This window comes from Ovis canadensis, chromosome 20 (assembly GCF_042477335.2).
Source record: "Ovis canadensis isolate MfBH-ARS-UI-01 breed Bighorn chromosome 20, ARS-UI_OviCan_v2, whole genome shotgun sequence".
In the NCBI taxonomy this organism is placed as follows: Eukaryota; Metazoa; Chordata; class Mammalia; order Artiodactyla; family Bovidae; genus Ovis; species Ovis canadensis.
Genome location: NC_091264.1, coordinates 44817553 through 44960699, shown reverse-complemented (window position 1 = coordinate 44960699; position 143147 = coordinate 44817553). Strand labels below are relative to the sequence as shown.

The window sequence follows — 143147 nt, the reverse complement described above, 5'->3', positions numbered from 1 at the left end:
GAAACATGGATTCAGTCCCTGGATCAGGATGATACCTTGAAGAAGAAAATGGCAATCCACTTCAGTGCAGAAAATCCTAGTAGGATAGAGTCCATGGGGTCACAAAGAGTTGGACATGACTTAGCAACTAAACAACAGAAGTAGTCAGTTCACAGTAGAAATTCAAAATCCAGTGACCTGCACTTACATTTTCTTTCTGTTGATTTCATTTTCATATATGACCAACAACTAAAATGCCTGAAATCCCTATAGGAAACAGGATTATTCACTATCAACAATTCATTTGAGGGCAATGAAGAACATATAAATGAGGAAGAAATGGATCAATCACAATCTCAGAAATAAGACTTCTAATCAGTATGGACAGGGTTTGGCCAGGTTGGGGAGAAAAGACTGAATGGGGATTTCTTTGCTGTTTACTGAGTGAACGTCCTCAAGACAAAGCGAATCAAGGAAGAAGAACAGAGCAGACAAATGTGCTAAGCAAGGATTGATGTCAAATGGAATAGCATGAAACTGATCCCATAGAAAGCTGGAAAATGACTCTCCAAACAGAACTATCTGCTGGTAAAAATATTCTGTCTTCACTTACACAATCAATGCTACCTGAGCATTTCAAGTGGGGCAGATAAAGAACTGAATTTTAAATTTTTTAATTTAAATTTATTTATTTGGGGGGGGGCTAATTACTTTACAACACTGTATTAGTTTTGCCATACATCAACATGAACCCGCCATGGGTGTACACGTGTTCCCCATCTTGAACCCCCCTCCCACCTCCCTCCCCATACCATCCCCTCTGGGTCATCCCAGTGCACCAGCCCCAAGCATCCTGTATACTGCACTGAACCTGGACTGGCAATTAGTTTCTTATATGATATTATACATGTTTCAATAAAAGAACTGAATTTTAAATTTAACTTTAACTCAGGTAAATTTAAATACCTAGTCATTTAAATGAGTCTAGTTACTACTATGCAGATAACAAGCTGTGGTGCATGCATTGGAGATGCAGTCCCACCTTAACAAAAAGGCAGCCTTTTATATATCCCACAAATCTGTCATTGACTGCAAGCTGCCCCAAACACATTCAGGAAACCTCCTGGCAATGTGGCTCCGATTCAACTGATGGCAAATTTCTGAAGAAGGAAAAAGCTCTGAAGCTATCAGTCAACACTCATGACAAATATGATGTGGACTGGTGCACCAGCCAGTAGAAAAGATCTGAGCTGACACCGGAAGCATTCATACAAAACGTAGAGTTCATTCATAAGTGTGTGCAAGGATGGACGGACAGTCACCAGTGTACATTACACAGCACCTTGTCATTTGCCTAATTTACTGATAAATTAAACATTCAGATCACCTTTTCTGACCCATGTTTCTCCTCTCAAATTGGTATTTCTCCTCAATTGAAGAATGATCATATTTCATTAACAATAAATGTAAAAATGCATTGACACAATAACCACAAAATGGACATTCATTGTTGTAACTAAAACTAGCATGTGGAAAAGTACACATGTTCATTTCTTTAAGAAAATGAACGTTTTAAAACTACAGGTATTGACAATACACTTTAAGAAACATTCTGTAATTTCACAGAAAATAAGGAGCTGAGGAAAAAATAAGTATACAGTCTAATATTTTCACATACACATATATACTATTATTCAATTACTGAAGGACATGTTTTATTGCAGCCAAAAACCTTGCATTTAAATTTTTCCATGTATACATACTGAGACAAAATGAATATACTACAATAGGATGAAATGTCTAGGAACAAAATGTTGGCTTCTATCAGGAACAGTTAAGTTCTTAAAGTTGGTGAATTTTTATAAGAACTTCTGTTTCTTTTGCCAACTGACATGTACGTTACTCAATGTAACCTTTAAAGAACACTTGCACTGAAAACAAGCTAACTTACCAATTCCTAAAGTGCTACAGAGATCAAGTTCCAGTCCTCTCAGTGTTATTCACCTCATGTGAGTGTCCTAAGCTCATTCTCTACCTCATTTCCAAGTTCCTGCCTTTAATACAACACTGGGCATAGGAACCTAGGTATGTAGACTAAGGATGCAGGTTGCATGCAATGAATACATAAGTTGGCTCTACCAGCTTTGGAATATCCTTAAGTTTTCCTTAAGCAAGAAGATGCTTTCTCTTGATAACTCCAAATACCTTCACAAGGTACTGAAGATCAGCATTGTGCCTTGCCGGTAGGATGACATAGGAAGGCAATTTCAAACTCTCAGGATTCCTTCTGAATAGAATGCCTTGGCTCTATGACAGAGAGCTCATTATGAAAGCATGAGATTGGTATGAAATGTCAGTAAAACTGGTCTGGTGAAAACTGTTTACCTGGCTGAAGTCTCTGAGGAATGTATGTCCTATACTGTTAATTAGCTGATGTCACCTAGCTGCCCAGAGATGACAATCCTCGGGGAAAATGAATATCACAGAGAATCCAAGAGAATACCTAATCTGCCTCTTTTGTAACTTCTCATATGTGATAGAGGTCAGATAACTCCCTAGACTTTGCAGTTATCTTAGCTCTCTTCTTTTAATGGCTTAGTTATTTTACTAAACACTTGAGATTTTTTCACACAATTGCAAAAAAAAAAAAAACTGTATATATAAATAAGAACTCTTTCAGTTACTTAACATTAAATATAAGTTAATTTTCACCTAATTTCCATAAACTAATATTCATAATTTCACCTAAAATCCACATAATATTCATTTTAAAATTCTTTTTTTCTTTGTTTTATACTTAAATTTATTTATTTTTAATTGAAGGAGAATTGCTTTACAGTATTTTGTTGGCTTCTGCCAAACATCATACAAATCAGCCATAGGTATAACTATGTCCCTTCCCTCTTGTGCCTCCCTCCACATCCTACTCCTCTAGGATGTACAGAGCCCCTGTTTGAGTCCCTGAGTCATTCAGCAAATTATAACCAACTTCTAAGAGATCACAGAGTTAAAGTTTAGGCAGATTCTAACCTTTAAGGTAATACATTAAATAGCAACACCCACATTTTACTCCCAAACTTCTAATGTGGCTAAGGAAAAATATCAAGTCTTCTATGACATTGTTCAATTGCTATCAGAGAGTTGCAAGAATTTACTTAAACAAACAGAAAAACTATTGACTTTTTAAATGGAACTTCCACGGTTTTCTACAGCTCAGCTCATCTTTCCATTTACGATGCACATGATTGAGTTATTTAAGATAGCTATAATTGCTAAAGTAAATTGAAAGAAACTTGAAGGGTATTGTGTGTTTTGAAGTTTGAAAATCAATCAATTTCAAAACAACTTATAAGCTTGACTACACAAGGAAAAGGCAAGAATACTTAACATCTGTCTATGGAAGGCTTTGGCCTAACCATCAAATGCAGCTTCAAAAATATAAAATCTCTTTTCCCCACTAGAACACATTTTGTTTCAAAGTAATAGACCACTGCTAGTTAGTAGTATAAGCTATCCAAGAGAAAGCTATTTAGGTTTGAAGCATCTTGGTTTTCACATGTTATTAGAAAAGCACAGAGAACTTCGATAATTAACTTACATTTTATAGCCAGCCATTTCCCATATAAGCATAAATTCATTTTTTAAATAACATACTACCCATAGAGAGAAACTATCTCTTCCTTAAAATAGTCTTAATTAGAATTTTCTCAGTAATCTCGCCACTATTTAAATCCCAACATAATATTAATAAGGAGCCTTAAGAAAGACTAATATGGCATAGGGTGTCCATAGATGGAGAAAATCTGCTGCTGCTGCTGAGTCGCTTCAGTCATGTCCGACTCTATGCGACCCCATAGACAGCAGCCCACCAGGCTCCCCTGTCCCTGGGATTTTCCAGGCAAGAAGACTGGAGTGGGTTGCCATTTCCTTCAATGCATGAAAGTGAAAAGTGAAAGTGAAGTCGCTCAGCCATGTCCACTTGTTTGCAACCCCATGGACTGCAGCCTACGAGGCTCCTCCATCCATGGGATTTTCCAAGCAAGAGTACTAGAGCAGGGTGCCATTGCCTTCTCCAGAAGAGAATCATAGACATGCTATTAACACTTCTTCCTGGTTCAATCTTGCTGCTGCAAATATTAATTAGCAAAATAATGTTGGATAATAATTTGACATTATCTAGGAATGCTAACTTGAAATTACGTTTTTTCCTATGCTATTTTTCAAAATTCTTCTTTTATTGAAATATAATACAGCAAAAGCAAGATCTATTTTTTTAATCTACAAATGAGGATTCAGCAAAATATAATCATTATTAAAAACCCTGTTAAGAGGTTAAGATAAGCTACAAACTGGAAGAAAATATTTTCAAACTGCTTATCATAGAAAATAGTCGTATCTAGAATGTACAAAGCATCTCAAAACTCTACAATAAGAAAATAACTCAATTAAAACACATTCAAGCAGATAACTCACCAATGTAAATATACAGATGGTAAAGATATCATTATGAAACATGAAAACATGTTTAGCATCACTCAGTTCAGTTCAGGTCAGTTCAGTCGCTCAGTCGTGTCCAACTCTTTGCAACCCCATGAATCACAGCACGCCAGGCCTCCCTGTCCATCACCAACTCCCGGAGTTCACTCAGACTCGCGTCCATCGAGTCAGTGATGCCATCCAGCCATCTCATCCTTTGTCATTCCCTTCTCCTCCTGCCCCCAATCCCTCCCAGCATCAGAGACTTTTCCAATGAGTCAACTCTTCGCATGAGGTGGCCAAAGTACTGGAGTTTCAGCTTCAGCATCATTCCCTCCAAAGAAATCATCAGCAAAATGCAGACTAAGACCATGAAGACATATCACCACTCACCTACTAGAACAAAAATGAAAAATATAGGAACAATACCAAGTGTTGGTGAGATTGTGGAAAACTTGAATCACTCATACATTACTAATGAGAATATAAAATGATGCAGTTACTTGATAAAAGATTTGGCTGTCTCTTTAAAAACTGAACATGCACTTGCCATACAGCCCAATAATCATGCTCTTGGGCATTTATGGCAAAGAAACAAAAATTTATTCCACACAAAAACCTGTGCACAATTATTCATAGCAGCTTTATCTGCAACAGCAAAAAGCTGAAAACTAAAATATTCTCAACAAATACTGGTACATCCATACCATGGAATACTACTTGGCAATAAAAAAGAATACACTATTGATACACACAACATTTTGGATGAATCTCAAGGGTATTATGTTGAATGAAAATAAGTCTATGTTAATAGGTGAAGTATGATCCCATCTATATAACACCTATGAAATAACAAAACAAAAGAGACAGAGACCAAATTAGTACTGCTCAGGAGTTAGGGATGGTTTTACAGAGAGTTCAGGGGAGGGGGTGCTTCCCAGATAGCTCAGTTGGTAAAGAATCCACCTGCAATGCAGAGGACCCTGGTTTGATTCCTGGGTTGGGAAGAATCCCTTGGAGAAAGAAAAGGCTACCCACTCCAGTATTCCACCCTAGAGAATTGCATGGACTGTATAGAGCAGGGGGTCTAAAGAGTTGGATGTGACTGAACAACTTTAATTTGCAGGGGAAGGGAGGGACTAGAAGTGACTATAAAGGAGTATCACAAGGGAGATGTGTGTGGTGATGGGATAAATCTATATCTTGATTGTGATGGTAGCTACAGGAATTTACATGGGGAAATATTTACATAGACCTAAACACACACAATGTACATATGTCAGTTTCCTAGTTTTTAAATTGTGTTATAGCTGTATAATGGGCTTCACTGGTAGCTCAGCTGGTAAAGAATCCACTTGCAAAGCAGGAGACTCTGGATCAATTCCTGAGTCGGGAAGATCCCATGGAGAAGGGACAGGCTACCCACTCCAGAAATCTTGGGCTTCCATGGTGGCGCAGAGGGTAAACAATCTGCCTGCAATGCAGGAGACTTCAGTTTGATCACTGGGTTGGGAGATTCCCTGGAAGAGGACATGGCAACCACTCCTGGAGAATCCCCATGGACAGAGGTGCCAGGTGGGCTACAGTCCATGGGGTGGCAAAGAGTCAGACACAACTGAGCCTCTAAGCACAGCACAGCATAGTTATATAATATAAAATCACTGGGAGGAAATAGATCAAATTTTCAAGACTTCTCTCTACTAACTTTGGATTCCCATCAATCTGTAATTATTTCAAACTAAATAGTCTAAAAAGAAAAAAGACTTGGATAGAACAAGAACTGGCGAATGAGAAAGAGAGGGACAGACAGACACAAAAGAATAAGAATGGCAAAGAGAGAGATGAGAGAGGAAGCTGCTCAAAAGGGGAGAAGATTCCTGTTCACTCATGACATACTGGTTCCAGATCTCCTTTCCTCCCATTGGGCACAGTGAATCTACAGTTTTACACAGAACAACTCCTTCAAAAAGAAATGCAGAAACTAGCTGGGTGAATCCTATACGTGAATAACAAAAACCCCACACTAAAATCATTAGAAGATAAAAAAAAATAAATAAAGCATTAGAAGAGGCAGAGACAAAATCTCTGCATAAACCCCATCCTTGGAGCCACAATATACAATCAGGAGGGAAGTCCTCACTGCCAGTTTCTCCCTGGGAAACAAAGTGTCCCACACCTGGCACCTTATCTTTGAAGACTTCCACCTGAGACATGACCCTCCAAAACATGGAGCTCTGAAAGCCAGTGAAGATTGTCTCCATGAAATCCATGAGGCTATAAGAACTGAGAAACAATTCTTAACAGGCTCACCCAGACTCACTGTGGCTATCTCTCCAGGGAACAGCACAGAGACACAGACTGAAACCTCCAGCTTCTCCCTGAAAGAAGCCTATTTCCTTATGTTAAAAGCTGAGACTCCTAACACATATCTAGGGTTCAACTGCAATCCTCACCAAACACCTGAGAAGTCAACAGGTGCCATCATCATGCTTTCCCTCTGTCCCATCGCAGGCCACCAGTGTCTCTAAAGGAGCTTGTGCACATATGTGGCCGCCCAGGTTTTGGGGCTGCTGCCCAAGGACACACTCTTATCATGTAGCCCAGGCCCCCTACAGGGCTTGTGTTCCTGGGTCCAACAGGACAGTAGCAAAGTAAGGAAATATTCCTAACTGGCTGCCTGTGCGCCCCAACTTAGGGCTCAATGTGGAAGGAACAGACAAAAACTCACGTTTCCCACTCTTCTCCTGAAACAGGAGAGAGGTAACAAGCAGGAAGGCCAGGGGTCTCCAAAAGGAGGAAATAGGCTACAAATGTCAGACATTTTTTCTCTCTCCCTTAAGAGGCAGGACTTCCCTGCTGGCTCAGACTGTAAAGCCTCTACCTATAATGCAGGAAACCCGGGCTCAATCTCTGGGTCAGGAAGATCTCCTGGAGAAGGAAATGGCAACCCACTCCAGTAATCTTGCCTGGAAAATCCCATGGAAGGAGGAGCCTGGTAGGGCTACAGTCCATGGTGTCGCAAAGAATCGGACACAACTGAGTAACTTCACTTTAAGAGGCAGGTGGAAACAAACTACAATTGTCAGACTTTTTTCTCTTAAAATTCTCTGTGGCCATGATGACACCTCTTCCACCAGAACTTAACTTTTCTCAAACCTTGAACTAACCAATGCGTTTTTCTTATGGAAATGTTTTTCTTAAGCTATGTTCATGAAACCATGTATTTGCTTTGCAATTTGCCTTTCTTCAAAATGGTTCCACCTAAGACTAACTTTTGGCTGATAATCGCTCAATAAACCAGTATTCATATCAATTGTTTTATGGCTGAGGGATGACATACCTCCTGCCACCCTATCTCAAAAATGCATATTGTGGTAGAGGGGCCTGGTGAAACTCCATCAGCATTCAGGTGTCTCTCTTATCCAATTAATAGCTTTCTAACAGACATAAAACATAGAGCTAAAGACTACCAAGGGGGCACGCTTTGTCCCCATTCTGATGTCTCTCTCAGAAGCTTTCTCTCTCCCTTGTTACACTTTAATAAAACTCTGCTATACAGAACCTCTTGAGTGATTAAGCCTGGTCCCTGGTCCCAAAGTTAAATCTACAGAGATCACAAATCTGACATCATTCACCATAAGCTATCAGCAGTATACTTACATATTTGAAAAGTTATTCCCTGATGGTTCAACTTCCAATCAGCCTCCATCTAGATGCTGATTGAGTTCATCCCCTTTAGAAAATTAAGAGGTCTTGACAACCTTTCAAATGCTGGAAGCCACTAAGAATAAGGCGGAGTGGGAATATTCCATAATTGTTGACAAACTACACCCCTGCCTGAGAGAGAAAGCAGGGGACAGAAACAGCGGTAGACAGAGAAAGACTCTTCTTTAAGCCACTGGATTTTCATGGTCTTGTTCTTATAGCAGCTTAGCCTTTAATTCAACTAATAGAGTTTTCCTCTCACATCTCTGGATTTTCCCCCCGATCTCATGAAGAGTCTTAAAATTCTCTATGACCCAATCATTAAATGTTGAGGTGCCTCAAACCTTGGTCTTCAGTCTTCTTCTTTCTCTAAAATCTCTCCTCATGTAATGTCCTTCATTCTTTTGGTTCCCAGGAGTAATGACCATTAGCAGTTGCCAGAAAATGAAAATAGAATCTGGGTAATAAACTCTAACCTTCTTTCTTGTCTTTTCCTTGGTGCTTAGTCTTGTTTCACTTTCTCATAGGGTACCTGGTACAGAGGCATTGTGCCCCAAACTTCAGCTCAGGGGACTGTGTGCAGAAGGGCTGTGAATGACAAATTGGCGGCAGCAGGCCGTGTGCAGAGACGCTGCACCCGGCACTGGGGTGTGGAGCCACAGGCAGCACAGGTGTGCCTGCTCAGGCAGAACCCGGCCACCCACTTCACAATGATAAGATACCCCAGTCACGCAACTTGCGGATGGGCTGTCCAGCAGAGGGCATACTCTAGATGATGAGCTCCCATTTCTCCATTTTATGACTAAAGGATGAAACTTCCCTTTGCTTCTACTTTTTAAAAATATTTATTTATTTTTATGTATTTATTTGGCTGTGCTGTGTGTTAGTTGAGGCATGCAGGACCCAGCTGCCCAAGCAAGGATCAAACCCAGCTTCCCTGCACTGGGAGTGCAGAGTCTTAGCCATTGGGCCCCCAGGGAAGTTCCTTTGCTCCTGATCTGAACTCCATCTTGTTCTATTGGCAAGATCAACACCCAGCAGAAGGACCATTTTTAGGGCCCAACTTCAAAGCATTGGTAACAGTTGCAAATATCTTTGACAAAGTTTGTATTTATGATCCAGATGATTTCCATAGGCCCCCAGACTCTATGTCATAGCTTAGGCCTTCCCAGAAAAGGGAACTTGAAACAAAGGTTTGTGAACAAGCACTTAATGAAGAATGAGATACAGCATCAGGAGTGAAAGAAAGGAAACAGAAGAGGAAGAAAAGCGGACTTGTCAAGGATACATTATCAAATTTGCCGTTAGTATGGAGTAACTGGGTGCTCAATCACATCTGTCCCCCTAAAGCATGTCCTAGGAGATATCCAACAGATCCCTAGCCCAGGAGAAGAAAGGAAAAATAATCTACTTATCAGCCCCCATTTCCCATTAGTCAGATCTTCACTCTGAATCTGACCAGTCCCATGTAGGGCCCTTCCTGGTGACAGACCCCTTTGTGTCCCCACTTACTGATTTGTTCTCTTTGTTTTATAATGTTTGGCCATGCTGCATGGCATGTGGGTTCTAGTCTCCTGACCAGGGATGGAACCCTCGACCTCTGCAGTGAAAGCAAGGGCTCTTAACCACAGGCCAACAGGAAAGATCTCCCACTGATTGGATTTTTTCTTTTGTTTTTGCTATGCTTGGTCTTTGTTGTGGCTCTTCATTGCTCCATGCAGGCTTTCTCTAGCTGCGGTGCAAGGGTTTCTCATTGCTGTGGCTTCTCTTTCTGGGGACCACGGGCTCTAGGGCGTGCTGGCTTCAGTAGTTGTGGCTCATGGGATCTAGAGAGCTGGCTGGGTAGCTGTGGCACATGGCCTTAGTTGCTCTGCATCATGTAGGAACTTCCTGGACCAGGAATGTAACTTGTGTTCACTGCATTGGCAGCAGGATTCTCCCACTAGACCACTAGGGAAGCACCTACTTATTGCTGACTGGGGAAAGAGGCCATGAAAACACACTATGACCTCCTAAACCTTCCATGTGAAATAAAGAACAGAACGTAACAGTTACTATTTATGGAGGTAAAGAATGCACAAAGAGAGACAGGACAGTCAAGCAGGAGAGTAGCCATAATTTCAACAAGTAATGGGTCACAAGAACTTGGAAATCGGCCTTCCCCATATGAACATTCCAGGCCATCCTACTGGAAGACAAGACACCACATCAAGGAGATGGAAATCATGCCAACTGTGGCAGTCTTGGATCAGGAAGCCCTAAGTCAACCCGGAAGCTAACTGCTGGCATTTGAGTGAGTCCAGCCAAGACCTGAAGAATTGTCTAGCTAAGCTTAGCCCAAATTGCTAATGCACATAATTGTGAGATAAATTAATAGCTGGTGTTTTAAGGAACTTAATTTTTGAAGTGATTTGTTATATAGAAAAAGCTAATCAATTGTAGATGCCAATTTACCTATTGGCATCGGAATACATGTGTTGTGGAAGTAGCAATTTTTAGGAAATGATAAAATGTTAATATTCCTTACAGCGTTTTGGTGGTTTCCTGTTCTTATTTTGGCTATGCTTTCATGTAATAATTTCACGTATCTTTTTGCAAATAGATGATGAATGATGTACCTAAAAGGGAATGCAAACAAGAAAAATCCCTGGAGCTTTAAAAAACAATAACCTCAAAACAGATGCTATCAGAACACTGAATCAACATCCCTGGAAGCTGAAATGAATACATGAACTTAAAATTTAAACACTCACTTTTCAAAGGGAATGAAGGAAACAAATTCCCTTCAGAAATGTCAGAGGAAATTTTAGGTGACTCATGCGGGGCACACAGATACATCTAAAGAGCACTGGCGTTCAAGGTCCTTCCATTCAACTGTCCTCCTCAGCCATCATCTGGAGTCAGAGGCCTTCCAAAGCACCTTCTTCATCGCTCCCTTCACATCCCTGTTCCTCAGCGTATATATGAGGGGGTTGGTCATGGGGATAATGACAGTGTAGAAGAGAGACATGATCTTGTCCTGATCCTGGGAGTCGCTGCTACTGGGCTGAAAATACACAGAGATGGCTGTGCCAAAGAACAGGGAGACCACTGTGAGGTGCGATCCACACGTGCCAAACGCTTTTCTCCGCCCTGCAGTGGACTTTATTCTTAAGACCGCCCTGACAATCCGACCATAGGAGAACATGATTAATGAAACAGGTGTGAGAAGAATGATGACACTGCCAAAAAAGGTCATATACACATTCATAGTGGTGTCAACACAGGCAAGTTTGAGAAAAGGAGGGATCTCACAAAAGAAGTGGTCTAATTTATTTCTCCCACAAAGTGGTAAAAGGAAGGTGAGCACTGTCTGCAATAAGGAGATGGCAAAACCAGTGACCCACGAAGCAGAAGCCATCAGGGCACACAGACGGTGGTGCATGATTACTGTGTAGTGAAGGGGCCTGCAAACAGCCGCATAGCGGTCAAATGCCATAACTCCTAGGAGAATACATTCTGTACATCCCAATGCCAGAGAGATGAAGAACTGAGCTTCACAGCCACCAAAGGAGATGGATTTGTCTGCTCCACTGAAATTAACCAGGAACTGGGGAACGATGCTGGTGGTGTAGCACATGTCCAGAAAGCTCAAGTTAGACAGGAAAAAGTACATTGGGGTGTGAAGACATGGGTCCAAGTAGGACAATGCAATGATGGTTGTGTTTCCCAGCAAAGTGAAGATGTAGAAGATCAAAAGGACCACAAAGAGGACTAGCTCAAGTTGAGGCCTGTCAGAGAAACCTAGTAGGATAAACCTAGTGAAAGAACTTCCATTTTTCTGTTCCATCCTTTGCTAGCACAGGGCTCCTGTCAAACCAAGCATTTAGCAATTTATAAAAGCTATTTTCCAAAAAAGAGCAGGATTAAAGAGGAAAATCTATCATGTTCAAAGGCATGGCCATAGTATTTTATATACAATTATTTGAATAAATGATGTACTCATTGAAATTGATATATCTTAAATCAATTAGTTCTATACTATTCACAAAAAGTTATATATTGATATTCAATACAAAAAATAAAATAATAAGATCAAATAATGCATCTTAGTTTGCATCAATCATAGATATAAAATGTCTTTTGTGATTGAGATGAATAGGATTGAATTATGATCATTATATACATAAATTTTAGAGAAAGTGGAAATGAGGGAAAATCAAGGCAGAGTGATCAGAAAGAGTAAGAAAGATGTCGACAGAGGAAGAAAGTTTATTTTAAATATGTATCTCATTATTCTAGACAACTGTATGTGTACATACCTCACATGTAACTGAATAATAGAAAATAATCTCGAAAATGCATTCAGATATAGAAATTTATGAGCTAGAACATATTTATACAAAGAATTATATTATATTCAAAGTATCACTAATAGTGCTTCATGCAAACATTTTGACAAAATTTTTATCTTTCTACTCCTAATACATTATATTTGTGAATGCTATACACCAATCTTTTTGTATAGTAGTAAAAAATAAAAAAAACATAAAAATAAAATTTTGAGAGTTCGAAAAATCACCATTCAATTATAGTGCTTAACGCTTGCCCTTGAGATAACTAAAATTATAACACTAATTTAACAAGAACTCCAAAACTTTATTCACTGCGTATAGTCAGTTCATGGGGTTCCCTGATGACTCACCAGTAAAGAACCTGAAAGAGATGCAGGAAATGCTGGTTCAGTCCCTGTTTCGGAAAGATACACTGGAGAAGACAATGGCAATCCACTCTAGTACAGAGAAGCTGGTGGGCTATAGTCCGTAGGGTCGTAAAGAGTCAGACATGACATAGTGACTAAACCACAAAAATAGTCAGTTCACAGCAGAAGTTCAAAACCCAATGACCTGAACTTACCTCTTCTTTCTGTTGATGTCATTTTCTTATATTACCAGCAACTAAAATGCCTGGAATTCCTAAAGAAGATACGATTAGTCACTATCAACATTTTAATCAAGATAAATATTCTCTAAAGATATCCAACTGTGTAATCTGCACAAAGTGTAATGCTTTACAACACTCCCTATGATAAATAATTAAATAGATGAACACATACAAACACAGGTGCACTGTCAGTGTGGTGACAGGTCAAAGATAGAATGTGAAACTAAAAGTATTAGTAATACAAGAGAAGAAATAAAGAAAAGCACATTTTGGTGTTATAAAAATCTAAGAACATTCATTTACATTAGGTTAATTTTACATATGCACCTTTCTGGGAGCTATTTTGAAACATTACTTACACCAACCTGAACACAATACTAGCTCTAAGGTTAACTGACTATCATATTTATCCAACTACTTATTACTGCATAAACATGATCATTGGGATTCACTGGTGGCTCAGACAGTAAACAGTCTGCCTGCAATGCAGGAGATCTGAGTTTGATCCCTGGGTTGGCAAAATCCCCTGGAGAAAGAAATGGCAACCCACTCCAGTATTCTTGCCTAGAAAATCCCATGGGTGGAGGAGCTTGGCAGGCTACAGTCCAAAGAGTTGAAAAGAGTTGGACACAACTGACCGACTTCACTTTTACTTTTTCATCCATTAACTTAAGCAGCATAAGAAGGTATATAATTCAGTTCTACTGTATTCAAATGGTTAGGCACATAGTACATTTTTAATTCTTCTAAGGCTTTCAAAATCTGAATCTGAATTGGGTGTAGACTCACTCCTGTGTGAAAGAAACTGATACAAAATTGTCATAAAATAAATGCTAATAAAAACTGAGTAAAGGAAAAAGTGTGAAAGTGTTACTCACTCAGTCATGTCTGACTCTTTGTGACCCCATGTACTGTAGCCCTCCAGGTTCCTCTATCCATGGGATTCTCCAGGCAAGAATACTGGAGCGGGTCGCCGTGCTCACCTCCACGGGATCATCGAAACCCTGGGATCAAACCCACATTTCTTATATCTCCTGCATTGGCGGGCTGGTTCTTTACCACTAGTGCCACCTGGGAATCACATCAGAGATCAAATTGCCATGATTAGTTGGATCATAAAAAAAGCAAGTAAGTAAAGTTGCTCAGTCATGTCCGACTCTTTGCGACCCCATGGACTGTAGCCTACCATGCTCCTCCGTCCATGGGATTTTCCAGGCAAGAGTACTGGAGTGGGTTGCCATTTCCTTCTCCAGAGGATCTTCCCAACCCAGGGATCGAACCTGGGTCTCCCACATTGTAGGCAGACGCTTTACTGTCTGAGGCACCAGGGAAGTCGAAAAAAAAAAAGGCAAAGGAATTTCCCAAAAAATCTACTTCTGCTTCAATGACGACACTAATGCCTTTGACTGTTGGACCACAATAAACTGTGGAAAATCCTTAAAGAGATGGGAATACCAGACCACCTAACCTGTCTCCTGAGAAACCCATATGCAGGTCAAGATGCAACAGTTAGAACCATACATGGAACAACAGACTGCTTCAAAATTGGGAAAGGAGTACATTCATGACTGTGTATTGTCATCCTGCTTATTTAACTTACATACAGAGTACATCATGTGAAATGCCAGGCTGAATGACTCACAAACTGGAATCAAGATTGCTGGGAGAAATATCGACAACCTCAGATATGCAGATGATACCACCCTGATGGCAAAAAGCTAAGAGGAACTAAAGAGCCTCTTGATGAAGGTGAAAGAGAAGAGTGAAATGGCTGGCTTAAAACTTAACATTCAAAAAACTTAAGATCATGGCATCTGGGCCCATCACTTCATGGCAAATAGATGGAAGAAAAGTGGAAGCAATGACAGATTTTATTTTCTTGGGCTCCAAAATCACTACAAATGGTGACTGCAGCCATGAAATTAGAAGACACATGCTCCTTGAAAGAAAAGCTGTGACAAACTTAGATAGCGTATTAAAAGCAGAGACATCACTTTACCAACAAAGGTCCGTACACTCAGAGCTATGGTTTTTCCAGTAATTATGTATGGATGTGAGAATTGAACCATGAAGAAGGCTGAGTACCAAAGAATTGATGCTTTTGAATTGTGGTGCTGGAGAGGACTCTTGAGAGTTCCTTGGATTGCAAGGAAATCCAACCAGTCAATCCTAAAGGAAATCAACACTGAATGCTCACTGGAAGGACCAATGCTAACGCTGAAGCTCCAAAATTTTGGCCACTTGATCCAAAAGGCCAACTTATTGGAAAAGACCCTGATTTTGGAAAAGATTGACCGCAGGAGGAGAAGGGATCGACAGAGGATGAAATGGTTGGATGGCATCATTGACTCAATGGACATGAACTTGAGATGGTGAAAGACAGGGAAGCCTGGCATGCTGCAATTCCTGGGGTTGCAAAGTCCGACATGACTGAGCAACTGAACAACAACTGCAAGGAGTCAAATGAAAGAAGAGGTAATGGTGGAGGGGCCCTGGGGAATATTCCTTCATCAATGGCATAAATGTCCTCCATGTCCCATAATTTAGTGGTAAGGAAAGAAAAAAAATCAGATGGTTTGAAATGTAAAAAGGACACATAATAGAAATTTAATACATCATATATGAGAAGGATTAAGCTCATCTAACTTAACACTCGATCACAAAACAGTACAGAAGAGCACTATAGTGTTCACACACCTCCAAAAACAATATTTAATAAAACTTATCACATGTAAAGTTTGATAAGTATCCAAGTTTTAAAGGCTGTAATGATATGCTACTTATAGCTAATACTGCTGGGATTCCCTGGTGGTCCAGTGGTGAAGAGTCTGCCATGCAATGTAAGGGACACAGGCTTGATCCCTGGTCAAGAAAGATCCTGCATGAGCAGGACAACTATGATTCCATATGCATGGAGCAGCCATACACATCCGCCACAACTACTGTCTCCTGCACCACAATCACTGAAGCTCATGCTCCACAAGAGAAGACAACACAGTGAGAAGCCGGCGCACCACAACTAAAGAGTAGCCTCTGCTTGCTGCAGCTGGAGAAAGCCTGTGAGCAGCAACCAAGACCCAAGGCAGTCAAAAATTAAATGAGTAAATAAAGAAACATTTTTGAAAATAATAATAATAATGCCAATACTGTTGGTATTGTTGATTGTTTGATATGCTCTAAAGCATTTACACGCATAGTGTCAACTATCTTCAAAAAAAGTTTGACATTTATTACTGTTACCCTTCTATATTTGAAGAGATAGATTAAAGTGATTAAGTAGCTTAGCCAAGATTATTAAAATCCTAAATCTGTAAACACAAATTAGGTCTCTTTGATATCAAAGTTTGTGTTTTTAGCAAACACATTGCTTTATTGCCAGACATGAATATAATAAAATTCAGGGGACACCACTGCTGATGGCAGAGTTTACAATTTCATATGATTTCATTCTTCCTTTGATTTCTTATAAGAATGTGATCTGTGGTATCCACAACAGAAGCCTATATAGAAAAAAATTTATAGAAGAATTCTAAAATTTTGACAGATAGTCTAAATGTGCAATGACAGGATATGTTCCCTGACTCACACCTGCTCAGAAGAGCAAATACAAGCTATGTCTCAGTGTCATGAACATATATACAAATACTGACACATTCATCCTAGAGGCGCTGCTGGAAAACTTTCCTAAATGTACTTAATAAAGGAAGCATTCAACAAAGTGAAGGGCAAATATAAAATGTTAATTCATCAAAGGAAAACACCAATACAATAATGGACCAGTGTAATAAAATGATGGCATATTTTATCATCATATCAATAAGGACCAGAACAGCAATTGATTTAAGATAAAATCTTGCCAAGATGAAGTGGTTCGAACCATGTGCAACTATACAGAATAATATTCATTTATTAGAAAAAGGATGCTGAATGGCCAAGTATCTGACAGGTATAAAAATGAATGATTTTAGGTTGAAAAATTTAATATCAGACAACAACAAACAAAAGTAACACCAACTAAAACAGAAAAAAAGAATATAATTGTCTTTGTATGTTACAAATGGTTCCAGTCCAAGTGTATATTACACTGGAAGGTAATTAGGATAGCAATGTCATATTTGTCTTCTTTAAATTCTTTTCTCTAAAGAAATTCAGGAAGTTATCCCTTCCTGAGTAAATCAGATATGGGAAAATTCAAGGTGCAAGATGCATCATCACAATGATCTCAAGAGTACATTCTGCTGGCCTGGGTCACACCAATCCCTTGCTCGTTCCCTACTCAGCACCCACCCTTCCTAAAGCTGTTTGCACCACCACAGAAGGCAATGATTCAAGGTAAGGAATATTTCTTGGCTAAGGTTAAATAGGAAATTTTTATTTCCTTGCTTCCCTGGTGGCTCAGAGGATAAAGCGTCTGCCTGCAAAGCAGGAGACCCGGGTTCGATCCCTGGGTTGGGAAGATCCCCTGGAGAAGGAAATGGCAACCCACTCCAGTATTCTTGCCTGGAGAATCCCATGGACAGAGGAGCCTGGCGGGCTACAGTCCACAGGGTCGCAAAGAGTCGGACATGACTGAGCGACTTCACACACACACACACCACATTTAAAGAATTCTGGTTTTTAATCGGGAATCATTATCTATGTTAAAATACATATCAACTGACCTAACACAACAAGGAATACCGAGTAGTGTGAGACAAACTACAAAAATAATAAAATAAATAACATAAATAATAAAAACTGGAAATATTAAACACATTCATCCTAGCTACAGGAACAACAAATACTTTCCTTGATAACCATCATGATATGACATAAAACAGGCAAATTCCACTATACAAGCTACATATCAATAAATATTTGGGTACAAATGACAAATAATTGAAAAATCAAAGTATATGTATGTATATATAGAAAATATTAAGTAGGTAAAATTAACAGATTCTACAATAAAAGATGACATCTTACATAATTATTTTTTAAAAGAATATGATAGAAAATTATATCTCACAAGAACACAATTCCACTATACTAATTAAGAGAAGAGGCATCAAATGAGAGAGGTTAAATGCTTAATACAGACACATATCAGTGCTAGAGGTATATTTACAATTATAATAACTATATTACTAACACATAATATAACTGAAATTTTAGTGGAAGAATATAAGTATTTCAAGAAAACTAACTACTTGGTGCGCAAACCATTTTAAAGACAAAAGATCTCAAGATAATGTCTCTTTAAGAGATCTCAAATCTATTTTATCGGATATGAGTATTGCCACTCCTGCTTTCTTTTGGGAGGGAGGTGGGAGGGGGGTTCATGTTTGGGAATGCATGTAAGAATTAAAGATTTTAAAATTTAAAAAATAAAAAACTAAAAATTAAAAAAAAAAAAGAAAAAAAAAAAGAATTAAACCTAAAAAAAAAAAAAAGAGAGAGAGAGATCTCAAATCATGCAACATTCACTGATAAATTTAAAGTTCAACTCTGCCCTATCCAGTTCCTCAAGGAATCCTGAAAAGGTGCAGACCAAACCCCTGCAGCCTCAGAGCCATAACTGAATCACTCTTGCTTTAATAATCCTTCTGTCTCAGCTTAACTCCAATACATTAGGCCTGGTCCCTAATGGCAATGAAGGACTTACAAATGAGGAAGAAGTGGATCTATCATGGTATCAGAAATAATAGTTCTAATCAATATGGACAACGTTTGGCCAGCTTGGGAAGGAGAAGCTGAAGTAGGAATTTCTTTGCAAGCTGTTTATTGATAGAATGTTCTCAGGATAAAGAGAATCAAAGAACAAAATAGAGCGGACAATGCTGCTAAGCAAGGATGTAATCGCAAATGGAATAGTATAAGCCTGGTCCCAGAGAAAGATGGCATATGACTCTCCAACAGAACTATCTGCTGATAAAAAGTATTCTGTCTTCACTAATATAATCACTGCTACCCGCATGTTGCTGACTGAGCATTTCAAGGGTGGCAGCTAAGGAACTGAAGTTTAAATTTAAATTTAATTCAGGTTAATTTAAATATCTAGTCATTTAAATGTGACTAGGTACTGACATACAGAATAACAAGCTGTGGAGCATGCATTGTGTCAGATGTAATTCCACCTTGACAAAAAGTCAGCCCTTTATATATCCTAAGAGTCTGTCATTGACTGCAAGCTGACCCAACCAACATCAGGAGACCTCCTGGTAATGTGGCTCCCATTCAATTGATGGCAATTTTCTGAAGAAGGAATGGGCTCTGAAGCTATCAGTCAATACTCATGACAAATATCGTGTGGACTGGTGCACCCACCAGCCAGTAGGAAACATCTGAACTGGACACCAAAAGCATTCATACAAAACCTAGAGTCTATTCATACAAAACGTAGAGTCCATTCATAAGTGTGTACAAGGATGAAAGGACAGTCACCAGTGTACACTACACATCACCTCAGTGCAAGGCCATCAAAAAATTGTCATTTGCTTAATTCACCAATAAATTAAACATTCAGATCACCTTGTCTGACCCACGTTTCTCTTTTCAAATTGGTATTTCTCCTCAATTGAAGAATGATCATTTTTCATTAACAATAAACTAAAAAATGCATTGACACAGTAACCATGAAATGGACCTTCATTGTTGTAATTATCAAACTACCATTTGGAAGACTACATATGTTCATTTCTTTGAGAAAATGAATGTTTAGAAACTATAGATATTGACAATACACTTTAAGAAACATTCTGTAATTTCACAGTAAATAGGAGTTGAGGAAAAAATGAAAGTGTATAGTCTAATATTTTCACATTCACATATATGCTATTATTCAATTACTGAAGGACATATTTTATGACGGCCAAATATCCTGAATTTAAATTGTTCAACATATCCATACTGAGACATAATGAATATACTACAATGGGATGAAATGTCTGGGAACACAAAATTGGCTTCCATAAGGAACACTTCAGTTTAGTTCTTCAATTGGATAAATTTCCTTAGGAACTTCTGTTTCTTTTGCCAACTGACATGTATGTTACTCAGTTTAGCTTTTAAAGAACATTTGCAACTGAAAACAAACTAACTTACCAATTCCTAAAGTACCACAAAGATCAAGTTCTAGTCCTGTCAGTCTGAGTCACCTTATATGAGTGTTCGAAACTCATTCCCTATCTCATTTCCAGTTTCTGCCTTTAACACAGTACTGGGCATTGGGACCTGGGTGTGTAGACTAAGGACACAGGCTATATGAAATGAGTACATAAGTTGACTCCATCAGCATTGGAATATCCTTAAGTTCTCCTTAAGCCAGAAGACATTTCTTGTGATAATTTCAAATACCTTCACAGGACTGAAGATCAGCATTGTGTCTAGCTGGTAGGATGATTTAGGAAGGCAATCTCAAACTCTCAGGATTCCTTCTGAATATACTGTCTTGGCTCTATGATGGAGAGCTCATTATGAAAGCATGAGATTGGTATGAAACTGCAGTAAAACTGGTCCGGTGAAAACTATTTACCTGGCTGAAGTCTCTGGAGAATGAATGTCCTGTACTGTTAATTAGCTGATGTTGCCTAGCTGCCCAGAGATGACAACCCTTAGAGAAAATGAATATCAAGGAGAACGCAAGAAGATACCTAATCTGTCTCTTTTATAACTTCTCATAAATGACAGAGGTCAGATAATTCCCTAGACTTCCCAGTTATCTTAGCTTTCATCTTTTAATGGCTTAGATATTTTACTAAATAATTGAGATTTTTTTCACACAATTGCAAAAAAGAAATTCTGCATATAGAAATAAGAACTCATTCAGTTACCTAACTTTAACGGTAAATTAATTTCACCTAATATTCATAATCAAATTGTTTTTTTCTTTGTTTTATAATACAATTTATTCATTTTAATTGAAGAAGAATTGCTTTACACTATTGTACTTGTTTCTGCCAAATATCAACATGAATCAGCCATAGGTATACCTATGTCCCTTCCCTCTTGAGCCTTCTTCCCCATCTCACTCCTCTAGGTTTTACAAAGCCCCGGGCTGAGTCCCTGAGTCCTATAGCAAATTATAACCAACTTCTAAGAGATCACAGAGTTAAAGTTTAGGCAGATTCTAACCTTTAAGGTAATATATTAAACAACAACACCCACATTTTACTCCCAAACTTCTAACGTGGCTAAGGAAAAATATCATCTCCTCTATGACATTCTTCAATTTCTATCGAGAGTTGCAATAATTTACTTAAACAAGCAGAAAAACTATTGACTGTTTTTTTCTTTTGCCGTATAGTTTTGTTTTTTTTTTTTTAATTTAAACTATTGACTTTTTAAATGGAATCTCCGTGGTTTGCTTCAGTTCAACTCGACTTTGAATTTACGATCCAAATGATTGAGTTAAACAGGATAGCTATAATTGCTAAAGTAAAGTGAAAGAAACTGAAGGGTATTGTGTGTATTGAAGTTTGAAGATCAATCAATTTCAAAACAGCTTATACACTTGACTATACAAGGAAAAAGGCAGGAATGCTTAACATCTGTCTATGGAAGGCTTTGGCCTAACCATCAAATGCAGTTTCAAAAAATGTAAAATCTCTTTTTCCCACTAGAACACATTTTGTTTCAGAGTAATAGACCACTGCTAGTTAGTAGTATAAGCTATCTAAGAGAAAGCTATCTTCCTTAAAATAGTCTTAAATTAGAATTTTCTCACATTTATAAGGAGACCAAGTAAAGATCAATATTGTATAGGGTGTCCAGAGATGGAGAGAGATAAGACCATGAAGACATATCACCACCCACCTACTAGAACAACAAAAATGAAAAATATAGGAACAATACCAAGTGTTGGTGAGATTGTGGAAAAACTGAATCACTCATACATTGTTAATGAAAAATAAAATGATGCAGCTATTTGATAAAAGAGCTTGGCTGTTTCTTTAAAAATCAAATATGCACTTGCCATACAGCCCAGTAATCATGCTCTTGGGCATTTATGACAGAGAAACAAAAATTTATTCCACACAAAAACCTGTGCACAATTATTCATAACAGCTTTATCTATAACAGTAAAAAGCTGAAAACAACTAAAATATTCTAAATAAATGATGGTACACACATACCATGGAATACTACATGATAATAAAAAAATAATCTATTGATACAACATCTTGGATGAATCTCAATGATATTATGTTATATGAAAATAAGTCTATGTTAATAGGTTAAATATGATCCCATCTATATAACACCCATGAAATAACAAAATAATAAAGACGGAGACCAAATTAGTACTGCCCAGGAGTTAGGAACGGTTTTACAGAGGGTTTGGGGTGGAGGGCATGGGAGGAGCCTCCCTGATAGCTCAGGTGGTAAAGAATCCACCTGCAATACAGAGGACCCTGATTCGATTCCTGGTTTGGGAAAGGCTATCCACTCCAGTATTCCAGCCTAGAGAATTAAATAGACTATATAGTTCGGTTCAGTTCAGCCGTTCAGTCGTGTCCAACTCTTTGTGACCCCAGGAATCGCAGCACGCCAGGCCTCCCTGTCCATCACCAACTCCCGGAGTTCACTCAGACTCACGTCCATCAAGTCAGTGATGCTATCCAGCCATCTCATCCTCTGTCGTCCCCTTCTCCTCCTGCCCCCAATCCCTCCCAGCATCAGAGTCTTTTCCAATGAGTCAACTCTTCACATGAGGTGGCCAAAGTACTGGAGTTTCAGCTTTAGCATCATTCCTTCCAAAGAAATCACAGGGTTCATCTCCTTCAAAATGGACTGGTTGGATCTCCTTGCAGTCCAAGGGACTCTCAAGAGTCTTCTCCAACACCACAGTTCAAAAGCATCAATTCTTCGGCGCTCAGCCTTCTTCACAGTCCAACTCTCACATCCATACATGACCACTGGAAAAACCATAGCCTTGACTAGATGGACCTTAGTCGGCAAAGTAATGTCTCTGCTTTTGAATATACTATCTAGGTTGGTTATAATTTTTCTTCCAAGGAGTAAGCGTCTTTTAATTTCATGGCTGCAATCACCATCAGCAGTGACTTTGGAGCCCCAAAAAATAAAGTCTGACACTGTTTCCACTGTTTCCCCATCTACTTCCCATGAAGTTATGGGACCGGATGCCATAATCTTCGTTTTCTGAATGTTGAGCTTTAAGCCAACTTTTTCGCTCTCCTCTTTCACTTTCATCAACAGGCTTTTTAGTTCCTCTTCACTTTCTGCCATAAGGGTGGTGTCATCTGCATATCTGAGGTGATTGATATTTCTCCCGGCAATCTTGATTCCAGCTTGTGTTTCTTCCAGTCCAGCATTTCTCATGATGTACTCTGCATAGAAGTTAAATAAGCAGGGTGACAATATACAGCCTTGACGTGCTCCTTTTCCTGTTTGGAACCAGTCTGTTGTTCCATGTCCAGTTCTAACTGTTGCTTCCTGACCTGCATACAGATTTCTCAAGAGGCAGGTCAGGTGGTCTGGTATTCCCATCTCTTTCAGAATTTTCCACAGTTTATTGTGATCCACACAGTCAAAGGCTTTGGCATAGTAGAGGAGGTCAAAAGGAGTCGGATGCTGACTGAGTGACTTTGACTTTCACTTTCAGGGGAAGGGAGAGACTAGAAGTGATTCTAAAGGGGTAGCACAAAGGATATGTGTGTGGTAATAGGATAAATCCATATCTTGATTGTGATGGTACATATAGGAAACTAAACAGGGAAAATATTACATAGACTTAAACACACACATTGTACCTATGTCAGTTTCCTAGTTTTTAAATGGTATTATAGTTGTATAATATATATACATAGGAGCTTCCCCAGTGGCTCAGAGGTTAAAGCGTCTGCCCACAATGCAGGAGGCCCAGGTTCAATCCCTGGGTCGGGAAGATCCCCTGGAGAAGGAAATGGCAACCCACTCCAGTATTCTTGCCTAGAGAATCCCATGGAGGGAGGAGCCTGGTAGGCTACAGTCCATGGGGTAGCAAAGAGTCGGACATGACTGAGCAACTTCACTTCACTTCACTTCATAGTTGTATAATGGGCTTCCCTGGTAGCTCAGCTGGTAAAGAATCCACCTTCAATAGAGGAGACTCTGGTTCAACTCCTGAGTCAGGAAGATCCCCTGGAGAAGGGATAGGCTACCCACTCCAGTATTCTTGGGCTTTCCTGGTGGCTCAGATGGTACAGAATATGCCTGAAGTGCATGAGACCTCAGTTTGATCACTGGGTTGGGAAGATTCCCTGGAAGAGGGCATGGCAACCACTCCATTATTCTTGCCTGGAGAATCCCCGTGGACAGAGGTGCCTGGCGGGCTACAGTCCATGGGGTTGCAAAGAGTCAGACATGACTGAGCAACTAAGCACAGCACAGCATAGTTATAAAATCACTGGGAGAAAATAGATCAAATTTATCCAAGACTTCTCTCCACTAACTTTGGACTTTCCCGTCAATCTGTATTTATTTCAAAATAAAAAGTATAAAAAGAAAAAAGACTTGAATAGAAAAAGAACTAGAGAATTAGAAAAAGAGGGACAGACAGAGACACAAAACAGCAAGAATGGCAAAGAGAGAGAAAAGGAGAGAGGAAGCTGTTCAAAAGGGTAGAAGGTTCGTGTTCACTCATGACATACTGGCTCCAGATCTTCTCCCCTTCCATAAACACAATGAATCTACACTTTCACACAGAAAAACTTCTTCAAAAAGAAATGTGGAAACTAGCTGGGTGAATCCTATACACAAGGTGAATAAGAAAAGCCCAAACTAAAATCATTGGAAGATGAAAAAATAAATAAATCATTAGAAGAGGGAGAGACAAAATCTCTATATAAAACCCACCCTTGGAGCCACAATAAAGAAGCAGGTGGGAAGTCACCACTCTCAGTTTCTCCTGGAGGAACAAAGTGTCCCACATCTGGGACCCTAACTTTGAAGACTTAACACCTGAGACTTGACCCTCCAAAACATAGAGCTCTGAAAGCCATGAAGCTTGTGTCCATGAAATCCATGAGGCTATAAGGAACTGAGAAACAGTTCTTAACAGGCTCACCCAGACTCACTGTGGCTGTCTCTCCAGGGAACAGCACACAGACACAGACTGAAACCTCCTGCTTCTCCCTGAAAGAAGCCTATTTCCTTATACTAAAAGCTAAGACTTCTAACATATATCTAGGGGTCAACTGCAATCCTCACCAAAACCTGAGAAGCCAATAGATGCCATCATCATGTTCTCCCTCTGTCCCACCCCAGGTCACCAGTGTCTCTGTGAAAGGAGCTTCTGCACATGTGTGGCTGCCCAGGTTTTGTGGCTGCTGCCAGAGGACACACTCCTTATCGTGTAGCCCAGGCCCCTGCCAGGGCTTGCGTTCCTGAGTCCAACAGGACAGTAGCAAACTAAAGAAAAGCTCCTAACTCTCTGCCTGTGCCCCGCAACTCCCCCCTCTCCTCCCACTTAGGGCTAAATATGGAAGGAACTGACAGAAACTCGCATCTCCCAGTCTTCTGAAACAGGTAAGAGGGTAACAAGTAGGAAGGCCAGGAGTCTCCAGTTGGAGGAAATAGGCTGCAAGTGCCAGACATTTTTTCTCACTCCCTTAAGAGGGAGAGGAAACAAACTACAAGTGTCAGACTTTTTTCTCTTAAAATTCTCTGTTGCCATGATGACACCTTTTTCCACCTGAATTTAATTTTTCTCAAACCTTGAGCTAACACGCGCATTTTTCTTATGGAAATGTTTTTCTAAAGCTATGTTCATGAAACCATGTTATCATGCTTTGGAATTTGCCTTTCTTCAAAATGGTTCCACCTAAGACTAACTTTTGGCTGATAATCATTCAACAAACCGGTATTCATATCAATTGTTTTATGGCTGGGACATGACACACCTCCTGCCATCCTATCTCAAAAATGCATATTGCGGGAGAGGGGCCTGGTGAAACTCCATCAGCCTTCAGGTGTCTCTCTTATCTAATCAATAGCTTTCTAACAGACAAAAAGCATCCTGCTAAACACCAGCAGGGGGGCACTCTCCATCCCTCTTCTGATGTCTATGTCAGAAGCTTTCTCTGTCCCTTGTTATACTTTAATAAAACTCTGCTATACAAAAGCTCTTGAGTGATCAAGCCTGGTCCCTGGTCCTGAAGTTAAATCTTCCTCGGAGATCACAAATCTCACATCATTCACCATTTCCCATCATTCATTCATAAGCGGTATACTTACATATTTGAAGTTATTACCTGATGGTCCAACTTCCAATCAGACTCTATCTAGATTCTGACTGAGATCCTCCGCTTTAGAAAATTAAGAGGTCTTGACAAACCTTCAAATGTTGGGAGCCACTAAGAATAAGGTGGAGCAGAAATATTCCACAACTGTTGACAAGCTACGCCCCTGCCTGAGAGAGAAAGCGGGGGACAGAGACAGTGGTAGACAGAGAAGGACTCTTCTTTAAGCTACTGGATTTTCATGGTCATCTTCTTATAGCAGCTTAGCCTTTAATTCAACTAATAGAGTTTTCCTCTCACATCTCTGGATTTTCCCCCCGATCTCAAGAAAAGTCTTAAAATTCTCTATTACCCAATCATTAAATGTTGAGCTGCCTCAACCTTGGTTATCAGTCTTCTTTCTCCAAAATCTCTCCTCATGTAATGTCCTTCATTCTTTTGGTTCCCAGGAGTAATGACCATTAGCAGTTGCCAGAAAATGAAAGTAGAATCTGGGTAATAAACTCTAACCTTCTTTTTGTCTTTTCCTTGGTGCTTAGTCTTGTTTCGCTTTCTCGTAGGGTACCTGGTACAGAGGCATTGTGCCCTAAACTTCAGCTCATTGTGCCCTAAACTGTGTGCAAAAGGGCTGTGAATGACAAATTCTAGATGGCGGCAGGAGGCCGTGTGCAGAGACACTGCACGTGGCACTGGGGTGTGGAGCCACAGGCAGGGCAGCTGCGCCTGCCCAGGGAGAACCCTGTGACCTGCTTCCCAGTGATGAGAGACCCCAATCATGCAACCTGAGGACGGGCTGTCCAGCAGAGGGCATATTCTAGATGGTGAGCTCCCATTTCTCATTTTATGACTAAAGGATAAAACTTCCCTTTGCTTCTACTTTTTTTTAATAGTATTTTTTTTTATGTATTTAATTGACTATGGCAGATCTTAGTTGTGGCAAGCAGGACCTAGTTGCCCAAGCAAGGATCAAACCCAGGTCCCCTGCACTGAGAGTGTCTTAGCCACTGGGCCACCAGGGAAGTTCCTTTGCTTCTTCTGAGCTGACCTGTCTTGTTCTATTGGCACAATCAACACCCAGCAGAAGGACCATTTTTAGGGCCCAATTTCAAAGGGTTGGTAACAGTTGCAAATGTCTTTGACAGTCAAAAACTACAAAATTCTTATTTATGATCCAGAACATTTTTATAGGACCCCAGACTCTTGGTCATAGCCTAGGCTTTCCCAGAAAAGAGAATTTGAAACAAAGGTTTATGCACAAGCACTTAATGCAGAATGAGATACAGCATCAGGAGTGAAAGAAAGGGAACACAAGCAGAAGAAAAGCGGACTTGTCAAGGATACATTATCAAATTTGCTGTTAGTATGAAGTAACTAGGTGTTCAATCACGTTTGTCCCCCTGAAGCATGTCTTAGGAGACATCCAACAGATCCCCATCCCAGGAGAAAAAAGGAGAAATAATCTGCTCATCAGCCCCCATTTCCCATTAGTCAAATCTTCACTCTGAATCTGAGCAGTTCCATGTAGGGCACTTGCTGGTGACAGACCCCTCTGTGTCCCCACTTACTGCTTTGTTCTCTTTGTTTTTTAATGTTTGGCCATGCTGCATGGCATGTAGATCTTAGTTTCCTGACCAGGGATGCAACCCTAGACTACTGCAGTGAAAGCGAGGACTCTTAACCACCGGGCCAACAGGAAAGACCTCACACTGATTGGACTTTTTTGTTTGTTTGTTTTTGCTGTGCTCAGTCTTTGTTGCAACTCTTCCTTGCTCCATACAGGCTTTGTCTAGCTGCGGTGCAAGGGCTTCTCATTGCTGTGGCTTCTCTTGTTGAGGACCACAGGCTCTAGGGCATGCCGGCTTCAGTAGTTGTGGCTCATGGGATCTAGAGTGCTGGCTGGGTAGCTGTGGTGTGCGGCCTTAGTTGCTCCACCCCATGTAGGAACTTCCTGGACCAGGAATGTAACTTGTGTTCACTGCATTGGCAGCAGGATTCTACCACTAGACCACCAGGGAAGGCCTTACTTATTGTTGACTGGGAAAAGAGGAAATACACTGTAACCTCCTAGACCCTCCAAGCAGAACAAAGAACAGACTCTAACAATTACTATTTATGGAGGTAAACAATGCACAAAGAAAGACAGGACAGGCAAGCAGGAGTAGCCATATCTTAAACAATAAATCATTCACAAGGACTTGGAAATTGGCCTTCCCCATATGAACATTCCAGGCCATCGTACTGGAACATAAGAGACCACATCAAAGAGATGGAAACCATGACAACTGTAGCAATCTAGATCAGGAAGCCCTAAGTAGACCCAGAAGCCTAATGCAGGCATTTGAGTGAGTGGAGCTGAGACCAGAAGAACTGTCCAGCTAAACTTAGCCCAAATGCTGACACACATAATGGTGAGATAAATTAATGGTTGGTGTTTTAAGCAACTAAGTTTCGAAGTGATTTGTTATACAGAAGAAGCTAACTGATATCTACCCTTTGACATCTGAACACATGTGTTGGAGCAGTAACAGTTCTTAGGAAATGATAAAATGTTAATATTCCTTACATCATTTCAGTGGTTTCCTGTTCTTATTTTGGCTGTGATTTCATGTAATATATTCATATGTCATTTTGCAAATAGATGTGGAAATATGTACCTAAAAGGGAGTGCAAACAAGAAAAACCCTAGAACTTTAAAAACAATAACTACAAAACAGATGCTGTCAGAACACTGAATCAGTGTCTCTGGAAACTGAAATGAATACATGAACCTAGAATTTGAACACTCACTTTTCAGAAGGAATGAAATAAACAAATTCCATTCAGAGTTGCCAAAGGAAATTTTAGATGACTCATGGGACACACATATATATCTGAATAGTTCTGGCGTTCAAAGTCTTTCCGTTAAACTGTCCTCCTAAGCCATCTTCTGGAGTCAGAATCCTTCCAAAGCACCTTCTTCATTGCCCCCTTCACATCCCTGTTCCTCAGCGTATATATGAGGGGGTTGGTCATGGGGATAATGACAGTGTAGAAGAGAGACATAAACTTGTCCTGATCCTGGGAGCTGTTGCTGCTGGGCTGAAAATACACATAGATGGCTGTGCCAAAGAACAGGGAGACCACTGTGAGGTGCGATCCACACGTGCCAAACGCTTTTCTCTGCCCTGCAGTGGACTTTATTCTTAAGACCGCCCTGACAATCTGACCATAGGAGAACATGATTAATGAAACAGGTGTGAGAAGAATGATGACACTGCCAAAAAAGGTCACATACACATTCATAGTGGTGTCAACACAGGCAAGTTTGAGAAATGGAGGGATCTCACAAAAGAAGTGGGCTAATTTATTTCTCCCACAACGAGGCAAAAGGAAGACAAGCACTGTCTGCAATAAGGAGTTGGCAAAACCAGTGATCCATGAAGCAGAAGCCATCAGGGCACACAGACAGGGGTGCATGATTGCTGTGTAGTGAAGGGGCCTGCACACAGCTGCATAGCGGTCCAATGCCATAACTCCTAGGAGAATACATTCTGTACATCCCAATGCCAGAGAGATATACATTTGAACTACACAGCCACCAAAGGAGATGGATTTGTCTGCTCTGCTGAGATTAAATAGGAGCTGTGGAACAATGCTAGTTGTGTAGCACATGTCCAGAAAGCTCAAGTTAGACAGGAAAAAGTACATAGGAGTGTGAAGACGTGGGTCCAAGTAGGACAATGCAATGATGGTTGTGTTTCCCAGCAAAGTGAAGATGTAGAAGATCAAAAGGACCACAAAGAGGACTGACTCAAGCTGAAGCCTGTCAGAGAAGCCCAGTAAGATAAATCCAGTGAAAGAACTTTCATTTTTCTGTTCCATCTTTTGCTAGCACATGGCTCCTGTCAAATCAAGCGTTTAGCAATTTATTAAAAATATCTTCCAAAAAAGCAAAGAGATGAAGAGGAAAATCTATCATTTTCAAAGACATGGTCATGCGATTTTATATGCAACTATTTGAATAAATGATGTATTCATTGAAATTGATATATCATAAATCAATTAGTTCTTTACTATTCACAAAAATTACATATTGAATTTAATATAAGAAAATAATAATAATAAAATCAAGTCATGAACTTTGGTTTGAATCAATCATAAATATAAAATGCCTGTTTTGGATTGAGTTTAAAGGATGAAAGTATGATGATTATTTATGTACATCTTAGAGAAAGTGGGAATGAGGGAAAATCAAGGGAGAGTGATTAGAAAGAGTAAGAAAATGTAGACAAAGGGAGAAACTTTATTTTAAATATGTATCTCATAATTCTACATAACTTGATTTGCACATACCTCACATGTAATAGAACAATACAAAATGATCTCTAAAATGCATTCAGATATAGAAATTTATGAGCTAGAATGTACTTATACAAAGGATTATATTACATTCAATGTATCACTAAGATACTTTCTCATAGATACATTCTGGCAAAAGTTATCTCTACTCCTAATGCATTATATATATTATATATATATTATATATATTATATATTTGTGAATGCTATATCCTTGTCTTTTTGTATAGTAGTAAAAAATAAATTGCTCAGAGCCTGAAAATATCATCTTCGATTATAGTGCTCAACTTTTGTCCTTGAGATACCTAAGATTTCTATACCAATTTAACAAGAACTCCAATAATTTATTCATTGTGCATAATCAGTTCACGGGCTTCCCTGTTGGTTCAGTGGTAAAGAAACCGCCTGCCAATGCAGGAGATGCAGGAAAGGCAGGTTCAGTCCCTGGATCGGGAAGATAACTTTAAGAAGAAAATGGAAACCTACTTCAGTACAGAGAATCCTTTCAGGCTACAATCCACGAGGTCAAAACGAGTTGGGCTTTACTCAGTGACTAAACAAAAGTAGTCACTTCACAACAGAATTTCAAACTCCAGTGACCAGAACTTACCTCTTCTTTCTGCTGATTTCAGTTTCATATATTACCGACAACTAAAATGCCTGGAATTCCTATAGGAGATAGGATTATTCACTATCAACATTCTAATGACAATGAAGAACACATAAATGAGGAGGCAATGGATCTATCACAGCCTCAGAAATAACACTTCTAATCACTATGGACAGAGGTTGGCCAGGTTGGGGAAAAGAGGCTGAAATGGGAATTCCTTTGCATGCTGTTTATTGAGTGAATGTCCTCAAGACAAAGAGAATCAGGGAAGCAAAACAGAGCAGACAAATGTGTTAAGCAAGGATGTGATCTCAAATGGAATACATGAACATGATCTCATAGAAAGCTGGAAAATGAGCTTTTTCAGAGCTGTCTGCTGATAAAAATACTGTGTCTTCACTTACACAATCACTGCTACCCACGTGCTGCTACCTGAGTGTTTCAAGCGGGGCAGAAAAGAACTGAATTTTAAATTTAATTTTAATTCAGATTAATTTAAATACCTATTTATTTAAATGTGACTAGTTACTACTGTACAGAATAACAAGCTGTAGAGCATGCTTTGTATCAGATTTAGTTCCACCTTGACAAAAAGGCAGCCTTTTATAAATCTCACCAGTCTGTCATTGACTACAAGCTGCCCCAACCATATTCAGAACTTCTGGCAATGTGGCTCCATTCAACTGATGGCAATTTTCTAAAGAAGGAAATGGCTGTGAAGCTGTCAGTCAATACTCATGACAAATATGGTGTGGATCAGTGCAGCAGCCAGTACAAAATATCTGAGCTGGACACTGAAACATTCACAAAAAATGAAAGTCCATTCATACAAAATGTACAGTCCATTCATAAGTGTGTTGCAAGGATGAAGGACGGTCACCAGTGTACATTACACATCACCTTGTCATTTGCCTAATTTACCAATAAATTAAACCTTCAGATCACCTTTTGTGACCCATGTTTCTCCTCTCAAATTGGTGTTTCTCCTCAACTGAAGAATGATCATTTTTCATTAACAATAAATTTTAAAATGCATTGACACAATAACCATGAAATGGACATTCATTGTTGTAACTGCAAAATTAGTGTGTGGAAAAGTACACATGTTCATTTCTTTAAGAAAATAAATATTTTAAAATGATAGATATTGACAATACACTTTAAGAAACCTTCTGTAATTTCAGAGAAAATAGGAGCTGAGGAAAAAATGAAAGTGTATAGTCTAATATGTTCACATTCACATATGTGCTATTACTCAATTACTGAAGGACATGTTTTATGACAGCCAAATATCCTGAATTTAAATTGCTCCATATATCCATACTGAGACATAATGAATACACTACAATACGATGAAATGTCTAAGAAAAAAATGTTGGCTTCCATAAGGAACAGTTAAGTTCTTAAAGTTGGTGAATTTTTATAGGAATTTCTGTTTCTTTTACCAACTGACATGTACATTACTCAGTGTAACCTTTAAAGAACACTTGTAACTGAAAACAAGTTAACTTACCAATTCCTAAAGTGCTACAGAGATCGAGTTCCAGTCCTCTCAGTGTTATTCACCTTATGTGAGTGTCCTAAGCTGTTCCCTACCTCATTTCCAGTTCCTGCCTTTAATACAGCACTGGGCATAGGAACCTGGGTATGTAGACTAAGGATGCAGGTTGCATGCAGTGAGTACATAAGTTGACTCTACCAGCTTTGGAATATCCTTAAGTTTTCCTTAAGTAAGAAGATGCTTTCTCTTGATAACTTCAAATACCTTCACAAGGTACTGAAGATCAGCATTGCGTCTAGCTGGTAGGATGACATAGGAAGGCAATTTCAAACTCTCAGGATTCCTTCTGAATATAATGTTTGGCTCTATGATGAAGAGCTCATTATGAAAGCATGAGATTGGCATGAAACTGCAGCAAAACTAGCCTGGTGAAAATGGCTTACCTGGCTGAAGTCTCTGGGGAATGTTTGTCCTATACCATTAATTAGCTGATGTTGCCTAGCTGCCCAGAGATGACAATCCTCAGGGAAAATGAATATCAAGGAGAAAGTAAGAGGAAACTTAATCTGCCTCTTTTATAACTTCTCATAAATGACAGAGCTTAGATAATTCCCTAAACTTCCCAGTTATCTTAGCTCTCCTCTTTTAATGGCCTAGATATTTTACTAAACACTGAAGACTTTTTTATACAATTGCAAAAAAAAATTCTCCATATATAAATAAGAACTCATCAGTCACTTAATTTTAGATGCAAATTAATTTTTATCTAATATTCATAACCAATTTTTAGGGATCACAGAGTTACCAATTCAGTTCAGTACAGTTTAGTCGCTCACTTGTATCCGACTCCTTACTACCCCATAAACTGCAGTACACCAGGCCTCCCTGTCCATCACCAACTCACAGATCTTACCCAAACTCAAGTGCACTGAGTCAGCGATGCCATCCAGCCATCTTATCCTCTGTCGTCCCCCTCTTCTGCTTCAATCTTTCCCAACATCAGGGTCTTTTAAAATGAGTCAGCTGTTTGCATCAGGTAGCCAAAATACTGGAGCTTCAATATCACTCTTTCCAGTGAACACCTAGGGTAGATCTCCTTTAGGATGGACTGGTTGGATCTTTTTGCAGTCCAAGGGGCTCTCAAGAGTCTTCTCCAACACCACAGTTCAAAAGCATCAGTTCTTCTGTGCTCAACTGTCTTTACAGTGCAACTCTCACATCCATACATGACTACTGGAAAAACCATAGCCTTGACTAGACGGACCTTTGTTGGCAAAGTAATGTCTCTGCTTTTAATATGCTATCTAGGCTGGTCATAACTTTCCTTCCAAGGAGTAAGTGTCTTTTAACCAATTAGGCAGTGTCTACCTAATCTTTAAGGTAAATATATTAAAGGTCAACCTCTTGAGAAACCTGTATGCAGGTCAGGAAGCAACAGTTAGAACTGGACATGGAACAACAGACTGGTTCCAAATAGGAAAAGGAGTACGTCAAGGCTGTATATTCTCATCCTGCTTATTTAACTTATATGCAGAATACATCATGAGAAACGCTGGGCTGGAAGAAACACAAGTTGGAATCAAGATTGCCGGGAGAAATATCAATAACCTCAGATACACAGATGACACCACCCTTATGGCAGAAAGTGAAGAAGGGCTAAAGAGTCTCTTAATGAAAGTGAAAGAGGATAGTGAAAAAGTTGGCTTAAAGCTCAACATTCAGAAAACGAAGATCATGGCATCTGGTCCCATCACTCCATGGGAAATAGATGGAGAAACAGTGGAAACAGGGGCTGACTTTATTTTTCTGGACTCCAAAATCACTGCAGATGGTGATTGCAGCCATGAAATTAAAAGACACTTACTCCTTGGAAGGAAAGTTATGACCATCATAGACAGCATATTAAAAAGCAGAGACATTACTTTGTCAACAAAAGTCCGTCTAGTCAAGGCTACGGTTTCTCCAGTGGTCATGTATGTATGTATTTGAGAGTTGGAGACGTGGGCCTCCAAAACATACCTCTGAAAATCAATGCAGTTTGTGTCCATGAAATCCATGAGACTATAAGGAACTGAGAAACAGGCTCACCCAGACTCACTGAGGCTATCTCTCCAGGGCACAGCACACAGACACAGACTGAAACCTCCAGCTTCTCCCTGAAAGAAGCCTATTTCCTTATCTTAAAAGCTAAGACTTCTAACACAAATCTAGGGGTCAACTGCAATCCTCACCAAATACCTGAGAAGCCAACAGGTGTCATCATCATGCCCTCCCTCTGTCCCACCCCAGGTCACCAGTGTCTCTGTGAAGAGTTTGTGCACACATATGGCAGCCCAGGGGTTGTGGTTGCTGCCAGAGGGCACACTCCTTGATCACCTGGTTCAGTGGCCTGCGTTCCTGCATCCAACAGGACAGTAGCAAAAAAAGAAACAGCCTGTAACTGGCTACCTGTACCCGCCCACCCAGGGCTCAATGTGGAGGGAACAGAGAGAAACACCCATCTCCCAGTCTTCTCCTGAAACAGGTATCATTGCATATTTGAAAAGCTATTGCCTCAGGTTTTGGTAGATTGCCTACGATGGCAATGATTACCTTGCCCTGAATGAGGACCTGTGCTCCTGGACCGCAGCGGACAGGGCGGCTCAAATCTCCAAGCTCAAGCTTGAGCAGGGCGGTGCTGCGGGTCACAGTTGGAACTACCTGGATGGGGACTGCAGAGGGTGGCTCCACAGACACCTGGAGAACGGGAAGGACACACTGCAGCGTGCAAGTACGAGGGGCGCGAGGCCTCCCTGATCCCCCCTAGGGCTGGACCTGTGTTCCAAGGAGAAGAAAGTGGGTCCTTGTAGAAACAGGGTCCTGGCTTCTTGTCGGGAGAGGGAGAAATCTACCCAGGTTTTCATATTCTGTACAAGAGAGTGACTGACCTGTGGCCCCACTTCTCTGAAGGACAATTAAGGAATCCAGTCTCTTTGGGGAAGAAGCAGGAACCCATCCCTGAGATAACTGGTCAGCGGTGCCCCTTCCCCCTGGGTGCCATCTTGTGAACCATGACTGTCTCTCAGGGCCAGGTCTCACCCTAAGAGCATGTTTGGAGGCCTGACTCCAGCTTTTCTGAGTCATTCAGCCTCCACCCAAGTCAGGACCATGACTCTGTATTCACTCCCTTACATAGTGCCTCCTACCTTGGCTCTCACCGTGACTTCAGAACTTTCCAAGGATTCCAGAACATGCCCAGACCTCCAAGTTCAGGCTGGTATCTGGTGTTTGTGCTGCTTCTTTTCAAACCCACTGTCCTGTTTATTCTCAGGATGGTCACAGGATGCTGCTTCAGGGACCCATGGAGGTAACACTAAGTGGGAATTTTCTGATTCATCCTCCATAGACCCTCCAAAGACACATGTGACCCAGCACCCCATCTCTGACCATGAGGTCTCCCTGAGATGCTGGGCCCTGGGCTTCTACCCTGAGATCTCACTGACCTGGCAGCGTGACACGGAGGACCAGACCCAGGACATGGAGCTTGTAGAGCCCAGCCTTCAGGGAATGGAACCTTCCAGGAATGGGCAGCTCTAGTAGGCCCTTCTGGAGAGGAGCAGAGAATCACATGCAATGTGCAGCACAAGGGGCTTCAGGAGACCCTCGCGCTGAGATGGGGTAAGGAGGAGGCTGCGGTGGAGCTTCTTCTCAGATAAAGCTGGAGCCTTTCTGGACCCCTTCAGCAAGGTCAGGACTCAAACCTGAGGTCTGGGGCCCTTCTCTTTCCTCCACAGAACCTCCTCAGCTCGCCGTCCCCAACATAGGCATCTTTGTTAGTCTGGTTCTTCTTGTGGTCACTGGAGCTGGGATCTGGAGGAAGAAGCGCTCAGGTAGGGAAGGGATGGAGGGATCTGAGATTTCTTGTCTCACTGGGAGTTTCAAACTCAGGTAAAAGTTTACCTGCCTGGTTTTTGGAAAGTACCCTCCACACACACATGTGGATTCTGAGTTAATGCTAACACTGACCCTTTTGTAAAGTACATGTGAAAATGTAAGACAGATTTTTCACCTTGTAATTCCAGTTGGGGGCCTGTCTCTCAGCACATGAAGATCAGAGGCGAGGGTCCCTGCTGAGGACAGACCTCCAGGAGGGCAGTTGGTCCAGTCATCCCAACAGAACCTTTCTTCAGTCTCCTGATTTTGTCCTGGATTTTGGCCACATTTCCAGAAAGTTCTGTGGGTTCCAGGATTAGGGGGTTCCTCTAGGATCTCATGACTCAGTCTTCTCCATGGCCTCGCATGTGATATTTTCTTCTTGCAGGTGAAAAAGCAGGGAGCTACACTCAGGCTGCAGGTAAGTACAGAGGGGATGTGATTCCTGAGACCCGTGTGAGAGTGCAGACAGGAGGCCATGGGGGACAGACCCTCCTCAAAATTCCTTCTCTAAGTTTCTCTCCTGTGGATTCTGACCACATCCTGGTTTTGTTCTCCTCCAGGCACTGACGGTGCCCAGGGCTCTGATGTGTTTCTCACGGTTCCTAAAGGTGAGACCCTGGGGCATCTAGATTGGGAGAGGAGTTGGAGCAGAGGGGACACACTGGGTGGCAGGGGTCTCTGAGTGGGACATGTGAGAGTGTGGGGGGCTGTGGAGAATGTCAGCCTTTACATGACCAACCTGAACTGGTTCCTGATTATTTTCTCTCACAGTGTGAGACAGCTGTCTTGTGGGGACTGAGTGATGCTCTGTCCCATTTTGTGACATCAGATTCCGGGACCCCTCTTTCTGCAGCAGCATCTGAATGTGTCTGTGCTCCTATTAGCATAACATGAGGAGTTGGGGAGACTGGTCACCCCTGCCCACCACACCCCCTCCCCACACTTGACCTGCGTTCTCCTCCCTGATCCACTGCCCTGTTCCAGCAGAGACAGAGCTGGACCCTCTCCATCGCTGTCTTCACTTCGTGTGCACTGAGTAATTGTGTCATATTTCCTTTGAAAATAAAATCTATTTATATGAAAGTTTTTTCTAACTGGTGCTGTGAAGGTTTGTAGGGATAACAAATGAGAGGCTTCTAAAGTTTGAGAGAGAAAGTACATGGAAGCACTGAGAACCTTCCAGAATTGTTATGCTTGCTGTGCTCAGTCTGTTGCAGGAGGTACAGGAGGAGGCTGTGAGGAGTTGAGCATGGTCAGGGCCTGTGTCCAGCCAGTGGTCAGTGTATCGTGGCTTTATGTGGTCAGTCTTGGCTGGGTCATCTTCTCAGCTGCTTTGTCTTTGTCCTTTCAGTGGCTCCCTGTCCCACCAGGACCTGTGTTCTTATGAACTCGAACTCACCTGGGCCTTGTTCTGTCTCTAGGACCATAGGCAGTCAAGATTTCCCATAACCAGGTCAGCCTAGCTCATGCTAGGTCCTGCCTGCATGCCTTTCTTTGTGTTTATGTGTTTATATTTTGCTTATTTCATTTATTTTTGAATAATGACTGTTCTTTTTCATGTGTAGAGTTCTGGTCTCATTCTGCCTTGGGTGTCCTCATCTCTGACTGCAGCAGGAGTCATTTTCACTAATGATTATCCTCACAAGACAAAGAGGTCCCTGCACACAGGATCTCAGTGGTATCAAGAGAGAAATTCTCATCTCTCCCAGCTCTAAGACTGTTTCCTGGATTCCTCTTTCCATTCTTTCTGCATCCTTTATAAGGAACCAGATTTGGGGATTAGCATAGAGGACGGACACAGTTGTTTCACATTTTGTCTTAATTCTTGCTGGATTTCTACCTTCTCTGCATCTTGGTCCTCCCTCTCTGCCCTTAGATCTAGTAATCCTAGTGCTGGCTCCAATCCAAGCTCATGGGGATTTATAAAGCAGCATCTAATAGATTCACAGTAGGTTGGAATATAGGACATACAAACCTGATATCATCTTTTCTGAAGAGAAAATATCATTATGTGTAGAGTGCAGACTGATCTGTGTGGGAGGGATGGGAGATCAGCCCTTGTGGGGAAAATACAGGCAGCACTGACATCAATGCGAATGGATGTTGTGTTGTAGCGGCCAAGAGGGAGCAAGTGGCCTGAGGTCACAGTAATAAAGACACAGTCTCTAGAATAGGGAGGCACTCCACACTGATCATTCATTCAACTGATATTTGTTGTGTGCCAGAGAAATGACACACCATTTTTGCATCTAGAAAACCTCAGTGGACTAACAACAGACACACCTTGTTGGCCTTGTGAAGTGTGTTCTGGTGAGAAGGGGCAGAGTGAGCCTAGTAAGTGAGGGAATGTTTACCTTAGAGGTTAGTAAGTGTTTTGAGGAAGCATATGTGTGTAGGAACAAGGAAGGTGGCTCTTTTAATCATGTGGTTAGTGCGGGCCTTATTGAGAAGGTGATTATTGAATAAAGATGTGAAGGACATGAAGGAATGTCCACACAGATGTCAGAGGAAGTTCTCTCTGGGCAGAGGAATCTCCTGTGCAAATGCACGAGGGAGGAGAGTGTCTGTGTTCATGAAAGAGCCAGGAGGCAGGTGCAGGTGGAGGAATGAGGAATTGAGATTCGATCCCATGTTTCACCAGATCATATAGACCTAGATGATATTACAAGGGTGTTGATGTTGTCTGAGTAAGATGTGGATTTCATAAGATGCTTTTCACAGAACACAATCCATTGTGACTACTCTTTAGAAGCTTCAGTCTGGCTGCTGTACATAATCAGGAGGTGACAGGTGAGTGATGCACTAAAGGAAACTGTAGGAAATGGTGAGGTGACCAAGCTGGAGATGCTGGTGCTCAACTAGACCTCTCATTAAATCTAGACATTTGGGAGTAGAGCCTGAGAATCTATATTCATAACAAGTTTGTGGCTGATGCTGCTGACTATCAGATCACAGATTTAGTAGTAAGGATATAGACAAGGATTCCCACATGGCTGTGCATCAGCCTCCCCTGTAGGACTTGTTCATAAAGGAATCCTGGACTCCATGCCCAACACTCTGAAAAGCTGGGTCTAGGAGGAGACCTGAGTATTTTGTAAGAAGCCTGACAAGCAGTCCTCATGCTTACTCAGGTTTGGATCTACTGAGGCTTGTGATCAGAGAGTGATCAGGATGGGGAGGGGCTTAAATCCACATTTAAATGGGAAGAAAAAGTCAAGACATTTTCTGGGTGATACACGTTTTCTCTTCTAAGCAGTATAGGGATCTGGACATTTTAGAAAGTAGTCTGATATCTTAAAGTCTCTGAGTTGCTAAGAGAGCAGATCTAAATGACGGACTCTGAGATGCACACAAGTGTCCATGCCTCCTGGGTTCACACCTTGTGGACTCTCCTCCCCTGAGTGTGGGTGGGAGCTGTGACCTTCTTCTGACCAGTAGAATATGGCAACAGGGACATCACTCCTGAGATTAGATCACAGAAGAGCAAAACCCCATCTTGCTGGCTGATTTTCTCCTTGTCTTCCCTGCTTGCAATCTCTGATGAAGGAAGCAGCTGGGCTGGAATCATAATTGTTTCACAAAACTGAGGTCAGCCCCCTACCAACATCCAGCAGAATACTAAGGCCTCCAGTCTAACAGCTCAGAGGAAGACACTTAGTGTTCTCCCCTCAGGCAGCCCTTGCCTTTCTTGAAGGCAGACACGCTGCTTTCTCTTTACAACATAATGTCAACTTCTCTGGCGATCCTAGTTACTTTCCTCTAGCTCCATCCAGGAGGCCCCGGAAGGGAGCAGCAGGCAGGGTGGGAGGAAGTGCTGGTGAGCAGAGGTGTGGCCAGACCCCTCCTTGGAGAGATGTTCCCAGGGAGTCAGTTGGAAGAAGAGTAGTCAGGGCAGTGAGATGAGAAGGAGAAGACTGAACAGCCCTGGGACCTCAGGTCCACATGAGGCTGTGTTTCAGGCTGTGAAATATCACAGTGATAAGGAAACCCTGCACAGCCCCTGCTGGTCATCCCCCTTCAGCATCTGTAAAGCCCAACTCACACCCCAGATGCAAACACCCCTGATGCCCCACAGCCCTGATGTGAGCCCCTCTTCCCCCACCTCCAGCGAACACACTCCATCAGCCAACATAGGCCCAACTCTCCTGTCACTTCAGACCCTGGGACCACCTGTAGTGAGTGTGGGAAACACAACAGACTCCCTGCAGGTCTCAGAGCCCAGAGGAGAAGGAAAGTTGTCAAAGCCCAGAGGAGGTGACCCTTAGTGAGGCAGGTGGACAGTCTATGGGAGTCAACACAGCAGAATAAGTACACACTTGGGCTCAGTGGTCAGACTGTTTCATTCGAATCGTGGCTCAACCAACTGACAGTAAGTCAAGCTCCCAGAGATCTATTTCCTTGTCTGCAAAATGGGCTTGAGAGCTGTCCCTATCTCATGGACTCTTATGAGATTTAAATTAATTTATGTAAATACTTGAAAACAGTACCTGACATGTTTATTAAGGGAGAATCCTGGGAAGGAAGAGAGCCCAGGCATGTGGCTCCTGTTTCTTTCTCCAAAGAGGATGAGGATAACTTCTCCCAACACTCATTATCTCAGCCTCTTCTTACTTGTGTGCAGAGAGAGAGCAGTCCTGTCTCTTATATCCCCTGAGGAGAGGGGCACCAGGAGAGGCCAGGATAGGCCAGAATGAGAAAGCATCAGAGCAATGGACAGCCACATACATTACAGCAGTGGGAAAACACAGCTGTATATTGGTCATTTTTCAGTGCATATACAGCTCTTGGAGTACAGCATCCACACATTTCTTGGTGTTACCTCTAAGCTCACACATTACCTGAGGCTTTAAGAGGTCCTTCCAGGAGCTTCCCTAGTGGTCCAGTACTTGGGAATCCATCTGCCAATGCAGGAGATACCAGTTCAGTCCCTGGTCTGGGAAGATCTCATATGCCACGGGGCAGCTAAGCCTGTGGTCACAACTGCTGAGCCTGCTTATTCTGGAGCCCTGTTCCGTGACAAGAGAAACAACTGCAGAGCAGCCTGCATCAGTTTAGTTCAGTTCAGTTCAGTCACTCAGTCGTGTTCGACTCTTTGCAACCCCATGAATTGCAGCACGCCAGGCCTCCCTGTCCATCACCATCTCCCGGAGTTCACTCAGACTCACGTCCATTGAGTCCATGATGCCATCCAGCCATCTCATCCTCTGTCGTCCCCTTCTCCTCCTGACCCCAATCCCTCCCAGCATCAGAGTCTTTTCCAATGAGGCAACTCTTAGCATGAGGTGGCCAAAGTATTGGAGTTTCAGCTTTAGCATCATTCCTTCCAAAGAAATCCCAGGGCTGATCTCCTTCAGAATGGACTGGTTGGATCTCCTTGCAGTCCAAGGGACTCTCAAGAGTCTTCTCCAACACCACAGTTCAAAAGCATCAATTCTTCGGCGCTCAGCCTTCTTCACAGTCCAACTCTCACATCCATACATGACTACTGGAAAAACCATAGCCTTGACTAGACGGACCTTAGTCGGCAAAGTAATGTCTCTGCTTTTGAATATACTATCTAGGTTGGTCATAACTTTTCTTCCAAGGAGTAAGCGTCTTTTAATTTCATGGCTGCAATCACCATCTGCAGTGATTTTGGAGCCCAAAAAAATAAAGTCTGACACTGTTTCCACTGTTTCCCATCTATTTCCCATGAAGTGATGAGACCGGATGCCATGATCTTCGTTTTCTGAATGTTGAGCTTTAAGCCAACTTTTTCACTCTCCTCTTTCACTTTCATCAAGAGGCTTTTTAGCTCCTCTTCAATTTCTGCCATAAGAGTGGTGTCATCTGCATATCTGAAGTTATTGATATTTCTCCCAGCAATCTTGATTCCAGCTTGTGTTTCTTCCAGTCCAGCATTTCTCATGATGTACTCTGCATAGAAGTTAAATAAGCAGGGTGACAATATACAGCCTTGGCGTGCTCCTTTTCCTGTTTGGAACCAGTCTGTTGTTCCATGTCCAGTTCTAACTGTTGCTTCCTGACCTGCATACAGATTTCTCAAGAGACAGGTTAGGTGGTCTGGTTTTCCCATCTCTTTCAGAATTTTCCACAGTTTATTGTGATCCACACAGTCAAAGGCTTTGGCGTAGTCAATAAAGCAGAAATAGATGTTTTTCTGGAACTCTCTTGCTTTTTCCATGATCCAGCGGATGTTGGCAATTTGATCTCTGGTTCCTCTGCCTTTTCTAAAACCAGCTTGAACATCAGGGAGTTCACGGTTCACGTATTGCTGAAGCCTGGCTTGGAGAATTTTGAGCATTACTTGACTAGCATGTGAGATGAGTGCAATTGTGCGGTAGTTTGAGCATTCTTAGCCTGCATACGTACGTACATACATACAGCTAGAGAGTAGCCCCTGATCTCTGAAACTAGAGAAAGCCCACATGCAGCAACAAAGACCCAGCACAGCCAAAAATAAACAAAATTCAAAAGAGAGAGAGACCATTCCACTGTTACATTAGCTGAGTGCTTCGCAGGGATGGATATCTGATAAGACAAGTGAGTCCTGACCATGTGATGTCTCACCTCCTTTGCCCCAAATGGGTCCTTTTTTATCTCAGGCAACATTGATAGATCACAAATTTTAAGTCCAAGGACAGCCATTATTGCTGACAGAGTGTTGCAGGCAGGGAAGATAAAGCTTATATTTAGTGAATGTCAACTCATGCCGGAAAAGGTTATTTGTTATTCATGTCATAGCTGATATTTGTTGTCTCAGGGCCTCTTGGGGGAATGATGTGTTCAATCCTTCTTGAAAGGCTATTAACAGCTTCCACATCTTATAATTCCCTGAATCTCCTGGAGAATTGTCTGTCAGGTACATTATCCCCAGGGTTGCCACTGGGAAACCCACAAGGGGATGAAGTAACTATTACTAGAGTGGAGGGAGCTTGTCAAGATTGGGTTCCCAGAGGCTACAAAGAGCTATAAATTTCAATGTAGGGAAGCCGACATTGTGGTCACTCCAGTTCTTACTAAGCCAGCCATACGTTCTGCAAGAACCATTCCATCTCTCATCCTTGTATATCTAGGGGGTGGGAAATGCAACATTCTCCTGTTTTTGTTTTTCCCATTAGCCTGGAGGCTGACTTGGAAGAGAAAGTCTCATCCCAGAAGGTTACTAATATGGGCATCTGGTAAGTGCGATAGCTTTAATTGGTCAAAGCCACTAAGAAATGAGTCAGACTTGGAAACGAGCACTATGTGACTCTCTATCTCTTTCTGCAAATCTACTTTTTCCTTCTCAAGCTGCAGACAGGTTTCCTTTGCTATTCAGTCCACACAGCTTGAAGTGGCAATAGATTAAATTCTAAATTTTCATATCTTCTCTGCCCAAGAACTAACCCTACTTCACCTGGCCACCCCCCACCACCCCTCAAAGACCCCTGAGTGAAAGGGCAGGGACTTTGATGGAAAGATGGAGATAATCACATGGCCATTTTCTCTTGGAGATTTTTCTTTAAGCTGAAGAAAAGGATCTACACACTAGAAGTAGCTACTGACAAGGTAGAGAGGCCTTCTACATTTTAAATGCAGAGTGGTGAAAGTCATTGGTATTTTGGGACCCAGAAAACTCAGGGCTGCATCAACACTAGTCACACTGGCAGCTCTGAGAGCATTGGTGCCTGACATAGCATCATTTTTGTCAAAGCAAGCACTGGCAGAACAGTAGTGATGAGTGATTTAGATCAGAAGGGGAAGAAAATAGAGGGTTCTATCCACCAGGCCGAGGGAAAAGAGTTCATGTGAGAACTCTCTGGGTACTCTAAATATAAAAGGTGGCAAATGATAGAAGCAGAAATTTCTTTTGTGCCAGCCTGATGTAGAGGTGAGGGAAAGTACAGAGAGAAGAAACTTCCCAGGAAAGACTTTTAATAATTTTCCCCCTTCTGCTTCTTGCAAAGCTCAGAGCCTGCCTCCATCTTTTTTATATTCCATGGTGAAATGTTGTAGTCTCCACAGATATTAGAGAACACTTTTCCAGTGAACATTTTTGAATGCCCCCTATGTGGGAAGAGCAATGCCAAGTGATATGATACAACTCTATCCTGTGTTTCCTGAAACTGTATCAGCCTGAAGCCCAAGAGTAATAATAAACAACAGGCTGTTTTTTCATCTACTATTACAATCCCTGCAGTCTAAGGAAAGTTGCTTTAATTATTTCTGGCAGTTCCCCAGAAGTTCTTGCATGAGCTCTGTGTTCTCTGGAGTCCAAAGAACCAATGCCTTTCTCCATTTTGCCTATCTGTATGTAGAACACCTCTCTCTTTCCATTCAGTTTTATTAATCAATCATTAAAAAATTAGTTTAACAGAATCCCTCCATTTTCTTTAGTTTCTGCCACAGACTCTCCATCCTTTTGGCTAAGACATAAGATAATGGGGAGGGTTAAAAACCAATAGTAGAATCAAAGATGTGTTGTCTTGCATTCTCTGGCATGCAGCTCATTCTACCCCAAAATCAGTCTGTCTTCATAGGCAAGTATAAGTATTGGCTTATAAAACTGAGTTTCCCTATACAAATATAAAATCTGAATAAAATCCAGTCCACGTGCTCTCCAAAGTATCTTACAAGTGAAAAAGAATCATGAAAACAAAAGAACAAATACATAATTATTTATATTTATAGATCTTCCCTGGTGGCTCAGACAGTAAAGAATCCACCTGCAATGTGGAAGATCTGGGTTCCACCCTTGAGTTGGGAAGATCCCCTGGAGGACAGCATGGCAACCCACTCCAGTATTCTTACCTGGAGAATCCCCATGGACAGAGGAGCTTGGTGGGCTACAGTCCATGAGATCACAAAGAGTCAGACATGACTGAACAACTAAGTACTACACATATATATATGTACATGTGCGTGTTGGTCACTCATGTTCAACTCTTTGGGACCCCATGGACTGCAGCCCATCAGTCTTCTCTGTCCATGAGATTGTGCAGGCAGGAATACTGGAGCAGGTTGCCATTTCCTCCTCCAGAGGATCTGTCCGACCCAGGGATCCGACCCACATCTCCTGCATTGGCAGGCAGATTCTTTACTACTGAATCACCTTGGAAGCCCGTATATATTTGAATAATGTATATTTTATATATTTATTATGTATATTTTATATATAGTCTCAATGGCTACTTAGCTTAGAATAAAAGTCACTATAAAATATGCATTGAAAACACATACTTCTATATGATATAAGAAATAACTTCTTAAGTTTTTAAGAAGTATATTCATTCACTCAACAAATACATGTTGATTGCCTCCAGTATGTCAGGAGGCATAGTGATTTAAAAAAAAAAAAAGACAGACAAATGTCCTGATCTTATAAATCATCTATTTTATTGATGCAGATTAGAAAATAAATAAGAAATTATTTTTTAAGAAATAAGAAAATTCTTGATAGTAATGAATGACATGAAGAAAAATGCAGGGCAGTGCAATAGAGAATACCTTGAGGAAAAATTCAATTGAGGCAGTCAGAGAATTTCAAGACAAGAAAAGCCAGATAGACATAAACTTTTAGTGTATGTTAGGAAATTCTAAGGACGAGAAATTGAGCATGGCAAGAGAGAATGCTAGAGAGGTAAGAAAAGGATTATGGAGAATCTTTTATGCCATAATAAGGAATTTGGAATTGGAGTTGAAGGCAATTGAAAACAACTAGAAGTTCTTAAGAAGGGAAAGTGAGGAAATTTTTGTTTTAGAAAGATAATTCTTTTGTTGTTGTTCAGTCAGTAAGTTGTTTCCAGCTCTTTGTGACTGCATGGACTCCTCTATCCTCTGCTATCTCTGGAGTTTGCTCGGACTCATGTCCATTGAGTCAGTGATGCCATCCAACCATCTCATCCTCTGTCAATCCCTTCTCCTCCTGTCCTCAATCTTTCCCCAAATCAGGGTCTTTTCCAGTGAGTCGGCTCTTCACATCCAGTGGCCAAAAGTTTGGAGCTTCAGCACCAGTCCTTCCAATGAATATTGAGAGTTAATTTCCTTTAGGATTGACTGGTTGATCTCCTTGCAGTCCAAAGGACTCTCAAGAATATTCTCCAGCACCACAATTCAAAAGCATCAATTCTTTGGTGCTCAGCCTTCTTTATGATCCATCTCTCGCATCTGTACATGACTATTGGAAAAACCATAGCTTTAACTCTTTGGCCTTTGTCAGCAAAGTGAAGTCTCTGCTTTTTAATCTGCCATCTAGGTTTGTCGTAGCTTTCCTTCGAAGGAGCAAGCATCTTTTAAATTCATGGCTGCAGTCACCATCCACAGTGATTTGGGGGCCCAAGAAAAGAAAATCTGTCACTATTTCAACTTTTCCCCTCCTGTTTGCCAAGAAATGATGTAACCGGATGCCATGATCTTAATTTTTTCACTCTCCTCTTTTACCCTGATCAAGAGGCTATTTAGTTCCTCTTCACTTTCTGCCATTAGAGTGGTATTCTTTACAAAATATGAAAGAAAACTTGAAAGAAGGAAGACTATAGGAAGTAAAATGAATTTTAAGTTTATTACAAGTATTCAGATGAGAGATGATGAAAGTCTGACATAGGCAGTATAATTAGGAATGAAGAAAAGGAATATGAGTGTGAGAAAAGTGAGAATCAATGGAGCTTGGTGATGCACTGGATGAGTCAAGGATAATCCTAAATTTTCTGGCTTTTATTGAAAGCTCCTTAAGGGTAGAGACCATGCCTTTCTTGTCACCGCTGTTTATATTTATTTAATAATAAGATTCTTCTTCCCCAAAAGCAATATCAACAAGACTTAAGAATTGATTAGATGTACAGGTTAACGAAAGGTAGAAGTCCCAGGATGACTGCCAAGTTTTCTTTTCTTGCATAACTGGATACACTGTGGTGCTATTTATTGATAAAGGATACATGAAGAGAGGAACAGTTTTCAAGCAGGGAGGAGGATTTAATGGATTCAGTTTGGGAAATCTTAGATACAAGTGTCTATGATATCCAAGTTGACATTCAAAGAGCACTGGGAATATGAGCCTGAATATGAAAGAAAGTTGCACTAGAGAAACAAATTTGGGAGAGATTGGCATACAGATAGTATGAAACCCAGGGGATGAATAGACTCATCCACGAATATCCGTAGGATGAAAAGAAAACAAGGCATAAGATAAAAACCAAAGAAATGCCAACATTTCAGGGATTGTCAAAAGAAGTAAATTCTGCAAAACAACTGGAAAGAAATAGCCAGAAAGATTAGAGGAAATCTGAAAATAAATCCAAAGAGGAATAGAATTTCTCTAGGAAAGAATCCTAAGAGGTCTAAAAACGCAAGGACTGAGAAGTGTCCACTGAATTCTTTCAAGAAGACTTGGCAGAGCAATTTATTGGAATTCCTGGGGCAGTAGACAGAATGATATGTGATGGGAAATAAGTAGGATGTGGGGAAGTCAGTTCTGTGAGGGGTTGTGTCATGGAAGAGAGAGTCAGGAAGAAGCCAGAAGTAGTCATGGATCTGGAAAGGGATGTTGAAGATGGAAGATACTGAAGCTGAAAGTATGGGTCCAACAGAGCAGGAGAACATTCAAGTTATAGAAGAGAGAAGGGAGTTTTAAGAGAAGTGGGAAAGTGAGAGGGACATATGTGGAGGTGTCAATCTTTTCAGGAAAGAAAGATAATGCTTTTTTGTAAAAGGAGGGAAGGGGGAAAGGAAGGATAAATGGAGATGCAGACAAGTTTTCTGCATCATGTCAAGAAGTCAGGCACATCCATCTTGCAGTGGTTTCTATTTTCTGTGAAACTACCATAAGTGAAGTAATTGATTTGAAGGGACGTGCTGGAGTAAAAAATTTGAGAAGATTTAAAACAGTCATTGTAAAGACAAGAAAGAAACCTGCTTTACCCCTAGTCTGGTTTTGTCAACCATAGTTTGCATTTTTTGAGTAATCACTATTTGCTAAAACCTTTGCATACACCAACTCATTTCATTTTCACAACAACCTTTAAAGAAGGTGCCATTTTTATATATGAGAAAATTAAGATTTAGAGATGTTAAGTGACCTGGGGCCTCATTTCACTGTGGCCGACCTCAGAGCCCACACTCTCCAGGATTTTTTCTGTCTCTTGGAGAGTACTCCATTCTTCTGAAATTATTCACATGTATATGTGAACATTTGTCCTTTGAATTATTTTCCATGACAATTATTTAATTTTCTTATTTAATTACAGTATTTTCCATCCACAACCTGATTTCAAGTTTCTTGCGTTAGGAGCTTTGTCTTCTATTATTTTGTGTTTTCTACAACTCCAAGAAATGCGGGAGCACAAGTATTAACAACACTTTATAAACATGAAGCCTTTTTTTTGTAGTTATGGTTAAAATATTACTAAATTATTAAAAGAGAATCTTTTAAATCAGCCATATTTGGACATAACTTTCTGTATGTGTTCTTCTTTGCCCTTATCTACTAAAGAACACATAGTGTATTATATAACTACATGTGCTATATAACTTTTAAAATTATTTATAAATATTTTCCTGTTTCTCACAGTGTTCAGGTAAAATAATTTTTGGAGGTTTAACTTTTTAAACTTGTCAGGCACATTACTATGTTTTTTCTTTTTATCTTAAAAATATAAAATAGTTTGTTTACATCTTATGAATCCTAAATGGTAGATGTCTGACTTATTTCCAAGAACAGTGGTTCATATGGGGTTGAACAAAAACCCGTAAAATATTCATCATTTAAATCTCCATGTTTGGCATGGAGTCCTTTAGTGTGTCAGACTCACAGATATGTTCCAACACACAGCTGACAGGCAGCCACACAAAATGGAGAATGTGCAACAGTTGGTATCAACATGGAAAGTAGGAAGAGAGTCTTTGCCTACTGTGGGGAGATATACAGAGATCCTCCGAAACCTCAGAGGAGGAAACGTTCCAATAAGTAAATCAACTGAAGAAATGGATGGTCATGCCTAAGGTCCACTGACCTTGGGCTTCCCTCGTGGCTCAGACAGTAAAGAATCTGCCTGCAATTGAAGAGACACGAGTTCAATCCCTGGGTTGGGAAGATCCCCTGGAGAAGGGAATGGCAACCCACTCCAGTATTCTTGCCTGTAGAAATCCATGGACAAAGAAGCCTGGCAGGACACAGTCCATGAGGTCACAAAGAGTCGGACATGACTGTGACTAACACACAAGGTCCACTGAGGCTTGGTAGAGAGCATCAGAGAGGAAATAGGATGGGCTAAAGAGAAAATATTTAGTAAATGAGACAAGACTAGGTGAGCATGTAAAAAATGAGAAGGAAACATTTTTTTTCTGTCAAAAATATTTCATCCTCCAGGACTTCCCTGGTGGTCCAGTTGCAGGGGGCACAGGTTTGCTCTCTGTCGGGGAAATCCACTTGCCGCAAGTTGCAGCCAGAAAAAAAGTCATCCTCTGGTCTTCATGCAGATACATTCAAATAATGGAAAGGCAAAACCAAACCAGCATCTCTGAATTTCTCCTCCTGGGTTTCTCAAGTTGGCCAGAGCAACAAGAGCTGCTTTTTGCACTTCTCCTGTGTCTTTACTTAGCAGGGCTGTTTGGAAACATACTCATCTTGCTGGCCATTTCCTCAGACCATTGCCTCCATACTCCCATGTATTTCTTCCTTGCCAATTTGTCGGTGGTGGACCTCTGCCTTCCTTCATGTACAGTACCCAAGATACTCCTGGACATCCAAACACACACTCAGTCCATCTCCTATCCTGGCTGCCTGGTTCAGATGTATTTCTGTATGATGTTTGCCAATATGGACAATTTCCTTCTCACGGTGATGGCCTATGACCGTTATGTGGCCATCTGTCACCCTTTGCGTTACTCCACCATTATGACCCAGCACCTCTGCATCTCCCTCGTGGGTGGACCTTGGGTGATTGCCTTTTTGAACCCCCTCTTGCACACCCTTATGATGACTCGTCTGCATTTCTGCTCTAACAATGTCATCCACCATTTCTTCTGTGATATCAATGCTCTCCTCCCTCTATCCTGTTCTGACACCAGTCTTAATCAGTTCTTGGTTCTTGCTGTGGTGGGGCTAATCTTTGTGGTACCCTCAGTGTGTATCCTGGCATCCTACAGCCTCATTATCTCTGCTGTGATGAAAATTCCATCTGTCAAAGGAAAATTCAAAGTGTTCTCCACCTGTGGATCTCACCTTGCCTTGGTCATTCTTTTCTATGGAGCAATCACAGGGGTCTATATGAGTTCCTCATCTAACAGTTCAACCAAAAAAGACACAGCAGCATCAATAATTTTCATGGTCATAGTCCCTGTGGTCAATCCCTTCATTTACAGCCTAAGGAACAATGAGCTAAAGAGGGCTTTAAAGGAGATTTTAGGCCAGAGCAAAATCTTCTCCCAGTGATTCATTCTGGCTGAGTTCAATAGGCGGTGAATCCTAATGAGATCATTATTTTCATTCTCATCATAATTGAAAAACTGTGACAAAATACCTACTTTTGCTTTATTGACTACTCCAAAGCCTTTGCCTGTGTGGATCACAACAAACTGTGGAAAATTCAAGAGATGAGAATGACAGACCACCTGACCTGCATCCTGAGAAATCTGCGTGCAGGTCAAGAAGCAACAGTTAGAACTGGACATGGAACAATAAACTGGTTCCAAATCGGGAAAGAATACATCAAGGCTGTATATTGTCACCTTGCTTATTTAACTTATATGAAGAGTATATCATGCAAAATGCTGGGCTGGATGAAGCACAAGCTGGAATCAAGACTGCTGGGAGAAATATCAATAACCTCAGATATGCAGATGACACCACCCTTATGGCAGAAAGCAAAGAAGAACTAAAGAGCCTCTTGCTGAAAGTGGAAGAGAAGAGTGAAAAAGTTGGCTTAAAACCCAACATTCAGAAAACTAAGATCATGGCATCTGGTCCCATCACTGCATGGCAAATAGATGGGGAAAGAGTGGAAACAGTGACAGACTATTTTGTGGGGGGCTCCAAAATCACTGCAGATGGTGACTGCATCCATGAAATTAAAAGATGCTTGCTCCTTGGAAGAAAAGTTATGACCAACCTAGATGGCATATTAAAAAGCAGAGACATTACTTTAACAACAAAGGTCCATCTAGTCAAAGCTATGGCTTTTCCAGTAGTCTTGTATGGATGTGAGACTTGGACTATAAAAAAAGCTGAGCACTGAAGAATTGATGCTTTTGAACTGTGGTGTTGGAGAAGACTCTTGAGGGTCCCTTGGACTGCAAGGAGATACAACCTGTCAATCCTAGAGGAAATCAGTCCTGAATATTCATTGGAAGGACTGATGCTGAAGCTGAAACTCCCAATACTTTGGCCACCTGATGCAAAGAGGAGAAGGCAATGGCATTCCACTCCAGTACTCTTGCCTGGAAAATCCCATGGATGGAGGAATCTGGTAGGCTGCAGTCCATGGGGTCGCTAAGAGTCGGACACGACTGAGCGACTTCACTTTCACTTTTCACTTTCATGCATTGGAGAAGGAAATGGCAACCCACTCCAGGGGACGGGGGAGCCTGGTGGGCTGCTGTCTATGGGGTCACACAGAGTGGGACACGACTGAAGTGACTTAGCAAGATGCAAAGAACTGACTCATTTAAAAAGACACTGATGCTGGGAAAGATTGATGGCAGGAGGAAAAGGGGTCAACAGAGGATGAGATGCTTGGATGGCATCACCAATGCAATGGACATGAGTTTGAGGAGGATCCGGGAGTTGGTGATGGACAGGGAAGCCTGGTGTACTGAAGTCCATGGGGCTGCAGAGTCAGACACAACTGAGCTACTGAACTGAACTACAAAATACCTCATTAAGCTTGACACCTACCTCACTTTGCTACAAACTCTAGGAATGACATGATCATAGGACTTATCCACTTGAGTTCCCTAAGATATTAATAATGTGGCAAATATTTAAGTCTCTGAAAATCACAATACAAATATGCAATCAGCATTAAAGTGCATCATTAAGACATCCCATATGGCTAGGATTAATGCAGCAATATGGGGAAAACATAAAAGATAATTTCCCTAGGACTGCCTAGAGTAGACAGGAATAGGTAATTACATTGTCATTCATGAAAAACAGTAGAGAATAAATGGGCTATGTAATGAAAGTTTCAAACCATGACTACAAGTTGAGGTAAGAAAAACAAAGATATTAGTAAAGGCTTAAGAGGTCAAGTAAGGCTTCAGTGAAAAGACAGTACTTTAATCTGGGGCTTAACCACAGATGAGTTTTACAAAGGAATAATGAAAATATTCAAAATACATGAGGAAGAAGTTTAGGTAAGGAGGACCACGGTGTGTATGAGCAAACGTATTGACTAAATTAACCTTAATGCAGTGAAGGGTCCATATTGGGATTGGTGAGAATGAGGGATGGATTATTTCTCACCCCAATGTTATATTCATGTTTTATAGCTATATTGCATGCATTTACTATAATCAGTCTTTATTCCTTTATGTTAAAAATAAGATTTATATCTGTTGTCTATGTGTATATCTATATATCTTCATGATGCTCTACAAAAAATTACCTGGGAGGCTATTAATTATAAATTTAAATTTTAAAATTTTGTGTGGTTATTTACTCTGCGATATGCATAGAGTCGCCTATATGAGCAGACCCTGCCAGCAATAGAAAGCATATGCCCTTGTTAATTTTGATTTAAAAATCATATCTGATTTAACATTTTCTGTGTCCATAATGTTCCCCAAAGCTCTGCAAAGAGCATTGTTCCATAGGCAATAAGTCCCATATTTTAAGTCAAACCATCCAAAATATTTCCTCAAAGCTGGTTTTTAAAAATGTTCAATCATTCTTTATGACGTGATCTCTGAGAGACAGAAATAAAGATAAAAAGATAAAGATGAGATAAAGATACAGGTTTTTTTCTTAAAAGACATCCTGCTATAAACGTGTATTTACTTATGATAAGAAGACCTTCTACAAATTACCTTTGTGGTTTTTACTCTTTTATGATGAGAGAGAGATCAGAATTTGTTGGAGTATGTAAAGATCAATGCAAATAACACTGGTGCAAAGACAGAAGCAACAGCAAAAATCAACTAGTTCACAATTCCCTGACTCTTGAGATATCTTTGTGGGTACCAGATATATTAGTTGCAAATAAGAAATCAATTATTCTTAATTAAACAGAAAGCTTAATGAAAAAGTACTGTTCATTATGAACTCATCAGGAATTCATAAAATTGCTGGAAGGGTTGGAGAAGCAGACTATCGATATAGGAAACTGAAAGAAATGGAAACATGCTCTTGGACTGGAAGAATTAATATTATTAAAATGGTCACACTGCCCAAAGCAATCTACAGGTTTAATGTGACCCCTATCAAATTACCCATGACATTTTTCATATAAATAGAACAAATAATCCTAAAATGTATATGGAGCCATAAAAGACCCGGAAGTGCCAAAGCAATGCTGAGAAAAAGAACAAAGCTGGAGGCATAACCCTCTCAGACTTCAGAAAAAACTACAAAGCTGCAGAAATCAAAAGAGTGTGGTATTGGCACAAAAAACATGAGGATGTGGAGAAAACAAAACCCTTGTACACGGTTGGTGGTGTAAATATAAACTGGTGCAGGCACTGTGGGAAAGAGTATGGTGGCATCTCAAAAATCTAAAAATTGCCATATGACCCAGTAATTCCACTCCTGGATTTATATATAAACAAATCATAAAACACTAATTAGAAAAGATACATGCACCTCAATATTCATAGCAGCATTATTTATAATTGCCAAGATGTGGAAGCAACCTAAGTGCACATCAATAGATAAATATATAAAGACTATATAAATACAATGGAATACTACTCAACCATAGAAAAGAATGAAAGTTTTTTATCATTTGCAGCAAGGTAGATAGACTTGGAGATAACTATGCTAGCAAAATATGTCAGACAGAGAAAGATAATATATATCTTTTATCAGAGAAAGATAATATATAATATATATATGCAAAATATACATCTGTATATATCACACATGTAAAATCTAAAAAATAAAACAAACTTGTTAGTAATAGCCACGCATTCTGGGAAACAAACTCACTCAGAGGACAACGCAGATAGTGGAGTGCAGTTTATTACACCGGGGGGCCCAAGGCAGAGTCTCCTCTTAGCCAAGGACCCCGACCAGCATTTGTGAAAATCTTTTATACCCCATGTGCACGTGTCCGAACCCACCACCCCAATTTCCTTGAGACTTACATAAAACAAAGGAAGGGTAAATACAATCACAATAACCCCATCATTCATGTGTTATGTGTTCAAACAGTTAATAATCAATAAGACTTTATGACCTGTCTGAAAGCAGGGGTGATTGTTTTCTCTTAATCGATGAGTAACCTGGATGTGATCTTCGAGATTCCCCTGTCCAGAGGGGGTCTTATCCTTCTATTGTAGTTTCCATAGACACTAAGCACAGAGTTCAGAGTCCATTGGAGAGGTAGTCGAGCATGAACAGCATGAACAGGCCTAATATGGAGTCCAGCTCTGTCTGTTTCCTCCTTCAGTATAACAAAAAGAAACAGACTCACAGATATTGAGAACAAACTAGTGATTACCAGTAGGGAGAAGGGAGGGAGAGGAGCAAGTTAGGGGTAGGGAACTAACAGGTAGATACTACTATATATAAAATAAATAAGCTACAATGATATATTGTATAGGACAGGGAATATACTCATAACAACAGAATATTTTATAATTATTATAAATGGAGTATAACCTTTAAAAATTGTGAAATATGTTGTTGTACACGAGACATATTATATTGTAAATCAACTATATCTCAACTTTAAAATGTTTAACAACTAACTAAACAAGAGATGATAGTAGAAGGTCCATGTGATGGAGAAATGATATTCTGATTTAAATATATATATGTAAAGAAGGCTGAGCGCCAAAGAATTGATGCTTTTGAACTGTGGTGTTGGAGAAGACTCTTGAGAGTCCCTTGGACTGCAAGGAGATCCAAACAGTCCATTCGGAAGGAGATCAGTCCTGGGATTTCTTTGGAAGGAATGATGCTAAAGCTGAAACTCCAGTACTTTGGCCACCTCATGCGAAGAGTGGACTCATTGGAAAAGACTCTGTTGCTGGGAGGGATTGGGGGCAGGAGAAGGGGATGACAGAGGATGAGATGGCTGGATGGCATCATCGACTTGATGGATGTGAGTCTGAGTGAACTCCGGGAGATGGTGATGGACAGGGAGGCCTGGCGTGCTGCAATTCATGGGGTCGCAAAGAGTCGGACACGACTGAGCGACTGAACTGACTGACTGATATATATATACTTGATGTATCTGCGTTCCACCCGGGAGGATAAAACAAGGATTCGGAAAAAAGGTTTCCTGTAAATCCAAAGGTGAAGTTTGAACCGTTTCTCTGCTGCGTGAGCTTTCATTTCAGGGCTCTAGACTGAAATGTCCTAAGAGATCAGTCCTTTAGGGTGTTCATTGGAAGGACTGATGCTCAAGCTGAAACTCCAATACTTTGGCCACCTCATGCGAAGAGCTGACTCATTTGAAAAGACCCTGATGCTGGGAAAGATTGAGGGCAGAAGGAGAAGGGGACGACAGAGGATGAGATGGTTGGATGCCATCACCGACTCAAAGGTGGGTAGACTCCAGCAGTTGGTGATGGACAAGGAGGCCTGGCGTGCTGCGGTTCATGGGGTCGCAAAGAGTAGGACCCGACTAAGCGACTGAACTGAACTGAAATGAGACTGAAATGGGCCCATTAAAAAGTTAAGGATGAGGCTCACATGAGATGTAAAGGCAAGCTTACTGCTACAGAGAGGAGAAAAAACGTCTCTTCCACGCTCCGAGAGCTCCAAGACTGGCGAAGACGCCTGGGAAATGGAGTCCCAGTCCCTGAGGATACCCGAAGGCTTCTGGGAAGTGCAGTCCAAAGTCAGCCCATCTCCTTCTGCGCAGCCTCAAAAGTCTCTGTGAAAGGAAGCCTTGAGAAGTCGGGCAGCGCCGTCCTATCACCGGAAGTGTCCGATCGGAACCAGCCCTGTGGGAGAGGTGAGTCCGGGTCTGGGGACCCAGGTGTCCGGTCCTTTGTCTCCTTTAAACACCCAGTCCCTATCATGTTCCCTTCGGGATTGCAACAGCCCTGTGACACTCTGGACCTGGGACCTTAGAGGAATCCCAAGGAAATGTGGAACAAGGTTTGGCCTTGGGAAATCCTTTGCGCCGGCCTGTATCTGGAATGGATAGGGGTTTCCACAGTTACCCCGCCGCGTGTGACGTCATCGTTGAGCGCTGAGAGGGCGTGGTTTGGGGGACTGCGGGCCTTCCGGCTGGCTGAGATTGTAGGGTCACTGGGAAAAGAACGAGGCGGGGAAAGGCGGCATCTGTCTCGGGTCGGCTGCGTTCTGCCAGAAGAAACTGTCCCAGGGTCCGCCCCAGACTCCTGCTCTCCTCCTGGGAGGAGTAACCCGCCTTTTTGTACGAAGAGTGAGACAGCTCCGGCATCCTCATGAAATTTATTCACACAATAAATATTTAGTATTTCCTGTGTACTGGGGATGCCTAGAAACTAATATTGAAACGAGTATCAATGAGAGACCAGACAGCAAAGCAGGCAAGTTAGTTGGAAGACCGGAAAGTGCCTCAGTGTGAGAAGCATAAGGTGCTGTGAGAGCCTTCGTCATCACGCACTGTGAATCCCCTGTTCCACTCTGTGACCTCTACTGGAGGGATAGCCCCCAACACCTCATACTTCTATCTCACCGTACACACCCGGAAGCTACCCATCCACCAAGAACCTACTCATCCAAAAAGAAACCTCCACTTGACCAGTTCTCCAACATAACTAATTATTCCTTACTCTCTTTACCAAACCTCCAGTGTCACTAATTACTCCTTACTCTGTTGTGCTATTTGTTTACATATTTGCTTAGCTCCTCTCGGCCGCCACCACTGACCTCGAACATGGGGTAGCTCCCATCTATTTCTTTATTGACTATTCCAAAGCCTTTGACTGTATGCATCACAATAAACTGGAAAATTCTGAAAGAGATGGGACTACCAGACCACCTGACCTGCCTCTTGAGAAACCTATATGCAGATCAGAAAGCAACAGTTCACTTCAGTTCATTTCAGTCGTTCAGTCGTATCCGACTCTTTGCGACCCCATGAATCGCAGCACAACAGGCCTCCCTGTCCATCAACAACTTGCGGAGTTCACTCAAACTCACGTCCATCGAGTCCGTGATGCCATCCAGCCATGTCATCATCTGTCGTCCCCTTTCCTCCTGTCTTCAATCCCTCCCAGCATCAAAGTCTTTTCCAATGAGTCAACTCTTTGCATGAGGTGGCCACAGTATTGGAGTTTCAGCTTTAGCATCATTCCTTCCAAAGAACACCCAGGACTGATCTCCTTTAGAATGGACTGGTTGGATATGGAACAACAGACTGGTTCCAAATAGGAAAAGGAGTACATCAAGGCTGTATATTGTCACCTTGCTTATTTAACTTGTATGCAGAGTACATCATGAGAAACGCTGGGCTGGAAGAAGCACAACTGGAATCAAGATTGCTGGGAGAAATATCAATTACCTCAGATATGCAGATGACACCACCCTTATGGCAGAAAGTGAAGAGGAACTAAAAAGCCTCTTAATGAAAGTGAAAGAGGATAGTGAAAAAGTTAGCTTAAAGCTCAACATTCAGAAAACTAAGATCATGGCATCTGGTCCCATCACGTCATGGGAAGTAGATGGGGAAACAGTGGAAACAAGGTCAGACTTTATTTTTCTGGACTCCAAAATCACTGCAGATGCTGATTGCAGCCATGAAATTAAAAGATGCTTACTCCTTGGAGGGAAAGTTATGACCAACCTAGATATGACCAACCTAGATAGCATACTGAAAAGAAAGCAGAGACATTACTTTGCCAACAAAGGGCTGTCTAGTCAAGGCTATGGTTTTTGCAGTAGTCATGTATGGATGTGAGAGTTGGACTGTGAAGAAAGCTGAGTGCCGAAGAATTGATGTTTTGAACTGTGGTGTGGAGAAGACTCTTGAGAGTCCCTTGGACTGCAAGGAGATCCAACCAGTCCATTCTAAAGGAGATCAGCCCTGGGTGTTCTTTGGAAGGACTGATGCTAAAGCTGAAACTCCAATACTTTGGCCACCTCATGCAAAGAGTTGACTCATTGGAAAAGACCCTGATGCTGGGAGGAATTGAAGGCAGGAGGAAAGGGGACAACAGAGGATGAGATGTCTGGATGGCATCACCAACTCGATGGCCATGAGTTTTGATGAACTCTGGGAGTTGGTGATGGACAGGGAGGCCTGGCATGCTGCAGTTCATGGGGTTGCAAAAAGTCGGACACGACTGAGTGACTGAACTGAACTGAACTTGCTTAGGTAGTTTTATAATGCTCATCCTACACAGTGATGGTAAAGCACTAGATGCTCAAAAAATGTTTACTAGTTTGAGGTTATTAAGACATTTGAAACCCAGCTTTAGGGAGAATATATCAAATCCTTGAAAATTAGATTATTTTTATCTAGAGTTGTGGGCTGTTTTAAGTGGATAAGAAGTAATTAAACATCTGAAGACAGAACTTTCAGCTATCGGAGGGGGTAACATATGTTGTAGAATGAGATAATGCCCATAAAGTATTAGGCCAGTTCAGTTCAGTTCAGTTGCTCAGTCGTGTCTGACTCTGCGACCCCATGAATTGCAGCACACCAGGGCTCCCTGTCCATCACCAACCGGAGTTCACTCAAACTCATGTCCATCAAGTCAGTGATGCCATCCAGCCATCTCATCCTCTGTCATCCCCTACTCCTCCTGCCCCCAATCCCTCCCAGCATCAAAGTCTTTTCCAATGAGTCAACTCTTCGCATGAGGTGGCCAAAATATTGGAGTTTCAGCTTTAGCATCAGTCCTTCCAAAGAACACCCAGGACTGATCTCCCTTAGGGTGGACTGATTCGACCTCCTTGCAGTCCAAGGGACTCTCAAGAGTCTTCTCCAACACCACAGTTCAAAAGCATCAATTCTTCATCACTCAGCTTTCTTCACAGTCCAACTCTCACATCCATACATGACTACTGGAAAAACCATAGCCTTGACTAGATGGCCCTTTGTTGGCAAAGTAATATCTCTGCTTTTGAATATACTATCTAGGTTGGTCATAACTTTCCCTCCAAGGAGTAAGTGTCTTTTAATTTCATGGCTGCAGTCAGCATCTGCAGTGATTTTGGAGCCCAGGAAAATAAAGTCTGACACTCTTTCCACTGTTTCCCCATCTACTTCCCATGAAGTGATGGGACCAGACACCATGATCTTCGTTTTCTGAATGTTGAGCTTTAAGCCAACTTTTTGACTCTACACTTTCACTTTCATCAAGAGGCCTTTTAGTTCCTCTTCACTTTCTGCCATAAGGGTGGTGTTATCTGCATATCTGAGGTGATTGATATTTCTCTCAGCAATTGATTCCAGCTTGTGCTTCTTCCAGCCCAGCATTTCTCATGATGTACTCTGCATATAAGTTAAATAAGCAGGGTGACAATATACAGCCTTGACGTACTCCTTTTCCTATTTGGAACCAGTCTGTTGTTCCATGTCCAGTTCTAACTGTTGCTTCCTGACCTGCATATAGGTTTCTCAAGCGGCAGGACAGGCAGTCTGGTATTCCCATCTCTTTCAGAATCTTCCACAGTTTATTGTGATCCACACAGTCAAAGGCTTTGGCATAGTCAATAAAGCAGAAATAGATGCTTTTCTGGAACTCTTGCTTTTTTTGATGATCCAGCACTACCTGGTAAACACTTAACACATCTAGAAAACATAACAAGAAGTTAAATTAGCTCTCTTTATCAAAGGAATGTCCCAATAAATTAGTAAGAATTGAGACATACATCATAGCTCCAACCCCACCCCCCACTTTCTTCCTCTGTCACTGCTAAATTTTTACCTCATTTACACCCACTCAGACTCTTGTTTTCCAAGATTCAGTCTGAGCCTGTGAGCTTCATTTCATACTCTCAGAGAATTATCCTCAATATTTATGTTTAACTTCCGTTTCCATGGATCTTATCTAAACTTGTATTTCCATTCCTAACTTCTTTCCATTAAAATCTCTTAATATCTTTTGGAAATGTTTTTCTAAGTGGATGTGTCATTGGCATCTAAAATACGGAATATACAAAGTAATAGGAAACTCAAATTTCTTTATTTCCCCTTTTATCCAATAAATCAACAAAATGAGAACTTAAGAATAAATATAAATAATGCATGGTCCTTAACCTCATGGGGTTCCAATCAATAAACATAGAAAATAATAGAAGATTATATTTGTTTTATCCACAGATGTTATGTGTTAGGAACCTAGAACTCAAAGTCAAGTTAATGTATTCTTTCTCAGAAGTATTAGAATTCTTATTCACTCCAGTTACACCCTGTAACCTGGTCTTACCATCAATCTGCTGTTCATTCACACTTCCTCAACTTTTTACTCTCCTTTCCTTTTTGCCTTTCTGGATCTTTCTTATCCTTTATTGTTCAGGTTAAGCCCCACCACCTGTAGGAAATATTTGTCCACATACACACACATTCTCCCCCCACCTCAGAACTATTAAGCTATTCAGTGTCTCTACCACACAATCTGTTCAGTACTTCAGCTTTCAATATTTATCAAACATTTTCAGTGTGTGTCATGTGAAGCAGGTTTTTTTATCTAAATGTTCCATATCCATGTGTGTTTTGTGTCATTTCTTTCCAACTCTTTTACAAACTCCTTGGAAACTCAAACACTATTTTTTAAATTCCTTATATCTGTACATCAGAATACAGAAAATCCAAGCATATCCCATATTAACTAGATCAGCATCACCATAGGCAGAAGGCCAAGGAATCTATTTCTAACAAAGTTCTCACATGACAGGCAGTGAGCCCAGTTCTGAATTCAGACTTTCTTAGAAATCACTGCCATATAACTTCTAGCCCAATGCTTTGCCATGTTAAGGTCTTAGTAAAGTATATGTTTGTGCAACAATCAGTAGTCAGCTTGGTGAAATATTTAGTAGAAGGACCTGAAAGATGGATATTTGCCTTTCACTAGGACTTCACTTCTAATTACTTTATTCAGTTTTCCAGTTCAGATGCCAAACAGACCATTCCCAAGTGCTGCTAAGACTTGAGGAACTGATGTCTAACGATAAGATTCACAAAAGATTGATAAGCAGGTGTTGGTGCAGTTTATTATGCTTTACTGGTAATCTAATAGGCCTCAATATCTAGGACATGGACTGAGCCATTAAACTCAGAAGGCAGAGAGAATTGTTGAGACAAAAGGAAACAGATTATCTAAGATTTTGAGAGAAGCAGCTCATTACACTGAAATTGTTAACCACAGCCTTTAAGGAAAGTTACCTGATTTTTATTATTTAAGAGATGTCTTAGTAATCCTAGTTCAATGTTCTGAATAATTATAACATTCTAAGCCTGTGTTTTCCCCACACTTTGAGGACAGTTGCCTCTTTATGTTTATGTCCTATTATGGTCCATCCTAGAGATGAACAATATATTTATCTCTACAAACAGTATTTTTCAGGCCATTCTGCTCAGAAGCTTTCCCTGGCTCCCCAGTGCCTAAAAGATAAAATCTGAATTCATGAGCTTGACATTTGAAGCTTCCTTCAACAGAACCTTTGTCTCTATAATTTATTTATGCAAACCTACTGACATTTTGCCTTCCCACTTGTGTACCTACCATTAACCAGTTGTTCAAGGTGTTCCTTGCTTGTAATTTCCTGTTTCTCTCTCTCCCAACATCCTAGTCAAATTCTATCCATTCATCAGAAGTTAGTTTTTTAATTAAGCTTTTCCTGACCATTGAAACCTACTGTGCTCTTTTCCATCCCCAACTTATTGAGCACTTCTGTCATTTTTCTCTTTTTTGATGGTTATTTTTCTTTATGAGTAATATATAATTTAATTGCATGTGACAAAGTAACATTTATTATATGGAACAACAGCCTGGTTCCAAATAGGAAAAGGAGTACATCAAGGCTGTATATTGTCACCCTGCTTATTTAACTTATATGCAGAGTACATGATGAGAAACGCTGGACTGGAAGAAACAACAGCTGGAATCAAGATTGCCGGGAGAAACATCAATCACCTCAGATATGCAGATGACACCACCCTTATGGCAGAAAGTGAAGAGGAACTAAAAAGCCTCTTGATGAAAGTGAAAGAGGAGAGTGAAAAATTTGGCTTAAAGCTCAACATTCAGAAAACGAAGATCATGGCATCTGGTCCCATCACTTCATGGGAAGTAGATGGGGAAACAGTGGAAAGAGTCTCAGACTTATTTTTCTGGGCTCCAAAATCACTGCAGATAGTGACTGCAGCTATGAAATTAAAAGAAATTAAACTTTTCTTCCTTGGAAGAAAAGTTATGACCAACCTAGATAGTATATTCAAAAGCAGAGACATTACTTTGCCGACTAAGGTCTGTCTAGTCAAGGCTATGGTTTTTCCAGTAGTCATGTATGGATGTGAGAGTTGGACTGTGAAGAAAGCTGAGCGCCGAAGAATTGATGCTTTTGAACTGTGGTGTTGGAGAAGACTCTTGAGAGTCCCTTGGACTGCAAGGAGATCCAACCAGCCCATTCTGAAGGAGATCAGCCCTGGGATTTCTTTGGAAGGAATGATGCTAAAGCTGAAACTCCAATACTTTGGCCACCTCATGCGAAGAATTGACTCATTGGAAAAGACTGATGCTGGGAGGGATTGGGGGCAGGAGGAGAAGGGGACGACAGAGGATGAGATGGCTGGATGGCATCACTGACTCGATGAATGTGCATCTGAGTGAACTCTAGGAGTTGGTGATGGACAGGGAGGCCTGATGTGCTGCGATTCATGGTGTCGCAAAGAGTCGGACATGACTGAGCGACTGAACTGAACTATATTTATACTGTCATATATTTAATGTCTGTAATTTAAGTTATCTTATTTTTAAAATTAAATTTTAAGCTGCTTTTAGGTGGAAATTATGTAACAGTTGTAAGTCCACTAAACAGGTATTTCAGTGCTTTTAAATGCCCAGCCAATTTTTGTATAACGGAGAATGACTGTTTCTATGATGTGATCTTTTGTCTTCCTGAACAGTAATAGTAATCTTTTTAATCCCTCAGGAGAGTTCTTAAAACTAAAAAAGGCTCTTCACAGAGCAGAAGTGGGATTCTGATAATACAGTTTATTTCAAGATGGCAACTGAATCAAAGAAAGCTGCAGCTCAGAACCTTCAGGAGGATGAAGGACTTCTGATAGTGAAGATGGAAGAGGAAGATTTTGTCTGGAGGCAGGGTGCTTGCTTACAGAGGAGTGATCCCCTCAGGCAGGAGCTCTGCCGGCGGCTGTTCCGACAGTTCTGCTACCAGGATTCTCCTGGGCCCCGAGATGCACTGAGCCAGCTCCGGGAGCTCTGCTGTCAGTGGCTGAAGCCAGAAACCCAGACCAAGGAGCAGATCTTGGAGCTGCTAATTCTGGAACAGTTCCTGGCTATCTTGCCAGGGAATCTGCAGGCTTGGGTGCGTGAACATTACCCAGAGAGTGGAGAGGAAGCAGTGACCCTACTGGAAGATTTAGAGAGAGGCACTGATGAAGCTCTACTCCAGGTACAAAGGGGTTGGGGGATCTAAGACCTCCAGGATGGATGGAGTCCCACATAGGGAGAAAAGGACCTGAGATTGAATATCTAGTGAGCTTTGTGAAAAAGAAGTGAAAGTGAAGTCGCTCAGCTGTGTCCAACTCTTTGCGACCCCATGAACTGTAGCTTATCAGTCTCCTCTGTCCGTGGGGTTTTCCAGGCAAGGGTACTGGAGTGGGTTGCCATTTCCTTTCTCCAGGGGATCTTTCCAACCCAGGGATTGAACCCGGGTCTTCTGCATTGCAGGCAGACCCTTTCCCATCTGAGGCAGCAGGCTCCCAAAGTGAGCTTTGTAGGAACTCTTATTTAGCTCAGTGTGTGTTTATGTCTCCTTCCCTCTCTGCTAGGTACTATGCTACCTTTTATAATTGAGGCAGACTTAATTCTTCCTTCCCCAGTTTTGTATAACTCTGGAAGATTCTCTTTGGTTTGGGAAGATGTTTAATTCCAACTGGGATTCTCTCATATGCCCAAATGAACTTTGTTTTTCTCAGATTCCAGTCTGTGGACGTGGACAAGAACCATTCAGAAGAAAAGTGGCACCTCCTGGGCCAGCACTTAGTGTCCAGTTCCAGCCAGTGGACACCACGGCCCTTCCTGGTTCTTCAGAACCCCAGCTCCTACTGGACTGTGGTAAGAAGCAATGCTGTATGTGGTGCATGTCCCTGAAGTGCTGAGACAGTGAACCTCCCTTCTCAGACTATTCTTAGTAACTGTAGATGGTCCTTTCCTTTATTACTTAATAAGAAATAGAGAACTCTTTTCCTTTTGTGTCATTGGCCATCCAAAATAAGAGAGAGAGAACTTTGTTTTTTTTATCCAGAATGTCTCCTTTTTCATTTGTTCTTTTAGAATATTTCTAAAACATGAGATGTTTTCATCTTATGAGCTAATTAAAGGAAAGAAAATGAATGGGTTGAGAAAATGTCAGAGAATGAAAAAAGAAGCAAAGTGAAAGAAACACATGCATAGAAATAAAACATGTTAATAGGGAAGCAGATATAATGATAGGAAAAAAGAGACAAATATGTGATAATACACTCAGAAATAAAATATAATTCACAGATACATAGAACAAGATCCATTTTATTGCCTTTTTATTTTACTTTTGGTTTCACAAAGCCCTCATGCTTTTATAGGCCATACTTGTGCTGACTACCTCCATAGAATCCTCTTTGCTGTTCTAAAACTCATTGTTTAAAAGGTTCAAGGACTCAGTATCACTTTAGGTGTATATGGTCCCAAAAATAAACCCAAGAATAAATTACAGTACTTTTTAAGATTACCCAATTTCTGCTTTCTAGTTTGTTCTGGAAACATTTCCATCCATCTCATCTAAAGCTGTAAATTTTCCCATCCGAAGACCAGTACTGCCTAACCCCTTCTCCTATCCTAGCTTATTCTAGACAAAGAAAACCCTATAAAAAGAGGGGTAGCTTGAATTCCAGTTTAATATAGAGTCATGAGCACAGTATAGATTGATGAGCTAGAAGGTAGGATTTGTGAGGAGTAGATCATAAATGAGTCTGAAGAGTTCAGATGTGTTGCAGAGATTAGGATTTCTAAGTAGGATGTAAGAATGACAAGATTTAATGATGATTAGTCTGCTGAGGGTATTTAGGATGACTAGGAAGAATAGCTCTGAGTGAAACAACAGGAGGCTGTTACAGTTATCTGAACAGGAAGTGGTGAGGTTCTGGAGTAACAGAAATGTAAAGAAAGGTATATACGGGACATTTAGTAGAAATGAAAGAATTTGATTATCCATGAAAGATGAAGAAATGGAAAGACGGATTGGATAATAGATGGATGGAGGTTTTCCCCACCACATACACATACCTCCGAGTCTTTATAATTTTACTTTTCTCTCTGCGTCTATGTCCTCATATACTTTCTTTAAAACAGTGCCTCCCTTTCACCCTCTAACAGTAGAAATATAGACCTAAAGTTCCCTAAGATCCTTCTCAGTCACACTTCATAGTTCTCTCTTCTTTGTTCCCCCCACCTCCATTCTTGCTGGTGATGATCCTCTTCCTAGTCTTTTCTATTGTCTGCTCATCTCACATGTCTGTTTCCTCTCTCTGCCAACTACTGCAAACATATGCTTTTACCAATTATTCTTTCTCGTCTATCCTCTTCCATCACTCCTCTCATTTGAAAGGTCATGTTTTTAGAGTAACCAAATAATGGCTACTATGTAACTATGATTATTTGGCTACTATGATTATTGTACTATTATTATTGAGGGTTCTTGAGGCCGTTTGACCACCATCTTCTGCAGTTGGTTGGCTTTGCAGATAAAGTCGCTATTCCTTTCCCCAACACCTCATTGCTCTATGGATTGACCTGTGTGGGATGGGAAGTAGGAGCTTGGACTTGATCACAAACTTTAGCAATGCCAGTCAGGGCTTTGCTGCTAGAGGCCAGCAGGCAGGTTGCACAATTTTAGGGTAAGGCCCTCGCAGCTACAGGCACCACTTGTTCTGAGAATCTTCCCCTTCAAAATCCCCTGAAGCAGCACCAAACGCTTGCAGCAAGAAATCCACAGACTTCTAGGAACTGAAGAACTTGACCATCCAGTAGCGTGAGTCGCCCTCAGTGGACAACAGGGAACACCCTCCCCCACACAGTTGGGGTTTTCCTCCACCAGGCCAGCCAGTTTGTTTTGCCTTTGAGATACCCTGTTGGAGAGGCCACTTATTGGACTCTACCCAACTTGAAACCGGTTTGTTTCCTTCTACTCTGTTCATTTCTTGTTGGAATGTGTGTTTTTAGTGTTGGGATTTGTTTGTGCTTTTGATGCTTTGTTGTTCTTGAACTTTTAAATATGGGGAATACTCCATCTGTCCCCAAGGAAAGCCTTTTGGGGGGTTATCTTAAATAAGTGGGCAAAATATAGCTGTGAGCCTCTGACTAAGAAAGAGATGATATTCTATTATGACAATGTGTGGCTCCAACATATATTAGGATCAGAAAAGCGATGATACCTGAAGGGCTCACTCAGTTACTATACAGTTTTGCAGTTGGAATTGTTTTGTGCAAGGGCAAGGGGAAAGGGTGAGATTCCCTATGCACAGCATTTATACTATTACATCAAGAGGAAAAGAAGTCAGATGACTGCCAGCCTACAGTGCAGCAGTCTGAAAGGAAACCCAAGAGAAAATCTGTTGTATGAAAGGGAGCGGGAGAAAATGAGAGTGAGGGCATGTTATGTCACACCTTAAATCCCACTCTGGCCAATATGGCTCCCCTACCTGACCAGGTAACTGTTCAGATTGCTCCCATGCCGTGGACCTACTCACTCCTTTCACATCTTTATCTTTTCCCTACTTATGGGAAATGATTAGAAGTTTCTGTGTTAATCCCTGGGGCACAGGCACTTAGTTTCATATCACCATCTAAGGCCACACAGGGCACTCAGTTTGAACCGGGAGCCACTTTCAAAACAGGGTAATGTCTCTTGAGCGGATATTCCATAGGAGGCTTTAAGGCAAAAGGCCTTAAAGTCTGCATTGATGGAGACCCTAAGGCCCCTGAGAATATGATGGTAAACATGACCTTCATTGGGCAAAGTGCATCAGATATAAGAAGAATGTTGCAAAAGTTAGATGCTGCATTTGGAATGAACCCTTCTTAGTTAGCAGATGTGGCTTTTAAAGTTTTCAATAACAGGGAACAACGACAGAGGAAAAAAGATGTCTATGGATGCACAATCCATTCTCAACTTCAGATTTAACGGGAAAAACCGTAACCCCCTTTCCTGAGAGGACCCACACCGCCTGACAACTTTTCACTTCTGTCTTTGCCATTCACCATCACTCTCAGGTGGACATTCACACCCTTATGAATTTGATGGTGACTGAGATTAAAAGGAGGATGGTCATTGACATAGCTAGAGAGGAAGCGTGCCAGCTTCATCTAGTGGACCTAGATGGAACTCCAGAAGCAAATCAGGCAGTTCCTACCAGTGAGCCTCACTGGGATCCTAAAAACGGAGACATGCCACATCTAGAGCATTACAGAAAGTGCATCTTAGCAGGTAGCTAAGTGAAAGAGCTTAAACAAAATTCTGGAGATACCAAAAAGCTCAGTGAGGATCCCATTAGAGTTTCTAGAAAGAATTTATCAAGCTTATGGCACTGCATTGATGGAGACCCTAAGGCCCCTGAGAATATGATGGTAAACATGACCTTCATTGGGCAAAGTGCATCAGATATAAGAAGAATGTTGCAAAAGTTAGATGCTGCATTTGGAATGAACCCTTCTTAGTTAGCAGATGTGGCTTTTAAAGTTTTCAATAACAGGGAACAACGACAGAGGAAAAAAGATGCAAAACAGCTGGCAGGGGCCCTGGATTCCTGGAAGGAAAGTAACTAGAAGAGAGGTAAGCCACAAGGAGAAGGCAATGGCAACCCACTCCAGTACTCTTGCCTGGAAAATCCCATGGACAGAGGAGCCTGGTAGGCTGTAGTCCATGGGGTCGCTAAGAGTCGGGCATGAGTGAGCGGCTTCACTTTCACTTTTCACTTTCATGCATTGGAGAAGGAAATGGCAATCCACTCCAGTGTTCTTGCCTGGAGAATCCCAGGGACGGGGAAGCCTGGTGGGCTGCCATCTATGGGGTCACACAGAGTCGGACACGACTGAAGCAACTCAGCAGTTAGCATGATTATTGTAACTATTTTGGTTGTATCTCAAAGTTTTACCTTCTTTTAGTTTAGCAAACAGGTATTTTTCTCTATTTTTTCATCATTTTTTTAGATAACAAGAGTGAAAACCATGAATCCATGCCAAAGCTGGACATTTATGAGAAAATGGAATCACAGAGAATTGTATCAGGAAGAATTTCAGAATTTGTGTCAGAAGGATCTGCTGAGCCTCAAGACATCTGTAAGTCTGCAGGCAAGATAAAGAGGCAGCAGGAAAAAGACTCAGGGGAGTCTCGGAAATCATCATCTACTCAGGATGCAGCTTTCAGTAAAATCCTCACCCACAAAAATACACCTACAGGTGAAATAATAAGCCATGATGGCTGTGAGAGAAACTTAGATCTGAACTCAAATGAATTTACACACCAGAAATCTTATAAACACAGTACCTGTGACCAAAGTTTCAAATGGAATTCAGATTTTATTAAGCATCAGAGAATTTATGCTGGAGAAAAAATTCACCCATATGGGAAATCTCTCAAGAACCCAAACCTTATTAAACATGCAGCAGTTTTCACTGGTGAGAAGACCCATCAGTGTAATGAATGTGGAAAAGCTTTCAGACACAGCTCAAAGCTTATTAGGCATCAGAGAATCCACACTGGAGAGAGACCCTATGAATGTAATGAGTGTGGAAAAGGCTTTGGGGGGAGCTCAGATCTTATTAGACACCAGAGGATTCACACTGGAGAGAGACCCTTTGAATGCAAAGAATGTGGGAGAGCATTCAGCCTGAACTCACATCTTATCCTGCATCAGAGAATTCACACCAGGGAGAAACCCTATGAATGTAGTGAATGTGGGAAAACCTTCAGAGTGAGCTCACACCTTATTCGACACTTGAGAATCCACACTGGAGAGAAACCCTATGAATGCAGTGAGTGTGGAAGAGCCTTCAGTCAGAGCTCACACCTTAGTCAACATCAGAGAATTCACAAGAGGGAAAACCTATTCATGTAAAGAACTTAAATTCATAAGGAAATAGAACAGGAAAAATATTGAATAAATAATAAATATCGGTTGAGATGAATGACTGAAAAACCAGTATCTCTTTATTTTCTCTCTCATTTTTGGTTTGCTGTTCTGCATATAATCTTTACTGCCATGTGTCTACTTGCTAAAGTCAAACCAGAAGAGCCAAATTTGGAGGAGGCTAATAAATAAGTCAGGCTTCCCTGGTGGCTCAGTGATAAAGAATCTTTCTGCCAGTGCAGGAGACACAGGTTTAATCTCTGGGTGAGGAAGATCCCCTGGAGAAGGAAATGGCAACCCATTCCAGTATTTTTACCTGGGAAATCCCATGGACAGAGGAGTGTGGTGGGCTAGTGTACATGGGGTGGCAAAAGGGTCAAACACAACTTAGAGACAAAACAAAAATAAGTTAGTCTATGGCAATGAAAATAGAAAAAGAGAACTCTTGGGAAATAACCAGAATTACAGTGTGGGGGAAAGAAGGTAAAGAGAGCCTGATCATTATCATTAACTCTAGTTATTGATTCTCATAAGAAGAGGTAGGCCAAGCCTCAAAATGGAATAGTTTGAGCAAGGTACTGCAGAACAGTGCTTTTAAAGTATTCCTTTGAAAAAAGAAGATTCAACAAAACTAAATTAGTCATGTCAAAAACGAGGAGGTATGCAATGGTGGCATTCTAGTATGTAAGCCAAACTCTATGTCCAGCGGTCATGCCAGGAAGTACACAACCAGAAGAGCACTTAAAGCAAGAGGCCATAATCCTGAGATTGAAGGAAGACAGAGAGGGAGTAGAAGCAAATTAGGCAAGAGCTGGGGTTAGAGGTAAGGAAAGGTGTTCAAATTGAACTAAACCTTCGAATTTGGAGGACATACACAGTAGTATAACCAGGACTTTACTGTCATGCTGTGCGGGTTTGAGGCACCTTCCTGGGGTGGGAGTATAGTGTTCTGGGGAGCTCTCTTGGCAGAAACAGGGTTCTCTGGCTACTAATAACTGTGGAAGAGGACTGAGGAAGTTAGTACTGCAAAACTAGGTCCTGAAACTATTTCATTGCTGCTGGCTACTCTCTCCAGAAAAGCCCAGGAGGAGAGTATAGAAAGGGTTGGTATCTGAGAAAAGAGTGGAGAGGAATCTGCAACAAGTTGGAGCTCTACCAATGATTTCAGGATATAAAGGTAAATCCTGCTTTACTTATTTTACCTGTTTGATGAGGTACCTTTTCGCTAATGTGAGAAATAAAAACATTTAAGGTCTAAATATTAAATTTCATGTTTTTATATGAAAACTAACTAGAAACAGAACCTTTACGTTAGAAATATGATAATCTAATGAACAAAATTTTCCATGAAGAGGCTTTATAAGAATAGCAATTGTGTTTCAATGACCTTGAACTATAGGATCTAGATAACCCAGTATTTTGTTTTAAGGTAATGTTGAACTCATAATTTCTTTTTACAGGCACTAGGAGGATGTATCCTATCACATGACTGTACAAGTGGCTATATTTTCCATTTTATTTCCCATTTTATAGTTGAGAAAACTGAGCTGTAAAATAGCGGACACAGGAATACATAGTAAACAGTGGAAGCAGGATATAAACATATATATTATTCCAGAGCCCTAGTTCTTAACCTTGACTATGTCAGTGACAATATGACTATGGATATAAAATCAGAAAATACAGTACTGAGGGATTACCTGGCTGTCTAGTGGTTAGGACTGGGTGCTTTCACTTGGGGCAACTGCATTCAGTCACTGGTCAGGGAACTATGATCCCACAAGTCTTGCCACACAGCAATACAACTTCAAAGCTGGGGGGAAGGGCTTTCTATATTATCCTTTTAGAAGACTAATTGGTGATACATTCCAAAATCATGGTGGCAGTGGGGACCTGGTAGGCTGGGCTGACTTTGCCCTGGAGGCCCCAGGAAACAACCACCAGGAGCATCTTCCTACAGAGGCCAGGCAGCTGTAGCCACTGTGCCCAGGGTTAGCAGGCTTCTGGCGGGCTTGCCAGGCCTAGGCCTGGAAAGGGGTAAGAGCCTGTTTCCCAAGGTTTAACTTCCCTCAGGGCTGCTATAAGATGCTATGAGATGAGGCCAGCAGCTGTAAGTAGGGGCTGAAACTTCGAATACACAGCCACTTTCCCACCCACCACCCTAAAATCACACACACATACACACACACACATGCATGCACACACGCGTGCAGAGACCCCCAGGAGAGAGAGGAAAGAAGACCCTCCTCCTTTGCTTCTGTCCTCCTTTCCCTCCAGCAGCGGCTATAGGAAGCTCTGTCTGTCTTCCAGAGATGTTGGCAGAGGCACCTTGTCAGTGGGGAGTGTGTATTCACACACAAGCATGCAGACCTGTCTGTTTATGTTGCTAGCAAACATCTGGACATAATTTGATCACTTACTGATCATGAGCAGAAATCTTATCTGCAGATTTATTTGTAGTGGAAAACATCAACATGCTTGGTTTGGTATTTTTAATCTCACATTGTTTCCATATTACAAGTTGTAGTGTCTGTCTTACCTAGTTTATGCTTTTTGTCACATGTGACAATTCACCAGAATTGTCAGTTTTCCTTTTGAATTTACATTTTAATGGTTCACTGAATTAACATTTTAGTGATTCATTTGGTGGTTTTCAAGATGACTAGTCTTTCACCTCAGCTAAAGATTTCAATAGGCATTTCTCTAAATAAATAATGATGTATTTCACCTTAGAAATGGCACCAGGGCTTCCCTGGTGGTCCTGTGGTTAAGAATACACCTTACAATGCAAGAGTCACCAGTTCAATCCCTAGTCTGGGAAGTTCCCTCATGGCACAGAACAACTAAGCCTGTGCCCCACAACTACCAATCCTACATGCTACAGCTACTGAAGCCTGTGTGCCCTAGAGCCTGTGCAACAAGAGAAGCCACATTGGCTGCAGTCTTCTCTATTAAAAATGAAAGGGAATAGAAAAGTCTCCAACAGTGAGCCATGAATATAGGCAACATAGGAGGAAATGTAACAACCAGGAGGTAGCTGCTAGTCAGAACTTTAGGCATTTTTGTCACCTGGAGGCACCGTGATGCTGTGAGGCTCTGAACCAGCTCTGGGAACTTTGCCATCAGTGAATGATGCCACACCTGGGAACAGACCCTGGAGCTGCTAGTGCTGGAGCAGTTCTTAATCAGCCTGCCCCAGGAGCGCCAGGCCTGGATGTCAGAGCATCAGCCAAAGGATGACAAGGAGCCAGTGATTATGTTGGAGGATTTGGAGAAAGAACTTGATGAAACAGGACCGCAAATGTGATTAAACAGGGGAACATTGGGGAATGAATGTCCTAGCCAGAGAGAGAAGCATCCGTACTACCATGGAAGCAGGTTGCAGAACTCAAGTTTCTACTCACCCTGACTAGATATGATAGTCACTGTGTTTTTACTTCCTCTTGAGGATGGAATAAGACTGTGCTCACTCTTTCTTTATTCTGTGCCCTGGGAATTGTTCTCTAAGATGTCTTTCAAAGGTATTAACTCTAGTTCATTCATTAAGTCTATCACAATCCTACCATATCTTGTTTCCAGGCTGTAACCAGAACCTGTGAATTCCAGGTGAAATTTTTTCCGCATTTATCACCCATTTCTTTGAAGCCTGCTCCACAGTTGCCTCCCTTGTAAGGTTCCTCACTGTCTGCTAGATGTGTGGAACTAGCTTCAAAGCTGACTTATACAGTCACACAGTGCCTTACAGCTCAGAAATGTCCTGCTTTCAGAAAGTCATGAGCTTGGTTTAATGCCCTGTTGTCACAGTCTTAAAATTCTGAACTTTATCTTTTAACTTGTGTTTTGTAAGTGAAGTAAAATAGGACAACAGAGCATGTGCCCTAGCAGAGGATTTGCCCCCATTCACGTGTAGCATTTGTCATCCCCCATGAGCACAGAATTCCAGTGGACCCATAATTTGTGGGAGTTCAGCAAGACTCAAAGTGAGTATGAAGGAGAGAAAAACAGACTACTCTGAAATGTGCCACTTTGGAATGTGAATTATTTTGAGTTGAAATCTATCACCCCAGAAGACTCAGGAAATACTTTCACCTCTCCCTTAACTACGTGAAAGAATTTAGATAGGGAGCATGTGCTAAAAAAAAAAAAGAGAGAGAGAGAGTTATTATCAGAGATAACTTTTTTTAATCTGAAAGACTTATCTATATATGGCACGGCAAACACCTAGTTACCAAACATCTGCTCTTCTTATCCTGTGAATTACCCTCCTGCCCTTTGAAGCCCAGACCCCTATTCCATTCATTAAGTCAGGATGGCATATAAGCCCTTCGTATTTTCAGGGCTCCTATACATACAAATTTTGATTTGTTTTTCTCCTGAGAATGGTATATGTCAATTACAAGACCAACCAAAGAACCTAGAAATGTAGAAAGAAAACATTTCCCCCAACACCTGTTTCCTATTCCATATACCAACTGAAAAAGCCTGCAGAGTGGAAGCATTCTGTACAAGTTACAGCCCATCAGCTATTGGATTTTTCCAGAAGATTCTGTTCTCTCCCTGGGTTCCTAATTTTCTTAAAGAAACCTTTTGGGGTGTCTGCCAAAGAAGTTTTGAAGCGCTCATTCTCTGTGGCACTTGCAACAATTAAACTTTATTGTGCAACAAATGAATTGCCACTCTGTTTAAGACAAAGGTGCAGGAATAACAAAAATGAGTCTCACTTTTTTCTGGTAGTTTCAAGTTCACTCACTCACTGCCTAGAATAAAATAATAAGGATTCTTGCCTAAAGGTAAGAAATTGAATTACCAAATGGTTTTTATTGTAATTCTTATGAAAACAGTAAGTTACTATGTGTTGCATTGTAACATTGCAGTCAGTGTAATATTTCCTAATTCATCACAGAGTTAGGTAGTAAGGTAGGCATGAGCAAGGAGGGTTGCCCTTGCTGAAAAGGATACAAGCTAGTATCAATGTAGAGACCTCTAAACCTCTTCCCAGACACACCCAGGAGAGCTCCAAATATGCTACAAAATAACCACAGAGATTTTTTCAACTCTAGCACATGTGCCCTAGGTATACAGTGGATACAAACTAACCACAGGGACTTCCCCTGAGTAACTTACTCAGATAGGCCCCCATTCAGTTCAGTTCAATTCAGTTGCTCAGTCGTGTCCGACTGCAACCCCATGAATCCCAGCACACCAGGCCTCCCTGTCCATCACCAGCTCCCCGAGTTTACCCAAACTCACACCCATCCAGTCGGTAATGCCATCCAGCCATCTCATCCTCTGTCATCCCCTTCTCCTCTCACCCTCAATCCTTCCCAGCATCAAGGTCTTTTCCAATGAGTTAACTCTTCGCATCAGGTGGCCAAAATATTGGAGTTTCAGCTCAAACATCAGACCTTCCAATGAACTCCCAGGACTGATCTCCTTTAGAATGGACTGGTTGGATCTTCTTGCAGTCCAAGGGACTCTCAAAAGTCTTCTCCAACACCACAGTTCAAAAGCATCAATTCTTTGGCATTCAGCTTTCTTCACAGTCCAACTCTCACATCCATACATGACTACTGGAAAAACCATAGCCTTGACTAGACGGACCTTTGTTGGCAAAGTAATGTCTCTGCTTTTGAATGTGCTATCTAGGCTGGTCATAACTTTCCTTTTTCATTCTCTTCTTTCACCTTCATCAAGAGGCTTTTTAGTTCCTCTTCACTTTCTGCCATAAGGGTGGTGTTGTCTGCATATCTGAGGTTATTGATATTTCTCCCGGCAATCTTGATTCCAGCTTGTGCTTCTAGCCCAGAGTTTCTCATGATGTACTCTCTATAGAAGTTAAATAAGCAGGGTGACAATATACAGCCCATTGATGGTTCATAAATATTCTACACATATATACATCTGATTATAACAGACTGAATTATGGGAACAGATAAAACAGATGTGCTGTTATATAACTTGCAAATGTCAATTGACCTTGAGCATATGCCTGTTTGCATTCCTTTTCATTGATTGGTGGCAGGTATAAGCCCTATTTTGCACAGGGCAAAAAAAAAAAAAGAGAGAGAGAGAGAGAGACAGGAAGCCAAGGAATATGCACTTCCCTGATGGCACAGATGGTAAAGAATCTACCTGCAGTGCAGATTCCTGAATTAGATCCTTGAGTCTGGGAGATCTCCTGGAGAAGGGAGGGGCAACTCACTCCATTATTCTTGCCTGGAGAATTCCATAGACAGAGGAGCCTGGCAGGTACAGTCCATGGGGTCGTAAAGAGTCGGACATGACTGAACAGCTAATACATAAGGAGTATGTGGAGGCGACCTGCTCCTATGTTTTGAGAGTCTGTGTCTAATAAAACATCTATCTGCTTGAGCTGAACTGAGCTGTAACTTGCCTGTTGCTTTGAACTATTTAGTCCGTCCACGAAAAAAAATAAACCAACCTGACAACAGTACTCCTGCGAACTACTAGTATCTCTCATTTGTAGAGGAAATGGGTTTGTTAAAGTTTAGCCAATAATCCGGACAACTCAGGATTCCAGTACAACTTGCCCAACTCCATATCAGAAGTTTCTAAGCACTCGCTAGTCCGTGTCCCCAGCTGGACTCTAAGCTTCTTAGACCAAGAATAATCTCCTTCCTGTACTTTCGCTGTACTCCTGGCGCCTATTATAGTACTGAACAGCTCCTAACCAACATTACATTGCATACAGCTGAAAGAACCCTGTAACAGTTTCATTTTTAAGTGTCACACATTAAGCCTGAAAACTGTCATTTTAACTTGAGCAGCGGTGGTCTCTGGCTTTGCAGCCCTCACTGTGGCCACGTCGTAGGGAGCCCAGGACAGGTCTGGGTCACGCATGCGTGGTGCGCATCCTGTCCCTGGCTGTGCAAACTTGGGCAAATCACTTTGCTCTTTGCTTGTTTCCGGATTGTAAATTGAACGAACAACACCGTACTCATCAACGATCCTTAATCCTTTTCCTTTCCTTTCCTCTCCCTGCGGGTCAAGACTGAGTGATTGTGCTGATGGCAATGCTGCGGACACATTCTGGTTGAGCGATGTGTCTGCCTGGTAAATATATTCAAGTTGATGGAGGTCGGGACGGAGTGGCGGATGCTGTCCAGAGAGGTAGGCTGGCAGGGAGGACGCGAGTACTCGGGTCAGTGAATAGGAACAGAGAAGTGGTGGTCGGAGGGGAAGCACTCCTGGGAATGTCCCTGCCTGCCGCCCCGAACAGGAGAGGGCCTAGGAACTCAAAGCCTCGGAGCTGGCATTCAGATCCTCTTTTTAAGAGGAGGAGAGTTATGAATCAAAACGCCACAGACATACGTGTCCCCATGTGCAGACTTCGCGGGGGTCTCGGCCACACTACACGGCTCGGACCTTTCCTCCGAAGCCGCCGGAAGCGGGGGCGCACGGCCGGGCAGGGTTCACGGACGCACTTCCGCTGGCGGCAGGTCTGAGGCTGGATCGGTAAGTGCGGCCGCCTCCCTTGGGCCGGGATAGGACTGGCGGGAAGACAGCCAGTCGTCGCGGTGGGACCCCCAGGTCGGTCGGGCGCGGGTCGGGGGAGTCACTGCCTTGCTCTGCCGGCGCTGGAAGTGCCGGCGGAGACTCCACAGGAGCCCGCCCCCCTGCCGGCCAGCGCTCCAGAAAGTTTCTGAGACTCGGACTCCTGGGTCACTGATATTAATCCGAGGAGTTCTATAAGGGCCATCCGTTTGTCCAACTCGGCCGCCTACTCCCGGAAGCCTTTTATGGTCAGCCTTGTGGCTTAAAGGATACACAGACAGTCAATACTTTCCGAGGCTGGGGCACCGTGATGTGCCAGTGCGGTAAACGGGAAAGGGGTTTGTAATCTGGATGGTTAACTTACTATATTGTCTTATTCGCTCGAAGATTTAAACTAGTAGAAGACAACACGTGTAAGTGGACTCCATATCCTTTATCTTGAGTTATTCCTGAAACAGTCTTTCTCCTGCGGCTGGTAAAGTGGAGGTGTTTACCAAAGCTGCCCAGTGAGTAAAAGATGCTAGGTACGGAGAAGGCACTAGAGGGCCTCCTTGCGTGGTCCTCTGTTCTGTGTCCGGAACCCTAGAAGTGTCATGCCTGGAGCCAACGGCTGGGTGACCAAGTCACAGTGGTTAACTGCAGCACTCTAAACTGAGGTCTTACTAAGTGCCAGGCACTGAATTTAATTTATTCTTAAAAAGACGCTGTATAATAAGATCTGCTGTTTAGTTAATCGCATTGTAACATTTTTCTGGTTTTGGAATTGTGCTGTGGTTATATAAGATGTATGTTAATATTACGGGAAGCTGAGTGAAGGTTATAGGGACTGTTGTGTACCTTTTTAAAAAAAATTTTTAGTAAGTTTAACGTTATTTCAAAATAAAACATTGTTTAAAAGCCTCTAGGTAGCAAGTTTAAAAAAAAAGCCTCTAGGTATTTTTACAGAGGGGAAGAGTTTGGAGATGTTGCTGCTGCTGCTAAGTCGCTTCGGTCGTGTCTGACTCTGTGTGACCCCATAGACGGCAGCCCGCCAGGCTCCAAGCTACCACGTATTAGAAAACATGACAGTATTCAAGCCGAGGTCTTTTGGAATCCAAAGCCTAGGCTCTTAATCACTGCCCATCATGCTAATCAATTGTTAGTCCACACCACATTTCCCTAAATCCATCAGTTCAGTTCAGTCGCTCAGTGGTATCCGACTCCTTGCGACCCCATGAATCGCAGGTCGCCAGGCCTCCCTGTCCATCACCAACTCCCAGAATTCACCCAGACTCAGGTCCATCGAGTCAGTGATGCCATCCAGACATCTCATCCTCTGTCGTCCCCTTCTCCTGCCCCCAATCCCTCCCACCATCAGAGTCTTTTCCAATGAGGCAACTCTTTGCATGAGGTGGCCAAAGTACTGGAGTTTCAGCTTTAGCATCATTCCTTCCAAAGAAATCCTAGGGCTGATCTTCAGAATGGACTGGTTGCAGTCCAAGGGACAGACTCTCAAGAGTCTTCTCCAACACCACAGTTCAAAAGCATCAATTCTTCGGCACTCAGCTTTCTTCACAGTCCAACTCTCACATCCATACATGACGACTGGAAAAACCATAGCCTTGACTAGATGAACCTCTGTTGGCAAAGTAATGTCTCTGCTTTTCAATATGCTATCTAGGTTGGTTATAACTTTTCTTCCAAGGAGTAAGCATCTTTTAATTTCATGGCTGCAGTTACCATCTGCAGTGATTTTGGAGCCCCAAAAAATAAAGTCTGACACTGTTTCCACTGTTTCCCCATCTATTTCCCATGAAGTGATGGGACCAGATGCCATGATCTTAGTTTTCTGAATGTTGAACTTTAAACCAACTTTTTCACTCTCCACTTTCACTTTCATCAAGAGGCTTTTTAGTTCCTCTTCACTTTCTGCCATAAGGGTGGTGTCATCTGCATATCTGAGGCGATTGATATTTCTCCCGGCAATCTTGATTCCAGATTGTGCTTCTTCCAGCCCAGCGTTTCTCATGATGTGCTCTGCAGATAAGTTAAATAAGCAGGGTGACAATATACAGACTTGACATACTCCTTTTCCTATTTGGAGCCAGTCTGTTGTTCCATGTCCAGTTTTAACTGTTGTTTCCTGACCTGCATATAGGTTTCTCAAGAGGCAGGTCAGGTGGTCTGGTATTCCCATCTCGTTCAGAATTTTCCACAGTTTATTGTGATCCACACAGTCAAAGGCTTTGGTGTAGTCAATAAAGCAGAAATAGATGTTTTTTTGGAACTCTCTTGCTTTTTCCATGATCCAGCGGATGTTGGCAGTTTGATCTCTGGTTCCTCTGTCTTTTCTAAAACCTGCTTGAACATCTGGAAGTTCACGGTTCACGTATTGCTGAAGCCTGGCTTGGAGAATTTTGAGCATTACTTTACTAGCGTGTGAGATGAGTGCAGTTGTTCAGTGGTTTGAGCATTCTTTGGCATTGCTAAACCCATAGGCCCTGCTTAAGTCTCCTATTACATGGAAAACTGAAAGCATCTATACCCACACAGCCTGCTACCTACACTGACATAATTTTAGTATTCAACTGTCTTCCCTAAGCGTGACTTCACCTTTCTATTTCTTTATCAACATAACTTTACTTGCCCTAAAAGATAAAAGTTACTGATAATTATGTGTTTTAACACCTTGGCCCTCAATCCATTTTTGTGAATATCAAACACTTCAACTTTCAATAGATAGGATTTAGACTTTTCAAAACCTTCAAGTGAAAATCTTCACCTGTACTACTGTATCACTAAACTTGCCCAATTCTTATCCTGCCTTGAAAGATCTGCCCCCCAAACCTCATAAATATTCTGACTTTGCCTTCTCCCCTAGGAGGCACTAGCAAGACTATCAAAGTGCTGTCCATCTCTCATAAGAATAAACTTAGCTTGGCCATATCAACTAATTGTTTGGCTGTTATTTGGAGGAATAAGGCATCCAACAGTATTCCCAGTATTGTCAAAAATGTTGTCTCTTGAAAAACATTCCTTCTCCTATTTAGAAAAAGGTATGAATTGCCTTAAACTTCTATTTTTTACATTTTCTTTATTGAATTCTCTTTAATTTAGGGTTGAGCTTCCTTTTTCTTCTAGAACAGAAAGATTGAACTTAGTGTGTGAACTCAAATGTTGAATCAGCCTTCCTATCTTTTTAACTGTGGTTTCTGTAACCCTAGGAGTGTGCCCTAAAGGATAACACTTGTAGCAGCAATCCTCCTCTTGGCCCATTGGAGCAAGAATGGCCACTGTTTTCCTTCTAGAGGTTCCTAAAGAGTCAATAGGGGCTCTTTGAAGTAACTAATAAAAAAGGGCATGCTGGGAATAAGAAATCTGGCCCAAAAGAGAGCAACCAAAACAACCAGGAGTTATTCCACAACCACTTCCCATAGTTCTGCTACCAAGAGACTCCATGGTCCTTTGCAGTCTTGTGCCAGCTCTGGGTATTCTACTATGAGCCGTGTAAGGCCTGAGATACCCACCAAGGAGCAGACGTTGGACTTGGAGGTGCTGGCACAGCTCAACCATACTGCCTGAGGAACTGCAGGACTGGATACAGAAGCAATCCAGAGAGTGGGGAAGAGGCAGTGGCTATGCTGGAAGATCTGGAGAGGAAGTTAAATTAATCAGGCCAGCAGATAGGAAAGGGCCCTATGCTCCGTGGAGACAGAGTTGGGAAGTGGGCATCCAAGCTGGTCCTTTGTGGGATCTCTGGGGATCATTTACTTGTGGGCCCTTCAGTTGCCTAAATGAGCTTGCTTATCCTCAGGTTTCAACCCACGCTTGGACACAGGAAGTACTTTCTGAGACATCAGTACCTCTGGATCCAGCTAAGAAAGCAGCATATCTCCAGCCTCACACCATGGAAATCCAGCTTCAGGACCCTCAACACCAACAGGATTGTGGTTAGTGTTGACACGTAGGTCATATAGCTCCCCTGAAGACCTTAGAATCGTTCATTATTCAGCAGATGTATATTAAGTACCTGTTATATTCCAGGCACTGTGCAAGGCATTGGGTATAATAAACAGAGTGGACATGATCTGTTTTCATGGAGCTTACAACAGTCTGATGACAGAGGCATTAAACAAATAACCACACAAATAAATATGCTGTGATAGATTGTATATGGGGAGAGAGATATGTCAGAGGCCTCTTTAAGAAAATAATGCACTGCTGCTGCTGCTGCTGCTGCTAAGTCACTTCAGTCATGTCCGACTCTGTGCGACCCCATAGACGGCAACCCAAAAGGCTCCGCCATCCCTGGGATTCTCCAGGCAAGAATACTGGAGTGGGTTGCCCTTTCCTTCTCCAATGCATGAAAGTGAAAAGTGAAAGTGAAGGTGCTCAGTCGTGTCCCACTCTTCGAGAACCTGTGGACTGCAGCCTACCAGGCTCCTCTGCCCATGGGATTTTCCAGGCAAGAGTACTGGAGTGGGTTGCCATTGCCTTCTCCAAATAACATGCTAACTAATCCTAAAAGTAGAATAGGAATCAACCAAATGAATAGTAGAGGTGGAAAGCATTGTAGGCCAGAAGGGCATGTGCAAAACCAAATGGGAAGGAAATTGGTGGGTTTGAAAGATGGCCAGTGTGACTGTCTCCAAGCTGTCTTTTCCTCCATTTAGCGTCTTTTGTCACACAAAGCAAACTACTTTTCCCTGCATTATTTCTACATGGTTATAAATTCTGCCCTTTACTCTGGGCCCTAAAAATGTGATTACTGCAGGGAGAACATGGCTTGAATGGGATAATCTCTCACTTTTTTTTTCAGAAACTATTGATCATTGAGGAAGTGGCCGCATCTCTCACCCTGAAAGAGTAGGGGTTGTTGGGACTCTACTCAGAGGAACTTCTGTAGGAAAGACAGGCAAAGGAATTATGTGATCATGCTTTCCTTGGATGAGGTTAGATGGGAGGCTAGGGTCTGCTAAAGAACCTTCTCTGTGTTAGTGCTGTTTTCTTGAGAATTTCAGTCTCAAATAACCCACAGAGTGTACTTTCAGATTTGACAGATTCTCAGTGTTCTTTGTAAGAAGAGTAATAATGTCTCTGGGAGCTAAAGCAATTTCTGTCTCTTTTATCCTGTGTGTCTAAAGTCTAATCTCCTTGTTCTGCATGTTTGGACATGTGATACTTCTCTTTGGCTGATCTCTCATGTTTTAATATTCCTAGAGGTCTTCCCATTATTCCTTAGAACACTCTGCACAAAGTTGTTTCATGCTTCCATCTTGCTACCTGCCATTGCTGGCTTCCTGTCTTGTTTTGTTACTCCCACAGTTTCTGCTCTTTCATCCCTCTCTACCCAACTTGTGGTCTCCCTGATGAACCCACTCTTATCTGAGATCTTCTGTTGTTTACAGTGATTATTCATTGGATCCCTCTTCATCCTCCCTGATTTTTCTCCACTCTTTTCTTGAATCACTCCCTCCCCGTCCAGTGGCTGCTAATCTTCTCTTCCTTTGCCATCTCCCGATTTCCTCTTCAAATGTTGTAAAGTCATTTTGTTAGTATATTGAAGCTGTGTATGTCTAATAAATGTTTCATTTTATTTCCTATATATTTCAGTGACATTTGAATACTGTGTTTTTTACTTCAGGTGATGTGATAAGAATAAAGAAAGAAGAACCTGATGAAAAGCAGGAACTTACTGTAGATATGGAATCCCAAGAAAAGTTATCAGACCAAATCAATGGAGAGGCTTTTGAATGTGGAGAAACCCAAGATCATAAAGGATGGATGGAAACATATCAGAGAAACACTTCAAATGAGAAGAGATACAAGTGTGATGAATGTGGGAAAAGATTCACTCTAAAGTCAAGTCTCATTAGACATAAAAGAATCCACCCTGGAGAGAGATCCTATTCGTGTAATGTATGTGGCAAAACTTTCATTCAGAGCTCAGAGCTTACTGACCATCAGAGAATACATAGCCAGTTAAAACCACATCAGTGTGATGAGTGTGAGAAAGGCTTTTATTACAGGGCACATCTTGTTCAGCATCAAAGGATCCACTCTGGAGAAAAACCTTTCCAATGTAGTGAGTGTGGGAAAGCTTTTCATTATAGTGCAGGCCTTATTCGACACCAGAGGACCCACACAGAAGAGAAACCATACCAGTGTAATTACTGTGGGAAAGCTTTTCATTACAACTCGGGCCTTATTCGACACCAGAGGACCCACACAGGAGAGAAACCTTACCAGTGCAAGGACTGTGGGAAAGCTTTCTGTCTGAGCTCACACCTGATACAACATCAGAGAGTTCATACTGGAGAGAAGCCATACCAGTGTAGTGAGTGTGGGAAAAGCTTCAGCCAGAGCTCAGGCCTCTTCCATCACCAGAGAAGCCACAGTGGGGAGAAACCATATGAATGTGATGAGTGTGGAAAGGCTTTCAGTCATAGTTCAGCTCTTGTTGGACACCAGAGAATGCACAGTGGAGAGAGGCCCTATGAGTGTGATGTGTGTGGGAAAGCTTTCGGCTATAGCTCACATCTTCTGGGACACCGAAGAATCCACACCGGAGAGAAGCCATATGAATGCCATGTGTGTGGAAAAGCTTTCCGGCAGAGCTCACACCTCATTGTACATCAGCAAATCCACACTGAAGAGAAGCCCTGGTAATGTCCAGAGTTATGTAGAATTTTCCATCTATGCTCATTCCTGTGGGACATCAAAAAAGCACAGCTAGATGTAGGGAACTCTGTGATCACTATTGCAATTTCAGCAGTCACTCAGAAATACTTATAGAAGCTGAGATAGACAAGCACCTGACAGTTTACCAAACAAAACACTGATGTTCTGCCACTGAGCACATCATGTGACGAACTAGGACATTGGAAGGGTTCATTTCATTATTCTGAAACTTTTCTTCTCTGAAGCAAGTGGCTCCAGCAATCTAAATGTTCTGTTAGACATATAACGAGATTTTAGAGATTACTACTGTTTCTTTTCTCCTTCCCTTTCCATTCTTCCCTCTTTTTTTTTTTTTTTTTGGCTAAAGTATGAATTTAGAATTAACATCTGATCTACACTTAAAAAAAAAAAACTATGAGTTTTTGGTTAGCTTGATAAAATATATTAGCCTATGAACTATATACACTAAAAATATTGTGTCCTACAAAAGCCATTGGAATAATATTCCAATAATAATATTGGAATGAACTATGACTTGCATGGGTAGGATAGGTTAGGGGTGGTGGAGCAAGATTTATCTTGCAATTTCCCAGTGACCTTTTGCATCTTAAATCAGAGAAAGCAAACAGGCCAATGGGTTCTATTTAGCCTGTGCATGCATTTTTCTCACAAATTATGATTATCTCTTGGTAATATAAAATTATTGCCATTACTTAAAGAGATTTTACATAAAATCTGACTTTCCAGATTCTCTTACAAAAATGCATGATGTGGCAACACCAGGCACCACATTCCCATGTGGGAACAATTGGCTAAACCTGACTATTGTCTAGCGAGACATGGTCCCCACTGCCTCACAGCTTCCTACTGTCTTATATACCTCCCTTCGTTCATTTTGCCTGTGTGACCCCTACCGCTGCCTTAAGGATTTCTCAAGGAGGCTTCAAGGCTCTAGGTCCCTTACCACCAAAACAGCTTCACTTTAATTAGTTTTATATATTGGCCTCCCAAATAAGATGTCTCTGAAGATTTTCTGCTAACAACAGTTTGAAGATTTAAATAATAAATTTTAAAATGTAACTTGAGCACCTTAAGGTAGAGGAAAGCCACTTTAAAATTTTCTTTAGATAGAATTTATAGGTAATCTATTGAAAGTCAATAATAATAGCTTCTAAAGAAAAGCTCTGACAAACCTAGACAGCATATTAAAAAGCATAGTCATTATTTTGCTGACAAAGGTCCATCTAGTCTATGGTTTTTCCAGTAGTCATGTATGGATGTGAGAGTTGGACCATAAGGAAGCCTGAGTGCTGAAGAATTGATGATGTTTTTGAACTGTGGTGTTGGAAAAGACTCTTGTCAGAGTCCCTTGGATTGTAAGGAGATTGAACCAGTCAATCCTAAAGGGAATCACCCCTGAATATTCACTGGAAGGACTGATACTGAAGCTCCAATACTTTGGCCACCTGATGCAAAGAGCTGACTCATTAGAAAAGACCCTGATGCTGGGAAAGATTGAAGGCAGGAGGAGAAGGGGATGACAGAGGATGAGATGATTGGATGTCTTCACCAACTCAATGGACATGAGTTTGAGCAAGCTCCAGGAGATGGTGAAAGACAGGAAGGCCTTGTGTGCTGCAGCCCATGGGGTCACAGAGTCAGGCACAACTGAGCGACTGAACAACAAAAACAACAAACCAAATTCTTAGAGAGCAGTTAATCAGGTGAGATGAAAAACAAAAACACATATGAAGAGAATCAACATTTAAGTGAAAAATTGAAAAAATGCAGGTCCAAAAGTAGAGATCATTTGGAGAAGAGAACCGTTGAAATGTGAAGCATTCAGTAATAGAAGCAGCTGTGGGAAAGCAGTGGGTTAAGGTCTGAATAGGCAAGCGGGGAGGGGTGAAAAGAAAAAGCAGTTAAGAAAGGAAAAGATGAGGATAAACTGAGAGAAGGAAAGCAGCAAAGAGAAGTTAGGGGAAAGGGGGAAAGGTCAGAAACATTAGAAAAACAAATTTCAAACAGGAAATGGAAGCAGTGAAAACAGAAGTGAAAAGGCAATCTATAAAGAAACATGAAGGAGAGATTGAGGATTTGCAGAGGCTGGTGTACTTGCTTTGATCATGGATCTCCCAGTGACTTCAGAGTAATAATCAATCCTTTATTTCCATGCCATGGAGGCCAAATCCCTCATATGAAAGAACCAAACCTGTATTCACTAATGTCTTTATGAATCACTCAGGATCCTGGCCCTGTGTGGGTCTCTGAGATTTGAGACACAGGACACTTCTCTTTTCTCTACCATACTCTAAGCCCCAGCTTGAACTCTGCTCAGCCTGGACTCTACCTTCTTAGCAAAACCAACAAAGCAAAAGGATTCTCTTGAAGAGCAATAATATATTCTTGGCCTCTCTGGGATGCATTGTTCAGTCACTTAAGTCATATCCAACTCTTTGGCACCCCATGGACTGTAGCCTGCCAGGCTCCTCTTGTCTGCGGGGTTTTTCCAGGCAGTAATTCTGGAGTGGATTGCCATTTCTTTCTCCAGGGGATCTTCCCAATTCGGGGATCAAACCTGTATCTCCTGCATTGGCAGACTGATTCTTTAGCTCTGAGCCACCAGGGGAGCCCCTCTCGCTCACCTAACCAACCACAAATCATTTTCTTGGCTCTATTTTCAGACAATACCCAGGATCTTGCCACTTACCACTCCTACTGCCTCCAGGCTTGCATATTCCATTAAAGAGGAAAAAGCACGTTGAGAGATAGTAATACCCATTATGAATTAAATAATATCTGCAAAAGGAAAAGCCCTTCGCAAACTATGATAGTAGCTACCATTTGTTGAACGCCAGTGTCCCAGACACTATACCAGGCACCTTATTATATATCTCATGTAAACTTTCCATCTCTTCTATAAACACTATTATATCTCAAACAGTGTCTACATATAATTTTTAAAATGAAAAGTTTTATTATATTACAGTTAAGCAGCCTACTAAAATATTTATAGAATAAGATCAAACAACTATTTTAAACATTTAAAGTAGCAAAAATTGGAAGTAAATGACCACAAAATGTCAACAGTAACTGCATATAGGTGATGAAAATAGATTCCTTTTGTTTCTATTTCTTTTATATTCCAAATGGAAAAGTTAGAATTTATCTATACATGTAAACTTTTTAAAAATTAAAGTACTACAGAATATCTGAGCCTTCCTGGAGATGATTTTTTAATAGTTTTGTGTTTGGGTTTTTTTTTTTTCAGTTTAAATATTTAAATATTCAGTTTAAATATTTCAGTATTGACTTATGAATGAATTTTGGAACTAATGGTTTTTCATTAAGATTTTTAAAAATTTTGGTAGCATACTTATTTCCTCACCTGCTATTATTTGATGAGAAGATACTGATACTATCTGATGAGGAAACATTGATAATTTTTCTGTCAGTTGGATTTACCATGGGTTTGTTGTTTTTATGGGCTTGTTTACAAAGATTTCATTCTTAGATTTATTAACATGACTTTTTTCTAATATCTAATTCATTTACTTCTTTTATCTTGATTTCGTCTCTAACCTTTTCCTTGGGGGTTTCTTCCTCATTCTTTTTCTGATTTCTTGACTTGAATTCTTGGTTCATTTTGTTTCTGTCTGTCTAAATAGTGAAAGCAAGTGAGTGCATATATCTACCAAGACTGATTTTTTTTAAGTTGTCAACTATGTTTTCTGGGTTTTTATTTTGCTTTGTTTTGTTTTGTTAGTCTTTCTGGGAGATAAACTAGAGAGGAAAGAGGGAAGGCTTTCCTTGTCATACACTGTCTGCTTATGTCTTGGTAAAGAGGTCAGAGAGGCTTTTATCCCAGCAGAGGAAGGACATACCTAAGCCAACAGCAGAGACAGGATTTTAACAGGATATCGGTGACAATGGTTGGAAGCCTCATTTTGCCTGGTGTTCAACCACTCGACCACAGCCAGTGCTCCAAGGTACTGGTGAGTTGATTCTCTGAAGCTGACAAGTGACTGAAGCCAGGGGTATCTGAAGAATACTCAGAGCTACTCAGGAAGTTCATGGCCTGTAGTGAGGTTTGTGTTTGAAAACCTGGTAAAAGAATTTGATAGAACAAACATTAAATAAGGAAGGAGAGACATGCTAATAGTCCATCATGCACTGAAGGGGAAACAAAAATACTTAAGCATTTTCTAGGTTTTCTACTTGCTCAGTTGGCTATGTGAGACATATTATGCAGAGCAGGGGTTATTCTTTGTCTAAATTTTATAAAGCTTACTTGATAATTCATTTCTACACCCTTTCTAAATGTTCCACCTAGGTTTACTTGATTACTTATATTTACCCTTCAGAAGCACAGGGAAGTTGGATCTGATTTTCATCTTAAAGGAGTTACATTCTTTTACAGGATAACTTGTCAGGCAAAGAATTTCAGAGAGAGAAAAGAGATATTGCAAGCAGGAAAATTATTTGCAAGTTGTGAAAAATAAGGTTTTAAAAAATTATATTTTTCTGTTTACGCCAGTATTAGGCTTTTATTTAAAAAAATTTAAAATATAGTGTATTAAAAAAGTGTGGGTTCTCTGTAAGTTTATCCCAAGTGATAATCATTGAGAACACAAGATGATTATTTTACAAAAATGATGATATCATATACTGTTTGTTTACTCATATCCCTTTAGCATCTTGTAGTTTTTACTTTTAAAAATGACTGGGCATGTAGAAACTTAAATTCCCAAATGTTAGATGTTTGGGTTTTCCAATATGAAAAATGTTTGTGTACATGTTCAAACATTTGTAAAACTATTTTATATGGATAATTCAAAGCTAAGTTGCTGGATCAAGAGGTATGAACATACTAATTTTAACAGCTCTTGCCTTCCAAAAATATACAACTAACAGTGCCTCTATTTCCACATACTTTTCAATATTGAATATTATCAATCTTTGTCTTTCATAATCTTTAGGATTTTAGAAATCTCATTGTTTTAATATAATTTCTTTATCAATTTTGAATACGTTTTAACAGTTGTTTATCAAAAACTGTTCCAAAAATGCTGACTTACATCCTTTGCCAATTTTTCTGTTGGCTTGTTCATGTTCTTTTCTTTTTCAGAGATATTTGCTTATTAGGAAAATTTGCCCTGTGTCTTTGAGATGTGTGGCATATTGTGTGTGTGTGTGTGTGTGTGTGTGTGTGTGTGTGAGCTTATATTTTAGGGGTTTTTTTTCCCATTGAAAAATTCTAAATTTTTACATCACCAGTTCCATTTATCTTTCTCTTCTTGACTTTTCAGTTATGTCTTTAGGGGTTTTATGCCATACTTAGAAAGGCCTTCCCCACTCCAAGGTAGCAATAGTTTCACACTTAAAAGTTCATCTTTAACACAGCAGGCAGAGAAATCTTCAATGCCTAAGTCTGATCATGCTACTCTTCTGCTCAGAAATTCTGAATGGCTTCTCCTTTTGGAGTACAAAGTAATATCCTTACGCTCACTGACAATCACATTTCTCTCTCTGTACTCCCAACACCCTTTTGTTCCTTCAGCTCCAGACACAGAAATCTCCTTCCTGTTCTTAGATTATTTCAAACACAGTTCACTCTCGGCCTTTGCGTTTTCTAACTCTCTCCCAGAAACACCTTTGCCCCTGATGGCTCATTTACTCATCTTCCTGAGTCTTTGCTCAGAAGTCCTTGGTGATCACCCTATTAGAATTGCATTACTACTTCATTCTCATCCCAAACTCCATATTTTCTTTATTTTCTCCAAAGTACTAACATCTACCCCCTAACAATATATTTTTCTTGTTTATTGCCTGCCTCACGCCCCATCCTTTCTGCCACCCACCCTCCACCCCAAATTATAAATTCCATGAAGGCAAAGGCATTGTTCTGCTTTAAACTACAGTTCCAGCTTGCAGAACATTGCCTGGCATGGTAGGTGAATAAGCAATATTGTGAAAGAAAGAGGAGGAAAAAAAACACCTAAGCTTCCTTACGTATCATATTGGTAAAGATCAAAATATTTTGTAACATTATGTTGACAAGTATAGGTTAACATCACAAGTGGGTTCCAAGATTAGTAATTTGGCAGTAACAAAAATACAAATGCTCCAACTCTGCACTCTAGTAAATCCTTAGCTCTAGAAATATATACTATGGATATACCCTTATACACAAGAAGTTATGTGCAGGGTAATTTATTGAAAAAGAAAACAACCTACATAACCACCAACAGGGTCATTATTAATAAATTATGGCATAGTTGAACCCTATGTGATTATTTTTCTTTAAAACAAGAGCAAAATGAAATGTCTTTTATGTACAAATTCCGGAATCAATTAGTAGAAGGAAAAAAAAAAATTGCAGAACTGCTACCGTGTGTGTGCGTGTGTAATTTACAATGTATTAGTTTTCGGTGTATAGTAGTGATTCAGTTATTACATATATATATATATTCTTTTTCAGATTCGTTTCCACTATAGGTTATAATTCTTTATAAATATTGAACCCTGTGAATGCATTACGTATTCACATTGTTTAATAATTGAGTCAAAAACTTTGAGAGGGAACTTTAAAAAAAAAAAAGCAAAGAAAACTTCAGCGAGCGCTTAAGTCCCATAAGTCAAATGTTCACAAGTGGGGTCCTCCACGAGCTAGAATTGACTCCTCCACCGAGGCGAGGCTTCCTAGAGCGGCCCGGAAGTGCCTGGCTGACAGTAGCGGAGCGTCGATTGGTCAGTCAGTCTTTGTTCAGGCCGCCTCAAAGGACGCTACCTGTCGCACTTGTTCCTCCAGGCGTGAGGTGAGTCTCTCCCGGCTCCTAAGTGGAGGAGGGGACAGGGCACAGTTGTAAGCAGCAATCCACTCCCCACACCTCCCCCTTCCAGGCTGCCCCTCCAAACAGCTACGAGGGAGGACTAGGGCCGACATGCCGGGAGGACTAGGGCCGACATGCCCGGAGGACGGAGCTAAAGGGGAACACTGATTGTCAGTTGCTCTGCGAGGGTACTCTTACAACCCTCTTCCTGAATTGGAGCATGTACCCCACAACCACTGAATCCTACGGACCGGTCCACCTCAGGTTGTGGAATGAAAAAGCCTCTTAACAAAGTTATTAATACTCCGCGTTTACTCAGTGCTTGCTGCCAGGCCAAGGGCTTTGCCTACTAATTTACACATCAACCCTATGAGAAACCTGAGAATTTTTACAGATGAGGATCTAGTAACTTGCTGTGAATTACACAACAGCCCAGATTCAAATTCATGTTCCTGCTTCAGTGTTCTTATTTATAGCCTCATATCAGACTGTTTGGGCTTCTCTGGTGGCTCAACGGTAAAGAATTTGCCTGCAATGCAGGAGACCCAGGTTCAATCCCTTGGTCGGGAAGATCCCCTGGAGAAGGGAATGGCAACCCACTCCAGTATTCTTGCCTGGAGAATCTCATGGACAGAAGAGCCTGGTGGGCTACAGTCCATGGGGTCGAAAAAAGTTGGACATCACTGAGCAACAGATTGTTTACTCAGTTCTGGTAGCTTCCTTTTATTAGTGTTTGTGTTCACAGAAGTTTTTGTCATTTCTCTATGGCAAAAGGTTTTTCTCTGAGACAAGATTCTGAGAGATTCCCCTTGACTCAGTCCCAGATAGAGGATTAATCTCCGGAAAAACAGCCCAGAATGACCACATTTCTGGAACATGAAGAACAAAAAGGACTTCTAATAGTTAAAGCAGAAGACCATTACAGGGGACAGGACTCTATCTCACAAAAGTCCAGTCCTCACAGAAGGGAACTCTTCAGGCAGCACTTCAGGAAGCTCTGCTATCAGGACACACCTGGACCCCGTGAAGCTCTTACCCAACTCTGGGACCTTTGCCGCCAGTGGCTGAGGCCAGAATGCCACACAAAAGAGCAGATTTTAGACCTGCTGGTGCTTGAACAATTTCTGAGCATTCTTCCCAGGGACCTGCAAGCATGGGTGCAGGCACACCATCCAGAGACTGGAGAGGAGGCGGTGACTGTGCTGGAGGATCTGGAGAGAAAGCTTGATGAACCTCGAAAGCAGGTGGGAAGGCGGTGATCATTTGGCTGTGAGTTTTCAGGGTATATGCACCCAGCCAAAGCAACAGGTATATGCAAGAATACCTAAAAATATTTTAATATGTTACTCTAGAGAAGAACAAGGCTTAGGGACTGACACTGCCTGTGTCAAATAACTGAAGTGTGACTGAGTAAAAAGAGACATTAGGCCGATTCTATGTCAGTTTGGAAAGCTAGGATCAGTGAGAAGCTATAGGAAGGCAAATAGGTGTCAGAGGAAAACAAAGAATTTTCTAACATTCATGGTTACCTATACACAAAATGCTTCCCTGGTGGCTCAGCTGGTAAGGAATCCGCCTGCAGTGCAGGAGACCTGGGTTCAATCCCTGAGTTGGGAAGATTCCCTGGAGGATGGCATGGCAACCCACTTCAGTATTCTTGCCTGGAGAATCCCCATGGACAGAGACGGCTGGTGGGCTACAGTCCACGGGGTAGCAGAGTGGGACACGACTGAGTGACTAAGCACAGCACATACATAAAATAGGCTACCTTGTAATAAAAAACTCCCCTTCAAGGAGGGGTTCAAGTAGATAACAAGGATATTGCAGAACAGCACTGTCTAATTGTGACCCATTCACATTTAATACCTATAATTAAATATACATTTAATATATGGTAATTAAATATAGTGAGCCATATATGTAAATTTTTAGTAGCCACATTTGTGAAATTAAATATATTTACCCAAAATATGTAATCATGCAATCAATATTAAACATGAGGTATTTTAATTCTTTTTTTTTTTCAGTTTTCAAATTTTGGTATGTATTTTACATACCTCAATTTGTATTAGCTATATTTCAGGTGCTCAGTAACCACATGTGACTAGTGGCTATCATATTGGACCACACAGTTACAGAAGCTGCTGCTGCTTCTAAGTTGCTTCAGTCATGTCTGATCCTGTGTGACCCCATAGACAGCAGCCCACCAGGCTCCTCTCTCCCTGGGATTCTCCAGGCAAGAACACTGGAGTGGTTGCCATTTCCTTCTCCAATGCATGAGAGTGAAAAGTGAAAGTGAAGTCGTGTCTGACTCTTAGCGACCCCATGGACTGTAGCCTACCAGGCTCCTCCATCCATGGGATTTTCCAGGCAAGAGTACTGGAGTGGGTTGCCATTGCCTTCTCCTAGTTATAGAAGAAATGCCCCCATTTGGTGGAAGTTGAGTTCAATGATATTTAAGGTATCTCAAGTCTCAAGAATATGATTCTGGGCCTCTGCAGATCACTCTTAGAGACACTGAATTTTACTCTTCAGTGTCCTGAAGTGTAGATTAGCCTCTGTCTCTTTGTTTTTAGTCATTATTGCCATTTGCAGTTAAATGATAATGTGTCCTCTTTTCTGTGGCCCTGGTACATGCTTCTTCTGATCTTGCTCCGAAGTTCTTTCCGTTCTTTCACAAAATCTACCTTACACACCAAACATACTTCATTTTTCCCAGGTTCCAGGCAATTCAGAAAGACAGGATGCACTTTTGGACAAGTTGGCCCCCTTGAGAAGGCCACATGAGTCATTGACTATCCAGCTTCATCCCAAGAAGACCTGGCAGGAGCAGAAATCTGGGGCGGCCCAAAGGAATGGTAAGTTGTAGGCGTTTGTGTATATGAAGGAAGAGCTGGTTCCTTAGATGAGCTTCCTCATTTTCTTCTCCTTTTCAAGTTTTTCTGCTTGTCCGTCACTTCATTGTGGAAGATTTTATCTCCCTTCCTCCCTTGACCTTATCATTAGACTTAGGTGCTATTTTTTAATGAGTCTTATGGGCAGGAGGTAGAAGCTGAAAGATACAGACCATTTTAATAAGCTTTAGTAAGCTTAACTGTGTGGAATCTTCACTTATGTTCTGTAAGAAGCCATATAATAAGTTTCTCTCCTCACCTTTGGGAGACAACAGGACATGCACTTATAAAATAGTGCACAATAATAATTAACATGTCAACATGCTAAATTCTATTATGTATAACACAGAGGTTATTATTATGATGATTAATGGTTTGTCTGTACAAAACTTTAAATTCTAGATGGTCTTTCCTTATGTTTTTATACAAATACTTCTGGACAGTTTCACTCTGCTTCTCATTAGTGTAAGTCCAGAAAAATACACACTTCCTATACCTAAAATTGTAAAGGTTTACATATGTGCTGCTACCAAAATAACATTTCAAGGGAATACTATGCAGTTAAAATATGAATTGTATTTTCTAATTCTAATCTACTGAAAGATGCCTCATGAAATCTAGCTATCCTGTGAGGCCTGTGGATTCTTAGGGAAGTCCATTTTGTCTGCATTGAACAGTGTGAATATGACTTTTTTCTAAAGTGCCACCCTGGCAACTTTTTTAATCTATATACCCCCCCAATCAGGCTCCCTACCAAAAAACAGACAAGGAAAAAACAAAACAACTACCCCACGCACACACACACACACACACACAACCCTGGAGAAATCACAAGAAACACGTTTGAAGAAATGCCTCTCAACTTTATTAAATAATATAATATCTGGTCCGAATCCTCATTTTACAGTTGAACAGATATACCCACAGTGGCTGTGACTTTTCCAAGTTTCCATAGGAGTTAGAGGGAGAGCTGGGGCTCCTGCCTACTAATCCAGAACAATATTTTAAAACCATCATGGTAATAACCCAATATAGCCAGTGTCTTTTAAAATAAATTTATTATTAAATAGACTTCTTTATAAAGGATCTTGTTTTAAAATTTTCATTCTATCCATATCAGCAAGATTATGAATATTATCTGTTGGCTAGGGTAATGAAACTCATCTCTGTAAACATAACTTGGAATTATAATTGAGGTCATTTAATACAGAATTATCTTCATATATGAGAGAACTTGGAGAACTAAGTGTCTTGCAGTTCTTTCTAACACATTGTCAGGTATTTCAAAGGAAACTTTTTGGATATGCTATTAACCCACAACACTGACTCTCTGGTAGTAGTAAGTGATAGTCTCCCTAACTTTGTTCCTATTTCATTTCACTCAGCATTTAACCTTGTCCTTTCCCTCTAGACTGTCAAGCAAGTTGTACATATGGTAATCAGATGGTTTTTATGGTCATATCCTCATCCCAGTGACCAGCAGGACTGGGCTTATCTGAAATGATAAGGCAAATCATGGATGTGCCAAAATAAAATTGGAAGAATAGCCCTGGTAGAAGATGCAAAAACGAAATAATCCTAATCTTGTCTCTGAAACAGGATCTCCTAATATCATATTAGCCTGGGATTAGCTGGCAATTGGAAAAGATACATCAAGAGAGCCGTGAAACTCCAGTTGGCCAAGTAAACTGCAGGTCCCTAAGATGAGAAAAGTTCACATTTGACAGTTTCCATACAATTTTCTTTACATTGTTCAATTGCAAATATAATGGAGAGGGTTATAATTTGAATTGCTAACCCTATATATATTTTTTGTAATTCTTTTTAAGTCCTGGTGAGGGATTTTCTCCAGACTTTTCTTGAAGTCATGGGAGAAAGATTCATCCTAAAGACTGGTAGATTCCTCTGAAGGTAGTAACTGACCACAAGTGCCAACTTTCTGTGCTCTTTAAAAAAAAAATCATCTTCATCAGTAAGCCACCAAAAACCAACTGTCAGTGCCTCCAGTATGTCAAAGAAGCAGCTGAGCCAAGGTGTTGATGTTTGAAAACACTTTCTTAATGGAATGGTGGCATCTGTAACTTCCATGATTTGCTTAACGATCATTAACCTATTAATACTAACTTAGCAATACTTCTGCCACACATTATAATTTTCCACATGCTTTATCATACATTTCCTTATCTGATCAAACAATAGGTAAGGAGGAGGGTACAGAGGTGATATGGAACCAAATGGTTATGATCTGCCAACATTTAAATAGTTATCAGTAGAGCCAGGACTGAAATCTTGACCTTCTGGCTCTAATCCAGTCCTTTTTTTCTAGCCAGAGATAAAATGGTATTTAGATTCCTTAGACTTTTTTTTTTTTAAACTATTGCCTGATTTAAAATATGTATTGTAAAGAGGAAGGTAAAATTTGAGGAAGATTTGGTAGCAAGAGGACATTGTGATGACAGTGAAAAGTGAGGTTCACTCAGTCCAGAGCCAGTGTTTTCCACACCCAGCCCAGGCACTGAAATGTTCTGGTAGGTCTTGCTGTTTCTCCTGTTATGCTGAGTGGACCACTGAAAACCATGTGATTAAATGATTGTTGCACAGTTGGGATTCCTAGACCTGTTGAGATGGAGGTTTCAGCATAACCAAACAGGTGACATCCAACATTAGACCACATAGGATTACCCCCTCCAAATCATTAAAACACCTACTTCCTTATAAAATTTATTGAGTACTTGCTGTGTGTCAAGTTCCATGCTAAGCTTGGGGTTGAGGATATGGGATCAGGAAGAGGGAAAAAAGCACATCCAATTTAGGAGGTCAGGGAAGACTTCCTGGAGGAGACAGCATTTGAGATGGACCTTGAATAATAGGTAGGTCAGTGGCTCTCAAAGTGTGGTCTCTAGACCAGCAGTATCTATCATACCGAGAACTGCAAATTCCTAGGCTGCACTCCAGCCTTATCAGATCACAAGCCCTGGTGGTAGGGAGTCCAGCGATCTGTTTTGTTAAGCCATCCAGATGATTCTGATGCACAATAAAGTTTGAGAACCACCAAGCTAGGATTTAGACAAGAGATGATAGCAAGGACATCAGTTTCAGAAGAAAGGATTCAACCCAGAACATATGCCAGACCATCTACTGTCACTTTCTGCTTATCTTCCTCCCTCTGTTTATCCTGACCTGCATGGTTTCTCTCTGCTTTTAGCTATTATTTATACACACTTCTCTCTCTCCTACTCAGTACATTCCTCTCAAATCCCTCATCCCATTACCCTCTCCAATCACTTTTACTTGGTTTTACTCCCACTTACTACCTATGTTTCAGACCCCTTAAATTTCTCCCAAAATACCTCCCTTGCCTTCTTTGTTTTCTAATCTCTCTGTTTATCCTTCTTAATTATCTTTGGTATATCTGGAGTTCCCATTTACCACTCTGGATTTGCACATGATTGCCTTGTCCACATTTTTGCTTTTTCTTCTCCTCCTAGTTTATTCCCAATTAATAATTCTGATGTCATTCTTAGTGGTCTCTTTGTAAATTTCTTCCCTATATTGCCAATATATGTTTTGATGGTGCCAGTTATCTAATTTGTGCATTGTATGTGATTTTTCATTTTTATAACATATTTTTAACATTTGCATGTTCTTTATTCCATGGGTTTCTGCTTCTCAAACCTAGAATAGGACCTATTTGTATACTGTACATTTGTTACAGGTGATGAAACCAAGACTAAAACTGAAGAGTTGTCCCAGAAGGAAGATAAATCCAAAGACATGGAATTCTTTGGGAAGATAAATGACAGACTTTACAAAGAAATTTTTCAGTATCCTGAATCCAAAGATGCTTTTGAAAGTGAGGGCATTTTCGAGTGGCAACAGAGGAAAAGAAGATGCTATAAATGTGACAACTGTGGAAAAAGTTTCAGTCATAGCTCAGACCTTAGTAAACACAGGAGAACGCACACTGGAGAAAAGCCCTATAAATGTGATGAATGTGGAAAATCTTTCATTCAACGCTCACATCTCATTGGACATCATAGAGTACACACTGGGGTGAAACCCTATAAATGTAAAGAATGTGGGAAAGATTTCAGTGGGCGCACAGGTCTCATTCAGCATCAGAGAATCCACACAGGTGAAAAACCCTATGAATGTGATGAGTGTGGGAGGCCCTTCCGTGTAAGTTCAGCCCTTATTAGACATCAAAGAATTCATACAGTAAATAAGTTCTATTAATATGGTGTAAGTAACAAAAGTTCTTTAGTCACTCAGGCCAAATTAGTTATCAGAGAAATCTACCTTGGAGACCTTGAGTATCCTAAATGTAGGCAAAGCTTCAATCATCATTAAAAATTTCTCTGGCACCAAAGAATCTACCTGAGTAAAATCTCCTTTTATTTCTAAATTAGTCTTAGAGTTGTACACCCTCGAAGTCTTAACATGAAAAGTAGTTTGGAGCATTAAGACCATGCTACCCTTTTTTAGTCTGATGCTGATTCCAGATTGTTACTGCAGTGTCTACCATCTGATCCTGACCAGAGGGCAAGGATAAGAGTTAGGGAGGTACAGAAAGATTTCAGGGCAGAGACAGCCTGGAGTGATAGTGGCAATAAAAGAAAGTCCAGTGGGACCTGGGATAACTGTTGCCATAAGGCAAAGGAGGCATGATGTTAAAGGAGATCTAAGTAGTTGTTAGTACCATGAAGGATTAGTCAGTGCCCTAGTAAGTCTGTAGAAACCCACAAAAAATTGATGAGGATGCAACCAGTTGGAAAGAAGAGCTCTGAGTCCAATGACAGCCACAGTTTCTGGAAATGAAGATGTTATATGTTAGACACTGTAATCCAGAATCACTGGGTTCTAGCAGAGAGCCATCCTGGAATGATGGCACCTGTTCTAAAACAACCCTAAACATGGAAGGCAGTTTCTCAAATTGTTGTGAAACCTGTGTCACTTCTCCCATCATTTTTGGAGGGAGGCAAGAACTTGTAGTTTTCATGAACTAGTAGAACAGACAGTGACAATTAAGAGGTACCTAAAGGAAGTATGGGGACAGTTCTTTCAGACACAGGTGAAGGGGTGGTTAAACTGGCGATTCTGAATGAGGAACCAATAGCTATGAAGGGAAGAAATGGCTGACGGTTGGGGAGGAGGGCATGTCAGAGGTATGCACAGGCATTGGTGAAGAGAGAGGAAACAAGACAACAGAAAGGGATAGAATGAAAAGAGAATGATAAAAAAGGAATAAGGGTATAGGGAAAGGAACAAGATAAGAGATGGTGATGGGGAAGAGAAAAGGGTGACAATTCTAATATTGACATCAATTATATTCGAAACAGTGGGGTACATGTCACAAGCCATGCAAAGGTGAACAGATCAGCTTATCCCAAGGTCATTGAGTCATACATGCACATGTTATTTATGTTATCTTTATTGAGTCTGCAGTCTCATCCTGAGCATGAAATTATTTATTTATAGTCTAACCAAAAAGTCCATCAACAGTGAAAACCTACTAGAAGCTTTGAAATGCTTCAAAACAACCTGTTCTCCCCTAAGTAATATCACGAGAGAGATTAATGTTCTAAAAGAATAGATCTCTCAGTCTTTCTTACTCAAATCCTCTAGAGCACAGTTTCTCAACCTTGGTTTTACTGACATTTTCACCCAGACAATTCCTTGTGAATTTGTCTCTGCACTGGGATGTTTAGCAGTTTCCCTGGCCACCAGCAGCCCCAACTTGTGACAAGCAAAAATTTCTTAAGAGATGCAAATATTCCCTGAAAGGCAAAATCTTCCCCCTACCCCACCAGCCTAGTGAAGAATCACTGCTGTGTAGGAAAATACTGTTCCACATCATATAAGATTCAACTTAGAAATATATTTGACCAGCACTGCTAGACCATTTTACTACCCCACAAAATGATTCCCAAAATACCTAAAATCTATGCAGCACACATGCTAAAGTAGTCTACTTTAGGAAGCCATACCTCACTTAGTTTTGAGCACCAGAGGAATCTGTCCTCAAATATGACCTGTATAAAGAGCTTACAATTGCATTTTTCTAGACCTTCTTCCCTCTACCGTACTTCTGATACTACCCTCTCCTTTGCCCCTTTTGACCCAACGATGAACAGACATTTTATCCTTTAACTATCTGTGCTGTCCAGTACAGCCACTAGGTACATGTGACTATTTAGCACTTGAAAGATGGCTATGTAACTGAGGAACTAAATTTTTTTTCACTTTAATTTAAACTTAAAAACTGATACTCAATTCAGTTATTGGAAAACCTTTAAGTATGTTTAGAGTAATTTGTGTATAGGAATCTATTTTTTCCACTGAATTTTATTCAGTCTCAATCTAGATCAAGTACTTCCAATGAAAATTTAATAACAATTGAGATGTGTAACAAGTGTAAATACTGACTTTCAAAGACTTAGTATGAAAAAAGGTATTAACTTTCACTTATAAGTTTAGATTTCAAAATAATATTTTGGATATACTGGTTTAAATAAAATATATTAAAATTAATTTCATCTGTCTTTTAACATTTTTAATGTGGCTACTAGAAAACTTAAAATTACATAGGTGGATCACATGACATTCCTGTTTATTGGACAACACTGATCAAGATCTCATTCTCAGGGCAGGTCCCATTCACTTTGTTCCAAACCACCTCAATTCTGTACATCTAAGTTCTGCTGTGCCAAAGACTTTATACCTATTTCTTTTTATTCATTAATCCAATAAGTATTTGCTTAGTGCATACTGTGTTCCAACCCTCTCTTCTAGGTATTGGGGCTATAGCAAGATAAGATCCCTACTTACATAAGCCTACATTACAGTAAAGGGAGACAAGACATATCAAAGACGATTAACGGTATGTGGAATATAAACAATGAATTGAAACAGAGTGACTGACTACTACAAGTAATCAGAAAAGGCTTTTCTGGAGAGCTGACATATTAACTGAAATATAAATGTCCAGCCTTGGGAAGTTCTGCAGAAGACCATGCCAGGCAAAGGGAATAACTAATACAGCCTGTATGGTAAGAATGAATCTGATGTGTTTACAGGAAATGAAAGAAAGTCATTGGGTCTAAAGCATTGGCTTAAAAGAAATGTGGTATAAAGTTGGGCTAAAGAGGTGAGCAGGGGATATGTATTCTAAGCATGGGGCACCACTGGAAGGGACATGATCTGATTTATCTTTTTAAAAAACCCTTCCAGCCCTTTAGGGAACCAAGAGTGAAAAAAGAGCAGAAGTAAGAAAACCAGTCAAGAGCCTATTGCAGTAACCCAGATGAGAGAAGGCAGTGGCACCAACCAAAGTGGACATGAAGAGAAATAAACAGAAGGTATATTTTGGAGATAAAGCCAGAACAATTTGCTAAAAGAAAAGAATGGCATAGACCCCCTAAATTCTCACACAAAAAGATGTTTAAATACTGGGTTAAACATTTGAAATTCCATTTTTGTACAGTCAAATATCAGCAATTTCAAATGATTTAACTTAGTAGAAACAAAATAAGAACAGAGAAGAATCTAGAGAGAAATGGAACAGGAAAAAGGACTCTGAAATTGTGTGGGGGCCTAATCAATTTGTGAAATGAAAATCTGTATACTTTTCTCCTTAAAACTCTGTGGAAGGCACCCTTTGTTAAGCTCTTTGTCTAGACAGAAATTGCCAACAAACCTGATTCAGAACACTGCTATAATAACATGTTTCAGTACAAACTTTCTTCTGGATTGCACATTTCCTAAACTGATAAAATCAGGTTATCAATGAAAGGCAGTAGAGCAGAGGTTGAGAGAAGACTACCTGGGTATGAATCCTTGCTTTTCCTGTTTCTAAGTATATGACCTTGGCATATCCATTTTCTGTGCCTCATATCCCCCATCTGTAAAACAGTGGTAACATGGTGTCTGTAAGATCAGACCCCGGGGGCCATGATGAGCCGCCCCTCCTTCTCCCTCCCGCCGGCGAGAAGGTCCCTAACGGAGGGAGGCTCCCGGATCCCGGGGACCAATGACAGCACACTTCGCCGCTAAAGCCGCCCCGCCCCAGCCGCATAGAAAGACCTATCAGCCCGCGCCGCCGCGAACCGGCAACCTATCATACCCCCATCCACTAAACCCTGCCATCCCTCGCAGCGTGCATATATAAACAAACTTCTAACGCGGCCCAGGCGCAGGGACATCCTCGACCTGCCCCGTTCGGTTTGGGAACCCCGCCCGGGAGCGCTTCGCCATTAAAGCCTGTTAGACATTCTTTTGGTGTACCCGGTCGTCTTTTACCTAACAGTGTCTACCTCAAAAAGTAGGAATTACAGAAGGGACCAAATGTCTTGGGTTTAGAACAGTGCCTGCACATAGTAAATACTGTTAGTATTAGGCTAGACCAATAGTGCTGTTAAGTCTTTTTGTTCATCAAAATGCATCATGTTCAGCATTTCTTCCCCTCAAAGCTGCTTAAATTAGTTGAGTGGTATTTTATCTTCATGAATTCACTGCAGCAACTGTTGCTGTTGTGTATGTGTTTTCCCGTAATGTTAACCATTACCCTTATTCTGAACTGCTCCGTAAATACCTAACCCAATCCCAGCCTGGACGATCCCACCCGACGGAGAGCACCATCTGCGTCGCCCTCACTTGGGCACTCACCCACCAGCCCTCGACTCCCGGCGGTTTCCAGCCCCTGGCGCTGGGCCCAGCTCACAGCGCCGTTTACCCGGTCGCAGAGGCCGACCCGGGAGCTCCGGAACCGTTAGCTACCGGAAGTGGCCGGGACGCGCGAGAGCGCGAGGAAAGGGGCTGGTCTTTCCCGGATCCAGAAGCACTGAGGTTGGCGCCTGGGAAGGGGCTCAGGATCCCTGGTTGGGGAAGCGGAGAACCGTTTGAGGGGTCCAAGAACTCCGTCATTTAAGTGGGTTCTTGGGAGGGAAAGGAAGTAGGTCATCTTTCCAACATGAACTTGAAATAAGTCATGTTCTTCTATACATCCTCTCTCTCATTTTCGCTGTTTTACACACCTCATTTTTGGATTCCTAGAGAAGGCTTTCTGATTAAAGTGAAATCTGAGCCAGACCTTGAAGGATGGACAGAGTTTAGATAAGTGCAGAGTAGTAGGAAGTGTACTTCTAACAGAAGGGTCAGTATGAGCAGAAGTGTGATACTGAGTGAAATAGCAGATAGGAGAATCAAGCCACCTTCTATTAAGTCAGACATTAAAGAGATTTGCAGAAATGTAAAATGATTCCACCACCCCTTTTACTTTTTTTGTAAACACAGATAAACTTTATAAAATATTAAAGTAACAAAATATGCTACCTAACATGTAATGGGTACCTTACTGTTATTTTAAAGAAAAACTTTAATTCTTCAGCTTTAATTTCCAACACAGCAAATCTTGTTTGATGTGACCCATGTAAACAAACTCTTTGGAGTCCTCACTAGTTTTTAAGAATATAAAAGGAGTCATGAGACCAAAATATTTGAGAATATGCTATTCCATACACTATATGAAGTGATGCTTCTGAAACTAAAATGTAGAGCAACTATGGAAAATGCAGGAACACCTTGAGACCCTAGGTGTGGAAAATGTTTGGAGTCTTACTAGAAACATGTCATCTGCTTATACAAACAGGGAAAGTATGAGTGACCAGAGTCTTAACATTTTTTTTTGTATTCTGGTGGGTCTTTCATTGCTGTTGGACCTAGTGACTCAGGAAGTTAAAAATATGTTCTAAACCCTGGTGTGGCTAATTCTAGTAGTGATTTTAAAGGGTTAAAAGTTTATTTTTTATAGTAAGAAGTCAATAGGTGTTGAGGTCCTTTAATGGACTGGAACCTGGTGGTCGGGAGTCGACCAATAAGAAAGTAAAGGAGAGAGAAAGAGGCTGATATTCCTTGATTTACACAGAAAGCCAATAAAGCCCCCGCACGGGGCTTGCTCTGTTCATGAAGGCCTCAGGAGCCGTCTGCATGGGGTGAAGGTGCAGAGCGCCTTCTCAAGAGGGTCTTAGAAGCCCGGGCAGGAAAGTGAACTCAGAGAGACTCTGCTCTCCAGGGGATCAGCCTGAAAAAGAGAGAGAGGGAGAGAGAGGGAGAGAAAGAAAGACATGGGGACCAGAGCTCTGATGGAGCAAAGGTGTTTTAATCAACATAGTGTGGGCATATATACTATCTTACAAGGTAGTTATTCTCAGCAAAGATAAAGGTTAAAATTCCAGACTTACAAAACATAGGCGATCCATATTAAAGAGAGAGAGTTGTAAACAATCACTTTTACCGTATGGTTCACAAGAAGGAAGAGGGTGCTTATCACAGTATAGAAAAACTAACGAAGGAAATGCCTGGATCCCTCAGCTCCCGGGAGAGGCTTGCCTCTCCTCTTAATTCCTGGGTATTCAGGAATTAATAAGGAACAGAGAATTCCTGACAGATACAAAACAACACACAGGAAGCCTCCTGTTAAATGCTTCCTGACAAATAGGTAATATATCTGTACTTTAATAATTCAAGAAATGGTAGTATTAACATGTTATTTTTAAATGTGGAGGTTAATTAAAAAAGTAAACAGAAAGAGTTAAAGTGGTTGCCTCTGGGGAATAGATATTGATAACAAAAGGGAAGAGTGAGGCCTGATCATAACTTTCCTTCCAAGGAATAAGCGTCTTTTAATTTCATGGCTGCAGTCACCATCTGCAGTGATTTTGGAGCCCAGAAAAATAAAGTCTGACAATGTTTCCACTGTTTCCTCATCTATTTCCCATGAAGTGATGGAACCAGATGCCATGATCTTAGTTTTCTGAACGTTGAGCTTTATGCCAACTTTTTCACTCTCCTCTTTCACTTTCATCAAGAGGCTTTTTAGCTCCTCTTTACTTTCTGCCATAAGGGTGGTGTCATCTGCATATCTGAGGTTATTGATATTTCTCCCACCATCTTGATTCCAGCTTGTGCTTCTTCCAGCCCAGTGTTTCTCATGATGTATTCTGCATATAAATAAGCAGGGTGACAATATACAGCCTTGACGTACTCCTTTTCCTATTTGGAACCAGTCTGTTGTTCCATGTCCAGTTCTGTCACGACCAAGATAGTCACGATGGTGTGATCACTCACCTAGAGCCAACATCCTGGAATGAGAAGTCAAGTGGGCCTTAGAAACTATCTCTACAAACAAAGCTGGTGGAGGTGATGGAATTCCAGTAGAGCTATTTCAAATCCTGAAAGATGATGCTGTGAAAGTGCTGCACTCAATATGCCAGCAAATTTGGAAAACTCAGCAGTGGCCACAGGACTGGAAAAGGTCAGTTTTCATTCCAATCCCAAAGAAAGGCAATGCCAAAAAATGCTCATACCACTACAAAATTGCACTCATCTCACAGGCTAGTAAGGTAATGCTCAAAATTCTCCAAGCCAGGCTTCAGCAATACATGAACCGTGAACTTCCAGATGTTCAAGCTGGTTTTAGAAAAGGCAGAGGAACCAGAGATCAAATTGCCAACATCTGCTGGATCATGGAAAAAGCAAGAGAGTTCCAGAAAAACATCTATTTCTGCTTTATTGACTATCCCAAAGCCTTTGACTGTGTGGATCATGATAAACTGTGGAAAATTCTGAAAGAGATGGGAATACCAGACCACCTGACCTGCCTCTTGAGAAACCTTAGGCCATTAGGGGCCCATTAAGGATTCATGAATTTTCTGCATCTAATTATAACATAGAATTATGGGAAGACATAAACAACACAACTTGCTGTCATATAACATAATTGTCACCCAGCCTTGAGTATATGCCTATTTGCATTCCCTTTCATTTATTGGTGGTGGGTGCAAGCCCTACTTTGCACTGGGTATAACCAAAACGAGGAGACTGGAAGTAAAAAATAGGGAAACCAAGAGGGCTCAAAAGGAAGGATAAGGAGTGTTCCTTTAGGAGTGTTGGACTAATGGAAGATCTATCTGCCTTTGTCTGCTTTGCTACCTTTTTTGGTCCATTGCTCCAGAAAAAGAAATAAACCAACATAACAAAATTTTTTTGATTTATCCATGTTGTTCATCTATCAGTGCTGTACTTAGTTGCTGACTTGTATCTCAGTCTTTGTGACCCCATGGGCTATAGCTCACCAGGCCCCTCTGTCCATGGGGATTGTCCAGACAAGAACACTGGAGTGGGTTGCTATGCCCTCCTCCAAGGGATCTTCCCAACCCAGGGATTGAACCCAGGTCTCCCACATTGCAGGCAGATTCTTTACCATCTGAGCCACCAGGAAAGCCTTATCTATTGGTAGCTGCTTTTAGTTTCTGACTGTATGATCAGTTTAGTTTCTGTTGTATGATCTTCACAGTATTTGATTTTCTATTCTCCTTTTGATGAACTAATTTGGGCCTATTATGAATAATTATGAATTATGAATAAAGCTTCTATGGATTTTATGGTTTTATGTCTTAAGTAAAAATACCTAGGGGTGAAATTACTGGGCTATAATGCAGGCATTATTTAACTTTATTAAAAATTGCTATTTTTCAAACTAGGTGTGCAATTTTACACTCTCACTAGCAGTGTATAAGAGTTCAGTTGCTTCATATCCCTACTTCACTTCAGTTCAGTTGCTCAGTCGTGTCTGACTCTTTGCAACCCCATGGACTGCAGCATGCCAGGCCTCCCTGTCCATCACCAACTCCCTGAGTTTACTCAAACTCATGTCCATTGAGTCAGTGATGCTGTCCAACCATCTCATCCTCTGTTGTCCTCTTCTCCTACCTTCAATCTTTCTTCAGTGTCTTTTCCAATGAGTCAGTTCTTCACATCAGGTGGCCAAAGTATTAGAGTTTCAGCTTCAGCATCAGTCCTTCCAATGAATATTCAGGACCGATTTCCTTTAGGATGGACTGGTTGGATTTCCTTGCTATCTTATATCCTTTCAAGCACTCAGTATTGTCAGTCATTTTCATTTTAGCCATTCTAATGGATGTGTGGTGGTCTTAATTTTATATTCCCTTGATGAATAATGATTTTGAGTACCTTTTTATGAACTTATTGTTAATTCATATATCTTCTTTGGTAAAATGTGTGTCCATAACTTTTGCCTATTTACATTTGTTTTCTTATGATTGAGCTGTAAGAGTTCTTTATATATTCTGAATACCAGTTGTCAGAAATATGTATTGAAAAAATATTTTCCATTCTAAATGGAATATTTCCATCCTAAATATTTTCCATTCCATTTTTCATTTCTAAATGGTGCTTTTTGCTGAGCAGAAAATTTAAATTTTAATGAAGTCAAATTTAGCAATTTTATCTGTTATTATTAGTGCCTTATGAGAAATCTTTTCTTAGGTTACAACACTATTTCATTTCTACTATCTATGTGTACAACTTTTATTTTAAAAAATTGTTTTTTAATGTAAAAACGAAACAGAGCATAGTTCTAGCCTGTTGACAGTTAAAGTTATTTTCAGTTTTCATCTCTGGTGGGAAGCAAAAACTATGAAATAACAAAAGTGTTTTGAAAGAGTTGAAACACTGTAACTTCTGTGTTTATTGTTATTTGTTTTATTGTGATGATTAGCTGACAAAACTCTCAACCAAATCAAAACTACTAAGGCTTAGTCTTGAGAACAGACAAGATATTTTTAAGTTAAGGTTGGGGACTGGATAGAAACATTGGTGGTGGTGGCTATCAGCAGGATTAGATAAGGAGGGAAAATAAAGATGAAGATTGGAGGGGCACCTGAAAATCCAGCATAAATGGATAGTTAGAAAAAATGTTAAAAGAATAAAAATGGGGGACCAAAACACCAACAAAAGTAAGACATTTTTCATGTGAAAATAAATCAAGGAAAACCTCCTTTAAAATGGAGTCAGGAAGCCCTGAAGGAGAGCTCTCACGCATGTACTACTATTACAGCCTGAATAACCAGTAAGAATAAGGAAAATAAAAATTATCTTGCTGCTTCTGCTAAGTTGCTTCAGTCGTGTCCGACTCTGTGCGAACCCATAGACGGCAGCCCACCAGGCTCCCCCGTCCCTGGGATTCTCCAGGCAAGAACACTGGAGTGGGTTGCCATTTCTTTCTCCAAGGCATGAAAGTGAAAAGTGAAAGTGAAGTCGCTCAGTGGAGTCCGACTCCTAGGGACCCCATGGACTGCAGCCTACCAGGCTCCTCCGTCCACGGGATTTGCCAGTCAAGAGTACTGGAGTGGGGTGCCATTGCCTTCTCCTAAAATTATCTCAACAAGGTCCATTTCCGCTTATATGGAATTCTTTGTATAAAAGTCTGTCTGTCACAACTTCTTACTCATGATAAGAATATGTTTTCTTCTGATACGAGAGGACATTTTTCACAAGGGAATTTCCTCACCTGCTTTTAAGAAGAGCCCTCCCTGCCCCAGCGGCAATGCATTGACCACTGCTTGCAGCTATTAAGAAACGGCCATAACCTCCTTCTTCTCCAGCGAACTTTTATTCAAGACAGCCCTCCCCCAAACTAATAAAGTTGATCTTCCCTTTGTTTCTTGATCTTGCCTCTGAAATACCACGCCTTGCGTGACCCAAATAGCAATTCTCTGCTTTTCCTGCACAAACCCATTTTGCTGTTAAAATAATTGGCTGTTTGATTTTTAAGGCCAGCATCCACAACCACCGCCCCCAAATCCTATGTAGTCTAAAAAGTTAAAATTTTAAGGGTGTATAAGGAAAGAACATGGATTTGAATTTGGGTTTTTCTAAATTTGTGGTATTGGAAATAGGCTCTACAACTTAAGTTTATGTCACAGATTACGTCATAATCCTAAACTTAAGTGAAGTCGCTCAGTCGTGTCTGACTCTTTGCGACCCCATGGGCTGTAGCCTGCCAGGCTCCTCTGTCCATGGAATTTTCCAGGCAAGAATACTGGAATCGGTTGCCATTTCCTTCTCCAGGGAATCTTCCCAACCCAGGGATTGAACCCAGGTCTACCGCATTGTAGGCAGATGCTTTTACCGTCTGAGCCACCAGGGAAGTCCCCTAAAGTTAACCCTAAACTTAACTCAGTACTAAAAAAGCTAAACTGCAAAGCAGGTTTTGTAAGAGACTGCAGTTCATTAAAATAGGAAAGGGTGGAACATAGGTAAAGCCTCGAAAGAATTCATATTTCCTATGAACCATGATAAACTGGGATTCCTCAAGAAATTTGCAGTCTACGTGGGAAGATTGGATATGTTTATAGAGAACAATAAAGTGCAAGGATATCTAACCCGGCCAAACGCAAGTCTAGTTAGTTAGCATCATAAGGATCCTTCAAGTGCATCCTCCACCGCTACCCCAACTACCACCTGCTCCCAGCCTTGGCCTCCGCAAGCCCTCAGATCATTTTTTTGGGGACCTTTAAGTGCCCAGCGAGCGTGCGCAGCGGGGTCGTTGGGCCAAGTGCGCGAGGCGGAAGTGACACCACAGTCCGTTATGCCTCACAACTTTCCTGGCGCCTTATAGCAGCGTGCAACCCTGCGACGCGTAGACAAACTAGGACAGCGAGGCCTAGCGTTCGGTTTTCAGGGGCGTGGTGGCCCAGTTGGCTCATTGGTCTGACCATAGAGCTTTCAGACCTCCAGGATTCCTAGAGAGCTCCCGGAAGTGGCTTGGGGCAAGATGCATGTTGGCCGGTGGTGTGCCTCCTCACGTCTAGAAGTTAGGGGCTGGAGGGTCCTGCGCCGGCTGCTGATTTCGCACCTCTCTTCTTGCAGCCGTTCCTGTGGGTCTGTCCACCGTTTGTAGCATCCCTTCCCCAGCGCGGGCCGCCCCTGGAATTCACGGTGAGTACAGTCCGGCCTTGGGCCGTAGGAAACAGGAACGCTTTGTGGCCAGACCAGGCCGCTGCTGAGGACAAGCCTGAGGGGTCGGAGAGGGGCCCTGAGCCGAGATCTGCGCCCCGGGGTGATTCGGTCGGTTAAGGGTCGCTTTGGTTGCCAGCGCAGGCCGAGTCCGCGTGCCCAAACTTTTTGCTAAGGAACCTTCAGTGAAGATACGCTTTCTTCATCGCTAATCGTTTGTGGTGTTATTTGCAGTCAGTCTTATTTGTCTTAAAATAGAAAACTGTCCCTTTGTTATCTTTTATTGACCACTGTCCACTATTTGAATTGTTTTTATTTAACAATTTTGCATTTCCGTCACAATTGTCATTAAAATATATATACATATAAACTCCCAGTTGTCCTTGGAAACCTGTTTTTCCTGCTTAGTTTGTTTTGCTCTCTGTACTGTATTCAGAAAATGACAAGTGTGTTGACTGGATAATATACAACGAAGCAGTTTTGACGACTTCGCGGTAATATAAAATTCACCTTATTCAGAACACTTTGTTTATTAAAGCTAGTTGAAGCAGATGCCTGAAAACTTTAAGAGGGGCCCCATTTCCGATATTCAGGTGACTCATGAATAATTTTTGTCACTACCACCTCTAAAAAATACATATTTCTGTTGTTTGATTAGTTCAGTTAAGTATATTTATGCAGTAATCATAGTTTTAGCAAATGCATACATATTTTGAATTCTGCTGTAGTTAAGTGTAAAATGTGGATGTTAAAATATTCAACTGACACAACTTGAGATACCTATAAAACACAGTGTTTGCTTCACCTTGATTTTTAAAGCCTGGAAAATACCTTTGCTTGGTTTTATTTTCAGCTCCCAAACATCCCAAATTAGACTTAAATTAGTCTAAAGGAAGAAAGCATTCTTTCTTCATCTATTAAAAAGGTAATGGTGTTAAAACGTGTCTTCAGAAGTTCACAAGATTATTGCATTAAAGATGAGAAGAAGCTTTAAAGATTGTTTTAATTTCCTAAATCAATAAAATTGATGAAGTATTCTTAAAAGAGGATGTAAGAAGCAGTCTTTATCCACAGGGTGCTTACCAACTTACATAGAGGGGTATATACACAAAACTGTTTGAGAGGAAGGTGTTACATTTATAATGGACTAATTTCGTAGTACATATCTTTGTACTTGGTTATAGGCTGTAACATTCAAAAACTGTCTGATTGAAGAGGGACGAGACCAAAACAGGAAAATTAGCTACTAAAAAGAATAATCAAATGGATAATGGACAAGATTTGTTGATTGATGTGGTTTGAAATATGAACAAACCTAATAGTTAGATGACTCCCATCAGTTTCACTGTTGAGATTTTTTAAAATATCGTTTAGTATTATACTACTATTTTAAAATCAACAATGTAAAGTTCTTGAATGATGCACACTTAACATTGAAACTTTTTATAGCTAAATATTGATGAGTATTGATTATAAGGTGGAAGGTGGCCAGAAGTTCCGTAATTAAAGATGAACCTTGACTTTAGGAAATTTGTAAGAAAACATGGTAAAACTATAACTATGCATTCAAAACAATTAGAGCTTAGAATTCATGTCCCATAGTAATGAATTTATTAACTTTTTATTTACTTTTTAAATGACTTATTTTAAAAACCATGGATGTTGGTCCTGTGTGTTCAAAACAAAAGTGTCTGTCTTTACCCTTTATCTCATACCCTCCACAAAATCTCAGCCTTTTGCTGAGACTGGGAGATTTCACTCTTTCCTCAAATCTATGTACCAGGAAATTCCCCCACTTCTCTGTAAAGTTATTATCTATGAATTAAACCCTTTGTTGTTAATCACCATATTTAATCTTATCTCTTACTCCTTGGTTTCTCCATCTGTAGTTTCCTCACCAAACTGTTGTTACCAGTCTGTCTTGACTTTAAAGATAATTTTTCAAATTCTCTTCCTTTTCTGTCCACACTCTGTAAGTAGGGATTCTTAACCTTCCTGGAGTTCTTTGGAGGATGTTTGATGTATGAACACTGAAAATGTAAACTTTTGTGTGTATGGGCTTTTTTATGGAAAAAAAGTGCTGTGTTTCATTAGTTTGAGCGGCTTTGAGCCAACCCTACCCTACTCTCTTGGCCTCAGATTCCTGAAAGATAGAGACGCTGACTTGAAGACTCATGTCAGTAACAATATGTAATCTGATTTCTAAGTGCCAGTCTCTTCTTTCCCTTGGTGGACTACAGATCTGTGATTTTATCTTGATATTACCATTTCTTGCCAGTTGCTTTTGGATATGCCTCCTTTAGTTATGCTATTCTCTATTCTCTACAATGCTGCCTTCAGTTACATTTTCTCCAGGCCCTTGTCCACGATGTTGCCATTGTGATCTTTCTGGCCTACAAATATGTAATAAGTTACAAAGAGATACAAAGAAAAAGATCACTGTCACAAAAACCATGACCATGGGCAGATATTTGCAGTACATACTCTATGCTCTGCCAAGTCACTTCAGTCGTGTCCGACTCTGTGCCACCCCATAGACGTCAGCCCACCAGGCTCCCCTGTCCCTGAAATTCTCCAGGCAAGAACACTGGAGTGGGTTGCCATTTCCTTCTCCAGTGCATGAAAGTGAAAAGTGAATGAAAGTGAAGTCGCTCAGTCGTGTCCAACTGTTAGCGACCCCATGGACTGCAGCCTACCAGGCTCCTCTGTCCATGGGATTTTCCAGACAAGAGTACTGGAGTGGGGTGCCGTTACCTTCTCCAGCATACTTTATACAATGTGATAAATCCTGTGCCTAGACCTTGCAAAAAATAACTTGGCAAAAATGAGCACCTTAATCTTCCAGGGTGGGGGATGTTGGCAGCTGAGGAGTGGGGGCAACAGGGAAGACCTGATTTAAAAGGTCTGAGACCTTTAAGTTAGAGTTCAGTGATTTCTGCAACACTAGGGTTTAACAGCCATAACACTGACACTTTTAACTAGATCATTCTCTCTATGCATTGTAGGATGTTTAATCACATCTCTGGCGTCTACCTACTAGCTACTAGTAGCATCCCTTCCCAAATGTTTCCAGACATTGCTAAATATCTGGGATATGGGAGGAATTGAGACCCACTGAGCTCTACAGCAGAATGGAGATAGGAGAAAGCCACATTTGGAAAAGGCTGTATGAAGGAGAAAGAAAAGAAAGTGCAAGTGAAGTAGCTCAGTCATATCCAACTCTTTGCGACTCCATGGACTGTAGCCTACCAGGCTCCTCTGTCCATGGATTTTCCAGGCAAGAGTACTGGAATGGGTTGCCAATTCCTTCTCCAGGGGATCTTCCCGACCCAGGGATCAAACCTGGGTCTCCCGCATTGTAGGCAGATTCTTTTACCCTCTGAGCCACCTGGGAAGCCCTGTAAAGGAAAGTTTATAGCAGATAAAGCAAGACAGTTTTACGTATCATAAAGGGCCTTGCATTCCGTGCTGAAGAGTTAAGTTCCTTATTGAAAGATGGCGTGCTGCGATTCATGGGGTTGCAAAGAGTCGGACACGACTGAGCGACTGATCTGAAGTAAGGAGGTGAGTTGTATTACGTATGTGTTAAAACAGTCTCTTTAGCAGTGTATTTAGTTTGATAGGGCTGCCATAACATAGTACCACAAACTGGATGGCTTCCGCAGAAATTTATTCTCCCATAGTTATGATGGCCAAAAGTCCAAGGTCAATGTGATAGCAAGCTCATACTCCCCTAACTTCTGATTGTTACTGACAGTCCTTGGCATTCCTTGACTTGAAACTGCATAACTTCATTTCTGCCTCCCTAGTTACATGACTGTCTTCTGTCTTCACATGGCCTTCTCTTTGTATGTGTCAATCTCCATTTCTCTTCTCTTATTATAAATATACTAGTCATATTGGCTTAAAGGCCTACCCTATTCCAATATATAAAAGTGTCTGCCTACAATGCTGGAGACCCAGGTTTGATCCCTGGGTCGGGAAAATCCCCTGGAGAAGGAAATGGCAACCCACTCCAGTATTCTTGCCTGGAAAATCCCATGGATGGAAGAGCCTGGTAGGCTACAGTCCATGGGGTCACAAAGAGTCACTTTCACTCCAATATAACCTCATCTTAATTTGATTAAAACTGCAAAGACTCTATTTCCAAATAAGGTCACATTCACAAGTACCAAGGGTTAGTACCTCAACATAATTTTTTTTTGGAGGGACACAATTCAACCCACAATAAGCAGCTTTATGGAACATGAAGAAAAGCATAACCAAGGGCAGAGAGATCACTTACCACTACTACTGCAGGCAAGAGTGATGCCAGATACCAAAGGTGAAAGCCGTAGGCGTATATCCCACAAAGAAACAGGCCCCTGTAATTGAATAAGTCTAAAGACTCGGGCCTTATATGTAAAACTTAACTGCTCAACAAATACAATACAGTCTGTGTTGAGTATTATAAATAATAGCCCTCTAATCTTCTTCTATTCTATCAATAAGATAAAAGATAAGGATCTCTACTCATAGGAAATATAGAATTAAATTAGAAAGTCAAAACTCCTTTGTGACTAATAATACACAATTATGGCAAAAATAACATTGAAGTGATACTTGTGTAACAGATATGTAGACTAAGAGGGAAATCACTTCCAATTGGAATCATTAAGAAAGGATTTTAAAGAAGAAAGCATTTTATCCAGTCCTTTGAGAACAGGTAGTTTGAGTATTAATGAATGAAATTAGAAAACTTAAATAAATAGACATACCATGTTTATGAGATGGGAAACAATACTGTTTAGATGTTACTTGTCTCTCAACTGAACTATAGAATCAACACAAATCCTATTCCAGGAGTTTTGTGTGTGTGTGTGTGTGTTTTTTTTAGAAGACAGTTATAAAATTTATATCAAAAGGCAACAGAACTAGAAAAACTAAAATAATTCTGAAAATGAACAACAAAGTTACAGGACTCTTAGTAGTTTATTTCAAGATTTAAAAAGCCACAACTGTCAAGACAGTTCGTATTGGTGAAAGGAATAACATATACATCAGTGGAACAAAATGGAGATCCCAGAAGGAGATCCACACACAGTCCATTGATTTTTGACAACGATACAAAGACAATTCAATATGTAAAGTTTAATCTTTTCTGCAAATAGTGCTGCAACAATTTGATATCTGTATGAACCTCCATCCATACTTCAAACTCTGAACAAAAACTTACTTAAAAGCGATCATAAACCTAAAAGTAAAAATTTAAACTATAATCTTTGAGTCCTTGGATTAAGCAAAAACTTCTTAAATATGGCAACTATAGTACAATCCCTAAAAGTTGACAAATTAAATTTCAAAAAATTTTAAATTTCTGTTCTTAAAAAGTCACTGTTAAAAGAATGGAAAGGAGGAGATATTTGCAAGTCATATTTTGTAAAGGACTTTTATCCAAAATATGTAAAGAATTCTCAAACGTCAATTATTTTAAAAAATCGAATTCTAAATATAGGAAAACGTCAAAGAAGATGCAGTTGTCTCTTGGTATCCATGGGGGATTGGGTCCAGGACCCTCTTGGATACTAAAATTTGTTGATGCTCAAGTCTTATGTAAAATATAGTAGTCTTTGCATATAACCTACGCACATCCTCCTGTATACTTTAAATCATCTCTAGATTACTTATAATCCCTAATAAAATACAAATGCTTTGTAAATAGTTGGTGATATGTGGCAAATTAATGTTTTGCCTTTGGAACTTTCTGGAACTTTTTTCCCCCAAATATCTTTGATCCATGATTGACTGAATCCAGGGATATGGAACCCATGGATTTGAAGAACCAATTATATGAATGGCAAATAAGCACAGGAAAGGATGCTCAGCATTATTAGTCAGTAGAGAAATGCGAATTAAAACCTTATGAAATACCACTATGTCTTTTAGAATACCAAAATCTATGTGTATGTGTATATCTATATGTGTGTGTGTGTGTTTCAGATGCTGGTCAGAGTGTAGAATAATTGCAGTTCTCACATATTGCTAGTGGAATGCAAAGTATTATAGCCACTTTGGGCAACAGTCTGGCAGTCTCATAAAGTTATCCATATACTTACCTTATGACCCAGCAGTTTTTTTTTTTCTGGATATTTACCCAGGAGAAATGTTCACACAAAAATTCGTATGCAGATACTTAATAGTGGCCTCATTGGTAATCATCAAAAACAGGAAGCAACTGAGATAGTCTAAACTAGAGAATGGATAAACATTTATCCATATAAGGAATAAGAGGGCTTGCTAGGTGGCATTGGTGGTAAAGAACCCACCTGCCGATGCAGGAGACATAAGAGACACAGGTTCTGTCCCTGGGTTGGGAAGATCCCCCAGAGGTGGGCACGGCAATCCACTCCAGTATTCTTGCCTGGAGAATCCCATGGACAGAGGAGCTTGACAGGGTATGGTCCTTGGGGTTGCAAAGAGTCAGACACGACTGAAGCAAATCATTATAGGAAGTCCACTGGTGAATGCTTGCCGTGCCGTGCTATAAAAGGAGTAAACTGATACATATACTAACGTTGATGACTCAAGTACAATATGCTAGAAGATATGCCAGACTCAAAAGGCTACGTACTGTATGATTTTATTTCTAAAACATTCTGTGTCATTAGTTTGTGGGACTAGATTTGGGGATTGCAAGTGTTGATAGGGCATCCAGTTTCCTTAAAGGTGCAGGACCTGTGCCCTAGAGAAGACTTTACAGAAGTTGAAATAAAGTCCATAGTAGAAGTTAGTGTGGAGACGAGGGGGTTGGGAGTGGGGTCGGGGCGTGGAGCACATGTGGGATAAGGAATGTTAAGTGGAGAAGAGAAAAGTGTTAGGACCTTTCTTGACAATACCTTTAGCTGTATTATGTGGAAATTAGTCTCTTGTTGAGAGTGAGGGGCAGATTAAGAGCTGCAGTGTGTCAAAACAGTATAGCTGGTATAGCAAATGCTGAAAGGAATCAAATCAGCAGCACTGAGTGTCAGATGAGATTAAATATGGAATTTCAATTAGACCCAGTCTACATGGTTTCCTGACTTTGTTTAGCCATGTTCCACATCCCCAGGAGAGAAAGCAGAAGGAATTCCCAGATGGAATTGGCATGGCAGAAGGCTAAGAAGGCAAGGAGTTATTTCTGGAGAGGATCACTTAAATGACATCCATGTCATGGTAGGGAACTTGTTAAGATATCTCAGTAAATTATTGTGACCTTTGGCTTGCCTTTACACTATTTGTCGTTTTCTGTCCCCAAAGAAGTACCCTTAAAGAAGAGGCCCTCAGAAGGTTCTTCTCTTAAGAAGATAAAGAAACGTAGTAGAAACGAGTCTCCTGAGCTTTTCTGGCCCTAAATGGCAGCAGAATCAAGAAAATCTTTAGCCCCATCCCCACCAGACCAGGTTCCTGAAGAGGACCTTGTAATTGTCAAGGTAGAGGAAGATCATGGTTGGGACCAGGAATCAAGTCTACATGAAAATAACCCTCCTGGCCAAGAGCTGTTCCGCCTACGCTTCAGGAAGTTATGCTACCAAGAGACACTAGGACCCCGAGAAGCTCTGATCCAACTCCGCGCACTTTGCCATCAGTGGCTGAGGCCAGATTTGAACACCAAGGAGCAGATCCTGGAGCTGCTGGTGCTGGAGCAGTTCTTGACCATCCTGCCTGAGGAGCTCCAGACTCTGGTGAAGGAACATCAGCTAGAGAATGGAGAGGAAGTGGTGACCCTACTGGAGGATTTGGAAAGGCAAATTGATATATTGGGACGGCCGGTACGTAGAAGGAGGTGGGCATGCTGTGACTGTGAGAGTCCAAGGAGCTGGGTGGAGGGACATTGATATAAAGTGGGAGAATAAATGCTGAGCATGAGTTTTGTTATAGGAGAATGAAAATTGTTATAGTGTGGCATGGCTTCTATCTATAGAGTTCTTTTTATTCTTGTAAAGGATATAAATCCATTTTTTTTAATCCTCATAACATTCCTGCAGTTGTATTATTGTTCTGTTTGCCAGATGGGAAACTGATGCATAGAGAACTTATTTTCCAGGGGCAACCAAATAACTAAAGATAGATCTGAGGCCAGAACTCAGATTTCCTAGTTTCTTATTAAAAATTTTTTCCGCTGAAGAGTACTGCTTTAGGTTGCTGTTTATCATTCTTCCCCTTTCTTGAGAGTACAAAGTATCAGCATTTTGTGCATCAAGGAGGGCATCAGCAGAAATCTTTTTCTTCAGTGCTAAGCATAAATGATGCCTTTCTGTGCCAGTCAGCATGTTTGTGTTCCTTACTGCCCCTTGGAAGTAATTAAGATTCTGCTTTTTCCTTCCCCCATATGTATTCCTTTAGATGTGCTTTTTCTTACATTGTTCACTTCATTTCTCAGAGGGATTCCTTGTAAATGCAACTGTCTTGTCTCCAGGTCCCAGCTCGTGCACATGGACATAGGGTACTCTGGGAGGAGGTGATGCATTCAGAATCTGCACCAGAGCCTCCACATACTCAGCTCCAACCTGTGGCAACTCAGCACAAATCTGCAGTGCTCCAAGGGCCACATGATAGAGGTGAGGAACCAGATTTCACTGCTGAGGAGTGAGGAAGTGAAAAGGAAGAAAGTACATTCAGGATACCTGTCTAGTTCCTTGAACCAAGAACTAGAATCTGCTGTTTACAGACTGGTCATAAGATCTGATTTAAATTTCATCTAGGCTTCAAATACAGACTGTCAGTCCCAGTGGTAAATTCAAGAACAAATGAAAGAATTTGGGGATTTTATGGCTTCATATGTTTCTGTTACCACAGTGTATTTACTGCATAGGCATAGGCATTTTTAGATTTTGTTGGTATCACGTGCCATATTATTTGTATTTCAATATGTATTTTCTTAAACAAGAGCATTTTCATAGATACCTCAATGAATTGATCACAGTTAGAAAATATTCATATTTTGCCAGCTGTCCCAAAGTTTTTCCAGTCTAGTCCAGGATCATACTTTGCAATTAGTTGTCCTGTCTCTTTACTCTCCTTTTACTTGGAATAGTTCCTCAGCCTTTCTTTGCCTTGCATAATCTTGAATTTGTGAAGATTACAAGTCAATTATTTTGTAGAATGACAACAATTTGAGTTTGTGTGATGTTTTCTCATATTTAGATTCAAATTGTGTCCATTTGGCAGGAACACCTCGCAAGTGATTTTGTATCCTTCTCAGGAATATGACAGGAATTTGTCTATTGTTGGTAGTGTTTTCTTCAATGACTTACTTAAGGTTGTTCTTGCTAGGCTTTTGTTACTGTTTGTCCCTTTGTAATTAATAAGTAATTTCTGGGGATATACTCTTGAGTACAGACTATCAGTAAATACCCTGGTCTTCATCAAACTTTTGTTGCTGAAACACTAGTTTTAGTATTTGTTGATGCTCCTTCATTGAATCAATTATTGCTAAAGTGATTATTTTCTGTTATTTTCTATCATTGTTGTTCAGTCGCTAAGTCATGTCCAGCTCTTTGTGACCCCATAGATTTCAGCATGCCAGGCTTCGCTGTCCTTCAGTGTCTCCTGGAGTTTGCTCAAATTCATCTCCATTGAGTCAGTGATGCCATCTAACCCTCTCATCCTCTATTGCTCCTTCTCCTCCTTTTGCCTTCAATCTTTCCCAGCATCAGGGTCTTTTCAAGTGCGTTGGCTCTTCACATCAGGTGACCAAAGTGTTGGAGTTTCAGCTTCAGCATTAGTCCTTCCAATGAATGTTCAGGGTTGATTTCCTTTAGAATTCACTGGTTTGATCTTCATGCAGTCCAGGGGACTTTTCAAGAGTCTTCTCCAGCACCATAATTTGAAATCATCAATTCTTTGGCGCTCAGCCTTCTTTATGGTCCAACTCTCACATCCATACATGACTACTGGAAAAACCACAGCTTTGACTAGACAGACCATTGTCAGTAAAGTGGTCTTTGCTTTTTAATATGTTGTTCAGGTTTGTCACAGCTTTTCTTCCAAGGAGCAAACGTCTTTTAATTTCATGGCTGCAATCACCATCTACAGTGATTTTTGGAGCCCAAGAAAAGAAAATCTGTCACTGCTTCTACTTTTTTCTCTTCCATTTGCCATGAAGGATGCCATGATCTTAGTTTTTTGAGTGTTGAGTTTCAGGCCAGCTTTTTCACTCTTCTCTCACTCTCATCAAGAGGCTTTTTAGTTCCTCTTCACTTTCTGCCATAAGGGTGGTGGTGTCTGCATATCTGAGGTTGTTGATATTTCTCCCAGCAATCCTGATTCCCACTTGTGATTCATCCAGCCTGGCATTTCACATGGTGTGCTCTGCATATAAGTTAAATAAACTGTGACAATATACAGCCTTGTTATACTCCTTTCCCAATTTTGAACCAGTCAGTTGTTCCATGTGAGATTGTAACTGTTGCTTCTTGACCCATATACAGGTTTCTGAGAAGACAGGTAAGATAGTCTGATATTCCCATGTCTTTAAGAATTTTCCACAGTTTGCTGGATACACACAGTCCAAGGCTTTCGCATAGTCAAGGAAGCAGAAATAGGTGTTTTTCTGGAATTCCTGTGCTTTCTGTATGATCCAGTGAATGTTGGCAATTTGATCTCTGGTTCCTCTGCCTTTTCTAAATCCGACTTGTATATCTATAAGTTCTCGGTTCACATACTGCTGAAGCCTAGTTCGAAGGATTTTGAGCATTACCTTACTAGCATGCGAAATAAGCACAATTGTCCAGTAATTTGAACATTCTCTGGCATTGCTCTTCTTTGGGATTGGAATGAAAACTGACCTTTTCCAATCCTGTGGCCACTGCTGAGTTTTCCAAATTTTCTGACATACTGAGTGTAACACTTTAACAGGATCATCTTTTAGGATTTTAAATAGCTCAGCTAGAATTTCATCACCTCCACTAGCTTTGTTTGTAGTAATGCTACCTAAGGCCCACTTGACTTCACACTCCAGGTTGTCAGGTCTAGGTAAATGACCACACAACCATGGTTATCTGGGTCATTAAGATCTTTTTTGTATAGTTCTTCTGTGCATTCTTCCTTTCTCTTAATCTCTTCTACCTCTATTAGTTTCTGTCCTTTATTATGCCCATCCTTGCATGAAATGTTCCCTTAATATCTCCAGTTTTCTTAAAGAAATCTCTAGTCTCCCATTCTGTTGTTTCCTCTACTTCTTTGCATTGTTCATCGAAGAAGGCCTTCTTACCTCTCCTTGGTATTCTCTGGAACTCTGCATTCTGTTGGGTATATCTTTCCCTTTCTCCCTTGCTTTTCACTTCTGTTTTTTTCTCAGCTATTTGTAAAGCCTCCTCAGACAACCATTTTGCCTTCTTGGATTTCTTTTTCTTTGGGATGGTTTTGGTCACTACCTCCTGTACAGTGTTTTTACATTTATTTGTTTATTGCAATGGAGAGTGTTCCCTTCTTCCCCCATTTTATTTTATTCATTTTTTTATTTATTGATATGTACTCATAAATTCATTTTTTTTTCTTTCTGTTATTTTCTTTATTTTGATGCTTAAATTGTCTCAGAGTTGGCCATGGGAGGCCTCTTCCATCTGACTCCTGCGTCCTATTGCGTTTTCTCCATCATTTTTGTGAATTTTCTTACTTTTTTACAGAACAAGATGTTCTAGTCTCATGTCGTACTTGCACTGTGTTTCTTATTTTTTTATCTGTGTGGTTTCATAGTTTAAATTACTAGATTTTTAATGTTTCTAAAACAATTCTAATACCTGTTGTGCAAGACACAGTAGTCCATTTTGACTTTTTTATTACCCTGTCTAATATCTATAGGAAGCAGATACTGGCAGTCATAGTAGACATTTCAAAAAAGTGATAGAGTTAGTAGAGATAAATTGGTTCCCATATTCAGTTTGACAAAAGATTAGGACCTAAAGAAATACTGTGTACAAGCACAAGAATGGAGTACAGCTTTAATGGTAAAGAAGAAATTGTAAAGCAATTCCAGTTAGGAAACCAGTAAACATTCTATTTTTGACACGTTAGCTTCAAGCTAAGTGGACCATCAAAGTACAGGTGTTTTGTGGGCAACCATAAGTATGGACACATAGTCCAAGACTAACAGAATTTCATATGCAAAATCTCTGGCATGCATATCTGCTGAAATATACAAAATTTTGGAATGTGTTAGTGCCCATTCCTATAACCATAGGACAAGGCTGGTCTCATTCATAGCTCCTTTCTCCTCTCAGCCATACCAGTTTCACAGAGTCCTACCCCTTCCCAGAAAGGAAGTCCTCGAGACCAGGAGATGACAGCTACGCTGCTTACAGCAGGGTTCCAGGTGAGTTGTGCTTCTTCTCACTGAAACCTCATAGCTCTACTCAGAGTGTTTCTGGCATCTACCCCATGTCTAGACTGTCTGTAGCAGTACTCACTTAAGAACTTGCTCCACATTCTAATGCATAGAGACAGATTGAGCCTTGATTCTCCCCCCCAACCCCCAACCCCCAGTAAATCTGATGCATTTTCCTGCTCTTCCCAGCTAGCTTCGCAGATCCCTTTACATGGTACTTTCTCATGTCATGATCCTCTCCACCCCTGATGGGTCTCTCTGATACTCTGGGTTTAAGCTGTTGAAGAGTCCCAGTCCCCAAATGAACATCTTGTTTTGTTTCAGACTTTAGAGAAGATTGAAGACATGGCTGTGTCTCTAATTCGAGAGGAATGGCTTCTTGATTCATCCCAAAAGGATCTGAGTACAGATAACAGGCCAGAGAATTATAGAAACATGTTCTCCCTGGGTAAGGAGAGCTCTGGTTGTTATTGTTAAAGATCTTTTGTTTATGTGTACAGTAGCTTTGAGCTTTCTGAAAGACATAGTTGAGTTTAAACTCAGGATCCAACAGAGAGAGAAAATATTGAGACTTCTGGAGTTCTGAAAGGAAACTTTCATGGCCACTATGGAAAATAGTATGGGGTTCATTAAAAAACTAAAAATAGAGTTACCATATGATCTAGCAGTCCCACTCCTGGATGTATATCCAGAGAATACAGATGCTTTAATTTAAAAAGAAATGCACCGCCATGTTCAGTGCAGCATTATTTACAATAGCCAAGACATAGAAGCAACCTAAGTGCCCATCAGCAGATGAATGAATAAAGGTGTGGAGGTTGGGTAGGTGGGTGGGTGTGTGTGTGTGTGTGTGTAATGGAATATTACTCAGCTGTAAAAAGAATGAAATAATACCATTTACAGCAACATGGATGGACTTAAGAGATCATCACACTAAGTGAAGTAAGTCAGAGAATCTAAAAATAGTAAAATCTAAAAAATAGTACAAATGAGCTTATTTACAAAACAGAAACAAACTTATGGTTACCAAGGAGGAAGGTGGGAGGAGGGATAAATTAGGAATATGGGATATATGGGTTTAAGATACACACTACCATATATAAAATAGATAAATAACAATATTCAGAAACTATATTCAGTATCTTTTTTTTTATATTCAGTATCTTATAATAGGCTATAATGAAAAAGTTTTAAAAAGAGTATATATATATATATATACACGCACACATATATGTGTAACTTAATCACTTTACCATATACCCAAAGCAAACAATATTATGAATTTCCTGTACTTCAATAAAAAAAATAACCAGAAAAAATTAATTTTAAAAAATAAAGGGAAACTTTTTTACTCTCTAATCTAGGACTTATCTTACAGTTTGTAACTGAGTATTTGTCTCCTGTCCAAGTACTAACCAGGCCCAACCCTGCTTAGCTTCCAAGATCAGATGAGAGCGGGCGCATTCAGGGTTGTATGGCCATAGACTGGGTATTGGTCTCTTTGCCAGTTGGATACTGAAATCTTTTGGTGCTCTCTGCGTTCATGTAGATCTCTCATACTTAGACCCATTGTGCTCCTCCTTTTTAATGACTGGGGCTTTTTTCATTCCTACTCCACTCATTAGATCTTTTTATAGTTCCATATTCCTTCTCACTTCCCAATTTCTGCTTCTCCTCAGGGGATCCCTTCTCTACTTTAGTCCTCCTTCCAACAGCCCTATTTCTTGATGGCACTTATTCCCTAGTTGGTGTATGTGGTACTTCAGTTTGTCCCTGCTCCTTTCTCCCCAGATTAACGAAGGCATTTTGGAGACAGATGGAAGCTTTCCATTTACTCTTAACCTCCATGTGTATTTTTCTTTCCTCTTTTTCCTAACGTAAAGACTAGGAAGTGACATTCACTTGATGTTAATTACATTTTTATTCCAGGTGGTGAGACCAGGAATGAGAACAGAGAATTAACTTCAAAACAGGTAATATCTACTGGAATCCAGCCACATGGAGAGACAGCTGCCAAATGCAACGGGGATGTTATCGGGGGTCTTGAGCCTGGAGAAGCCCGAGACCTTCTGGGCTCATTAGAGAGGCAGCGGGGAAATCCCACCCAAGAGAGACGACATAAATGTGATGAATGTGGGAAGAGCTTTGCTCAGAGTTCAGGCCTTGTTCGTCACTGGAGAATCCACACTGGGGAGAAACCCTATCAGTGTAATGTGTGTGGTAAAGCCTTCAGTTACAGGTCAGCCCTTCTTTCCCACCAGGATATCCACAACAAAGTAAAACGCTACCACTGTAAGGAGTGTGGTAAAGCCTTCAGTCAAAACACAGGCCTGATCTTGCACCAGAGAATCCATACTGGGGAGAAGCCATATCAGTGCAATCAGTGTGGGAAAGCTTTCAGTCAGAGTGCAGGCCTTATTCTGCACCAGAGAATCCACAGTGGGGAGAGACCCTATGAATGTAATGAGTGTGGGAAAGCTTTCAGTCATAGCTCACACCTCATTGGACATCAGAGAATCCACACTGGGGAGAAGCCCTATGAGTGTGATGAGTGTGGGAAAACTTTCAGGAGGAGCTCACATCTTATTGGCCATCAGAGAAGCCACACTGGGGAGAAACCCTACAAATGCAATGAGTGTGGGAGGGCCTTCAGTCAAAAGTCAGGCCTTATTGAACATCAGAGAATCCACACTGGAGAAAGACCCTATAAATGTAAAGAATGTGGGAAAGCTTTCAATGGGAACACTGGCCTCATTCAGCATCTGAGAATTCACACAGGGGAGAAACCCTATCAATGTAATGAGTGTGGGAAAGCCTTTATTCAGAGGTCAAGTCTCATTCGACATCAAAGAATCCACAGTGGAGAAAAATCTGAATCCACAGGAGTTTAGGGAAAAACTTCAGTCGTAGATTCGGCGTTAATTCAACATTAGAGGAACCATGTGCTGGTGAGAGGTCTTTCACTGTAAAAAAAAAAAAAATGGCAGAAAGTTCAACATCATTACAACCTTATCTAGGGTCAGATTGATAGGGGTGGCAAAATTAGAATAGCTCTTCAGTAGTTTGGGTCCAGTGCCTTGATACAAATTAATTAGCTTGACTATCTTAGGAGGTGTCTGATAGAATGGAGCTCCTGATGGTCTGATCCTTTAGAAGCTTAAAATAGCATTAGAGAAAATTGCTTGTGTGGCTTGAGGCACTTAACTTTGTCTTTTTGGTGAGTAGCTGTAGGTTTGAGAGTAGCTACTCCTTCTAGTTCCTCTGCTTCTTCCGATCTGTGATCCCTATCTCCCATTTATTCCCCTAAAGGTGCATTTTGTGTTCCTAATCTGATCTAAGAAGCTGTTTTAGAGTTTGAAGCAGCCTCTGTATGAGACTTGCACTTATGTTTAACTTTCTGAGCTCCTTGTTCTAGGGAAATTTTTATAAACACTTAATGTATTTATGCTTAAGTGTACATTTTATTTTATTCTAATGCTCTTGCTAGTGGAAATCCATATTCCCATGCAAACTCAGAATGCTATATTTTTAACAGCACTCCAGCATTTTTCTTCATATATCACCTTCATTGACTCCCCTGAGTCACTGAGCATCCATACGTATCCTTCACCACCCCCAGCCCCAGTACCTGTGTCAGCAAAGGAAGTGGACGCATTAGTGATGGTTGTGGGAATGATGCAGAGAAAGAGGTGAGTGGAGACTCAGCAGCAGCAGCTCGGCTGCTCTTGAGCTTGGATGGCTATACCTTTTGGTAATTTGACTCTCCTTTCCACCTTCCCACTGTACACTGTGGTACAGATAGGTATTTATACTATCCTCAATAAGGCATCACATGGGGAAAAAAGACAGAGGTGCTTGAAGAAGACATAAAAGTCCTGCAAAGAATGTACACTCATCTCTTTTGGTCCATCACAGTACTGCACTCTCAGGTTCCTGTCAGTCTGCACAAACCCCGTGACTGGATGGTCTGCCACTCTTGCTTTACCTTGAACCCACCTCCTTAGATGGCCTCAGCACCTCACTCACTCTTTATCTGTTTCTTGCCGTTAGCTTTACGTGTCTACAGTTCATCGGTTGAGTGCTTTACCTAACAATTCCTCTTCTGAATTCTGGTGCATTCCCTCTATAATCCGGCAAAGACACAATATTAAACTCATCATCACCAGGCACTATAATTCGTCTTTGAAGCTTTCAGTATACCAAAGCACTATAATTCATCTTTGAAGCTTTCAGTATGTATAAAGTAATAAGGCTGGTTTAAAGTTACCACCAAGAACTTACAGAAGAATCCAAACTTGGGTTGTCTTTTTAAATTGGGCAGTTCTAGCTATTCTAGTAGTACTGTTATTCCAAGTACTACCACTCCTCTAGATATTTGGAACACTCTCAAGATGCCCATTTAATACACCATTCAAGAAAAACACTATTACTCTTTGAATTTCATCTTCTCTTTGACCATCTGGTTATGCACTTATTCACCATATTTGGAATTGAGTAACTTTTAGCTATTTCCAAAATCACATTTCAGAATGGGAATTGATTCCATTAATCTTATTTAGAATATGACATACATTATAATCAAAGTTCCAAGAGAAATTATACATTTTCACACTGTGACTATCCTGAACAAGGACTGCACTTACTAATAATGTTTCATGATTAATGTTTTTAAAAGTCAGTCATAAAATAATACATCATAGAGGTCTGCCTTTTGGATCATAAATTTTTCCCTATAACATCCCTCTGTATCCCACTATGGCCCATATTGATTACTAATCACATCAGAGTTATCTACACCTATTTCATTGAGCCATTGATATCCACTTGTCATTTGTCATCCTGGTTTCCTTGGTTAATTTTTTCAAAGCAATGCTTTTCATTATCTTTTATTTTCTTCTCTTCTCTCTCTGCTTCTCCCTCTTGTTAGCCTATAGATTACTATTCCTAACTTCTTTGTACTTGAAATTACAAGAAACCAGAAACAAATCTAGTTGTCTCTAGATCTTTGCTCTCTGCTTCAGTTGTGCCTTACTTTCTGTAAAGTACTAATTCTGCCTGAGGCCAATGTTACCTGTGTACAAATATTATATAGGATGGGTACGTTGTCAGAGGGAAAGTGTGTCTGTGCATGTGCATGTATGCACACATTCCTCCCAAATAGTTCAGAGGAACAGTAGTCTTCCAGTGAAAGCTGTTAGCACAGCACCGTGGTATTGAGATGACTGTAGATGTACCAGCTAACATCTCTTTACATTACTCAAAGTAATGTATAGCCAGATTACTTAACTCTTAGAATTACTGAGCATCTGGCAGAAATTTAGAGAAAAGAAAATATGACCAGAAAGATGAGTATTATACTGGAATGCATCTGAGAAAAGACTATAACTTGACAGAACAATATATGTCAAGGCTGATTCAGCACACTTATAGATGTAGCCAAATAGTTTAAGACAGCAGAAAAGGGCTATGTTTCTTTGTGGGCATAAGTAGAAGTCCTTTCTTGGTCTACAGTTTTCACTCTTAGCATTGGTCAGTCTATATGACCTTACTTTGAGCTCCTAACTATGAGTGACAGCACTAAACTCCTTTATCCTGCAGATTCTATTTTTATACTTATAAGCTGAAATTAACTGTTCACCAGTACTTACTTCTCCCATCCTCAACTTTTTAAGACCTGGCATAATAAAGTGGTTCTTCCATAACAGTTGCCATCCAACATGGTCCTAGGAGAGACATCTTAGGTTTCAAAGATTTTCTGCATTGAGTAAGGTGGTCGTGGTTGATTCCCATATGGAACAGTTAGTTTTTATTTATTGAGCACTTACTATGTGCCAAACCTTAAGTTATGTATTTCTCGTGCTTATGATAGATATTTTGATATGATATCCTCCATTTTATAGATGAGGAAACTGAGGCTTAGCTGAAAACTTACTGGGGAAGGAAATATGCAGTATAGTGCAAATCCATTACAATTACTGGAAAATTGATTGAAAATGTCATTTTGGTTTATTATTATATCATCTTCAAATGTTGATAATTTTGGTGCTTTATTAGAAAGCTAAATTCTACCAGTAAAACATGTTTAAAACTTGGAAGGAAAAGCAGTAACTTATAACTCAAATACACTTCTCTCTAAACTGCCCCAGGGAAAGTGGCATTATGGGGGAAAATGAAATATCCATGTCTTAGGCCAGGCAAATAGACATTTTGGATGACAACAGTAAGTTCATCTACAGCATAAGATGTGTAAAAGCTTCAATTTTAGTGCTCATTTCCAACTACCATTTTCTTATTCTATCATTCATGGTTTTTCAAACATGTCATCTGTTGTTAAACCCCATTTCCTCATTAATGCATTCTTAAAACTCGTTTTTGGCTTTTGTACTCACTTCACTGAAATGTCCTCAGAATCACCAGTGGATAAATATTAATGCCTTTTCTTAGCTCTTACCCTTTTTTTTTTTTTTTTGGCCAACCCAGATAATATGTGGGACCTTAGTTCCCTGACCAGTGGTTGAACCTGTGCCCCCTGTGATGCAGAGTGGATACAGAGTCTTAACCATTGGATTGCCAGGAAAGCCTCAGTTCTTGTCCTTCTTATATTTCATAATTTTTGAATTGACCCTGCATCTCAGGAATTCTCCTTTGAGAATTGGTCGATTTTCTTTACTTTTAGCTTTTCTCTATGCATGTTTTTTCCCCTCCTCTCCACTGGAAAAAATATCCTTGTCTTAATTTTATTCACTACTTTTTCTATACTCCTCTTTATCCATTTGGATTATTTATACTTCTGTATTTCAATAACAATATTTTCTACCCTATGGGTTGTCTCTTAACTTGTGAACTTTTCCATAGATACTTATATAACTTGGTATTTGGAGACAGGACTCATTACTGTGTCCCCAAACAACATTTTCCTTTTAAATAGGCATCTTTGGTTAACATCTTTATCCTTAACAGACTCACTACCCTTCCTATTTCTTATCCCAGTGTTTGAGTGGTCTTTTAGTCTTTTTCTGGTTTTCACTGTTGATGTCCAATATCTTGTTAAGTTGTTCCAATTCTTAGTTTTCTCCTTGAGGCTGGATTTTTTTTTTCCTTCCCATGTTTCTGCCATTTCTTCGTATCCTTCTCTGCAGATCCATATCATCTGAGGCCCAGGTTATTGAAATTCTTGCTTTTCAGTTTCCTTGCTCCCAACATCCCCACCTTGTTTGCTTCCAAGATTGTCCTCCTCAAACTCCATTTTTCTGATGTCTCATTTCACAAGATAATCAAGATAGTTTTCACATCAGGTCATTCCTATCAGAGCAGTGATAGGACCTTGTCCTCTATTACCTTGTCCTCATGTTTAATCTGCCTCAGCCTCATTACTCTCTAGCATATTCACCTTGATTCATCATTCACTTCTGTGACCTTCCACTGATGTCTCTTATAAAGCCCTTGCCTCTGTGCCTTTTTCATACCGTTCTTTTGCTTAGATTTCTCTTCGGCCCCAGCTCACATTCATTACTCCCTTCAAAGCCTGGCTTCCATTATATCTTCTGAGTGAGCTCTCCCTGATGATTTCACCTCACTGAGACCTCCCTAACTCTGTGCTGCCTCACCACTGATCCTTTAAGTTTGTAGTGTGGTCCATGTACTTACTAATATGTTGTTTTGTAATTATTTTCTAGCACTCTGTATTGTAGTTTCATGTTTGTATTTATTTCCAAAATTAAATTGTAAGCTCCTTGAGGGCAGGAATAATAACTTTTACATTTGTATCTCTGCACCCCTTAGTGCCTAGTACAGTGCTGAGCACATAGTAGGCGTTTAATAAATGCTTGTCAAATTATTGTGTGCATTGTTTATGGTGCAATATTTCTATCTACAGAAATATTTATACTGCTTTCAAGGATATATGTCTCTTCATTTTATGCACAGACCCATTTGCATTATACATCAATAACTGCATTCAAGATGGAAGACAAAAAAATTTAACGTTAGGGTACGTGTGAAAAGTGAAACTTCGTTTGTTCAGATTTGTTTGTTGGTTACGAAGGAAAATAGGAAACTGTAAAGATTACTGCTTATCATTGCAAAAGTGCTTGAAAATAGGCTTTTTGTGTCTCAAGTAGACCATTGGTTCCTAACTGGAGAAATTTAGCAATATCTGGAGACAGTTTTGGTTGTACTATCAAGGGATGACTGGGATACCACTGGCATCTAATGGATAGAGGCTAGAGATGTTGCTAAACATTCTGCGTGCACAGGACAGCCCCCACAAAAGAAAACATTCCCAAACTTCCGTATGTTTGATAGTGCCTGAGAAACCCTGGTCTAGGTATATTTAAGGTATATAGCAAAAAGAAGAGAAAATACTAAATTTTTTTTTACTATTAGAAAAATCAGCTATGCCAAGCTTTATGAGAATCTGTTTATATATTTTATAGTCTGTAATATTATGAAAGCCTTAATGTTTGGAGTTCACAGCAACATACATGTATGTTTTAAGGTTGCTCTCAGCATCAGATCTGCCTTCCAAAGTGGAAGGTGTTGTAGGAGTACAAGTCTAGTTTTAGCCTTCTGTATCTTGTTTTTTCCCGTAAAATGAAAGATAAAACTCTGGGGCCTCTTTAACAGGGAGCCTACAAATCAAAGATTTAGCTTTGGGGACAACACATGACCCTTAACCACCCCTTGGGCAGCCACTAGACAGGAATGAATGCTAACTTCCTAAGAAAACCCCAAGCAGACCCACATGAAGTTTTTAACATACTCTCTTAATCCTGCTTAAGAAGATACTTGTAGGGGGAAATATGGCTAGTCAGAAATACAATTAAGAAAGTAAGTAGTGTAAAAGACAACTTTTTAAAAACTAGCCTCTTTTTGCAACTCAATGGTACTTTTGACACATTTTAAAAGGATCAATCTCAGAGTTAGAAAAATAAGTATGTAATACATCAAAGAAATAACTGCTCTGATGTGTTTAATTAGTCTGTAGAATGCTAGGTTTGGAAGTGACTTGAAATCATTTTCCAGTCCATTCTGTAAGGGAAGGTCCTAAGAGGTCATGTGGCTTCCACCAGGTGATCCATTAAGTTAATGGTACAGGTGGAAACAGAATCCAGGCTTCCGGAGGCTTTGCTTCTTTGACTAGTTATGACCCTTGTTTTATGTTCTTGATTCATATAGTGCCATAGAATGTATTCATACTTTGTGCCGCCTCTTGTAGTGTTTCATTTTAGGAATTATTACTTTTATCAGCTTGTATGTCCAAACCAGTACACTGGTGTCTTGAGTTCTTTAATAAACGCCTGAGTAGTCCACGGGATTTTGCATTATTGCAACCCCTTTTTGAAGGTCTTGCTCTCAGGTCGGTCCGTAATCTTGGAGAAAGCACATAGGATGTGCAGTATTTGGCATTCAGAACACTAACAATGAAAACCGGAGCTCCTGCCGTCCAGTGTGTCGGTTTAGGAATGCGCGACTTCACTTACACTTTTCACTTTCATGCACTGGAGAAGGAAATGGCAACCCGCTCCAGTGTTCTTGCCTGGAGAATCCCAGGGACGGGGGAGCCTGGTGGGCTGCCATCTATGGGGTCGCACAGAGTCGGACACGACTGAAGCGACTTACCAGCAGCAACACTGGAGATGTCCTTTCCCAGCTTCAGTCTTTAAATGCCAATATTCAAGGCTGGTCCTACCCTGGGTAAAATCAGGAAGTAAAAAATCACCTTTGTGACGGGTGAGGCAGGGATTGCGAATCTTGGGAAAACGGGTCAGAGGCTCTCGCAAAAATAAGCAAGGACGAAACCTGCAGCCAGCCCCCGAACCCACGACTACCAGTCAGGATGCAAGCGAGGCCCCGCCCCGGAAGTAATGAGAGACTTCCGCCCACGAGGAAGTCTCGGAGCTGGTTGCTTCTCTGACTACAGTAGGGCCCTTTGCTCTTGGACGGTAGTGTGGTGGGCACTGCTCAGGTGCAATCTCTTGGATTCCCTCTCCCTGGACGGGCCGGGGTGGATCGTGGGCGTGAACCTCGAGAGGCGGGACGGTGAGCAATAACCCCAGATGCAACCTCCCGGGGAAGGGTTTTTCTTAACGATTTACTGCTGCTGGAGTACACATTAGGAACTACTCTTGGGATTATAACCCCAATCTTTCCTGAAGTCTTCAGAGTTTTATTGACCACAGTAACAACGTGTACACCTGGTACATTTGGAATCAATGCCCACCAAATCACTCAGCTTGCCATCCCAAGCAAAAGGGAGAAACAGCAAATGATTGGAAATAAGTACTAGGAGATCTGAATTTAGGAGAAGTTTCCTCTTCCACAACTGCATTCTGTGTCCACATTTCCCTTAGAATGCAGAATACGTCTTTATTTCAGCTTGGCAATAAATGATGGCCGTTCCCCTTTAGCAATAATTTTTCCGTCCACACCTGGGCAGACCCACTTTCCATCAAGGGCGGTTCTGTTCTCTCCTAACACATACCTCCATCTGCTCTCCCAGTAGTGCCCCCAAGGCGATGGCAAAGAGATTCCTGTGGCACAGGACCGCGCCTGCTAATCCCAGTCTGTGATCACATAGCCCTTTGCAAGTTAGCCCCTTATTTGACATGGCTTTTTACACACACACCCCTCCTTCCATAACTCTCAGTAATTAGAGTAACAGCATAACAGCTGTGGCAGTCTGCTTTCTCTTTGAGTAAATTAATGTTTCTTTTACAGAAGTATTGCAGAAAAGGGAGGCCCTCTCGAGGACTCTTACTGAATTGCAGACTCTCCAGTTACAAGAAAGCTGCCTGTCTGAATTTTTAGAAGAGCTGCTTTTGTTGGTTCCAAAGATTCTGTTATTAGAAAACTCTGCTCTGAGCTGGCTCCTGCAGCTCATTTGACAATGACTGAGGCCAGTTCCTGACTCTTCTGCTGAGTAATACCAGGTCTGGGAATGGGAGCCACATTGTGGGAAGCGGGTGGTGAGAGAGGGTTTGGGAAAGTGGCTAAGTTGGAGGACCTCAAGAGGGAGTTGGATAAACCTAGAAGATAGGGCAGCAAAGGAGAGGTATTTATTGTTATCTTAAAAATTTTTAGCCTGTTAGTGATTCTTATTTTTCCCTACGTTTTAGGCATGCAAGTCTAAAGTTGGACTGTCTATGCTTCCACTTCCTCATCTGTAAATGATGATAAAAGCACCTGCCTGTTACATTGCATGAACATTACGTAGTACATAAGAAGTGCTATCTAGATATTTGTTGTACTGATTTCTTCCTCTCCTTACTTTCCTGGAACTTGCCCTACTCTGCTGATTTATTTGGTTATACAGTGATTCTCTCGTAATTTCACATGTTTTTTTCTAGGTCCCAGTTCTTGCACACAGTAAAGTGATCTATTAGTAAACGTCAACTCTGGCAGCAGCAGGAGAACCACAGTCTCTCCAGATCCTAGCCAGGAATATACCATTGAAATATTAATTATAGGGACCCTTCTTCCTATAGTAATCTCCCTACTGGAGAATTATTAAGTGTTAAAACTTTGACATTCTGTAGTTTTCTGAAGATCTGGATGTAAGATCTCCCTTACATCTATCTTGCTCACCAGTGCCACACTTTAATTATTGAGGCTTTGTAATACATGTTTAAAATTCTTTAGAGCATCTGCTGATAGGGCCCACATGCTACTAAGTCACTTCAGTCGTGTCCGACTCTGTGCAACCCCATAGACGGCAGCCCACCAGGCTCCCCCTGTCCCTGGGATTCTCCAGGCAAGAACACTGGAGTGGGTTGCCATTTCCTTCTCCAATGCATGAAAGTGAAGTCACAGTGGTATCCAACTCTTAGCGACCCCATGGATTGTAGCCTAAAAGGCTCCTCTGTCCATAGGATTTTCCAGGCAAGAGTACTGGAGTGGGGTGCCATTGCCTTCTCCGAGGGCCCACATAGGGTCTCATTATTAAGGTGGCTCACTATGTTGACTTCGCAAACAAAGAATAAAATCACAGTGATCCTTGAGACTGACCAAATTGACCAAACAACATTCTGATTTCTCACTAGCACCTACCTTCTCAAAGCTATGAAACCACCAGTTTCCAGACCTCCAGCTATGTGACCACAGGACTCAACTACAGGCTAAAAATTAACCATCCCTTCAGAGAATTTTTCATTGGCAGGGTATAAGAGACACCCCATCAGAAAGGGAGGACACTGGTTCTCTTTAAGGGCCAGTCATTCTGTCATGTCCCTCTAATAAATTTCCCTCTTCTTTCCTGACTTCCCAGCTCGCTTTCTTTTTCTCTGCACTTGCCTTACAACTGCCCCTTCATTGCCCTTCTTCTTCAGCTTTTCCATGCAGAGTCTTGCTTGTTTAGTTTTCTATATTAACTTTAAAATCTACTTATTAAAAAGTCATATTTTATTGGAATAGTGTTAAGTTTACAAACCAATGTAAGAATTACTTTCTGAGACCTAAGCCTTGAAGATCCATTCGCCGGTTCCCCTGGGTGGCAAGTGAAAGGAGTAGGGACTAAACAGATCTAGGTTCAAATTTCATCTCTGCTCTCTTATTAGTTGCCCAACCTCAGAAAATTTATCTGTTTCTCAGATTTCTTATATATGAGAGGATGACTATAATGTCTGCCCTGCAAGTTTATGTCTGTGTGTGCTCAGTAGCTCAGGTTTGTCCCACTCTTTGCGAGCCCATGGACTGTAGCCGGCCAGGCTCCTCTGTCCATCGGATTCTCCAGGCAAGAATACAGGAGCAGGTTGTCCTTTCCTCCTCCAGAGGGTCTTACCCACCCCGGGACTGAACCCAGTCTCTTGCGTCTCTTACATTGGCAGGCAGTTCTTTACCACTGTGCCACCCAGGATTAAAAGAGCTAAAAAGCCTTAAATGCTTTTTTTCTATATAAATAGAATCTTTTCCTCTCTTGCTCCTTTCAGAGATTCCTCTCACGAAGCACTGAGAGGGAAGCCTCCAGGATCCTAGAGCGGACGACTTGGTGTCTGGGGCGGGGTTCTGCGGAAGTCGACCTCAGGAGGCCACTGCAGGCATCAAAGGCCTCTTGGTTCGTCAAAGCCCTCTTGGTTCGTTTTCCGGGTGAGACTTCTTCGACTTTCTCCTGGGTGTGGAGTAAGCTCTTGGGCGAAGGACCCCCGAGGTGGGTGGTTACTAAGCTCTCCACCTGGTTGTCTCAGAACTGCCCCTCACTCTGCCGCCCCTCCTCTCTCTGCCTCTTCTTCCTACACATCTCCCTTCTTTTACTCCCTTTTCCTTTCCCTCGTCCCTTTTTTCTGTCCTTTTCCTCCAACGCCTTCTTTTCCTGTCCTTTCCCTCCTCCCTGTCCTTTGGGGAGGACATACTGGCCATACTGGCACTGGAAATTCCCCTACAACGTCTCGGAGGCCCGGAGGCCTAACAGTCGCTGGAGCCCCTCCTCGCTTTTCTGGCGAAGCCCTATTTTTGGGTGCGAGGAAGGAGAGTCGGAGAATGGAGGAGATCTTTTCTCTTGACCCTGTGTCCCCAGCTCTGCTTTGTTGTGATAACTTTATTAGCTTACCGACACTCGACAGTTTTATTTGGATGTTCTTGAAATATTTTCATTTGCCTCAAAGAAAAAAACTCAGCTTAGCTGAACATTCATGAAAGTTCCTTTCTTTTGATATCTACATTGCATTTCCCCTCCGCCTCCAGCCGTTTTCTTCTGTTTAAAAGATGAGAGCAAATATCCCTCTTTTTTCTTGATACCTTTTCTTTGACATTAAAAATGTTAAAGTAACTGATAACGACATCAGAGAGGTACTTTATACATAGTTATGGCCTTAAGATAATTCAGAAAAATATTGTATTTATTGTCCTTTATAGTTGCCTTAAGTCAATGTCAGCAATTTGGGGCTCAGGAAAAAAGACAGCGCACTGAAGCAGCCACAGGAAAGGCTAATTCAGGTGTGAGCAAGCTACAGATCAAAGGGGCTTTGGGTAGGACTAGGAGTTCTACATGTTTTGCTAAGGACAAAGCAACTTGTACCATATGCTCCATGGTAACCTCATTTCTGGACTTTGGGCAAAGGTTCATTTGTATGTGAACTGTGCACCAAGTGAGCCTTTTTCAGTATTGCCAAAGAGCTACTTACTGTTCAGAGAAACTTGATAAAACAGCATCACTTAGAAATAAATGGCGCAGTTCCTAAGCCATGTGGAATGTAGTGTCCATGTGACAATAAACTTGTGACTGATTTGTAGGTCTTGAAACTGAATTAAGGAAGTTAGAGGCTTAAAATATACATGTTTGTGTAAAGAAACATTAGAAAGATGCAGGAAACTAATAAAATTGGCTACCTGTGGAGGTGGCAAACAGGGGGAATCAAGGTGGAAACAAGTTATTTCTGTATCTTTTTAGATCATTTTGACTTTTGAATTATATATTACCTGTTCAAAAACATAGACAAATTTTTTAATAAAACTTTTGGAGTAGTTTCTGAGATCTGGTCATTTTAGATTTACAGAAAAATTGTGAAAGAAGTACAGAGAGTTCTTATATCCACCCCCCACACACACTTAGTTTCCCTATAGTTAACATCTTACCGTATGTAATATATTTATCACAACTCTTGAGTTACTATTGCATGTTATTATTATTAAAGTCCATACTTTATTCACACTTCCTTAGTTTTTACCTAATGTCCTTTCTCTATTCTAGGATCCCAGCCAGCATACCATGTTACATTTAATTGTCATATCTCACGTGTTCCTGTTGGTTGTGACACTTTCTCACACTTCCCTTGGTTCTGATGACCTTGACATTTTTGAGACATATTTGTCAGGTTTTTTGTAGGATGCCACTCAATTGAAATTTGACTGATGTTTTTCTCATTACTATACTGAGGTTAGAGGTTTGGGGGAGGAAGACCACAGAGGTGAAATGCCATTCTTATCAAGAGTTCACACTGTCAACTTATGACTGTTGACACATAAAACAACTTGTAAAATGGAAAAAGGCAGAGGGTGATAATTTGTGGAATTTGAGTTTGAAGCAAAAGTTTTCTTAAGCTTGGAGATAGAACTGATGAAGTATTGTTGTCAGGATATAAGAGAGTGGGAACCATCCAACACGTTATCTACACATTGGTCTAAATTACAAAGATGGAATGGACCTTTCTTTGGAGAGATGGAGGATCTATTCTGTCGCAATTCCAGAGGAGACAAAACATCCCTGTTGCTAAAATGCTGTCTGCCGTAGCCTCATCAGCTGTAGCAGTAACAGTGGTAGCAATAGACAGAGCTTATTTAATCACTGTATCTGTCTTCCAACACAAATAGTGTGGACTTGTGAGTGGTAAAACGATGATGTTATTGTTGTTTCCCCAAATTAATTCAATATCAGTTGAATTTCTAATTTTTTGCCTTCTCTATTCCTGTGTTCCTTCATCTGTTCTACTATTTGCAAATCTCTTCAACTCCTATCTTGTTTCCCAATTTAATTAAATGTGACAAAAAGTCTTTTCAAGTAGAAACTATGTTATTTTATATACTCACTTAGAGCCCAGATTTTGTGTTTGAGTTGCCTTTTTAAAGTATATATTTAAATAGTATATTAGTCAGGTGTTCATTCCAGGAGTTTTGTGGTAGTACCAAATGAATAAAAACATTTGATTTGACCACATTTGATCGGTGTGTCCTAGGTTTGTGGAACATGTTTGAGAGTCCTAGTTAAGTCTTTATCACATCATATTGCTTTTTTAAGTTGCTCAGACATATCTGACTCTTCCAAACCCGTGAACTGTAGCCAATCAGCCTCCTCTGTCCATGGAATTCTCCAGGCAAGAATACTGGAGTGGGTAGCCATTCCCTTCTCCAGGGCATCTTCCCACCCAGGGATCAAACCCAGGTCATATTGCTTTAGCTGCAGGGAATAAACCGCATTTGAAAGGTGGGTTTATTGTTTCAGGAATCAAGGCCAAAGGTATGAACAAGGTGTTAATTCTGAAGGGAAGATTTTTGTAAGGATGGATCCACACCAGACGGTCCCCAGCACATATAATGGGGATACTTTACAGATTCCTGAGAATGAAAAAGCTTCTTATAACTGGTATGAGGACCAATTAGAAAGTCATGGGGCGAGGTCTGCAGAAGAAAGACAGTATACATGCAGTGAATGTGGAAAGAAGTTTGCTCAGAGCTCAGGCCTTGTTCGACATCAGAGAATCCACACTGGAGAGAAACCCTATGAGTGTGATCACTGTGGAAAAGCCTTCAGTGTACGCTCAACTCTCACTGTGCATGAAAGAATCCACACTGGTGAGAAACCCTATACTTGTAATGAGTGTAGGAAAGCTTTCAGTGTGAGGGCACACCTGATTATACATCAGAGAATCCACAATGGAGAGAAACCCTATGAATGTAATGAATGTGGCAAAGCATTTAGTGTGAGCTCAGACCTCATCAAACACCAGAGAATCCACTCTGGTGAGAAATCTTATGAGTGTGATGAGTGTGGGAAGGCCTTCAGTGTGAGTTCAGCCCTTATCAAACATCAGAGAATCCACACAGGAGAGAAGCCATATGAGTGTAAGGAGTGTGGGAAGGCCTTCTATGTGAACTCAGCCCTTATTAATCATCAGAGGATTCATTCTGGAGAAAAGCCCTATAAGTGTGGAGAATGCAGAAAAGCATTCAGCCAAATCTCAACACTTATTCATCACCAGAGAATCCATACTGGAGAGAAACCATATGAGTGTGGTGAGTGTGGGAAAGCATTCCGTGGGAGCTTTAATCTTACTAAACACCAGAAAATACACACTAAAGGAAAGTGTGATCAATGACTTACATGGTGAAGACATTACAAAGGCCTTTTTTTTTTTTTTCCCAAGTCAGAAGTTGTCACCAGAAGAAGGGTATGACAAGAGTTAATGCTTTAGTTGACACTTCAGTTTCTTGGAATATCAGAGAAATGAGAAGTCAGTGAAAAATGACTTCACCATTATAATGATCGACTCAGTCTCTAAAATCATACCCACTTCTGAGAATGCAGCTTTACAAATCATAAGGTAAATAATGTAGTTTGTTGTGGTTTAGTAAGTGCAACCTCAGTACTTCCAACATAATTTTTACTTTCTTTATGTGCAAACATTTTGTCGTTATTGTTGCTACCAGTTTATAGATGAAACATTAAATTTTGAAATTGGAAGTGATGTTGGTTGGTGGAAACTAACATATCCTCTTTGAATCTGAAAATACTGGAGTCTTTTTTTGGTGCCGTCTTGGTAGTGAGACAATCCCCACACCTGTCCTGATTCACCTGACCCTTGCCTGCCGCTGTTCCATGGATGAGAATAAAAAGCACTGCAGGAGCCAGCACTTTTTTCTTGTTGGGCCTCTTGCTAATGCTATTGCAGTAAGTAATTAAAGGCTTGACTGTGTTTCATTTTTGCTTGTGTTATAATGCAACACATTGTCACTGCTCTAGGATCCAGGCCAGGAGAGTATTTCTGCCTTGAATATGCTACACTTATGGCAAAAGAAAAACAGAGGTAGGACCACATGATGACGTTTAAAGCATCTACTCAGGAGGAGCATATGTCATTCCCCTTGGGTTTTGTTAGGCAAAGCAAGTCAGCTAACCAAGCTTTTTTTCCCTATCCATATGGTCGAAAAAAAGTAAAGCTTATATAGACGACAGTGAATAACTACGGAAAGTAACATAATCTGTCTCGTTGAAATAGTGTATCTACCATTTTGGCCAATGTTTATACAATGCTTTCTGTGCCTGGGCTTTCTCTGAGTGCCTTATATGTGTATTTTTCTCAATAAAAAAATAATGATATGACATACATACTACTATACGGTAAGTCCCCTACATATGAACCTTCACATTGCAAACTTTCAAAGATTTGAACATGCATGCACATGTCCAGTTGATAGCTTACAATGAATAGTGTTGGATTCGTGATCTCCAAAGAAGAAAATTTAGTTTCAGGATCAGGGACCAGGCTTGACCACTCGGCTCTTGTGTGGCAGAAGTTTTATTACAGTAAAAAAGGACAGAGACAACTCTGACATAGACATCAGAAGCAGGCAGAGAGTACCCCCTCACTTGTCTTAGCAAGAAAGCTATATGCTTTTTCAATTATTACAGTAAATCAAAAGAATGTCTCCAAGATTGTAAAGTTCATTCCCACAACTTACATTTTAAGATGACAGGATTAGAACTAACAATAGAAATGTCTTACTAGACCCACTCCCACAATTTACATTTTAAGATTACAGGATTAGTCAGAAGGTTCTCAAGAAGGAGAAACATGACTCTTCAAGAGCTCCAGACCCCTTTCCCCTCCTCCTGTTCCTCCTCTGGGAGGGGGAGGAGGAGGAGGAAGACCCTCCTCCCCACCCACCACCCCCCTGGACTTCTTACCTACCTAACAATTGACTTTCTCCCAGTCATGTAAGGTAGTTCACCTGTCTGATGTACATTGTCATGTGTGTGCATCCTCTACAAGTGGTTATGCTCTTGTGTACTTTACTGTATAGAGTACAGTAGTATAGTATCTTTATTTCAAGCCCAAAATGTCCAGAAGCAAGCATAAAAGCAGCAGTGATATAACTGTTGCTGTACTGTACTTTTCAAGATACTGTACTATAATATTAAAATGTTTTACTTTTTGTTTGTTTTTTTATGTATTATTTGTGTGGAAGGTATTATAAACCTATTACAGTACAGTATTATATAGCCGACTGTTAGTCGAATACCTAGGCTAACTTTGTTGGACTTAAGAACAAACTGGACTTAAAAACATGCTTTTAGAATGGAACTCATTTGTATATAGGGGACTTAACTATACTCCCATTTTACAGCTAAAGAAATTGAGAAACTGAGACATTAAGTAATTTGTCCAAGGTCATGCAGCTAGAAATCGTTTAGCAAGGAATTGAAACCAGAAGTTTAACTTGACAATCTTTTCTCTTAACCACTGTGCTACACTATGAAAGTTTAATCTGAAGGTTGTTTACGTACTACAGTGGGCCTTAAAAGGTTGGGAAGGTCCCTTGGAGAAGGAAATGACAACCCACTCCAGTATTCTTTCCTGGAGAATTCCATGGACAGCGAAGCCTGGTAGGCTACAGTCCACAAGGTCACAAAGAGTTGAACACAACTGAGTGACTAACACACTGTGCTGGTAAAAACGTTAAAGTCTTTAAGTCTTCTTCAGTCTCAATCTGGGAGAAGGCAATGGCAACCCACTCCAGTACTCTTGCCTGGAAAATCCCATGGCTGGAGGAGCCTGGTAAGCTGCAGTCCATGGGGTAGCTAGGAGTCAGACACAACTGAGCGACTTCACTTTGACTTTTCACTTTCATGCATTGGACAAGGAAATGGCAACCCACTCCAGTGTTCTTGCCTGGAGAATCCCAGGGATGGGGGAGCCTGGTGGGCTGCCATCTATGGGGTCTCACAGAGTTGGACACGACTGAAGCGACTTAGCAGCAGCAGCAGTCTCAATCTGTCTTCACCTCTAAGTAACTTTTAGAGTTAATCCATTTAGGATTATTTAGGCTAATCCACCTGGCTGGGTCTCAGTTTTACATCCTTAAAAATAAGGAGAGAGGCCAGGTATTCTCTGATAGCCCCTACAGCTTTGAGATTTTTATAATCTCTCCAAATAGACTGTAAAATGCTTTGTTATGTGATGACTTCTTTTTTAATCTACTACTTCATGTATTGTTATGTTCACAAGAGCTCTTGAATAAATGAGTCTCTGCACGAGTTCCTCCTTTCTGCCTTACATTAATGATAATACTAATAATGAGTAGTTTACATTTATCCAATCTGTTCCAGGTACTTTTTCAGGTCCTTAGGTTAAATTATTTCATTTAAAAGTTTAGATGCTATATTTAGAATAAAAGCAAAGCTGAAAAAAAGAAAATTGCTCTAAACATCCCTTTTGAGATCTTAGAGCACAGTAAAATAAACCCAAGAAACAAAGAAGAAAATACTGAAAAGCTGCAATTAAAGGAAAAGCAAGTGTATTTTCTTACTTAGAACTTAAGCACAGAAAGATTTTTGTTTTTTGTAACTTCTCTTTTTAGGCTACTCTCATATATGTCACATTTGACACTTTTTCTGCCTCTGGGGAAAAGGTGCTAATATCATGATCAACCTGTTCTTTCAGATGGTAACTCCTGGCCTTAAACAAGGAGTTTATTTCAAAGCAGAATTTTCCAGAAGTCTAATACACAAGGAGATGTTCAGAAGATCAAATGGGAACATCATCAGGGGCTCCACATTGGACAGGTTCATAAGCTTCTGAATAATTTACCCAAGTGAGGGAGGAGCCCCTTTGTGGACACACAGTTTACTTTGCCTCAAACCAGGGAGAATAGCACTTGGATAAAAAGGCCTAAGAACACCTGGGAGAATTTACCCTGAATTTCAGTCCCTTGTGGCTCAGCTGGTAAAGAATCTGCCCACAATGCAGGAAACTGGGGTTTAGTCCCTGGGTTGGGACAGTCCCCTGAAGAAGGGAAAGGCTACTGACTCCAGTATTCTGGCCTGGAGAATTCCATGGACTGTATAGTCAATGGGGTCACAAAGAGTCAGACACGACTGAGCGACTTTAGCTTCACTCAGTCTTGTCAATACTCCGGGTGTGGGAAATTGTCCCTTCAGCTTGTGTAGAGTTTCCAACTTCAACTGTAATAAAAGTAGCAGCCACTCATTGTAAAGGGAGTGAAAGTCAGTCATTCAAAAATACCCCTTCCCTAATAAAATGAACCCCGGCACCCCAGCAGCCCTGACCAAGCACCAGCATGTCCAAAGTTAAGGAAAGCCTTATAGATCCTCAACTTGGAATGACCTTTGTGTAATCCAAGTCTCATTAAACAACAGAGAAGTCATCCTGAGAAGAGTCATGAGAATAAAGAATGTGGCAAAACCTTCAGACACTGGAATGATATTGACAGACAACAGAGAACCTTTAGGGATATCTTCAGTGTCAGAAGCCTTCTGTAT

General features: G+C 40.9%; 8 protein-coding genes, 1 long non-coding RNA gene and 1 pseudogene across 16 annotated transcripts; 7 read left to right on the top strand and 3 right to left on the bottom strand.

Moving 5' to 3' along the window:
- Positions 1-11050: 11050 nt before the first annotated feature.
- Positions 11051-11989, bottom strand: LOC138425618 (putative olfactory receptor 2B8). Its single transcript, XM_069563741.1, has one exon. The coding sequence runs from the start codon at positions 11987-11989 to the stop codon at positions 11051-11053; it is 939 nt and encodes a 312-aa protein (XP_069419842.1).
- Positions 11990-29204: 17215 nt separating this feature from the next.
- Positions 29205-30179, bottom strand: LOC138425884 (putative olfactory receptor 2B8). Its single transcript, XM_069564279.1, has one exon. The coding sequence runs from the start codon at positions 30162-30164 to the stop codon at positions 29205-29207; it is 960 nt and encodes a 319-aa protein (XP_069420380.1). The 5' UTR covers positions 30165-30179.
- Positions 30180-33282: 3103 nt separating this feature from the next.
- On the top strand, positions 33283-37749 carry LOC138425883 (BOLA class I histocompatibility antigen, alpha chain BL3-7-like; annotated as a pseudogene).
- Positions 37750-43923: 6174 nt separating this feature from the next.
- Positions 43924-51076, top strand: LOC138425651 (putative olfactory receptor 1F12P). The gene is made up of 2 exons (XM_069563779.1): positions 43924-43938; positions 50126-51076. Exon 2 carries the CDS (start codon positions 50135-50137, stop codon positions 51074-51076), a length of 942 nt encoding a protein of 313 aa, XP_069419880.1. The 5' UTR covers positions 43924-43938; positions 50126-50134.
- A 5592-nt stretch (positions 51077-56668) lies between these two features.
- On the top strand, positions 56669-70166 carry ZNF165 (zinc finger protein 165). Of its 2 annotated transcripts, XM_069563685.1 has the most exons (4): positions 56669-56765; positions 63902-64384; positions 64911-65049; positions 69178-70166. In XM_069563685.1, exons 2-4 carry the CDS (start codon positions 63974-63976, stop codon positions 70083-70085), a joined length of 1458 nt encoding a protein of 485 aa, XP_069419786.1. In that variant the 5' UTR covers positions 56669-56765; positions 63902-63973; the 3' UTR covers positions 70086-70166. The 2 variants fall into 2 exon arrangements, with proteins under 2 accessions (XP_069419786.1, XP_069419787.1); XM_069563686.1 differs by lacking the exons at positions 56669-56765; positions 63902-64384; positions 64911-65049 and adding an exon at positions 68712-68800.
- A 6786-nt stretch (positions 70167-76952) lies between these two features.
- LOC138425599 (zinc finger protein 79-like) lies at positions 76953-87488 on the top strand. Of its 3 annotated transcripts, none has more exons than XM_069563719.1 (3): positions 76953-77228; positions 81406-81541; positions 83236-87488. In XM_069563719.1, exons 1-3 carry the CDS (start codon positions 77190-77192, stop codon positions 84258-84260), a joined length of 1200 nt encoding a protein of 399 aa, XP_069419820.1. In that variant the 5' UTR covers positions 76953-77189; the 3' UTR covers positions 84261-87488. The 3 variants fall into 3 exon arrangements, with proteins under 3 accessions (XP_069419820.1, XP_069419821.1, XP_069419822.1); XM_069563720.1 differs by having other exon boundaries at positions 77016-77573; XM_069563721.1 differs by lacking the exon at positions 76953-77228 and adding an exon at positions 77569-77648.
- LOC138425659 (uncharacterized) lies at positions 83594-102788 on the bottom strand. Of its 3 annotated transcripts, XR_011251294.1 has the most exons (7): positions 102664-102786; positions 101822-101900; positions 92635-92842; positions 92142-92429; positions 91063-91108; positions 88157-88376; positions 83594-84299 (listed from the first exon to the last, which is right to left on the bottom strand). It is a non-coding gene; the product is annotated as an uncharacterized lncRNA (long non-coding RNA). The 3 variants fall into 3 exon arrangements; XR_011251292.1 differs by lacking the exon at positions 92635-92842 and having other exon boundaries at positions 102664-102775; XR_011251293.1 differs by lacking the exons at positions 92142-92429; positions 92635-92842; positions 101822-101900 and having other exon boundaries at positions 102664-102788.
- On the top strand, positions 89116-98371 carry ZSCAN16 (zinc finger and SCAN domain containing 16). 2 transcript variants are annotated; one of them, XM_069563730.1, is made up of 4 exons: positions 89116-91090; positions 91880-92349; positions 93825-93963; positions 97715-98371. In XM_069563730.1, exons 2-4 carry the CDS (start codon positions 91963-91965, stop codon positions 98233-98235), a joined length of 1047 nt encoding a protein of 348 aa, XP_069419831.1. In that variant the 5' UTR covers positions 89116-91090; positions 91880-91962; the 3' UTR covers positions 98236-98371. The 2 variants fall into 2 exon arrangements, with proteins under 2 accessions (XP_069419831.1, XP_069419832.1); XM_069563731.1 differs by lacking the exon at positions 89116-91090 and having other exon boundaries at positions 91876-92349.
- A 6619-nt stretch (positions 102789-109407) lies between the features above and the next one.
- On the top strand, positions 109408-125596 carry LOC138425584 (zinc finger protein with KRAB and SCAN domains 8). 2 transcript variants are annotated; one of them, XM_069563641.1, is made up of 7 exons: positions 109469-109797; positions 116903-117006; positions 117091-117602; positions 118250-118391; positions 122055-122146; positions 122483-122606; positions 124088-125596. In XM_069563641.1, exons 3-7 carry the CDS (start codon positions 117186-117188, stop codon positions 125047-125049), a joined length of 1737 nt encoding a protein of 578 aa, XP_069419742.1. In that variant the 5' UTR covers positions 109469-109797; positions 116903-117006; positions 117091-117185; the 3' UTR covers positions 125050-125596. The 2 variants fall into 2 exon arrangements, with proteins under 2 accessions (XP_069419741.1, XP_069419742.1); XM_069563640.1 differs by lacking the exon at positions 116903-117006 and having other exon boundaries at positions 109408-109797.
- A 6425-nt stretch (positions 125597-132021) lies between these two features.
- Positions 132022-140100, top strand: LOC138425623 (zinc finger protein with KRAB and SCAN domains 8-like). Its single transcript, XM_069563746.1, has 3 exons — positions 132022-132199; positions 132878-133089; positions 135085-140100. The coding sequence occupies exon 3, from the start codon at positions 138148-138150 to the stop codon at positions 138961-138963; it is 816 nt and encodes a 271-aa protein (XP_069419847.1). The 5' UTR covers positions 132022-132199; positions 132878-133089; positions 135085-138147; the 3' UTR covers positions 138964-140100.
- Positions 140101-143147: the final 3047 nt, after the last annotated feature.

Excerpts from the sequence above, each read along its gene's own strand:
- LOC138425584 (XM_069563640.1), top strand. The coding sequence starts at position 117,186 with ATGGCAGCAGAATCAAGAAAATCTTTAGCCCCATCCCCACCAGACCAG. Across the intron at positions 122,147-122,482 it reads TGCTTACAGCAGGGTTCCAG|ACTTTAGAGAAGATTGAAGA; the intron begins GTGAGTTGTGCT and ends GTTTTGTTTCAG. Across the intron at positions 122,607-124,087 it reads TAGAAACATGTTCTCCCTGG|GTGGTGAGACCAGGAATGAG; the intron begins GTAAGGAGAGCT and ends TTTTTATTCCAG.
- LOC138425599 (XM_069563719.1), top strand. The coding sequence starts at position 77,190 with ATGGAGGTCGGGACGGAGTGGCGGATGCTGTCCAGAGAG. Across the intron at positions 77,229-81,405 it reads GGCGGATGCTGTCCAGAGAG|GTTTCAACCCACGCTTGGAC; the intron begins GTAGGCTGGCAG and ends GCTTATCCTCAG. Across the intron at positions 81,542-83,235 it reads TCAACACCAACAGGATTGTG|GTGATGTGATAAGAATAAAG; the intron begins GTTAGTGTTGAC and ends TTTTTACTTCAG.
- LOC138425618 (XM_069563741.1), bottom strand. The coding sequence starts at position 11,989 with ATGGAACAGAAAAATGGAAGTTCTTTCACTAGGTTTATCCTACTAGGT.
- ZSCAN16 (XM_069563730.1), top strand. The coding sequence starts at position 91,963 with ATGACCACATTTCTGGAACATGAAGAACAAAAAGGACTTCTAATAGTT. Across the intron at positions 92,350-93,824 it reads TTGATGAACCTCGAAAGCAG|GTTCCAGGCAATTCAGAAAG; the intron begins GTGGGAAGGCGG and ends CATTTTTCCCAG. Across the intron at positions 93,964-97,714 it reads TGGGGCGGCCCAAAGGAATG|GTGATGAAACCAAGACTAAA; the intron begins GTAAGTTGTAGG and ends CATTTGTTACAG.
- LOC138425884 (XM_069564279.1), bottom strand. The coding sequence starts at position 30,164 with ATGGAACAGAAAAATGAAAGTTCTTTCACTGGATTTATCTTACTGGGC.
- LOC138425651 (XM_069563779.1), top strand. The coding sequence starts at position 50,135 with ATGGAAAGGCAAAACCAAACCAGCATCTCTGAATTTCTCCTCCTGGGT.
- LOC138425623 (XM_069563746.1), top strand. The coding sequence starts at position 138,148 with ATGGATCCACACCAGACGGTCCCCAGCACATATAATGGGGATACTTTA.
- ZNF165 (XM_069563685.1), top strand. The coding sequence starts at position 63,974 with ATGGCAACTGAATCAAAGAAAGCTGCAGCTCAGAACCTTCAGGAGGAT. Across the intron at positions 64,385-64,910 it reads CTGATGAAGCTCTACTCCAG|ATTCCAGTCTGTGGACGTGG; the intron begins GTACAAAGGGGT and ends TGTTTTTCTCAG. Across the intron at positions 65,050-69,177 it reads CCAGCTCCTACTGGACTGTG|ATAACAAGAGTGAAAACCAT; the intron begins GTAAGAAGCAAT and ends TCATTTTTTTAG.